The sequence below is a fragment of the Eschscholzia californica genome, unplaced genomic scaffold (assembly GCF_041429995.1).
Source record: "Eschscholzia californica isolate CP2 unplaced genomic scaffold, dmEscCali1.0.p SCAF_3, whole genome shotgun sequence".
In the NCBI taxonomy this organism is placed as follows: Eukaryota; Viridiplantae; Streptophyta; class Magnoliopsida; order Ranunculales; family Papaveraceae; genus Eschscholzia; species Eschscholzia californica.
In genome coordinates, this window is record NW_028238420.1 from 39,951,988 (window position 1) to 40,096,166 (window position 144,179).

Here is a 144,179-nt window from a genome sequence, read left to right on the forward strand (position 1 = left end):
GATTCTTCGAATGAAGAGGATGCAAAGAAAGGAAAAACAACATATAGAGTTTGGACTGCAGAAGAGTCCAACTTTTTGTTGAAACTCTTGGTAGATGCGGTAGGATACAATTGGAGGGATAGTAGTGGATCGTTTGGTAAAAAATGGTGGAGACTAGAATCTTACCGGCATTGAAGAAGGAACATAATTGCAAAATATAATATTCCGAATATTTGAGCCGTTGGAAATTCTTCCAGAGGAGACATGCAAATATGAGAAACTAATGAAGTTTAACTCCGGATTTGGATTTGGCTCAACAACTAAAAGATTTGTGGCTAGTGACGAAGTATGGGATAACTACTTCAAGGTGTGAATATGTTTTTCTATTTTAAATAATTATGTTTATGTTTAGTATGAACACTAACGAGTATCTTTATTGGTGGTTTTGTTAGTTTCAAAAGATATGCATAATCATGAATTTCTAGCATAAAGAAGTCACGATGAACCTTACATGAATTATCATATGCTACACGATTTTCTGTAAACTCTTCACATTATGATTTTACAATATAGTGGTCCTTACAAATGTCATGATGTGAAGGTAAACTGAGAGGTACCTGAGTGAACGGAAAAATCACTGCAAAATCACTGTGGTGATTGACTACCACTATGTTAACCTATTTAAGTGGCACATGTTTACTTTGAAAATGGATACGATCTTTAATCCTTGAGAGAATTTGTTCAAATCTTAACATACAAAATGAGCCGGCCGGAGCGTCGGAGTGTGTTTGCAAGTACTCTCATCAAGTCATCAACAACTTGAAGGTACAACTGAGACAAAGGATACAAAGACGATGTTTTAGAGACATCCGAGAAACTATTTTCCGACATCATTACATAGTAGGGTCATGTTCTTATTTATTTTATTTTTCATCAACCTGAATTGGTTGAAATGAGTTGCACTTCAAAAATACGTTACATTTGTAACAGCTAAAACCGTTACAAATATGGGAAACTCGTTACAAATAGTATTTTGTAACGGTTCCAAGCCGTTACATAACAATTCGACGCCGTTACAAAAAACCCGTGGCTAATAAATGTAATGACTGTTGGCCGTTACAAAGAACTTTTATAACGGCTTTATAGATAACAACCGTTACAAAAAAGTCAGCAAAGTCCAATATTGACGACTATTTGTAACGACTTAAAGAGGGAAAGCCGTTACAAATGGGTACCCTGGGGGAATACTCTTGACTTTTTGCAACAACTTAATAGGTTTTGGCCGTTACAAATACCAAATTGAAAAAAATAAAAATTGTGAAATCCAACTGCAATATTTTGCAGCTTTTATTGTTTTCCATGTTTCAAAATCAGAAAACCAACACAAATGAGATAACCCAAACTAACAAGATAAATCAAACAAAACACGTTATATTAACTTCATAGTCTTAATACAAAGTTCGAGTTCTACATATATTTAAGAAACATAACATAGTACTTGTTGAATTTCAATAAGTTGAATTGTTCAACAAGTAGGAACATTTGTTTTTAATCTGAAATATTGTGCCAATAAAAATTTTATTTTAATATTTTTACCCTTACCTGTAAGTAATTGTACTAGTTCACAATAGATACTTAGTAATTTCTTTAAAAAAAAAAGGTACTTGGTAATTTCAATAGCGACCGATAGATTTCTATATGCCTCAATTTTTGGCGATATTCAAACCTTAGTCAAGTTAAAATCTTCTTTTCACTTGAACTTCATTCTCCTTCTTTACTCTATGTACCAGCTTAGAGCCCAACCCAAGATACATGAGGTCCAAAATTTAAATTTTGGGCCTCAACCCCTTTGGTCCAATCTGAGGCGCTCAGCTCAGTTGCAAGCAAGCCCTCAATCAACTCTAGAGTAGAGTTGACTGAGGGCTTTACCTACATGACCGTTGGGGCTCCAACGGTCATGTGAGGAATCCTCATGGTCGTTTGATTTGCTCCAACGGTCAAAATTGGGTTGGTTTATAAATAGGGAACCAAAACATAATAAAAAAAAAAAAAATTTAAAAACAGTTTACACATGTATTTCGCATATATACAAGATCACACTCGTTTTCCCCATACCCACAAAAATTCCAAACACGTGTTTCACACAAGCACAATTTTAAGGCCCAAGCCTCTCAAGGGTTGGAGTTGTTTTTTGGAGGTTGAGTAGATCCCCTTGATTTAAGGCATCAACCCCTATTGCGTTGGACTTGTTCTTACTACCCTCAACCTCCTTTCTCAATCACCATCCCCCCTCTCTCCCTCTCTCTCTTTCTCTTTCTCACTCTATTTCTCTCTCTCTTTCACTCTTTGTGATTACACCATCTTCCTCAATGTTTAAAATCACACCTCATAAACTTAGTTTTTCAATGACTAACACTACACCTCCCAAAATTTATCTCGAAGAGTTTAAATGCTCAACTTAGATTCAATGTCAATTGGGTAAGGGTTCGACGACACTAATTAAACCCTAACCACCCACTATAAGATTTTTTTCATCTCTCTAGATCCCTAGTCTTCCATGAGTAAAAATAAAAAAAAGGAGGAAAAAGAGAGTGGTGGTGGTTATGAGAAAAGATGTCTAAGTCTTGTATCTCGAAAGTCACATGGTCATATTTGATTGACTCTTACTGTCACCACTTTTTCACCCCAATAGTCCCTACTCGCTCTCTCCAACAGTAATGGGAGGTGCCTATAGAGCTATCTAGCAATATTCTCCAAAACATGCCGCTTATAAGAATCGAAAGGCCTGGTCCATTTATGGGTGCTTTTAGTATTTCACATCTAGGGTCCCATTTTGTATTTGTACAAAGATCTCTTGCACAAGCCAAGGATGCTAAAGGTGAAGGAGATAAACTTTTGTTTGTTAATCATGGAGTACTTTTGGAACATAGATGTTAACGTTAGCAGCATGTAAATGGAGTTAGGAAAAAGGAGGTCAATTTTGAATTTACGAAAAATATGGAGTAAAAAAAAGTTTCCCATAAAATAGGGGGCTAAAAAGGAAATAACTCGCTCTTATTCAATCTCTCTCTAGATATGTTTCTTTCTTTCTTTGTTAAAAATTTATCGAACTTAGAAGAGAGAGAGAGATTATGAAGATTCTTACCTAACTTTCCCAACCAAAGCAGTTGAGTAGAGAAAGAAAATAAACCCTAATAAGTTGCTTCAATATCTCTGATTCTCTCTCTTTGATCTTTATCGAACTAGCTTTCTCTCTCTACCGAATCTTCTTCAATCCTCCTTGATTCTGAAATTTCCCTCTGATTTTTCTCAATCTCTGACTATCTATCCATTTCAATATCCAACTCTCCCTTTCTACTTCACTATTTCCCTTTCAAGATTTTCGCGTCTCACTTTCACTATCTACTGTCCTCTCTCGGTTAGAGAAGTTTTAAATCAGTACATGAAGGAGGGAATTAGGTTGGCGTGAGATAGTAATTGTGTTTCATGATACTGTGCTTCTCGGCCGGTTTAAATAGATGGGTTTCGCATCCATAATGCCGCATCTCACTCGCGTGCTTCAACGTCCGTTAGATCCTTTGTGGGCGCGACCTTCTTCTTACATCCTGTTACACAGAGGAACCACATCAATTAGATCCTGAATATGCCCAACAATGTACCGATCGCTCCATATGTGTCGTCAGATCTTCGCCACGTTCTCCCACTGGATCAGTGCCACATGTCCTCCGGCAGTATGTCATATGATTTTGACCTACACTTTGACTTGCTCTATTTTGCTCACCCAGACTCCGATTTGACTTTTGTTTTCGCCTACGAGGTCGTCTTGGACTCTACTTTTCATCTGAGTATCAACATTGTACAAAATCACCAGACCATCCCTATCTCCAAATTACCAAAAGGCCCTTCATGTGTGTCTTTTTGCAATTTTTATTCGTTTTTCGTGCTCAATTCTTTAGAATACACCTGGGTAAGTGAAACACTCAATTTATTCAAATAACATCTTGAAATAGACTAATATGCAAAAGATGAGACATTTTCATGTCTCATCACCCGTGCCCAAGCGCACAGACAGTTACATCAATCACACTCAATGAAATTATTGAAGAAATCAAGGTGGACGTAAAGTTGTCATCAACATATATTACTCAAAAATACGATAATCGATACAAATGAATCAATGAAACTAACCTTGAAAATACAATGGGTTATTTGGTTGGGGATTTATATCGAACATCTAGAGCTTAGAGTCCACTATTCCAATTAATAAATAAAAAAGATGACCATGAAATACTGATGATTTCGAAAGCCATGGCTAATTATTTCCCTTACTTTTGATGCTTCAGAAAAAAAAATCCTAACTACTCCTCACAAAACAAAAATCGAGAGATCTAGAGAAAGCTTATTAGATTTATCAGATAAACCGCAGTAGGAGATGCAGATGGTGAAGCATCATCTTCATCATCTTCGGCAACCGAAGCAAAGGCTAAGTCACTAGAAAAAAAAGATGCATCTGCTGTTCGAAAACTTATAGAGGAAGATAAATTGTTCATTTTAACATCTAACAGCCATGATTGGAGCTAAACTCCGTTACATATAACCTCATGTAACGACCGAAGAGGAAATGAGAATGGGAATGTGAATGGGGATATGTAGAGTAATTAAGAATAAATTAAATGTGAATATAAAAATTAAGAGATAAGTATTAACATCTAACAACCATGATTGGAGCTGAACGGTATAATAAAAAATTAGATTCATAAATCATTGAAATAAAAAAATGACTCAACTATAAATGACCTAGGGCTCCTAAACAATATCCTTTATTAAAAAATGATGTTTGTCCCAGTCAACATACTTCCTTGTGTTTTCTTACATAGATACTTAAGAATCTAAGATAGGAATAAATTAGGTCGATTATCCATTTAGCGTGTCTCTATCTCTCTCTTTCGTTTAGACGTATCTTCACATCCATTTATCTACTCCCGGATCACCAAACACGAAGAATGGGTTTGACTCTCGCATCATTAGTAACCGCACGGGGAGGAGGAACATGACAAGTCGATTAGCAGGTATAAACTCATGAATCTCTCCCTGAATACCCAATTTAATTGAGATCTTTCCTCCTTTGAAGACTCTTAAAGCCAAAGTTAATTAAATACTTAAGATTTAGTCCGACTGAGATCTTTGATCAGATTTGGAATTAAATAAGTAAGTATTAGACATGCTTCCCCTTGTTTCGGGATTGAGGTATCGGGCATGCTTACATGGACCTCCTAGTCCTCTCGTAGATCTTACTGACCCCCCAAGTTCTGGACTTGAGGGACATACCTATTTTGTATTCGACCTCCCTGTTGCCTTGTTACAGGTCGACTTGTTGGGCTTTTCGTCTTTTCTCAACTTATTGATTTTAGTCAACTGATGACCAATTTTTGGATCATCACCAAGTATCCTTGAATTAGAGAACTTGACTAAATCAAATACACGGAATAAGCCCAAAGAGGAATCCTTATATCTCAGAACTACGAAATAGTAGTCTCAGTCTAATACGGTGGAGTAGTCTCAGTCTTACACGGTGGATCTCAACCGCCTCATCAACACCATCTATCAACAGTCGGTTAAAGAAGCCTATAGAAGGTAATAAATTCTCCTTTTTAGACACACAACTAGTATGTCACAACTCCGAAACTCGGGTTCACTCACTACACAATAATTTAACAGCAGGGATAATGTGACCGTCTTGAGCATCAGAGAGATTTTCGAGCCCCCTATAGGTTTGCCCTCCCATATTGAGAGGGACAAAGCGAGATTCAACATAGCAATCTCAACATCAAGAAAAAGGAAAAATTTTGACATCGCCAATTTTTTTCTTCACGATTTGGTATGTACTAGTAAGTATCTCACACGATTTCGTTTTCACGATTTGGTATGTACCAGTAAGTATCTCACGTATATTAGTAGTAAATGTTGAGTTATGGTGTCTCATAGTGTTCTGAGAGGAATCTCAGACATCTAATGTCCAACAATAGTATCCCCATGATCTCATGCATAATTAAGCTAAATATGAACTAAGTAGATTAGAGATTTACCTTAATCGCTAATTCCCACAGGCTAATGTGATTGCTTTCTCGAAGACCAGGATTTCTAATTGTAGCTCCTCTAATTGAGACATCCGAGCAATCGACTTGATCTTCCTCCTTCAATTTAGCTACAACTTCCCGACAGTTAAACGAAGAACACTTTCTTCTTTAGACTAGATAGATAGTTGGGAACTATTATCTCTTTCTCTCTTTACTTAATGTTGTAAAGAGGGAAATCTCTTTGAGAATTTTCCACACCTATTTTTGTTCTAAGGAGACCCTTATATAGTCAGAGTCCAACCCCGATTAGGTTTCCTAAATTGTCACATAAATAGATTTAGGATTTCACCTAAATGGAAACTCCTATTTCTTATGGTTGGCCACCCTATGCCCTAATGGGTAGGATCCGGCATGCCCCATTAGTGTGGTCGGCCATGCCATGCCGCCCACTCATGGGCTTTATGTGTCTGACCCAAAACTCCCGTGATCTGGACTTTGCACTATCTTTGCCTTATCTTTCGCGTGGCCTTTTGGAGATATTTCCGGATCTAAGCTTTACTTATATGTCTCATCCCTTTAGTCATATCTTCCGATCAAATCGATACTCTTTGGTGTGACCCGATTTAAGATCCAGACGAAGTTAGCCGCGAAGCACCCCGTGATTCGACGATCATAGTTGGTATGTAGCTAAACATTACGATCCCTAAATCGTCCGGACTTTGATGATCTTCATCACCAATTGTCCTATCCGAAAAATTGCTCGCATTGCTACTTTGGTCGAAGGACATCTCATTCAGTAAATACATTTGCTCATAAGCCAATGCAATTATCAATTAAAAATACATTCTATCGAACCTTCAGTCTCTTATAGAGGAGATTCTCAAATCCTAATGCAATACTTTTATATAAATAATTCCCATCTTTTTCCGATCTCTTACCCTCCCCTGATTTTATCGGATTGCAAAATCTAAATAACCCGTCTTTCACTATCATTCTATAAGAGAGCCTCAGACAAGAAAGTGAACTAGAGATATGATCAACATGTATAACACCCAAAGTCATGCCATTTCTTTTTTGTTGAGAATAGTCATGACAGTTAATGGCACACTTTGCACGTGAACTTGCTTTGATAATCAGTCTTGAGCTCACTCTTGCTCGGCTTTGGAAGTCCGGTCACCTCTCTCTCTCTCTCTCTCTCTCTCTCTCTCTCTCGATCTTGATTTGACAGAGAGATGTATAAAATTAAGAAAGAAAACCTAGGTTTTAATGGGGTAAGAGAAATAGAAAGAGAGAGAAAGCAGGGGCGGTGAAGAGATATATAAAAACGTGGGCCGTCTTGCCGCGCTGGCGCGAAATCTTGAATTGTTAGGTTGTTTTTACAAATTAGTCCTACTTTTTGTATAAAATTAAGAAAGAAAACCTAGGTTTTAATGGGGTAAATTGTGAGGAACCAAAAAAAGTAGGACTAATTTGTAAAAACAACGTAACAATTCAAGATTTCGCGCCAGCGCGGCAAGACGGCCGACGTTTTTATATATCTCTTTCTATTTATCTCTTCACCGCCCCTGCTTTCTCTCTTTCTATTTCTCTTATTTATATCGTTTGGCCATCATCTTCACACAACCCACATCTTTCTACTCACGGGATCACCAAGCATCGTTCAACGGCAGAATGACGTTGAAGCGCAACATTAGTAACCGCAGGGAGGGGAGGAACGTGAGACGTCGTAGATTAGGTAAATACTCACGATTCTCTCTCTCTTTCTCATAATAGTCAATTTGTCTAGGATTCAATTATGTTTCTAAGATGAATGTTTATTTAATTGGTTTTATATATTGATTTGAAAAACTACAATAGAGTAGGGATGACTCTCTTATCTCTTTCTCTGAGCAGATTACTGTAGTACTCCAGCAACAGTCGCCGACAAACTTGATGACAACCTTCTTGGTGAAATTCTAATACGGCTGCCCTTAAAAACTGCAGTTAAGTTTAAAGTTATCAACAAAAGATGGCATTCCTTCATCTCCGATCCTTACTTTGTAAATAAACATACTAGTCGTCAAACCAACAGAGATATTACTACTTTTATTTCGGAACGTTTAACTGGTGAAAGTACCAGTATCATTCGGACATCTTTCCATCGCTCTTCACCCAATCGCATAAGGGAAACCACCATCTCTCTCGGCGTACCTGCAAAATATTGGAAGGCCCTCATCTCAGTTAGTCATGGTCTTCTTGTGGTTTTACTTCAAGACTTTAGCAGCGTTCGCACTTTCGACAATTTCACGAAGGCTCCTCGAGACTACCTTTGCATTTTCAACCCTTTAACTAAGAAAAAACAACTTATTCCATCTCCTCCTAGGAAACGAGGACTCAGTCGTAGTTTTGGATTAGTCTTTGGACCAACTTCCTCCTCCCTATATTACCATAGCCACTACAATGTAGTTTGCTTGGATGGTGAGGAGACGAGTTTTAGCTTCAAGGTTTTCAATCCAGAGAAAGAGTGTTGGGTAGAATCCAAAAAGACTACGAGGATAAACTATGGTAGTAATGGCTTGAAGAATGAATCGATAACTTTATATTCCTATCCTGTTTGCTTTCGTCGGATTGTACTTTGGCTATCCAATAATGGAGTTATCATTGCATTCAATGCGGATAAAGATGAGAGCAAGATAATTCAAATACCAACAACTGTATCTGAAATGCTGTCAAAAGTAACAAGCCCATTGACTAGGCTTCAACAATTGAAGAGGTTTCTTTGGCTGGGAGTTGTGGAAGATGAAGTTAATCTTGTAGCTTGTATTCCAGAAAATGAAGTATTATTCATTTGGGTACTCGATGATTATGAAAACAACAAATGGAAGCTCAAGAAAAAGGATGTGATAAAAAGAAAAACAAATCTACCCATAGGTTACATGTCACCCATTTTCTTTGACGGCGAGAGATTAGTTGTACACTACCCCATGACCTATAATGCTTATCGACAAGAACACAATATCCGAACTGGTACTTCAAGATCTCTACATACTCGCGGATCACTGGGTTTTCATTATATAAGCACTCTGACTGAGGTTGCAAAGAGCAACCAAGGCAACTAAAGGTTGATCCGAAAACTAGTTTGTCTGGATTTATGTTATTGTAACTTTAATTTTTGTCAAGAGTTATGTTATTGTTACTTGGAGTTGAAGTACTTTTACATCAGGTTCCCAAAATGTGAAATAGTAATTTGGGTATTACATTTGATTTTAAAATGTCAGATTCTCCTCCAAGATGGGAAGTGGAAAAATATTTGGCAAGAACACTGACGTTCAAGCCGGTGTTTCAGGACCTTTATTTTCTAATGGTTGTGTTTAATCATGTTATCTATAAGCACCTTTATTTTCTAATTGTCATGTTTAATCATGTTATCTATAAGCACCTTCTTTTTTCTAATTGTCATGTTTAATCATGTTATCTATAAGCACTAGCTTATAGCAACTAACCTAACTGAAGCCAATTGGTCCACACTCCCTCAAAAAAGTTTCATTCGGTTGGAGAAAAATGGTTCATCAATATTTTTTCCCTCCCCACGACGGTCTGCTAAATAATCTCAAAATTAAAATTTAGGACTCTTTTCTTTCTTTCTCTTAACTCGATCTTGCTTCTCTCCCTAAATTCCATCAGTCGAAAATGGAGACATGATTTTTCTGGTTGGCTGTATAAGGGATATGAAGAGTGTCTGGTCTTAGGGTTTGGAAGTTTTCCGAAGGACTCAATTTTAGGGTTCAAAGAGAAATCTGATTGGGGTTTGCATTGATAATGGAACTTGACAAGTATGACTACTTGAATTGTTTTTGAATTCTGCATTGGAGATGCTCTAATATAGTATTGATTGAGTTAGTTCAGATCTCGTTCTGATTTCTAAAGCTATGTTAGTTATATCTGTTTAAATGGGTGGCATTCGGGTCTCATCAGTTTTCTGATACATTTCTCCTTTTCAAATGATTTGAAAACACCAAATTTGGCGAAAATTTAAACTGGTTGAAAATCGATATGGTTTAACAATTTTGGTTCAGTTTATATTTGTTGTAAATTGTCTCCAATGTGTCTTGATATTTGCATGCAACTTAATGAAATTAAAGGAAGAGAAAGAGATAGAGATAATTAGATATACTATCAACAAAGAGATGAACATAACCAAAGCTTTATATGTAGTTTTCAAACTTTTTCCATACCATAACATTACAACATTATACCTATTTATAGGGTGGATGGATTTGTAGGATGGTGACACATAACCCATAGGTTGTCACTTGCATGGTGTGTTGCACTTAACAACAAGACACTTGTTATACGGTGTCCCCATGTCATGACACCACATATATGTGGTTTTATGAAAATGGTGGGCATCCACAAATATCTTTGGCAAGAGAAAGTTAATATTAAAGGGATCCAAAACATATGTTATACCAATAAGTTTACGGGCAGACACACCCCTTATAACAATATTCAATTTTTCTTGATTTGTTCCAAACAATTTGTTTTGGTTTGCTCTTTCCTATCAAACGATGATCGGACTTTTTGGTGAACATAATCAATTATTAGTTTAGGAAATGGGCGATTGAGCAAAAGGCCCAAAATCATGTGGGTAATGAGAACCCAATCCTAAGCATAACATAAATGCGTTCTGATTCCTGGCAATTAAACGGAGTGTATTTTACACGATATTTACGGATTTGTCATTGAAAAAAGTTCTGTGTTTATGTTGTTTTTCTAAATGTATCATCAACTAAGATAATGCCACGTAATTTTTTTTTCTCTAAATGGAAATATTTTCTCGATTTAAAATTATTTTTCTGATTTTTTTCTCTCTCCAAATTCCTACCTTATCTCAAATTTGTTACACTTTTCAAATTTGATACACTTTCTGTGGAGAAAATAGAGGACATTTTATTATGTACAATACATAATCAAATGTCTTGTACTGCACATATGATTATCTCATATACACTTTTCAAATTTCTTACACTTTCTGGGAAGAAAGTGTAAGACATTTTGTTATGTAGTATACATAATTAAATGTACAAAACGTATTATGTCTTATATACTTTTCAAACTTCTTACACTTTCTGTGGAGAATGTATAAGACATTTTGTTGTGTGCAATACATAATTAAATCTACTGAACATATGTATGTCGTGTACACTTTTCAAACTTGTTAACTTTCGAGGGAGAAAGTAAATGAAATTTTCTTATGTACAATATATAATAAAATGTCATGTACTGTACATATGATTATGTCATATACATTGTTTAATTTTCTTACACTTTCTGTGGAGAAGGTATAAGACATTGTGTTGTGTACAGTATATAATCAAATGTCATATCCTGGACATATAATTATGTCATACACACTTCCTTAATTTCTTACATATTTTAATAAGATTAACATCAACTAATGAATTACAAAGCAATCCCCCATTATTGACTATCATCATCAACATCGTACAAAACCGAAAAAAGAAAAAAATACAAAATTCTTCCCAATATCATCATCACCCCTTTCAACAAAAAAAAATTATCATCATCATCCTCTTACACACAAAAAGATAAAAATAATATTGTCTTTAACCTTTCAGACTTCCAAGTCTGTTACAAACAAAAAAATCTAATTAAGAAAAAAAACATTAGACCTATTCAAGAAAAAACTCCGTATAACTTTGATGTTGACCCTTTAAATCTGTTAAAAATAATCTTTTAAATCCCATTATCTTTGCTTCATCGATTTCGTTATAAACACTAAAACCTGCAACAACTTTTCGTCTTTGTCTCAATTAATGGATACAACACCTTTAGCTCTCTCCATCGATGACCACTCATGTACTTGCTAACCGATTTTTATCCAGAAATAAAAATTGCATATAACGACTTTAGGCTTATAAAATTGTGAAACTTAGAGAATGGAGAGAGTAAAGGAAAGAGATCAACCAATTTTTTTAAAGAGAGATAGGGAGAGAGATGTACTAAATGGAAAGATGTACTTTGTCAGAAAAATGGAAGTTCTTTTTTTCTTCTTGTACTGTCAAGGGCATTTTGGGATGAAAAAAAGAGAAAAGCTGACGTTGTTTTGTCCATTTAGACCTGCACCATAATTTTTCTGTGCAGGGGAAGGAACTTATTGACCTCCTACTTTTTGGGACTCCAGCCAATTTTCTGTTTAGGAAATTACCTTCCACTAGTCTCTTGTTTTCCAGCTAATTTAGATTCTAGAGATTTATATCCCCTGAATCCTATGCTAGATTAGTGTTGCAGGAGAGACCTCTGAGTACTTATACTCTTAGTTTCTCTATTTTCGACTAAGGAGTGACGGGACTTGTGATGATGCATAAAATGGTCACCCGTTGACTACCGTCAAGAAGTCAACAAAAGACCAAGAAGTCCAACGTGTCAACCCGTCCCAAGGCAACTTGACAACTGAGCCCAAAAAGCTCTGCCACCTACGTCCGCAGCCGGGAGGTCGGCAAGACCATCTAACGAGTTTCAGCCCTGTTCTGCCTCATACGTATATGTCCAGGTCTGCCCTGGGATTCGTAAGGAAAGTTGGGGGGTCCACGTAAGCAAGGTCGATGTCTTACACCCCTGAACATGGGAAGGCAACGGAGCGCCACACACTTACCGACTTAATCCCACACCTTCCTACAGATCTCAGTTGGTTACGATCCCAAGTGATGATTTGCTTCAGTCGGTGTATCTACCGGTGTGCAATCAAGCATCCCATTTTCTGCAAGAAGATCTAGTATATACTTTCGTTGAGACATGAAAATACCTTGACTTGATCTTGCAACTTCAATGCCTAAGAAGTATTTCAGCTGTCCCAAATCCTTCATCTCAATTCCTACGAGAAATAGTTCTCCAATGCCTCCATTTCTGCTGAGTCATTTCCAATAACAACCATATTATAAACAATAAGAGTAGTAAGCTTGCCTAACTTCTATTTTATAAACAAGGTATGATCATAATTACTTTGTCTATATCTAAATGCCTTCATGCTCTTCGTAACCGTCCAGACCAAGCTCGTGGCAATTGTTTTAACCTGTATAATGCCTTCCTTAATTTGCATACTTTTCCTACTTTAGAATTCGCGACTCTAGGTGGTAACTCCATGTATACTTCTTCTTTTTAAGTCTCCATTAATGAGAAATATATTCTTCACGTTAAACTGTTGTCATGGCCAACCTTGATTGTTTGTAAAAGAAATGTATACACGGATAGTGTTTATCTTTTCCACCTGGACGAAGGTCTCCTCATAATCCACACCATACGTCTGGGTATACCCTTTGGCAACAAGTCTGGCTTTATACATATCAATGCTTCCATCTGAATTCATTTTTATAGTAAATATCCAAAGATACCCAACAATACGATATTCGTTGAGTTTATCAACAAGTTTCCAACTGGAATTCTTCTCTAACGCACTCATCTCTTCATTCATGGATTTCTTCCATCGTGGATCTGATAGTGCTTTCTACAAATTACTGGGAATAGATACAAAAAATAATTGATTCATAATGCATGTAAATGACTTAGACAACCTCTTGGAATATTACCGGTAAAGACGATGAGGTGACGAGAAGGTGAGGTAGCAGGGAGAGGTGATGACTAGTTAACGGAGTTATAACGGTAACTGAAAAAGGGGGCCAACTAGGTATTTTTGATAAAGTAGGGAGCTAGGCAGGAAGCTGGTCACAAAGTTGGGGGCTATTTGGGAAGTAACCCTTTGGAATATTACCCCTGGTAAGGTGGCTTGTCATCTTATCATTTTTGATAGAGCGTCACCCAACGCGTTTTCTTCCCGTGGGATTCTTGTGATCAAATTATTTCAATCGTTTGATCAGTTCCCTTACCTTCTCAACGTACTTAGTCTGGTCAGTTCCTCTTACCTCATAGTCCATGTTGATCTGGTTTACCACTAGCTGAGAGTCATTGTAAACTTCTAAATTTGTTGCTTTCCCGTTCAGGGTCATTCTTAGCCTTGCTATCAGGGACTCGTACTATGCTTCATTATTGGTTACCAGAAATTCGAATTTTGAAGCATGGGAGGTTTTTTCTTCTTCAAACTTACAAGAATGGTTCGGGATTCTTTCTGAGCTTCCCTCGAGGACCCATTTATAAAAAGGGTCTAGATCAAATCTGGTCTAAGCTTTGTAGTAGCGAAGAACATTTAGATAAGAAATCAACCAAATCTTGTCCTTTTATTGCTCTTCGAGGTACAAACTATATATCAAATTCGCTGAACTTTATGGCCCACTTCAGCAGTTGCCCTGACGTGTCCATTGTCTATAGCACGTTCTTAAGTGGCTGGTCTATTTGTACCACCATAGTATATGTCTGAAGATATGGGCATAACTTTCTGGCTACGAGACAAGTGCATGTGCCAGCTTTTCCACCGTCAAGTAGTTCAGTTCGGCTTCTAATAGTACTTTGCTGACGAAGTAGACCAAGTGCATCACATCGTTTATTGTCTTTATGACCACCGACGACATGACTTCTTTTGAAGTGGACAGATAGAGTGTTAACTCATCCTCGAGGATTTTAGCTGAACAGGAGCAGTAGAGCCATTAGGTGTGATTTTAAATCTTGAAAAGCTTGTTCGACTTCGGTTGTCTGTTCGAACTGTGACACCTTTCTTTGAGTTTTAAAGAAAGGCGGAGCTTTATACCCATCTTGCTCAAGGATCGGGATAGAAATGTTAATCTTCCTGCTAGCTATTATACTTCTTTCAGTTTACTTGGGTTGGGCATGTCGATCAGGATTGTGATCTTAGACAGATTCGCCTCTATTGACGTGTCGAGGGTGGAATAGAGATATTTCAAGAGGACACTATCTCTAGAGTGTCTTCTAAAGATATCTCTAATTGTCTAACTCATCAATATTTGAATTTCAATCAATAGAAATCAAGTTTTCATATATTTCCAAAATAACTTATTTCTTCTTTACAAAAATAACCATGCCACATAACTAAAAATTACAAGCTTGAGGTTTGCATCGGATACATATAAGAGTTGAAGATCTCTATCTTTGTCCCCCTAGGAATGAGAATCGTAATTGGAACTTGATTAGTAGGACTAGTTGAGATCTCTCTAAGTTTTGCACCGGAGATCCTCTTAGTCTTGCATTAGAGATGCTCTTAAAGCACCTCCAATGCAAGACTCAATCTTAAAATCTTAACTGTCACCTGAGACTTTAGAGTTTTTTTTTTAATAATCAAAGGTCTTTGGTATAAGAATATCACTACCTGGTGTAGGTTGTGCATTACTGGTGGACCTAAAACTAGGTCTTTTCCCGCAAGTATACGGGGTCAAGTTATAGTATTCAAAGTATCGTTCCAAAGATAAGCTAATTTACCTAAATCTTGAATTTAAAACCCCTTTCAATTTTTTTAGATTTGATTTTGAAACTACTTAAAGAGAGAAAACAATGCTAATAAACTAATAAGGATGAAATCAAGGAAGAAGAAGAATCTAGGGATTTCGATTTCACCACATAAATGGACTACTTAAGACAAGCATTCAATCAATAAATCACTATTTGTTTATAACTCAAAACCTAGCTTAATGAACTAATTAGGTTTCGGATAATATTCTTTAATAGCACAATTCAAAATCAAGAATGTATGATTGACTACCATATAAAACTAATTTCCTACACTATCATTCAAGATCTAAAAGGCATATCTCATCTAATAAATCAATAAAAGCATGAAATATCTAATTATAATACATGAATGATAACAAGGTTATAGAATCAACATGAAATGACAATCAATAGGCATTGAAGCTCAAAATAAGGATTCATTGATTTAATACATATCTCAAAATAAGCCCAAATATGGGTTTCCTCTACACCCTAGATACAAAATTTAGCTACTCATGGAATCTAAAATAATATTCATTGAATTCATAAAATAAATGGAATTACAAAAGATTAATGGAAAGAAATCACCAAGAATGTTCCCAATCCATACTCCCATGTATCTCCATTTTGATGTCCAATTTAAGCTCCAAGTATATCAAGAATATTGCTCAAAACTCCAAGTAATAGTTTATTAGAAGATAAAAGAAGAGAAATTTAGAAGAGAGATAGAAGAAGAAGAGATTTTAGAGAAGAAGGTATGAAGAAATTAGAAGGTTAGAGGTAGAAATTAGAAGAAGAAAGTAGATCTAGAGAAAAGATGAAGGTGGTAGAGAAAAGGAATGGTGGCTAGGGTTTTTAGTTGAGAAGAGGTAGAGAGAAAAGGAGGCTAAGAGAGGCTAAGAGGGGGAGAGCTTGGTTGGTTCTCAAAAAGGGTTTATATAGAGTTAGGGTTTAGTTGGGGTTAAATGGTAGAAAGGAATAAAGTGAAGGGTTATATTTGGAAAATGGGTTAAAAATATAAAACCCTAAACACACAAGTGTAGTGGCGGCTAGGGTTTGGGTAAGGAAAAGAGGGAGCGCCATGTGTCGCAAGGAGGGAAGGGAGTCTGATTCCTAAAAGAGAAATGGGAGGTGACACTTGTCGGTTCCAGGTACCTGCTAGGGTTTCTCAAAAAAAACATGCGAATTTGGTGCTTAATGGTCGGATGAAGAAGTGACCGGCAGCAACAGGATCCGTCGGATGAAGAGAAACGCGGGATCTGGACGTCGGGGAAGCAGACACGTGGCCCGGAGCGCGGTGCTTAAGTTGCTTCGGGTGCACGGGATGATCACTAAAACACGGGATGAACAGGAGCTGTCGATCTTGATGACGCGGGAAGTTGCGGCTGAGATTAAAACGTGGGTACGGGGCTACGGAAGCACAATGCAACGCGCTACACCGAATCAGACTTATAAGGGCCACTTCGTTGTCCAGCGGAAACATGGGAATCGCGTATACCAGCCTCCATACATGGACACGTGTCCTTAAGCGTACCGCGGGCCAGAAACTTGCCCGAATGTGTCCCACCTAGTCAACAGACTTTGACAAAACTTTGACCTTGATTTATTCCTTCGTCCGGACTCCGATTTGACTTCCGTTTTCTCCTACGGACTCGTCTCGACCTCTACTTTTCAACCATGCACTGACTTTGGCCAAATTACCAGAATGTCCTCGACTCCAAATGACCAAAATACCCTTTATGCATCTTTTTCCCATTTTTTTATCATTTTCACACCTAACTCCACAAAACACACCTAATCAAGAAAATCAACCATTTTATTATAATAAAGACTCGAAACGAACTAACTCGACTAATTTAAACGACTCCGATGGGACATTTTCATGACCCATCAAACATCCCCAAACTTAGATTTTGCTAGTCCTCGAGCAAAACAAAATAAAAGAAAAACCTAACTCACTTTCGGAGGAATCCCGGTTGCATTTAGCATATGCAACAAGCCGTTAAACCCCTAGGTTGCCCTAGTGGACGAGTTTTGTCTCGTGAGGGTTTCCAGAGAATGTACCCACAAAATTCAAAAACATTTCTAAAATACAATAGGGTCCAAAAACACTCAAAGTCAACTAAGATAGACAAAAAATGTTTATCTCCTAGAAAATTTAGCAAGCTAATAGGAATCAGTCAAAGTTAACAACACTATACAGATGTTAAAGATCTCTTCACTAATAATCTAGACTCAAAGTGTACGTGACTAGCCACAATGAGAATCACTTCAGTTCCAAGCAGACAGACCCTTGATCCCTATCTTAATACATTTCGCCTCGACTTTGGCCTCACAGACATACGCTCTAAAAAATGAATCACTCAGAAATGGTTCGCTCGCATGTGCGAGTGTGATCACTAAACTTGAACTCAACACATAAAAAGGGTGAGGACAACATTTTAGAGCGAATGATCTACGAAAAGGAATATAACCACTAAATGGAATGGGGAAGCTCACTTACCCTTCTCACCCACTCTACCCTCTAATAATGCTTCCTAAAGGTCAACGGATACAAGTGATGAGATGGATGGTGATGAGATCCCGAGAATGTCGACGCCTTCAATGCTAGAGAACTTCAAGCAACTTCCATACTTAGCTTTTTGCTTCGAACAAACTAAAGTTCACATGAACTTTTTACACAAACTTTCTTTTTCAGAGATTTTCACTTCATTTTTTTTTTTTTTTTTTTTTTTTTGGCATTCAACTATAAACAATACAAACAATGCAATACCAACACTAGTATTCTCAACAATCGCCTTTTCTATTTTTCGCACTTTGCTTTCACATTCTTCTTTCTTTACTTTTCATGCCTTCATTCTCGGGAGTCATATGATGAATGGATGGTGGAGTATCCGTCTTCCTAAAGTTGACACTATTATCGAGTTTCATGGACTACAAGAGTAAGGTTTATTCGCTATCCTGATGTCACTCCTAGTGGCTATGGAAGTTGAGCACACGAGATCAAATGAACTCTTTTTACAAATTTGCGAGGTTGAGTAGCTCTTCACTCTACTCGGAATCAGCGCAGAAGAGTACACTCAAAGGTAATAGAAAGGCTCAGAAATCTCACAAGGGTTAAGTCTCCACTAATGATTAATCTAGTTATCTCAGAACCGTTTACCCTTCACTTCCATAATACTCACATGGCTAGCACACAGACGACCTCAAGACTCGACATTCATGAAGAAACCTTTAACAACCGGATAGTACGATCAACTCGACTCTATAACTATTAACAAGCCAAAAACAACCATTAGACTCACATTTTCGGTCAAAATTGAAAAAATTTTGAACCCTCTTGAATTTTCGAAATGAAGGACTTAGCAAAAAGTTCTTCCCTATCCCCAAACTTAAACCGAACATTGTCCCCAATGTTCTGAAGACCATGCCAAAATAAAAAGATGAGAGGAAAGATATTACCAGACGCTACCGTCCTATATCAGAAGCATGGGTTGCCTCCCAAGAAGCGCTAAGTTTAAAGTCTTCAGCCAGACTAAGCTGAACATCGGGAATCACTTCTGATATACTGGATTTTCAATAAAAACATCCACGGTTTCGGGTGATATTTCTAAAAATGGTTTTAAACGTTGACCATTGACTTTAAAACAAACACCATTTTTATCCTCAATATCGACCGCACCATGAGGATACACAAATTTGACAACAAAAGGCCCCGACCATCTAGAACGAAGTTTTCCAGGAAATAAATGCAAACGAGTGTTGTATAAAAGAACTTTTTGACCTGGTGAAAATGATTTTCTCAAAATGTTTTTATCATGAAACACCTTCATTTTATGCTTATACACTCTAGAACTCTCATATGCATCATTCCTCAATTCTTCTAACTCACTAAGTTGGAGTTTTCTCTCTCTACCTGCGTTGTCAAGCGAAAAGTTCATTTGCTTGATAGCCCAATATGCTCTATGCTCTAACTCTACAGGGAGGTGGCAAGCCTTGCCATACACCAATCTATACGGAGACATTCCAATGGGAGTCTTAAACGCTGTACGATAAGCCCATAATGCATCAGTTAGTCGTAATGACCAATCTTTTCTATTTGGATTGACTGTTTTCTCAAGAATGCGTTTAATTTCCCTATTGGAAACCTCAACTTGACCGCTTGTCTGTGGATGATACGGGGTGGACACTCGATGAGTAATACCATACTTTTTCATTAGAACCTCAAACTGCCTATTACAAAAGTGTGTTCCCCCATCACTAATAATCGCACGCGGTGTACCAAAACGAGAAAGGATGTTTTCTTTTAGAAACTGGATCACAACTTTGTGATCATTCGTTTTGCAAGCAACCGCCTCTATCCACTTAGACACATAATCGACCGCGACTAGAATATATAGGTTGCCTAAGGAGTTCGGAAATGGACCCATGAAATCGATGCCCCATACATCGAAGACCTCAATGACAAGAATAGGATTTAGGGGCATCATATTTCTACGTGAAATACTCCCCAACTTCTGACATCGCTCACAAGCTACACAATATGCATGGGTATCCTTGAATAAAGACGGCCAGTAGAAACCACATTGTAAAATTTTGGCGGCCGTCTTCTTGCTACTAAAGTGACCTCCACATGCATGGTCATGACAAAAGGAGATGATATTGGTTTGTTCACTATCAGGGACACATCTCCTAATAATCTGATCGGGACAATACTTAAACAAGTATGGATCGTCCCAGAAGAACCGCTTTACCTCGGACAAGAATTTATCACGATCTTGTTTAGTCCAATGTTTGGGCATTTGTCCTATAACAAGATAGTTCACTATGTCTGCGAACCAAGGTAATTGGGAGACTACAAAAAGATGTTCATCGGGAAAACTCTCTCTAATAGGTAACTCATCATTTACGGACTCCGCAACAAGCCTAGACAAGTGGTCTGCTACAACATTTTCGGAACCTTTCTTATCCCGTATCTCTATGTCAAACTCTTGTAGCAAAAGTATCCATCTAATCAACCTAGGTTTGGCCTCTTTTTTAGAGAGGAGGTACTTTAATGCGGCATGATCAGAAAATACTATGACCTTAGAACCTACTAGGTATGATCGAAACTTCTCTAAGGCATAAACAACAGCTAACAACTCTTTTTCAGTGGTCGAATAGTTGAGTTGTGCATCATTCAACGTCTTACTAGCATAATAGATTACGTGAAGTAATTTGTTTTCACGCTGACCTAAAACGACTCCTATTGCATAATCAGATGCATCGCACATGATCTCAAAAGGAGCTTTCCAGTTAGGCGGTTGAACAATAGGAGCAGTAGTAAGCAAAAGTTTGAGTTTATCAAAGGCCTCTAGACAAGCATTATCAAAGACAAACTTGTTCTCTTTTGCCAAAAGATTACAAAGAGGTCTTGATATCTTACTAAAGTCTTTGATAAATCGACGATAAAAGCCTGCATGACCTAAAAAAGATCGGATGTCTTTAACTGTTTTTGGTACAGGAAGACTTTTTATCAACTCTACTTTGGCTTTATCTACTTCTATACCCTTAGCTGAAATGACATGCCCTAAGACAATTCCTGAACGAACCATGAAATGACACTTCTCCCAATTAAGCACTAAATTCTTCTCCTTACATCTAACCAACACGAGTGTGAGGTGATGTAGACATTCATCAAATGATGAACCGAAGACTGAAAAATCATCCATGAAAACTTCGAGAAACCTTTCTACCATATCAGAAAATATGCTCATCATACAACGTTGAAAAGTAGCGGGTGCATTACACAACCCAAACGGCATACGACGATAAGCATAAGTTCCAAATGGGCAAGTGAAGGTTGTTTTCTCTTGATCTTCAGGAGCAATGGCAATTTGATTATACCCGGAATAGCCATCTAAGAAACAATAGTAACTATGTCCTGCCAGTCTCTCGAGCATCTGATCAATGAATGGAAGAGGAAAATGATCTTTCCTCGTGACCGTGTTCAACTTCCTGTAGTCTACACAAACACGCCACGCAGTGGTCATCCTGGTGGGTATTAACTCATTGCACTCATTTCTAACTACAGTAATGCCTGACTTCTTGGGAACAGTTTGAACAGGACTGACCCAAGTGCTATCTGAAATAGGGTAGATAATACCCGCATCTAATAATTTCAGGACTTCAGATCTCACAACTTCCTTCATATGAGGGTTAAGTCGACGTTGCATCTCTCTCGATGGTTTAGCATCTTCTTCTAAGTAAATGTGGTGCGTGCAAACTAACGGACTTATACCCTTGAGATCGGCTATAGACCATCCTAGTGCCTCTTTGTGTTCTCTTAGGACATCTAACAATCGACCCTCTTGTTCTTTCTCTAGCTCGGATGCAATAATAACAGGTAGGGTCTCTGAAGGTCCTAAAAACGAATATTTCATGTTCTCAGGTAAAGGTTTCAACTCTAAGGATGGTGGTTTCTCAATAGGCTGAGACGACTCTGAGACAGAGGGTGATTTGGACTCATCACTTGCCGATGGTTGAGTTGTCTCTAAAGTTGATGCCATACTTGGTTCAGAGATTGTGAGGGATTCAGTTTTCGCTTTCCATTTCTCAGTATCCAGTAATGGGGTGGAATCTAATAAAGCATTCACCTCATTGATACTACCTTCCTCATCAAAATCTAAACCAAAGTAGGCCAACAATGTTTCCAACGGGTCATCTGATAGAGTTGTTGGTAAAGAATCCTGAACCAACATTTCTATCAAATTTAACTCGTTAAAATCATCAACATCATCGGGGTGAAGTCCAGTATGGAAGATGTTCATCTCTACAGTCATATTTCCAAAAGACAATTTCAAAAGGCCGCTACGACAATAGATGATAGCATTGGATGTAGCTAAGAATGGTCGCCCTAGTATGACAGGTATTTGACTTTTGGAATTATGGACTGGCTCAGTATCTAAAATGATGAAATCAACAGGAAATAAGAATTCACCAACTTTGATCAAAACATCTTCGACTATGCCACGTGGGTGCCTAACAGACCGATCCGCTAACTGAAGGACCACAGAGGTTGGTTTGATCTCTCCTAATCCCAACTGTAAGTACACAGAATAAGGAAGAAGGTTAACACTAGCACCGAGATCCAATAGAGCACGCTCTATTTTATAATCTCCTATGGTACATGGTAATGTAGGACTTCCTGGATCCTTGAACTTAGGTGGAATATTTTGTTGGATGATCGAACTAACATTCTGAGTAAGGAGCACTTTCTTATGCACATTCATCTTACGCTTACTAGTACATAAATCCTTAAGAAACTTGGCGTAAGCTGGGATCTGTTTGATCGCATCTAAAAGTGGAATGTTGATACTAACTTGTTTGAACAACTCCATTATCTCCTGAAACTGAGATTTCTTCTTTGACTCGACCAAACGTTGAGGGTATGGAGCTCTAGGGACATAAGGCTCGGATACTAAGGGTGGACTTTCTGACTCAGGAGCCTTTTCAGGCTCATCCCTCGAGACTCTGGTTGGCAACGAAGACGGCTCGTTCTCACTCTCTTCCTCTTCAGGAGCTCTTACCTTGTTGTCCACAATTTTACCACTTCTAAGGGTTGTTATCGCATTAGCTTCATCTGGTGGTGGTCTACCCAATAGACCTTTTGGGTTTTGCTCAACTTGACTTGGAAACTTACCTTTCTCTCTCTGACTCAAGGCTTCATGAAGTAGACCTATTTGGGTTTCTAGCTTAGACAAAGATTGTTGGTGAGATGTTTCTAGCTTAGACAAAGATTGTTGGTGAGATGTTTCTAGCTTAGTCAAAGCTTGACGGGTGGATTCCTGAAATTCCTCATGGTTCTTAGTTAACATGACCTGGTTCTGAGCTAGCATTTGCATGGTGTCCTCTAATGATGTCTTCTTTTCAGGTGGATGTTGGACACTGGGCTGAGCAAAAGGGTTGCTAGGTGCATTAAACCCCTGAGGGTTCATAGAACTACTAGGCTGACTCTGGTATTGACCTTTAGACCAAGAGAGATTGGGATGATTTCTCCAGCCTGGATTATACGTGTTCGAGAAAGGATCATACTTCTGACGATTGTCATGCCTAGAGTTTTGATAGAGAGCATGAGCTTGTTCTTTGTTAGCAGACTCAAAGAATAAGGCACATTTGTTCCCCGTATGAGTAGGGTCTCCACAGACTGAACAAGGGTAAGAGATGGGTTCATTTCCAACACTCATGACATGAGTGGGATCCTCCGCGAAGGTTTTAGGTTGATTCATCACTAAGGCTTCCAACCTTCTGGTAATGGCGTCAAGTTTGGACTCAGAATCATCGATCCTATAAATCCCGCCCTTAGTTGGATTAGGCTTTGCCCGAGTGATAGGTTCTCTAGAAGTTTCCCATTGTTGGGATTGTGCGGCTAGTCCCTCAAGAAAATCCATGGCCTCATCGGCGGATTTGTTAGAAAACCCGCCATTACAAAATGACTCAATCATGGAGGTGGTAGGATAATCTAGTCCTTCATACAATAGTTGGACTAGTTTCATTTTTTCGAACCCATGATGTGGACACTCTAGAAGAATGTCCTTGAATCTCTCAATATAGGAGTAGAGAGATTCTCCTTGGAGTTGCTCGAAATTAAGCAAACTCTGCCTTAAAGCTCTAGTTTTATGCTTGGGAAAGAATTTTTCTAGAAAGACACCACTAAGTTCTGCCCAAGTAGAAATAGACTCAGGTTGTAAAGCATACAACCACGACTTAGCTTTATCTTTTAGAGAAAAAGGGAACAACCTTAATCTAACGGCATCAATCGAGTTAGGGACGTTCATGGTCTTGCAAACGTCCTCAAATTCCCTAACATGATAATACGCGTTCTCGTTCTCTAAACCACGAAACACCGGAAGCATATTGATGATTCCTGACTTTAACTCGAAATAAGTGTTAGTCGGGGGTAGCCTAATGCATGATGGTTGGCTAACTCTAGCCGGATGCATGTAGTTTTTGAGAGTCATAGGTTGATCCTCGACTCTATCTTGATCAACGTGATCCTCCATAGACTCTTTTAAAGAAAGGTTTTCAAGTAAAATACTCAAATCAGACTCTTTAACAAAACGACCTCTCTTATCACGTAACCTAGGGGGCATAAACCAAAAGACAAGACAAGGGACTCTTTTTTTTTTTTTGAAAAATTTTTTTTTGAAAAGAAAAGAATTAAGGAAACTACGAAGATCCTAAGGAAAACAACAAAGCAAGCAAGCTGACTCCACCAAGCAACCTAGACACAATCTAGACGACCGGGTAGTCTTTTTCACCTAAAAATTGATCTAGACAGCTTCTACTTCTTACCAAACTTGAACTATGATTCTTATGAGGAGTTACTCCGTCACAGTACAACGATCAAGAATTGTGTTCTTGGATCGTTCCCTCTTCCTGGGAAAACTCCAAATACTAATCAAGTTCGAGATTTGTCAAGAGTGTCCTATAAGCTCGTTACCCTTTGGCCAATGTCTAAATCGATTTTTAATTTTAAGTGAGGCTTGGGATCGGCGATGTTGTTACCTAGATGGGCAAGAGACCGGTGATGAAATCCGACTCCTATCTTGTAATGGGTTGATGCCCTTACTAATATGATAATTAAACTAATAGTTCGACAATCAATTAGCAAGCAAGAAACATCACAAGTACCCACTTACAGGAGATTCGTGGGTGATCAAGAAGTTACCTCCCGTTCAAGACGGGCGACGACCTTTGTAGACGACCCGGGCCACTCTCCCGTGAGTGTTCGAACCCGAGGCTTCGTTTTGGTTACAAATTAAATGCCCTCTAATTTAGGGTCAAAACAATAAAGGCCTTATTACAAAACAACAAAAATAAAGAAATACAAAAAAAAGATTATAACACTCTCTCACCAAAATAAAAATAAAGTAAAAATAACTAAAAAGGGTCTTCTTGATGTCCTCTTCCTTGATGCTCCCTCCTTTGTGAATCTACAAAAAGAAAGGAAAAACAAGTCAAAGTAATCAAAATAGACAAAAATAAGAATAAAAACCAATTCAAGATTGAAAATAAAATTAAACTTTTCCCCGGCAGCGGCGCCAAAAACTTGGTGGACCTAAAACTAGGTCTTTTCCCGCAAGTATACGGGGTCAAGTTATAGTATTCAAAGTATCGTTCCAAAGATAAGCTAATTTACCTAAATCTTGAATTTAAAACCCCTTTCAATTTTTTTAGATTTGATTTTGAAACTACTTAAAGAGAGAAAACAATGCTAATAAACTAATAAGGATGAAATCAAGGAAGAAGAAGAATCTAGGGATTTCGATTTCACCACATAAATGGACTACTTAAGACAAGCATTCAATCAATAAATCACTATTTGTTTATAACTCAAAACCTAGCTTAATGAACTAATTAGGTTTCGGATAATATTCTTTAATAGCACAATTCAAAATCAAGAATGTATGATTGACTACCATATAAAACTAATTTCCTACACTATCATTCAAGATCTAAAAGGCATATCTCATCTAATAAATCAATAAAAGCATGAAATATCTAATTATAATACATGAATGATAACAAGGTTATAGAATCAACATGAAATGACAATCAATAGGCATTGAAGCTCAAAATAAGGATTCATTGATTTAATACATATCTCAAAATAAGCCCAAATATGGGTTTCCTCTACACCCTAGATACAAAATTTAGCTACTCATGGAATCTAAAATAATATTCATTGAATTCATAAAATAAATGGAATTACAAAAGATTAATGGAAAGAAATCACCAAGAATGTTCCCAATCCATACTCCCATGTATCTCCATTTTGATGTCCAATTTAAGCTCCAAGTATATCAAGAATATTGCTCAAAACTCCAAGTAATAGTTTATTAGAAGATAAAAGAAGAGAAATTTAGAAGAGAGATAGAAGAAGAAGAGATTTTAGAGAAGAAGGTATGAAGAAATTAGAAGGTTAGAGGTAGAAATTAGAAGAAGAAAGTAGATCTAGAGAAAAGATGAAGGTGGTAGAGAAAAGGAATGGTGGCTAGGGTTTTTAGTTGAGAAGAGGTAGAGAGAAAAGGAGGCTAAGAGAGGCTAAGAGGGGGAGAGCTTGGTTGGTTCTCAAAAAGGGTTTATATAGAGTTAGGGTTTAGTTGGGGTTAAATGGTAGAAAGGAATAAAGTGAAGGGTTATATTTGGAAAATGGGTTAAAAATATAAAACCCTAAACACACAAGTGTAGTGGCGGCTAGGGTTTGGGTAAGGAAAAGAGGGAGCGCCATGTGTCGCAAGGAGGGAAGGGAGTCTGATTCCTAAAAGAGAAATGGGAGGTGACACTTGTCGGTTCCAGGTACCTGCTAGGGTTTCTCAAAAAAAACATGCGAATTTGGTGCTTAATGGTCGGATGAAGAAGTGACCGGCAGCAACAGGATCCGTCGGATGAAGAGAAACGCGGGATCTGGACGTCGGGGAAGCAGACACGTGGCCCGGAGCGCGGTGCTTAAGTTGCTTCGGGTGCACGGGATGATCACTAAAACACGGGATGAACAGGAGCTGTCGATCTTGATGACGCGGGAAGTTGCGGCTGAGATTAAAACGTGGGTACGGGGCTACGGAAGCACAATGCAACGCGCTACACCGAATCAGACTTATAAGGGCCACTTCGTTGTCCAGCGGAAACATGGGAATCGCGTATACCAGCCTCCATACATGGACACGTGTCCTTAAGCGTACCGCGGGCCAGAAACTTGCCCGAATGTGTCCCACCTAGTCAACAGACTTTGACAAAACTTTGACCTTGATTTATTCCTTCGTCCGGACTCCGATTTGACTTCCGTTTTCTCCTACGGACTCGTCTCGACCTCTACTTTTCAACCATGCACTGACTTTGGCCAAATTACCAGAATGTCCTCGACTCCAAATGACCAAAATACCCTTTATGCATCTTTTTCCCATTTTTTTATCATTTTCACACCTAACTCCACAAAACACACCTAATCAAGAAAATCAACCATTTTATTATAATAAAGACTCGAAACGAACTAACTCGACTAATTTAAACGACTCCGATGGGACATTTTCATGACCCATCAATTACACAAGGTCAATTCATGTAGTTGTTCTTCCTTTACCAAATTAGTTTAAACAGAGCGTTAGAATGACCATGTGTAACTATTGGAGTTTTTTCCAGTGTTGCATTGCAGAAAGACATGATTAGAGACTCCCATACAGGAAAGAAAATCTCAACTAAAACTTGACACATAATTTAGCCATACAGGAAAGAAAATCTCAACTAAAATCTCAAAGTTTTTTCAGGAAAGAAACTCTAAAAATCTTTTGTGTCAAGTGTGAAAAGTGAATCTCTAAATGGTTTCTTTCCTACGTGGCCATTTAGAGATGCTCTATTGGAAAGTCTTCTCCAATGCAACAATCAAGAGAATCTCTAAAAACTATATTTTGGTATAAAATTAATTGATTTTCTGATGTGGTACCTAGAGATCCTCAAGAGGACACTCTAGATTTAGAGTTCCCTCTTAAGAATCTCTAAAATAAATTTTGACATGGACACATCCCTTAGAGATTCATATTGAGTTTTGCATTGTAGATGGATTTTAAAGAGAAACTCTAAAATATCCTATTTGACGCTCTAAGATTTAGAGTTTGAGTTTTGCACTGGAGATGCTCTAAGTGGAACTGGGTTTTTTTTTTTAGTTTTGCATTGGAGATGCTGGGTGTTTGAACAAAAATCTTCATGTAAAGATCTTGTAACACCCCTATTTTCTTGATATACCAAATTGGGTGGAAATAATAAAAGTCTAGGTCAGTTTTGTTTAGATGAAATACTGGTGGGTTTAAAAACCCTATTTCTCTTCACTTTTGAGGAAACCCTATAGAAAAGAAAGAGGGTGCAGCCGCTCCTTAGTGAAGGGATGAGGAATAAAGAAGAAAAGTGATGGAAATAGAGTTCTCTAGTGAGAGAACAAGCCATGGTTGTGGTCTTAAAGTCATCTAAGGCGAAAAGAGGTAGATTTTCTATCTCCTAATTTTTTTGTAGGCTCTTTCAATTTATTCCATGATAGGTATAATATTGTTAATCACATGAAAGAACGATTAAATGGCTTAGAGACTAGTTTTATCTAGAATTTCATAAAACACATAGAGAGGACAGTATTTCGGTCTAAATTCAACTTACATCTGGTATTGATATATGAAGAATCTCGGTATTATTCTTATATTTTTGGAAAGGTATGTTTGTCTACTTTCTAGTAGTTCAAACGGTTCATTAATCCGAGTTCCGAGTGAAGAGTTACGATAGTTTTCGTACAAGGTGTCAGAACAGTGTCTACTGCACGTCGGTTTATATTAAAATTGAATCTGGTGTAGATATATAACGAATCTAAGTCTGATTTTTATATCTTTGGAAAGGTCTCTTTGTCTAATTTCTAGTGGTTCAAACGGTTTGTTAACAGGGATGGATCTACATGCAGGCCAAAGGGGGCCATGGCCCCCCTTGACTTGCCGTAAATTGTTTTAGAAATGCTGATTGCTCTCTGGTTTTTCGTATAAATAAAGTTCGAGTCATACTTATTACATATATGTAGCGTGGGTGAGATGGCAGAGGTCCGAGTTTCAGACGTGAGACACCTGGGTTCGAGCACTGGTAGACTTAGATTTTTCACTTTTTTTTTTGTTCGGCCCCCCTTGACTACTACTCCTAGTTCCGTTCCTGTTTGTTAATACGTGTTCCGAGTGAAGAGTTACGATAGTTTTTGTACAAGGTGTCAGAACAGTGTCTACTGCACGTCGGTTTATATTAAAATGTAATCTGGTGTAGATATATAATTAATCTAAGTGTGATTCTTATATGGTTAGAAAGGTTTGTTCGTCTACTTTTTAGTAATTCAAACGGTTCATTAATCCAATTTTCGAGTGAAAAGTTATGATTGTTTTCGTACAAGGTGTCAAGACAGTCTCCAATGGACGAATTTATTGAGATAATTCACATGGTTTCTGTTCTTTAGGCAATGTATCTCCTAGGTAGATAGATACCTTCTAGTGGTGAGTCTATGTTTGTTAATTATTATTTTTATTTTCTTGTTTGAGATTGCGATCCACGTGAGGATCTACTATGAGCATCATCCCTTCTGACTTGTCATGTGTTGTTGACTTGAATTGTTTGGTGAGCTTGTTTGTAATTCTTGATAAGGGTCAATGTTTGTTGTGTATTGGTCTGAGATACCTGAACGAGAGTTTTATGATTGTGTCTTTCGACATAATGTGTTTGTCGACGTACATGTAGAGTTTGTGGCTATAAAGGTTTACCTTAGTTAAAGGCATGATATTTTCTATCTGCTGAATAAAAAAAAAAGGATCGTTGTATTATCAGGGTTAGTATTAGATTAAAATACGAGAACCGGAAAACTTAATAATTAATCAAAGGACATAGATTATTAGTTTCGAGAGGGATTAGGTAAATCTGATATATTATGTTAGTATTCACTGTTAAATTTCAGATAATGCCAATAATGAATATGAAAGCAATGCTTCCTTGATTGGGGATTGAGCTTGCCTACCCGAGACTTAGGTTTGAGAAAATCTACTGCAGTTGGGTTTTAACCCAGCTATTTTGTTCTTCAGGTATTGATTGTGCACTCATGGTAGGTGTTGCTCGTGGATCTAGTTTGAAGGTCTCAAATCTTCGATTTCAAGGCGGGGTTAGCTTCAGATTTAGGATTTGGGGCGCTACAGATCTTGAGAAGTCCTTTTTTAGATTTCAACAAAAAAATGAGTCACTTTTTTGAAAAATCAAAAAGGGAATACTAGTAATACATTTCATTGATGTAGTTCTGGAGTCATTCCAACAGTTGGATCTTAAATGTTAACTCTGATAAAAGGATTTTTCTTTTCATTTTACTGATACTGCAAAGCAGTATAACAGTGACAGGTCCTATAGAGTAAGGGTTATTGAGGACTTAGCCGGTAAAAAAAAATCTGACTATCACAATGCCATGCGTACAAGGAACATGTAACATAGAACTCAAGTACTCAATGACGACCAATCAAAGAAGAAAGATAACGATGAACAGAAAGATAACAAGGCCATCACTAAATCAAACCATTTACTTCATTCAGAAAGGCACAAGATCTGCCAAATTCTCTGTAACAAAAAACTCTAGAGTGAAGGTAACATATTCTGATTTATTTGTAGAAATATACCAAGGGTGTAATCTACCCACACAAACTGTTAAATATTAGGTTGTATATAAGAGTATAAAGAGATTGTCATAAGTATCCGAAAAAAGAAATATTTGAAATACTTAGGAGGCTCTGCTTCTAATAACATCCAGATCCATCTCAGTAGGATCAGTTGCCTGTAACTCTACCTGAATACCGTCTAGTTCTCTCTTGAATCTGTCCTTTGAACTCGCATAAATCATCTTGCTTCGCACCTTTGACGTGTCAGGCGACCTTCATCAAAGAAATAGATTGTCATAATAGTCCAACATGTACAAATAAAGTTCTCAAGAGAATATGATATGGTGTGTATCTCTATCCGTTGGCAATTGGTTTTGAGTTGGATGTCCACAAACTTAATATGATAGTAGAACTAAGCCATCTTTGGTAGACCAATTACATGTGCTCCATGACATCCACGCTAACACGTATTAGGCTCACGTGAAGAGGCGTATGAGAATAGTCCTACATGGACCAAGGGAAGTCTCGTGACAAAAAATACAATATCTAGAACCTCTTAACTCATTGTCAATTGATTTTGAGTTTGACACCCACAAACTTAATTTGATATCAGAGATTAACCATCTCTTTAACATTATGTTTGTGGACATCCAACTCAAAACCAATTGGCAATGAGTAGAAAGACCCTTACTATTATATTCTTGGTCATGAGAGTACTCTTTGTCCATGTGAAACTATTCTCACTCGCCCCCTCACATGTGATGTATTTCTAGCCTAACCCGTATCTGTTTGTTAGGAGACGTGGAGCAGATGTGGTACTTTGGTCCTATCATGCACGAACCGAGCTTCCATACCATATTATGTTTGTGAACGTCCAACTCAAAACCAATTGTTGATTAATAGATAGACCCTTGATATCATGTTCTTGTTCATAAGAGTACCCATCGCCCATTTGAGATTCATCTCACAAATAAGCCCAACCGTCTTACAACCAACAAAGATTGTGAAAACTAATACCCGAAACAAATAACATTGTTAAGGAAGTATGAAATATTTACCAAGCAATGAAGAAAATCTTGCTCTTTTGGCAATTTTCTCTAGTTACGAAATCAAAATCATAAATGGCGTATCTACATTCATCAGCAGGAAGGTTTGCAGTGAAATCTTCATAGCTTTCTGCAGGATTACCAAGCTTCTCCACAATAACTTGTTTTTGTTTACCCTTCTCCTCTATCTTGAATACAATGAAGCGAAAAGTTCTTTTTGCTTTCAGATCCAAAAACCTTTGCTTGCAATCATCATGAACAGCTATCCCAGACGCTGCATTTGCCTATACCAAAATTTGTATAAGAAACATCGAAGATCACAAATACTTCAATACAAATTGTAAGTGTATACATGTACAAATTTAGTTGAATCTGATCTAAAACTTAAAGAGAGAGAGAGGATAACAAACAATAGCTAATCATGGTAATGCTACTAAACCCTAGTCCAGACCTACACCAAAATCAACTGTCTATATTTTCGAGTCAACCCTCTCCTCTTGATGGACAGGTGATTCCTATTTAGATCCAGGATGATGTCAGAGGTACTATTGATGTGATCTCAGTGAACTACCATTAAAGTGATAAATTATAGCTATATTATCGGCCAAATAGAGACGATAATTAGGAAAACGAAAGAAAATTCTATTTTTAACAACAAATTAAATTAAACATGATCTAATAATGGTTTAAAAGGAGATTTTTAAGATCCATGGTAACCAACCGATCGATGACAGGTTGTGAAAACCCTAAGATATATTATGGGGGTTTTGATCAAATAATAAATCATATAAAACTTCAAAGAAACAAAAATACTACAGTAATAAATTCAGTATGAGGATATTGAAACCCTAGAATAGGCAGAGAAAATGGAAAAGGGGGAAAATGAGTAAAAAGCTTACCATTTCTTTTGAGGAGATGATCAGAGAATAGAAGAGGTGGTGGACTGGATTAGCTTTAAAAAGAGCATACAAAGAATCTTTAGAGATTAAAAAAAAAAAAAAGTTGGAAGAGAAAGGTGGAGATAGGAATCACAGTCACGGAGTCAGAGGGGCGTTGCTTGTGAAATTCTACAAGCGCCTCCCCGAAGTTCTATTAGCGCCTCCCTCACCCCTTAGACAGTTTGACTTTCGTCAATTAGGGCAAAGGGTGAGGGGGGCTCCTGGTGGGGCTGGAAGCCCTTCAGCCCGGGCTCCCAAATCCACCCTTCTGGGCTCCCATTTGGGAGCCCGAGCAGAGGGGCTCCCAGCCCCTAAATATGACCGTTGCCCTGTCACAACGGTCATATTTGAGGTGGATCCCCACTTAAGTACTCCGGGGCTCCCAAAATTCAAGGGCTCCCAAAATTAGGAGTCCGGGCCCCACGTTGGACTTGCCATACCTTCTTTAATTAGAAGGTACCGTATTTTGATGATCCCTTTCTTATTGACCACAACTTCTATATTTATTGGTGATATTCGTAAATATGTTTCTGAGCCTCTATTTTATGAAAATATCATTTTTGGTGCTTCTTGGGGAAGATTAGTCTGTTATCCCTAGAGTAACTTTTATCTATTGAGCGACAACCCTTCCACTCGGCACAAGATCATTTGGCCGATTTTCGTCCCTGATCAACGGGTTGGTATTGCAGTCAAGCTCCCTTCCGCCTTTGCACTCGAGGGCCTCCTTTGAAATCAGTGGGGTGAATAAACTTTGGTTCAGACTCCCACGATATTCAGCTCCGGTGACTTGGAACGATCATTTGGAGTTTTAAATCGGTGGGGTTGAACTGATTTTGTTAGACAAAATTATTTCGAATCCTTCGATTTAGCTAGAAAAATTAGATATGATTCTAATAATTGCTTAGAGACTCTTCATAATAAAATTTTAGAGATAACCTATTAAAGAACTTGAAAGAACTAATTGATTAATTTAGGTTTTGCATAAGTCTACCAAAGAGATTTCCATTTCTTGTTGTAGAAGGTGTTATTTTTCAAAGTTCACGAGAGAGAGAGAGAGAGAGAGAGAGAGAGAGAGAGAGAGAGAGAGAGAGAGAGAGAGAGAGAGAGAGAGAGAGAGAGAGAGAGAGAGAGAGAGAGAGAGAGAGAGAGAGAGAGAGAGAGAGAGAGAGAGAGAGAGAGAGAGAGAGAGAGGGGAAGAGGGAGAGGGGGGAAGAGGGAGAGGGGAAGAGAGAGATAGAGGGGGGAGAGAGAGGAATTGTTGAAGAATCTAATTGTTGAAGAATCTTTTGTTCTCTCTTTATCTTCTTCTCCCTTCACTAAAATATATTCTAGAGAGACTCACAAGACCCAAATCGAATCACATTTTCTGTCAAGGATTAATGAATGTAAGATTAATATTTTCGAAGTAGAAAGATACTTCATCGAAATTTAATATTACAAACAAAGTTTGGGTCTAAAGTCCAGTCCATGGACCTTAATGATACCATAAGCCCAATATAAAAAAAATTCACCAAAAACTCAATTTTGTACAAATTTGGGACTCAAACAAACAAACTATATGTATGGCAACTGTATTTTAAGATTCACCAAACAAATCATTTTTGGATGACACCGTTATCTTATTGCACAAACAAAACGTAAATAACCTTACGTCTTTTACAGTTAAATTTCATGCAACTTAGTTTGTTTTGCATAATAAACAAATATGTTCATATCTATATTTATATATACCTTCGATAAACAATTCTTTCAACAAAAAAAGAAAAAAGATAAACAATTAACACATTAATGACGCATTTGTGTATTTGCACGAAGAAGAAACATGGATTCTGAAAAATTAATTAATTTTTTATTTTATTTTATCAAGTTTAGACTTTAAATCCGATATACTTCTTATTAATTTATTTATTTTAACTAAAAATAACATGAAACTGGACTTCTAACCCAATTCTTTGAAAAATACGGCGCTGCCACCTATTTGCCTGCAAATAAGTCTAACATAGATATATACTATCTATATAAATACATCAAGGAGATATGTATGAGGGCAGCCTACCACTTTACTTTACATATAAATATCACCTAGCTTCCTGTATCTAATTAGGCATCAGGGGAGCGGGTAAAGAGGTGCTTCTGGTGCGGCCTCCAATTTATCCAGACTCCCAAATATTATATGTTCGTCAATAAGGACAACTATAAAATTTTACTGAGTAACAAGAAGGGAATAATATATAATATCGTTGTAGTATTGGTTTCTCTCTCTAACTTTTGTTATCTCTATACGTTTATTCTCGTCCTCTTTAATGCAATAGGTATTGTTGGTCAATAATTATAACTAAAAAATTTTTACTGAGTAATAAGAAGAGAATATATAATATCGGGGTAGTATTGTTTTTTCTTTCTGACTTTTGTTCTCTCTATACTTTTGTTCTCTTCTTCTTCAAAGCAATAGGTATTGTTGGACTTCATCTCTCTTATTCTCTCCAAGACTCTTACACTCCAACGTTCTTTAACTTGGTTAATCGTAAAAGCATTTTTAATATTTAACATTAATTGGCCTATTGTAATGTGCTATGTGTCATGTGTTAATGTGTTATGTGTGTAGTTTGTTTCTCTCTCTATCTCACTTATATAATTCTACCAATGAATACCTATAATATTATATATATATGTGTGTGTGTGTGTGTGTGTGTGTGTGTGGTGTGTGTGTGTGTGTGTGTGTGTGTGTGGTGTGTGTGTGTGTGTGTGTGTGTGTTTTATTGTCTTATTAGATAGATATAATTATTTTTTTCATGTGTTAAATTTTGTGTTAAAATAGTTATTTTATATAATTAAGCTCATTAGATGTAATATTTCATGTTGTTTTGTTGAGATTTTTTTCATTTCTCATCTATAGTATGAAGGACCCACGATTAAAATTTTTCATCGGACCCTCAAATTTTCGGTCACGCCACTGCTAACTTACATTCACAATCTTTATTGGAAAAAAGCTTGAAGTTCGAAAATTTGAAGAAAAATTAAGAAGATTGTCTCATTTTATTCGTGTTTCCTTTACCTTATTAGTTTTTCAGAATGGAACTCATCAACTTATTTATATGCTGATCTTCAAAAATCAACTTGATATTGGTTTTAGTTTTACAGAGAAAATGATTTATTTATTTTTAAACTCGAAATTTGACGCATCTGACTAGAGTTGACCTCAAAAAAAAAAAATTTCTTCCTGTTTCGGGTTTATCTTGATTTTATTTAAATGAACACATAATATTTTAGGCCGCGGCTTTGGGGAATATATAAAAATCTCTAGGGAATAAAGAATTAGTCAATTATTATTGACTTAGGAGACATATTTATTTTTTGGTCCAAAAATTAACTTACTTGTCTCTTGCCCCTTAATCTTCATCTTCCTCAAACTTCATCCCACCAACAATTTTTTGGTCCAAAAATTTCCTTTCTCTCTCTAGAATTTACCTCTTTCTTTCTCTAGATTTTTTTAATATTTTAATAGATCTGTCAAAGGAAAACTCAGTCAATGTCAAAATTATATTTAAAGATACTCTCTATTATCCTTCTTCTCTGAATCTCTCACACGCAGATGGAGCTCTTATTCTTTCACTCAGTCACTTGAAGATCTCTTAAGATTTCTACTGAAGAACAAGGAGAATCATCAGATCTGCAGTGAAAAAGGTGCGTTTTCATTCTACTAGAACTAGATCTTGTTTTATGTTTGATTTTGTTAATGGTGGTTTCGTTGGTTGGTTATATTAGATGAGAATTTCATGTTTATTTCATGAACTATTGAATGTTTTGAAAACCTAGAAGATTTTCTTTGAATTTGAGTATTGTTAAGTTTATTTGCTTACTGTTTCAAGTTTTCAATTAATTTCTTCAAAGAATCATAGGTTTTGCTTGTGAGTTGTTAATTTCAATCTTCTCTATTAGTTTTTGTTGAAGATTAAAGTGTGTTTGAGTGTAATTCTATGTAGATCTAGACTTGTTTCAAGCTCTAGATGAGGTTTTTCTTACCTTACAAATTCAAAATGTAAATCCTGTGTTCTGTTACAACTAGTGAACCTATCTTAATCACTACTTTAATTAAATGGATTTTTTGAGTTTTGTTGTTTATGAATTGAGTTTTTCTTTTGCAGATCTGAAGGTATTATTAAAATGGGTTAATTCCGTTTTGGCCCCCGATTTGTGACCAACTCGCCGTTTTGGCCCCTATAAGTGTCCGGCAGTTCGTTTTGGCCCCAATTTCCTGTTTGGCCCCAACATATTTTTGTAAGCTTCTCCATTATACCCTTATGGCAATTCTGTAAATTAAATGTATTTTCTTTCTCTTTGTCCACCTCACTAAGTAATTGCCACGTCATATTCGTCCACATAAGGTCGCCGGAAAATGTCGCCGGCGACATCATTTCCGGCGACCACCATTTTTTTTTTTAACTTCTTCTTCTCCAACCATCTCCTTCTTCTTCTCCAACCATCTCCTTCTTCTTCTCCAACCATCTCCTTCCTTCTTCTTCTCTCTCTCTCCTTCCTCTTCTCTCTCTCTCTCTCCTTCTTCTTCTCTCTCTCTCTCCTTCTTCTCTCTCTCTTCCCCTCTTCTCTCTCTCTTCCCCTCTTCTCTCTCTCTTCCCCTCTTCTCTCTCTCTTCCCCTCTTCTCTCTCTGTTAGGTTTCCGGCGAAGGGAAACCCTTCGCCGGAAACCGTCTGGATCTGGGGTTTTCGTCTGGAATTTTCCAGACGAAGAGGAACCCCTCTTCGTCTGGATTTTGCAGACGAAGAGGAACCCCTCTTCGTCTGGATTTTGCAGACGAAGAGGAACCCTGGATCTGGGGTTTCCCCCAGATCCAGACGGTTTCCGGCGAAGGGTTTCCCTTCGCCGGAAACCTAACAGAGAGAGAAGAGGGGGAGAGAGAGAGAAGAGGGGAAGAGAGAGAGAAGAAGAAGGAGATGGTTGGAGAAGAAGAAGGAGATGGTTGGAGAAGAAGAAGTTAAAAAAAAAAAAAAATGGTGGTCGCCGGAAATGATGTCGCCGACGACATTTTCCGGCGACCTTATGTGGACGAATATGACGTGGCAATTGCTTAGTGAGGTGGACAAAGAGAAAGAAAATACATTTAATTTACAGAATTGCCATAAGGGTATAATGGAGAAGCTTACAAAAATATGTTGGGGCCAAACAGGAAATTGGGGCCAAAACGAACTGCCGGACACTTATAGGGGCCAAAACGGCGAGTTGGTCACAAATCGGGGGCCAAAACGGAATTAACCCTATTAAAATACTAACAAAATTCTAGAGAGAGAAAGAGGTAAATTCCAAAGAGAGAGAAAGAGAAGGGAGGTGAAAAATGAAAGTGGTGGCCGGACTTTGTGGCGGCCGGCCAAAATTGTTGGTGGTCGGAGTTTGGAATTTGTCTTTTGTGTTGGGATGAGGTTTAGGAAGATGAAGACTAGGGGGCAATAGACAAGTTAGTTAATTTTCGGGTCAAAAAATAAATATGTCTCCTAAGTCAATAATAATTGACTAATTCTTTATTCCCTTGAGATCTTTTTTTATTCCCCAAAGCCGCGCCCCATATTTTATTACAATTCTCTTAATTTGAATATCTCTTATCTGAGTCAATTGGGCGTAAAAATTCTTGGAACCATTCAGACTAGTTGGTGAGAAAATAACTTTAATTTGTTTTAGTTTATTAGGTATGAACACAAAAAGAAAACCATATTGAGATTATCGATGCATATGATTCTCAGTCTGTTCTCTCTATCATTTTCTTTTCTTCCTCTTTAGTGCAATAAGTATTGTTGGTCAATAATTATGACTAAAAAAGTTTTACTGAGTAATAAGAAAGGAAAATATAATATCGTTGTAGTGTTGGTTTCTCTCCCTAACTTTTGTTCTTTCTATGTTCCTCTTCTTTCCTCTTTAATGGAATAGGTACCGTTGGACTTCCTCTCTCTTATTTTCTCCAAGACTCTTACACTCCAACGTTCTTTAACTTTGGTTAATCCTAAAAATATTTTTTTAATATTAACATTAATTGTGTGTTATGTATCATGTGTTAATGTGTTATGTGTCATGTGTGTATTTTGTTTCTCTCTTTATCTCACCAATATAATTCTATTAATGAATAGTTGCAATATTATATATATATATATACATATGTTTATTGTCTTATTTGATAGTTAAAATTACTTTTTTTATATGTTAAATTTTGTGTTAAAATAGTTATTTTATATTATTTTAACTTATTAGATGTAAGAACTATTTTTGTTTTGTTGCGCTTTTTTTCATTTCTAAATTATAGTATGGAGGACCCGCAATTAAAATTTGGCACTGGCACTCAAGTTCTCGGCCACGCCACTGTTAGGCATAAGGATCAAAACTATATAGGGTTTAAGTTGGAGTTATGTGTTGTTGAGTTATGGTATCTCCCTAGTGTTGTTAGCGGAATCTCAAACATCTATATGTTTAACACTAGGTTTCCAGGATCATATGCAAGAACTAAAGATGGACTAGAACGGAAAGAAGAATACCTTATTCGCTCCCAACCAATATTCGGAAGCTAAGAGCTCCAAGTGTAGCTCCTTTACTCGAGACACCGAGTTGGTTGACTTGAACTCTCTTCTTTAGTTAGGACTTTCTTGAAGGTTAAGATGAAGAACTCCTTCTTGTTGACTACATAGATTGAATGAGAATTTTTTCTCTAAAATCCTCTCTCTCCAATAGTTGTCTGAAGAGAGTGATTTTCTACTGCGAAAATTCCACACCTTTCCTTTTTGTCTAATTACTCTTATATAGAGAACCCCTAATTAGGAATTTCATTCCAATTACGTTTCAGTCGGGCCCAGAAAAGATAAAACATCAGAAGCCCATCTGATTGAGAACCCCAGTTGGGAAGGGATTTCACATCTAGGGTTTCCTTGATGTGGCCGGCCAGAGTAGCCCATTAACAGGCTTGGCCTGGCCAACCCACACACCCTAACCGACCATCACATGGCTGGCCCAATGCTCTAAGTCGGGCATTACATGGCCGACTCCTTTTGAGCCTTCCCAGGTTTCCCTCCTTAGCCCGGTTCCATCTATCCTTTTAAGGCTTTTCCGACTAGATCTAATCCATCTATTGCCTCGCTCCCACTAGTCAATTCTCTCCGTTCAAATCGCCACTCTTTTGGTCACCCGTTGTAGGATCCGGTCTATGTTAGCTGCGGCTTCTAGCTAAGCATTACGATCCTAATTCGACTGGACTAGATGATTTTCCGTATAAGGTCATCATTATCCTATGAGCCAAATCGTATGCATTGCCATCTTGGTCGAAGGACATTCCTTCAGACCGCAAGGATATATCCTTCATGTGTAGGGGGCTCATCCAAAGTATCATTAGACCCGACAACACATTGTCCAAGGCTAGAAGAAAATTTTGCACATGACGTTATTGTGGAGTCATCATCCCGTCATTGTGACATCAACATTTTGCTTTATTCAGACCGTCTTTTCTGGACTAAATATCATTTTCCTTGTCATATTTTCATTGGGAAGCAATATATACTCGTGCCGAGATTTTCTGTACAATTATTATTAGGGAGGAATTATTAGAGGAAAACCTAAAAAATAATTGAATCAATAGAGAAGATAGTTTCATTTTAGGGTTTGATTTGAAGCAATAGTAACTTCTCTCAATTTCGAAAGAAGATCTAGTAATAGTGAAAAAATACAGACATGAAGTTGAAGACCTACGTGGCAGGATCTTTTTTTTTTTTTTTTTTGAGATAAACCATAATTTCATTCATAATCCAACACATTACATGGTTTTCATAGTTTTGACTCTTTTGTGCACAACATGGATTTACCAAAGTAAATAACAACACGAAACTTATAAAGTAAAGACAACATGAAGAGAAAGGAGTACAAGATAGCAAAGATAAAATAAAAAGACCCTAAAGGTCACAAATTAAAGATCCTAACGATTACGAAAGAGACCCTAAAGGTCGTGAACATTATTATACTAATGAAGAAGATTGAACCAAGTAGAGACGCATGCCGGTTGCATCAAGAACACCACTCAACCATGGTGTTAAGAAATTGTTGATGATGGATCCATCATCTTTTAGCAGAGAAGAACCCTTTTAGTGTTATGGAGATTGATGATAAAGAACCCGTTACCCAAACCATCATCCTTGTCCCTGTCTCTTTGATCTAATCCAACATGGATAATATTAAATCTAAACAAGTTAAACTCCTCAAATGCTCACGGTCCGCCAATATAACCCCTCATAATCTAGCTGCTAAGCGATTAGCTTTCTCCCTAACGGCTCTGACTAGCTTTTTAGCCCTTTCAAGTTAACTTCATTACTTGATGTATTTACATTATGGTACTCTTTCTCTGTTTTGGGCCTTTCTTCTTCTTTTGTTTGTATTGGTCTGTACTTCTCTGATTAATGGATCACTCACAGGGGCGGATCCATGGGGGTGCGAGGGGGTGCGGCCGCACCCCATGGATCCTCCCGAAAATAAATTATAATAGTAGTAAACTTTTTTTTTTTTTTATATATGTAAGTATATTTAAATATATAAGTTCTGATGCAATAGGGTAACAGAAAGAAGGCCTTGCCTTGGTGGTTAAGTGTGGGTTTGGTTGCTGGCGGAATAGTGAGGACTTGGGTTCGAATCTTACTGCAAGCAGTTTAAGTGTTTTTTTTTACAATTATGTGCCAAACCTATATATATCTAATCGTGTTTATAGATGACATCAAGTAGGATATGGTTCAACGATTAAGGCTTTAAATTTTGAGTGACTAGGAGTGTGAGGTAATGGGTTCGAGTCTTATCAAACTATTTTTTTAAGTTTTAATAATTCAAGTTTTCAACTAGGCCAATATTTTGGGGAAATAAGCAAAGTTTTCGGGACAATAAGTTTTGGGTGGAAACATTTTTTTTTGTTTCATCCAAACAACACCCTTTCAATTTTTTTTCTTTTTCTCCTCTCACCTCAACTAGAACTCCGGCGACCTCCACCGGACTCAGGCAACTTCCACCATTCATGCCGGCGAACACCGTCAACAGAGTTCTTTCTTCTTTCTTCTTTCTTCTTTCTTCTATCTTCTTTCTTCTTCTTTCTTCTTTCATCTTTCTTCTCTCTCTCTTCTTTTCTCTCTCTTCTTTTCTCTCTCCTCTCTCTTTCTCTCTCATTGTCACACGAACTTTCCGACGAAGGGGATCTCCCTTCGCCGGAAACTCGTCCGAATCTGGAAGAACCAGATCCAGACGAAGGTGACCGGACTCTGGCAACTTCCACCATTCATGCCGGCGAACACCGTCAACAGAGTTCTTTCTTCTTTCTTCTTTCTTCTATCTTCTTTCTTCTTTCATCTTTCTTCTCTCTCTCTCTTCTTTTCTCTCTCCTCTCTCTTTCTCTCTCTCATTGTCACACGAACTTTCCGACGAAGGGGATCTCCCTTCGCCGGAAACTCGTCCGAATCTAGAAGAACCAGATCCAGACGAAGGAACCTCACCTTCGTCTTGAAACCAGACGAAGGGTTCCGGCGAAGGAGAAGAGAGAAAGAGAGAGAGAGAGAGAGAGAGAGAGAGAGAAGCAGATAGAGGAAAGAGAAGAGAAAAAAGAGAGAAGGCAGAGAAGAAACTTTTCAGGCCGGCACCTTCATTTCCGCCGCCTTGAGGGGGAGTGTTTGGTTTGAGTTTTTTTGCTTTTCATCGTCTGCCCTGGAAATTTTTTCTGCTTTCCCAAAACAGTGGCCTTCCACTATCCTAAATTCCTATAAGGGTTCATACGTGGGAAAATCTAGCAAGAAAATGGATTTTCGAGTGTTTGATTGGCCATTTGGGTGTGAAAACCGAATTCGTACGGGAAGAAAAGGTGTGAAAATTATCCAAAATTTTTGGCCACGCTTTAGATGGTAAAATTGAAAATACAAATCTTGGAAAACCTAAATTGAAGCTTGTTGAAATCGCTTAGAATCGATGAAATTGCTTGAAGATTGACGAAATCGCTTGAATATCGATGATTGCTTGAAGATTTTGATGAAATCGCTTGAAGATTTTGATGAAATTGCTTGAAGATTTTGATGAAATTGCTTGAAGATTTTGATGAAATCGTTTGAAGATTTACGAAATTGCCTGAAGATTGATGAAACTAGGAAGCAAATCGAACTCTCTCTCTCTCTCTCTCTCTCTTTGTATTTGCCTAATCTGTTAAATCCCTTATCTACATCTGTTTTAATTGGAAGAAACCCTAATTCATATAACCCTAAAATAGAAACAATACAGAGAGAGAGAGAGAGAACGAGAGAGGGAACTGGGATTGAGATGAAATTACCAATGAGTCGATTATGAAAACATTTCAAAATATAATTAATGAATATAAATATTTTGTTAACTACTCTGTTTGCATAAAAAAAATTTATTTAAATATGTTAATCTGCACCCCCTAGGTGAAAACCCTGGATCCGTCCCTGATCACTCATTCAAAAAAAAAAAAGGTAATAGTGAAAATATATGAAAAAAAAAAGAATTTAAAGAAACATTGACATGGAACTTCATTGAAAAGTTTAGTAAGATTACCCAAATACATAATAAGAGAAATTAAAACCTACTTAGTTGGGTGGTAATATTTATGTCTATCGATCTCCCGCAGAATTCCAATAATATCGAAAAAAATAGACAATCAGATTAATTTGTCCTTTTAACGGCTAGCATTATCTACAAGAACAGGGATCAGGGTCACAAATTCCTCCTTATCTACATTCAGATCAAGATCAGCAGCAATGACTTTTTTATTCGAAGAAGCCGAGGATGGAGATGGGGGAGGAAGATCAAGAGAAGCAGGAGTTTTTTTACTCGGCGATGATGGAGACGGAGGAGGAAGATCAAGGTAAGAAACTGCAGCTTTTTTACTTGCCGATGACGGAGATGGAGGAGGAAGATCAAGATAAAAAGCAGCAGCTTTTTTATTGGCTGATGAGGGAGATTGAGGAGGAATATGATTATAACCAACATTATTCTGCAAATTTGATTTTGTTTGAACTTCTTCTTGATTGATCAGCTGAGTTGAATCGGACAAGAGGGTCTTCATATTATTTTCTAGTTCATTGATGTTTAAGAGATGAGGTTCAAAACTACTAGTTAGGGTTTCAGTGAACATCAAGTTCAACACACCGTGTGAAGCTTTCCTTTGGTGACGACTTGCTCTTTGAGTAGCCATTGATCTTTCTAAACTTAAGTTAGAGATAGGGAGAGAATGAGATGAGGATTAATTCCTTCAAGTTAATTAGTGAAAGAGAGAAGGTTGGATTGAATTGGGGACTAAGTTGGTAGTTTATATATAAGAGAGTGCATGCAAATGTTAATCAATTTGAAATTAATGAGTTAACGTGCAATTAATACAATTAGGAGAGATAGAGAAATTATATAGTAATTATTTCCGAAGTCAATGTCTTCTTCAATTTAAAAATAAGTTCTTTGTGATTACTATAATTAGCAAAAGTATAATTCAATTTTGGTCCTTGTTGAGTTGATGAAAACTTCAAGAGAACTGATGAAACATCACATTGTACGGCCGTCCTTCAGAGAAACAAAAAATAATGTGGTGTGGAAATTTGGATCAAACAAAGGTTTTGTTCTTTTCACAGGACCAAAGTAGTCTGCATATGTCATTGTGAGCGACCCTTTAAAGAAAAATCTCATTTTCTTCATCCTATTTCGCTCCTACCACCACGAACGCAATGACAGTCTACCGAGGTAAAGAGAGGAAGGAGGTGGGGAAGAGAGGAAGGGGGTAGTGAAAGATCGGAGGAAAAAGATTCTAGTAACCTAGAATTTTTGTTTCGTTAAAATGGTATACCATATATATTTGTGAATGGTTATCGCCTTACTTGGGGCATTTACACGCCAATTACTATAATATTAAGTAAATTTCTACAAAATCATCTATGGAGTTCTCTTCCAATGGGGAATCTATGCCTAGATCTTCCACTTATTAACCTCTTTCACAAAATGTGGAAAACATAAAATTAATGTTGTTTTTGAGATTAGACTCCAAGAGTCATTATATTTGAATGACATTGATACATCATGAATATAATATGCAATACATCATGAATTAGGATAAGCATTATAAGCACCAACAAAAACATCTTCGGATTTAAAGGCCAGACTCTTAGGGCGATCTTAGGGAGTCTGAAAGCCTATGTATTCCTACCTCTATTTTATTTATTGTCTAAATTACATAGGATAAATCTTGATGACAAACTGCTTCCACCAAGACTCGATCCCAAGGCCTCATGGACTTAAGTTGTGTCCAACCATTGCATTTAATATTGACTACAATGGTCATTACAAAAGCATTAATACATTGATATGATGTGACAAGTACGATAAGTTGAGTCGAATTACTACTGACTTAAAGTCCGGCGAAATTAATGACCTAACGTCCGACAAAATTAAATGGCCTAAAGTATACAGAAACTACCTTATCTATATCCAGTTCAATATTTTTGGATTTACACTTCCATGAGACCGACTGAGACCTCCGCATTGCGGAGCAGATGCACTTACTGGGCTATCAGTTGTTGACTTAATAATGAATAGTTTAAGTTGGAAAATTTACATTATAGCAGAGGAGTTTTGTACGCGCCCATGTATTGTAATGACCCCATCTGGACATCTCCATTAAATTTCCGACACATTTTTTCTTTCTTCTATAGGAGGGACAATAATGTGAGGCGCCTATAGGCACTTCTCTTATAAAAATGAAGTGTAGATCAAGGAAACGTGAAATGGGGGAAGCATTATTGAAGTAAGATGAGAGAGAGAGAGAGGGAATAAAGTTAACCGTCCCGCTGACCCTTCTTGCACGGACTGAAACCCAACGGCGTTTCCTACGCTGAAAGTGTGAGATTCCGATCTCTTTGTCCTTTGGTACTTTCCTACGATGCTTCCTTCCACACTAGGGTTTCGATTGTTTCACGCCGTGATTCTCTATACGGGCTGGAGTTATCTGTTAATCCTTGTTTCAAGGAAATTTATGTTATGGATAATTTCAACTTGGCCCCAATATTTGACTAATTAGAAACTGGTCCTAATATGGACTCTTACAATATATTTTGGCTAGTAGAACTTGACAATCGATGTGTATGTTTCCCTTTTATCTTTGCAATCTAAACCGAAACTGTATACGTTAGTCATGGGTCTTCATATTCATATCTAATAGGGATTTAGACCTGACAAATACTACCCGACTAGAGTCTATAAGATTCTAATACTAATTGGATATTCCCGATCCCATTACAATTTTTGAAGGGTTCAATTACTTATTCTATGTTAAATATATTCTATATGTCATTAACGTTCCTCACTTAATCAAAATGTATCAAAATAACAAATATATAGCAATTTCAAACAAATAATAATAAAATTTGTTGTAAATTTTAATAATTCAATCTCTATCTCTTGTTAAATAAATTCAAATAAAAATAATTTTGTTCTTGAATGAAGTATAACCCTTCTAATTAGTGGTAAAAATGATTTAATATTAAATCTTAAAGAGAACCGATAAATATTTAATACTCAATGGGGTACTCGCGTTTTCTATTTTATCAAGCTCTAAATCTTTATATTTTTAGAAGGGGAAGCAGAACCATAATTTTTAATAGGTTCAGGTACTGGGTAGTAAGATAACCAAATGGAAATTGACCCCTTTGACACTTAAGTCGACCAAGACCAATCGACAATTGACTTCACAAAAAGAAAAATTCTTCTTCTTCTTCTTTTCTCCTTCCACCGCTACAACAGTCCAGCCACCATCACATACCACCCTTATAATTTTTTGGGTTAATTCCGTTTTGGCCCCCAATTGTTGACCAACTCACCGTTTTGGCCCCCAATTGTGTCCGGCAGTTCGTTTTGGCCCCAAGATTCCATTTTCGGGCAGTGCTGACATCACCCTTACATAAGCAAAACTTTCTTATACCTTTTATACCCCTCTGACCAATCTGCCCAAATCTTTTCTCTCTCCCACGCCCATATCTTGAGCCGTCACATCTCTCAGGGTATTTAATGCCCTGAACCCAAACGTCTCCATCTCCATCCCTTACCTTCCCAACCTCTCTTTAACTTCTTCTTCTTCACCAACAATAAGAGCTCCATCACCTGCAAAAATAACTCAACCCCACCCCTTAGCTCTTTCAAGTTCTTTTTTTAATTTCTTCACCAACGACCAGTGCTCCATCAGCAGGGAAGTATTAGTTTTCAGTTTTCTTCTCCTTCACCAGGTCCAGATCTGGTTCAGTGTTATCGTCTGACAAAGAGATGGGCGGCAGTTCTTCATCACCACCAATAGCTTTCACTGTTTCTTGTCAAATGTGTGATGAACCATCTCATTCAGCAATTGAATGTCCTTGGGTTTACAGTCCTTGCAAAAGCCCCAAATGCATTGGCATCAGACGTCTTGAGGTTGCTAAGACTAGAGACGGTAGGGTTAGGAAATACCTTTCTTGCCAATTTCATACATGTCTTGCATTCCAGTGGCTTGATGAAGCCAAGGATGAAGAGAGAGACGAAGAGAAAAAGGTTGAGATAACAGAACACAAATCCCCTCCGCAACAAAGTCTTGGTTCTTACAGCAGAGATGGATCATGCTTTAACTGTGGTCTTCATGATCACTGGGCAAAAGATTGTCCATGGGTAGACACCCCCTGCCCAAGATCAAACTGCAGAGGTAGGAGGAAGATTCGAACATCGCTAACAGATACGAACTATGAAAAGAAATTTTTTTCTTGTGTTGTTTGCAACAAATTCGATTGGGTTGAAGATTGGGTTCATAAGAATAAAGAGACCAAAGGAAAGATGGTTACTATTCAAGTTCCATATGATCAAATGTGTAAGAAGTTTAAGGATTTAGTTTGAGATAGGGGCAAATGGGTAGTTCTACTATGTTGTTATCCAAGTTCTACTATGTTTCGTTGTTATCCAAGTTCTACTATGTTTCTGTTTCGTTGTTATCCAAGTTCTACTATGTATCTGTTTCATTGTTATCCAGTTATTAATTAGGGTAGTTCAATTTTGTATTTGTTTCATTCACATCATGAGGCAAATGGGAATTGGGGCAAAATGTAATTGGAATGGGGGCCAAAATTGTAATTGGAATGGGGACCGTTTCTGATCGACCCTGTGAGCTGCTTTCAGTTACCTCTGATTGTATAGAACTAAGTAAGGCATCACTTACTCCAACCATATCTCTTAGCGTGGCCCTCCACTGATCAGCATCAGACATCATGAACTCATCCCAATCAAGAGATGCCCAGTCAAAACTATTTCCAGTTTGGCCCCCAGTTTGTGTGCCATGTTCCATCTGGACATCCATATCATTATCTCTAACCACGCCTGCTTGTCGTTCAGTACACTCCCCTTCAACATTTTGAGATTCATTCTGGACATCCATTTGAGTTTCTGTTACCATATTTGTTTCTCTTTCAGTATCCACTTCCATAACATTTTCAGACTGATTTTGGACATCCCTCTGATCATCTCCAACCACATCTGTATCTCTTTCACACTCCATCTCCACATCACTTGGATCCAACACGATGACTGGTGGTTCATCCATGCCAAGAAGATCGATCACTGGACCATCTCTACTATAGGGCCATTTCTTCACAGCAACCTGTTTAGGATACTCCACTGGTTTACCAGTCCACCTACGATGTCGCCTCATCATAGCCTTTGATTTTCTCCTCGGTTCTCTTGGTGGTGGAGGTATTTCAGGATACTCTCTGTAAACATATATATGACAAATATTTGGGTAATCTTGCGGAATACCAATTTCAAACAAGGTGTCCAGACATGTATCATCCATAATCTGAAGCAGTTCTATCTCGAATAGACCAACCATATTCTCACTCTCTACAAGAGACCAGAGTTCGATGGTAACACCTCCTTCTAGATTTAATTTTTTACCTATGATATCCATCAAACGAAGCAACCTAAGTTTCTTCGAAAGGGGAACTTGGATGTCTGGAATCAAGAATATATCTCCCCCAATGTAATCAGAAGGACTTAGGTTACGCATGTCTGCGTCTTCCTTCCACTCGCCAGCATAATGAACAATAATGTTGACAATCTTCGACATTTTTAAGAAACACCCTAGTTAGATGCAGAAATTCTCCGATAAGGTTTACAGTGGTTAACAAAAGAAGAGATGTAGAGAAACTGACTGATCAAAGAGAAGAAGAGAACAAGAGAAGATGATTGATCAAAGAGAAGAAGACAATAATACTGAGGAAAGAGAAGAATAGAAGAAAGCAGATCAAAGAGAATAAGAAGAAGAAGATAATCTGGAAAGGGTTTCTTATTCTTATGAAACTGCATTGGGAAGGTAAGGGATGGAGATGGAGACGTTTGGGTTCAGGGCATTAAATACCCTGAGAGATGTGACGGCTCAAGATATGGGCGTGGGAGAGAGAAAAGATTTGGGCAGATTGGTCAGAGGGGTATAAAAGGTATAAAAAAGTTTTGCTTATGTAAGGGTGATGTCAGCACTGCCCGAAAATGGAATCTTGGGGCCAAAACGAACTGCCGGACACAATTGGGGGCCAAAACGGTGAGTTGGTCAACAATTGGGGGCCAAAACGGAATTAACCCTAATTTTTTCTCCCTACTCTATCTTTTCTCCTCTCTTTGTCGAAACCCTACATTAAGGTTTCAAAAAAATAAAACCTAATATGGGTTTAGTTGACTGAATCACTGAGGTTAAGGTTGATTTCATGGTAATTTCAATTGACCAATACCCTCATATGGATTTTTTAGAAAGAGAGAAAAAAAAGAAAGAGATGACAAGTGAGGTTCGAAACAAAGAAGAGAAAGCGAAGAGCCAAAGAGAAGCTGAGTAGTGATGTATGAAAATGATAAAGGAGAACATTCAAACAACTAACACCACCACCAACTGGTGTCGCTAATCCACATTTCATACAAACCTTATTCTTCTTAATCGGTTCAACTACTTCTTCAGGAACTTTCGTCAGAGGTGGGTGACACACCCTCAAATTTGGGCATTGCATATAACCGTAGTTGGTCAATTTGTTTTGATCAAGTTCCTGGAAAAAAAAAACACATTGCCTTTAACATGAGACATTGCTTATAAAATCTCCCATTTTGTAATTAGCGTCGAGCATTTTTTTTCCGGAAGGATTCGTGTAGCTAATTGCTACATCTTTGAGATAAGAAAAGAACGATGAAAAAGATAATCTCTTTTGGTTTAGATATAGTTAGATTCAAACGGTAATCCCAAGTCCCAACAATAAAGTCACATATGCGTTAGTTCATAACCTTTCAATTAAAGGGAATTCTGAATAACAAACTCTTTGATAGTTACCCAATTAGTCTCTGAGCAGAGAGGCTTTGGAAAAACAACAAGGCTACACAACCCACTTCTAGGGACTCCCACTTGAACAGCATGTGAGAGAAACAAGAGTTTCTCTCTCATCTCACAGAGTCACATGTTTAGTCACGTAGAGAGAAACAAGAGTTTCTCTCACATGCGGTTCAAGTGAGAGTTCCTCGAGGCGGGCTGAATGTACTTTTTGTTTGGAAAAATAATAATCCTACTTGTCGTCTAAGTTCTAACCAATAAAAAGAAGTCGACAACAATAGTTGCTTGAATATTCATGCACGTAGATGGTTATTGAAGATGTTTTGCCAAGATTTTCATAATGGGTCTCTTCAGGTATATGTCAGGTATCTCTTCAAGTACTTGTGTCCTTTTGAAGTGGCATTATACTTTTTCTGCTAGTCACTTAGAATTACTATAGACACCCATTTTGTTTCTCATTTTATATATCATCTTTGTTTCTGTCAAACACTCGGCTGCCTATGTTGCTATGTAGTTGATAATGTTAACATAAGCTCCAAATCAGTGGAGGTCTCAGGTGAGAAGGTGCAATTCATAGTTATCGAATTTAGATTATTAGAGCTGGGGTCAACACTTGGTTGCCCAAGTACATATCAACATCTGGCATGTTTTCTGGATCCCGAACCATCCACCCCCTCTCACTAATCGGAGTTACTCTAACCTCAACTGGGTTGCCCAACCCATTACTAATAATACCTGGAATACTAGTTCGATTAACAATTGTTTTGATAGTGACACTTGCAACGCGATTTTGAGCATTAATTTGCAGACAGATAAGGAGGACACATCAAGATGGACGCTCACAAAATCAGTTAATTTCTCAATTAAATCAAATATCTAAGAACAAGTAGCAATGAACCTATGCATGAACACAATGATTGGTTTTTCATATGGAATCTGAACACGATACCACCACGTATAAAACTATTCCTTTGGAAATGTTGTACAAATAGTCTACCAGTAAAGGACAAAATCGGAAAGTATATTGGCAACACTTATACTTGTATAAACTGTAGCGATAATGAAACTCTAGACCATGTGATGTTACACTGCAACTACGCTAGAGCGATATGGTGCAATTTTCAGGTTAGATCGGAACATTAAGAACAGTTAGTCTTTGGATTCAACAATGGAACAATTTGGATGAGGATATTACTAATTTATATGCCAAAATCTTATGGTTTATATGGAAAGCTAGTTGCGAAAACTGCTTTACTGCCAACAAACAAACCCCTCTACAGATGATCTCACGCATCAACAACACTTCAACCACGCCACTCAGAGTTGAATCCATTATAACTAACAAATGCAGGGATAAACCACAACAACAACAATGGATACCTCCCTCGACACCATATCTTAAAATCAATGTAGACGCTTCCTTTACGCAACTTACAGAACCAGCAGGAATAGGATGTATTATACATGATGAAGAAGCAAATTTATCATAGCGGCAGCAGACACAGTCAGGGGACAAAATGCAGAAGAGTGTGAAAGTCTGGCGATACACTTCAGCATATTATGGGTCATTCAACTGCAAATACAACATGTTCACATCGAAAGCGACAATCTAAATATCATCCAGTTCATTAATGGCCAGAATAACGGCTTACACTGGCAGTCCACACAAGCCATATCACAGTCTCTAGATCTCAAGAACCAGTTCACAGACATTATCTTCTCTTATGCTCCCAAGGAATGCAACGCCAAAGCCGACGCTCTAGCTAAATGGGGTAGAAATAATATTCAGAAAAGAATTTGAAATGTTACACCTACTTTTATTTCTGCTTTAAATTAAGGATCTTGTGTAAGAATAGTTTGTTGGTTAATGCTAGTATATTTCCTCAAAAACAAAAAGAATTTTTTTTTTTGTTGAAAGCCTAAAGGTATAAATAATGTAATAAGTTATTGGATTTAGACCCCCTTCGTTAGTAGTTTAACTTAAGCGGTTATCGTGCTAATCACATTTTGATGGTACATCAATGTCGTGTAATAATTAACGTAATCCATAAATCTTGGTCAACTTCTACAATTGCATTAGATAGTATCTAATTGTTTCAGAATTCTCTAGGTAACTGGTTTGAAAGTTCTTGAAGTCAGAAGTAGTGAAGTACAACTCATCCAAGAAGAAAGTCAAATCGTGAGAGACAACAGTCAATATAAACTGTTTGACACTAATGTGTGATGTATAATGTGATAAAGTATGTACTCTACAAAAACAAAAAGATATATGTAATTCTCGATTCAGTCTACTCACTATTTCGTATTTAGCCTCTACCATATTACAATAAGTTTTTCTTTCTTCATTCATACATATTGATATGAGTGTGAAGAAAATGAAAACCACATTAGTTATCCACTGACTGATTGGCAACGCACTGATAACCACATCTTATAATTAAGCCAATAAACACTGATCAAATAAATTCAATTCTTCTATCCCAGGCTTAGAAATAGTATTTCGAAGATGGTGGAACAACGAAGAGCTTCGTTACTTCTTTGGTGAAAGGGGGCCACGAGAAAGATTTATATCAATTCGATTTTTGTCAAATACTTTTCATGCAAGCAGGCAGCGAAATTCCAACATATATACTCCGGCCACATCTAGTGAGAAGCTTAAAGCAAACATGTTTGTCAATTTATTGAAAAATAAAACGAAAATGTAACATCTCAAGTACCATGAAAAGAACATAAACTAAAGTTCAGGACCAAAACCAAAGCTTAGACAATTTAGAGAGAGGGCAACTCGGTTGTCCTTGAATATAATAGAAATGAATGACAACCCGGTGCGTATCATTGTTTAAAGAAGGTTTTACCAGTTTCATTTAGCCTCAGCAATTGGTAAGTGCAACTCAGTAAGGGACTTCATGAGGAAGCTGCTCCCACACTTGGATTCATTCCCAGGAACAGCAGCAGGATCTCGGTGTTCTAGTGTCGAATGCCGTAAATCAGGGAAAAGAGAGAAACTACCCTTGGTTACAACTTGCTTAGTACGTGATTCATAACTTCTGTCATGCTTCTGATGATGCTTCTTGTGGTTGTCAGTGCTATGGCTTCGAGAAGTTTTTCCCTTGTGTCTGTGCTTGCTACTGCTGCTGCTGCTGCTGCTGCTACTACTGCTGCTGCTGCTACTTTTCTTATTTGACCTAATAGAACGGCGATGGCTGGAGCCGCCCTTTACAGTGCGAGATTGTAATGTTATAGGTGGATCATAAACGTCATTAGCCCAAGTTACTGTCAACTTCTTCGGAGGTATTCCATGTTTCTCACGGCTACCTTTCATGGCAGATATAGGCTTCAAAAGAACCTGAAAACAAAAAACAATTATGAAAAGGGTATAAGAAATTTCATGAGTAAATGATTTGGAAGAAAAACTAGATATAGTTGTCTCAATCTCACTGGTATAATCACATTCATCTATGGCAGAACAGGAAAACAGATCCGTCAATCTGTGCACTGCAGTTTATTCACCTACAGACTATAGGGCAGACATTACTAAGGTTTTGTTTCAGAATCTTCCCGTGGAGACAAATGTTACTCAACTGAGCCAATAGCTTTAAGGTGTCGTTTGGCAACACTAAAATAAGTTACTTTTTTGCTTATTTAAGTAGAAAAGTCAAAAAGTTAGTTTGGTACGCAAAAATTATCGACTTCATTTAAGTTAAAATTTGACTTTTTTTAGAAGTTAAAATTTTTAGCTTTTGACTTCAAAGTAAAGTAACTTTTTTTTGAGACATTCATGAATTTTACTTGACGAATTTTTTTTGTCTATCTCAGCTCCACTACCACAACTAAACTTCTACCATACCACTCTACCCTCACCACCACCACAACAAGCATTGCACCTCCCTCACCACCCTACCTCAACTAGCACCACCACACCTTAACCACCACCTACGCACCACCACCACCACCATACACCACCACACCTCGACAACAACCACCTCGTAGCTCCACCACCACCACCACCACCACTATCACCGTACCTTCACCACCACCGCCGCCACCACCATACCTTCACCACCACCACGGTACCTTCACCACCACTACCACCACCATACCTCCATCACTACCACCTACATATCTTATCCACCACCTTTACCACCATCCATACCACCACCACCATAACTCCGTCACTATCACTCACAAACCTTATCCACCACCACCAACGTATTTCCACCGTTACCACCACCATACTTGCACCACCATTGCCACCTCCACCACCACCACCATAACTCTGTCACTATCACTCACATACCTTATCCGCCACCACCACCGTATTTCCAACATCACCACCGGCGTACTTCCACCATCTCTTCCACCACCATCGCCACCATCATACCACCACCGCTGTCACTATTATACCTCTCTGCCACCACCACCATCAAACCTCAACCACCACCACAACCCATAACTATACCTTCATGACACCGCCACTACTACCAATATCACCACTACTTCGTATACAAGACTAATCGTGGAAATCATGAATAAATTCAAATTAAAATCAAGTATCTCTATGAGAAAGAAAAATAAAATTATCAAAAGTAAATTGAATTACCAAACTAACTTTTTGACTTTTTTACTTATAAGTAACATTTTTGCCAAATATACTTTTAAATTTTTTTTACTTTTTTAAAGCAAAAGAACTTCTACTACAAGCAAAAGTACTTTTACTTCTGGTTGCCAAACGACACCTAAGTATCACAAATATAGCCAGGGATTGATGCCAAGCATGTAAAGGCCCCTATTCGGCTGTGCTGGAAAAAGACTCATCTGGATTACTTTTAAGCTACGACAGTACGACGATAAGGGTTTATCTATTTACCATGCCTCTCCCTTAACAAATGTAATAAACTTGCAATTCATTCTGTAAGAAAAAAAGACTCTCGGGTTCGACTTCTAAAAATGCCATATGAGATATTTAACTTACAGGCAAAGATTCTGATCGGGGATAAACCGGATATTCAATCTCGTCACGTAACCCTTTAACACGCTCCTCTATTTTGGAGAAAGGAAATGTGGAAGACCTACTCAATGTGCGACGAGTAATAGTAGCAGAGGAATTAACCAGATGTTTTAACTCTTCACTTTCTTTCTCCATCTGGTACATATTTTTCGAACAACGAGCAGGACGTTCATCTACATGGGTCTCAAACTGCAATAATTCAGAGAGTGCATTTCCAAGTTTTGCTTCCATATAGTCTTCAGAAGTACCACTTTTAATACAACTAGATTGATTGTAATCTCCATGTATTTTTATCATGTCTTGAAGGCCACTCATATACTGAGAAACTTTGAAATCCATTATCAACAGTGGAGCTTCCACCAAAGAAACTGCAAAAATACAAATTATTAAGATAATCACACTGACTGTATAATCAAATACCTAAAACAAAATCAACGACAAATTCATCTAAACTATTATTAAACCTATCACTGCATCTATCTCTATTTCCTGTAGAAAGTAGGTTCTCACAATTCACAAATTTTAGTTGATTGTTAGATACGTTACTTTCATTTATTTCTAAGCTTTTAAAACATTCAGAAATGATCAATCACTAATTTCCTATGTGTGTGGCCCATCGAGATCGGAAACCCATATGAATTACTCGTGTCAAATATCTTTAGGCGTATTGGTGTCTATGTTACATTAACTATTTATCATATTCAAATCCCGGGCTTGCAGACACTGTGTGGCTATTTTTCATCAATTCGACATGAGACACCATACTGTTCTTAAACATAAATCTTATAAACTTTCTGATCTCTAATGGGAAGAACCTATGAAGTTACAATTATTTAGCAAATTGGTTGTTAAAACTTTCATGCTGAGCTCAATAAGAACACATAAAAATAAGCAGGGGATACGATATTTCCCATAGAAACCAATTTATTGTTTTTCCATTTATTGTGTTCTTAATCTTCTATATTATAATTTTTTACTTCTTTTTGCAGAGAAAATTGGTGATTCTATTCATAATTCACATAGGAAAAGCTAAATATGCAAAAGAGGTTCTTTATAAAGAACAATTGATAAAGATTACCTCTTGAGATGATAATAATAGCAACGATCAACCAACCAATAACTTGGAAGAACAACTGAATCTGAATAACAAAAGAACTGCGAATCCAAATTTCAATCCCCAAATATTCCTGATCTAGACAAATCTCGTAACAAAAACTGTGCGATTCTTAATTCCGGTATATTATTCAGATACCGAGACTAGAGAAGATAAAGAAGACGATCAAGAACAAGAAGAAATTTCAAAAAAAAAACTAGAAAAAGGCCGGATGTTAACTAAGATTACCACGACGATTCCACTTTTCAAGATGTTTAATACGATTAGAATTATTACTACTACTACTACCGCCATGAAAAGATTTATCAGAAGGTAACATTATTGCACGTTTGTATAGGAATTCAACAAGCACGCAAGACATGATCAAAACTCTTTGAAATCCCTAACCGGAACAAAACGAAACCCTAAAAAGGTATCCGCGTTGAAATATTAGCCGATCTGATTCCGATCGGTCTTTGAACACTACCAGCGCCTCAAATCAGCCCATAACAAGACCAATTTCTACAGATCGTAAATCAATAAGATCTTCAAGACGATTAAAAACTTCTTCTTTTTCTTTGGGAGCGGAAAAGTCTTGGTTGGAAACCTAATATCCAGATTCAATAATTCAGAGGTGTTTTTTTGGTAAAAGAATAAAATTGGGGGAAGTATTTATATTGATTGTGGACCGTCATTAGATTGACTTTGATAGAGACACGGATAACGAGTTAATCGTGAACGTACACGTCGGATGACTTATTTATGGTAATAATTGATAATTATTACGATATTTACAGCTAGGACTTTTTTGGTCTTTAATGGCTGGCGGAATCCTGGTCTGAGGTGGACTCATGAGCGCTGGAAATAGACGTAACTGATAGGGTAGATTAGTTTGGGACGAGAGAAATAAGAATTAGTATCATCCATGTAACAATGTGATTTAATCACTTATGAATGAAAATGGTTCGCTTGGTTTCAAACAAAAACTGATGGTTTATAGGCACCATCCAATTTTGTAAGCCTAACGTCCACTACAAAAATCAAGGTTATTGCCCACGGCTCTTACCGACGGTGATCCTTAATTCCGTCGGCAATAGCTTATATGGCTGACAGTTTTCATATTTACCGTCGGTATAGGTTACTACTGCCGACGGTTTCTCGTAAAACCGTCGGCATAAATCACTTCCGTGAACTTCCCGTGTTTTCTTTTCCCGACAGTGTTTGTCGAAGGTGATGTTTTTCGTCAGGAGTGGTTAGTTGCCGACGGATTTTATTCATTCCGTCAGTGATACTTTGCGCGGGGATATTTTATTTTGGAGGAAAACAAAGCGTTTCACGAAAAATACTTCCACCAAATTTACTCCCGATCACATTATCCCTTGCCGTCGTTAGAGTTCCCATTGTGTCTTACCTACAGGAGAGCAAAATAGCCCTAGATGAGAACAAAAAAGCCCTAAAACCAGTTTTACTCCTCTTTCTCTCTCTGGTCTGCTCGTTACTTTCTCCTGCTCTTGGTTGAGGAAATCAATTCCTAGCTCTTGGTTGAGGAGATCCTTCATCTTGGTAAGTTCCTTTCTCTCTGTTTCTCTCTCTTCTTCACTCTCTCTTCTTCACTCTCTCTTCAACGTGATTTCTGAGTTGATTTAGGAAATTGTTAAGCCTTTGTCTTAGCTTGGTTTATGATCCAAAAAACTTATTTTGATTCAATTTTAGGTTAAACTTTTGTTCTTTGTCTATCTTTTTCTACATTCCAGTTCAACATTTAAAGAAACTAAAGAAGTAAGTATATGACAGGAAGAAAGGTAACTAACTAATTTTTCCTTCTATGTTTCTAATTTTTTTATATTGAAAATATACCTAATTTTTCTTCTCTGATTTTATTAGGTAAGTCATCATCTTCTTGAGTTTTAGTTAAAGATTTGAACCAAAATTGTTGGATAACTTAATGTGAAAGGGATTTGTGGAATTTGGGTTTTAATCAATTGACACTCTTTAGCATCTTGGGCATCAAATTTTGGGTTTCTAGAATTCTGCCATCACAAGTGGGTTTTAATCAACTATTGAATAAATTTGGTTTAGATGTGATTGTCTTTACATATGTGATTGTCTTTACATATGTGGTTGTTTTAATTTTGGATCTTATGTTAAATGTTCATGAAATTGTTAATAAACAACTATGTTGGTTTTGATTAGTTTGGAATTTCTCTCTCGTTCATAAGAATAAAGAGAAAATTGAGAATGAATCAGTTGGATCATGAAATATAATCGGCTTAGACTTCATCACTTCTGTATGTTCATTAGTATTTTGTTTGAGTTATTATTAAGATGTCCGGATGTGGGTTTGTGCTTTGTAGCCCTAAGCTTTGGTAGTCTTTTAAGGTTATAACCTTCTGAAAGAACAATGCTTTCAACTAGAAGGTATGTATATTGAGTTATGGAATTATAACGTGAAAGCAAACCGTAGCATTTCTTTTTGTTGGTGCTTGGTCACGCAGCCAGGTGAAAAAGCGTTGCTGCGTTACCGAACTCCAAAACTTTTTCATCCTTTTATTGTTTACTATTCATGAATGAGGTTTATGGTTGCTGTTGCTTATATCTTGTACCACTAGTATTATGCATTCTACTGTTTTATGGTCTGAGCATCTTTATGGACCAAAAATTAAAGTATAAGAAAGGTGATGGGTGCAAGTTATCAAGTCTATCATTACTCCTTTGTATGTCGGCTTTGGATTCATTACCCTTTATCAAATGGGGCCGCGGAGTGTAAGCTAATGTGTTTTTTCTTCTGACTTTCTGTTATTTTTATGTTTACAGAATTGGTCAAGAAACTCTAATGGATGATAACTATGTTGATGATGAGATAGAGATTGAAGTTGCTCCTATTGCTGTACAGCTAGCATATGTTCGACAGGTTATTAAACTTTTTTACTTGTCTAATTGTAATTTGAGAACTTCATGGTTTACTTGTTTCCTATTTATTCAAGAACTCTTAATTTGCGAATTTCACGATTTTCTTGTTTTACTCTCTATATACGCATGCATTCGAAAGTTGTATTTTTTTCTTGTTTATGCAGGTTTTGAAGAAAGATGTTTGAACCGCCAAGAAATAACGGAAGGGGTCCGAAAATGAAGAAATGAAATTGCGAGATAAAGTATGATTGTGGATATTTATATTTAGTTTATGAATGTATTGAATTCTATAAATATACATTTGGATTGATGTGTTGTAAATTTGTTGAGATTTATGTTTATGATAGAAATAGTAGGTTATTGTTCGTTACGTTGCTGCAGTTTACGGATCATCAACTGCAGCAATGGGTGCGGATTTTTTTAAAAAAAATATTGCCGACGGTATATATTCCGTCGGCAATGGACCTGCCGACAGTGCAGTTCCGTTGCCATTTTCGTTTTTCCCGACGCCTTTTTGGCCGATGCTTTCCCTCCGTCGAGAGTAGGGGTGGGATTTTGGCCCGAAAATCCGGAACCCGCCCACGATCGTCCGAGTCCGAAAGGTTCGTGACCGTTCGATGTCCGAATCAGTCCGTACCCGCCCGACCGAAAGAGTTTAAGCGGACGGACGCGGGCATAGGTCCTTACACGGTGTTCCGACCGGAGCCCGTCCGCCCGACCAAACCCGTCCATACCCGTCCGTTTATCCTACCCGTTATACCCGCCCGCCTATATGGTTGATTTTAAGCCTTTGGATTTGTAGGGTTAGCTACAATCGTTAGATTTTAAGAGTAAAAATATATAATCCTAGAAATCACTTTTTTTAATTTTTTCTTCGTCTCACTCTCCATAAAAATCTCAATATCTCATTGGTAACCCAAGAATCCATAATACACCGATCGTAATCCATGAGAAGAAGAATAAAACCGATCTTAATCCATGAGGAATCTCAATGATTATGATTAATTTTGTAGTCATTTACTTTTTGGAATTGTAAAGTGGAAGTTTAGAAAGTTGTATTTAGCTACTAAACAATTTTAGTTTCGAATAAAAATTTCTTTATTTGATCATTAGTAACCGGTGCCCGACCGACCGATATCCGGTTTGCCCGACTATTAAAACGGTCACGGACGGGCACTTTGTTGAGAAAAATCCGAAATGTCCGCCCGTTTTGTCCGGATGCCCGAGTGGACACTTAAGACTTGTGTCCGTTCCGCCCGGACCGGTTGAGTTAGTGTCCGTTTTCCGCCCGTCCGGACCGTTTCCCACCCCTAGTCGAGAGTACCTATTTCCGACGGTGTTTTCTATGTTGCCGACGGTACTGTACCGTCGGCAATAGCCTTAATTTTTGTAGTGATCCTTGCGAAATTTGATACACTTAGGGTGTGTTTCATAGAAAATTTGTCTACAAAAAATATGATGGTATGTTTGGACGACAGAATCATGAATCTCTAGATTTATGATTTCACGGATTCATGAATCTTATTTTTTATAGGGTAATTTTTTTGTTATGTTTGGTAACTAATAAGAATTCTAGGATTTATCATCATCGAAAATGCTAGGGTGCTTTAGAGGGTGAGTTAGAGGACGCCCGGTCCTGTCACCCTCGTGACGTGGCGGGTTGAAAATGTTGACTGAGATCTGACTGTTTAATCTTGAACGACCAAGATTTAAAAAAAAAACCAACAAACCCAAATCAGATCAGTCATCTTCCTCCCTCCCGTCTATCTCTCCCGTCCCTCCCCATCTCCCAATCTCTTAGCAACAACTTCAATTGGTGATTACCCAATAACACAACAAACCCAAGAAGTTATTAAAACACCCTATATATATAATGGTCGCAGCTTTGGGGAGGAAGATGACCGATCTGATTTGGGATTGTTTGGTTAAAGGGTTTTTTTTTAATTTTGGTCGTTCAAGATTGAACGACCAGAACTTAGTCATCATTTTCAACCCGCCACGTCATGAGGGTGACTGAACTGGTCATCCTCTAACTCACCCTAACATTTCCGTATCATCATTTGAGTTTTTTAAACTCTTTTTGGAAAAGCCATTCTCTCGAAAATTGTTTTCTCAAAACAATTTTTTTTTTTCAAATATCGTTTTCTTCGAAATTAATTCTTCTTTTGAAAATCATTTTCCCATTTTTTTTGAAAATCAATTTTTCCCAAAACATAACTTTTCCCCAAAAACATAACTTTTCCCCAAAAACATTTTCTTTCCAAAAACCGTTTTTTCGATAACCTAAATTTCCAGAAAATCGTTTTTTTTTCTTTTTCCCAAAAAGTGATTCTTGCGAAACCGTGTTTTCCTTAAAAAATGTTTTCGAGAAAAAATGGTCTTCATGAAAAAAAAAATTTAAGAAATTATGTTAACGAAGAAACTGTTTTCAAGGGGAAAAATGGTTTTCATGAAAAAACAACTATTAGATAATTTCGGTTAAAGGAAAAAAAATTTGCGATAAATAACGGTTTTTGGGAAAAACTTTTGTGGGGGCAAAAAATTGGTTTTCGAAAACTTCGGGTTTTAGGAAAAGAAAAACTTGGGAAAAAATAGTTTCGGAAAAATGGTTTTTGAAAATTAGTTTTGTTGGCAAAATGATTTTTGGAAGAAAAAAAAAGATTTTTGAAAAAAAAGTATTATTGAAAGAATTATTTTTTAGAAAAATATGTTTATAAGGAAATAATGTTTTTGTTGATTTTAAGTTTGAAATTTTGGTTTATTCATTTAAAATCCTATGAGATGTTGGTCGAATGCAAATTTTTAAGGGTTATTTCCCAAATAGCCCCCAACTTTGTGACCGGTTTCCTGCTTAACCCCCTACTTTGTCAAAAATACCCAGATGGCCTCCTTTTTCAGTTTCCGTTATAACACCGTTAACTAGTCATCATCTCTCTCTCTCATCCAACTCATCGCCTCTCTCTGCCACCTCACCTTCTCGCCACCTCATCATCTTCCACGGCAAAGGTCGCCGGCCGGCCAATTTTCCGGGCGGCGACCTTTAAACATAAAAAAAAAAATTATCTCTCCTCTTTCTCTAAAACTCCGGAAGGGAAACCCCTTCACCGGAGGTGAGTCTGTTCATTGAACATACCTGTTCGCGAACAGATCTGTTCGTGTTGTTCGCGAACAGACTCACCTCCGGCGAAGGGGTTTCCCTTCGCCAGAGTTTTAGAGAGAGAGAGAGATGAGAGATTTGAAAAAAAAAAAATTAGAGAAAGGAGAGTTATTTTTTTTTATGTTTGAATGTCGCCGATCGAAAAATTGGTCGGCCGGCGACCTTCGCCGGGGAAGATGATGAGGTGGCGAGAAGGTGAGGTGGCAAAGAGAGGTGATGAGTTGGATGAGAGAGAGGTGATGACTAGTTAACGGTGTTATAATGGAATCTGAAAAAGGGGGCCATCTGGGTATTTTTTTACAAAGTAGGGGGCTAGACAGGAAACCGGTTAGAAAGTTGGGGGCTATTAAGGAAATAACCCAATTTTTAATTTAGAAACCCTTAGGATTCAAGAGTCCTAGGATTTTTGGTAGCCAAACAGACCAAGGAATCTTGATTCCTACCAAATCCCATTTTTTGTAGGAATCTTGCAACCAAACGCACCATTAATATTTTCTCTAAAATATAAAATTTCAACATGTTTGGTGGATGATATAAAGAAAGGTCAAGAAAGAACAAAAGCCTAACGGGTCAATCAGTGGTATCAAGGCACCAGGGAAGTTGAATCCGAAAGAGGTCTAACACCCTAAACTAAGGGGGTCAGTACGATCGTCAGGCGCCTAAGCCATGCCTTGACTCAAATACAACTAGGTATGTCCTAGGATTTAAGAGTAGACTAGGGGGTCTACGTAAGTGGGTGTCAATACCTCAATCCCGAAACATGGGGTGGGGGGGGGGGAGGGGGGGGGGGGGGGGAGGGGGGGGGGGGTGGGGTTGAAGCATGTATGATGGTTTACCGACTTAGTTATGAAATCCTATCAAAGAACCCAGTCGGTAAGGATCTTAAGTTTTTATTAAACTTGGGCTTCAAGAGTCCCTCAAGGATGAAACTTCTTACAAGCTCGGAAACACAATCTATCAAGTATCCTTGAATAAGATAACTTCTAAGTATCAAAGATATGGGATAACCTCTAAGAGATCCTAATATCTTCAGATTAAGAAATAGTAGTTTGAATCCAACGCGGTGGATCTCACCCGCCTCATCATAATCACCTATCAACAGTCGGTCAATACAACCTATAAAAGGTAATCAAATTGCCTCCAATAAGGCACAAACAAAATATACGAGTAAGTTACAACTCCATAAACTCGGTGCACTCAATATTTTATCTGCATGGGCAATCTGACTGTCTTGAGCGTCAAAGAGGTTTCCGAGTTCCTTGCAGGTTTTGCCCTCTAAATCGCGAGGAGAAAAGTGGGATTCAAGGTATTAGTCTCAACACTTTACCTGATTCCAGAAAGACAAATTTTGACACTAGCAGTAGCAACAAAAGAAAAGGTACGTAAAAATCCATCAGAAATTAAATCATCAGGAATCACATAAGATAAGGTTAGTCCCAATGATCGTCATTCATTTTCCAAGTCCCAAACCATAGTACGAGCCTATGAGGTATATCAATTCAAAAGTTATGATTTCTCAATTGTTGAGACAATTAAAAATGGCGGATGTTATGCCGAATGGTTCTCAAGACAAACTATTTTTCGAATTTTTTTGTCAATCTACTTGACTATGGTAGGTTGGGAAGTTTTATAGGGGTTCCCATTCTTGTTAAAAGGGTATCCCCGTTCTTGTTAAAAAGACCTCCCCTTTAAAAGGACCTCTTATTTTGGGCGTTTTTTGTTATACCAACCTGAAGGAGATATCCTTCGACCAAGATGACAATGTGCCCAATTTGTCTGATAGAGCGATTGATGACTTTATCCAGAAGATCGTTAATTCCGATCGAATGATGACTTTATCCAGAAGATCGTCAATTTCGATCGATTTATGGATCGTAATGTTTAGGTAAAAACCAAGTACGACCATCGAATCAATCCAATGATTCGCGACTAACTTCGACCGGATCCTACAATGGGTTACACCAAAGAGTGATGACTTGATGAAAAAGATATAACTAGAGGGAACAAGAAAAAAGGATGGATTCGATCCAATTTGGTAAGCTCAAAAAGTTCGGACAATAGTCGGACAAACATAGAAACAATCGGGCCCAAAAGGGAGGCCCGGATATATAGAAAAGGGGTCGTCGGCTTGGCCCACCAACTAAAGAGGCTGCCTTGGCCGGCTACATTAAGGGATGCCCCAGATGGGACAGAACTCCCATTTGGGAATCCTACTTTTGAGTCTTACCTTTTCTACGGTCCTTCTTGAAACCTATTTTGAATAGAATTCTGACTTTAGGGTTTGTATATATGGACCTTATAAGAACAGAAAAAGTATGGAATTTTTGTCTAAGTGAAATCTATCTCTTCCAAATCAAGTGGAGAAAGAGTTAGAGAAAAAGCTTCTAAGCTATCTATCTAGTCTAAAGGAGAATTTTTCTTCGCCTTAACCTCTAAATAAGGTCCAAGCTGACTCTAAAGGGGAGAGATCAAGTCGATTGCTCGAGTGTCTCAACTAAAGGATCTGCAATTTGGAGTTCTGATCTTCGGGATAAGGGCAGTCGGTTTAGTCCGCGAGAAAGCGATTCAGGTATAATCACTAACCTTAATCTAGTTCATCTTTAGTTCATGCATGAGATCATGGAAACTAGTGTTAGATGTATTAGACGTCTGAGATTCCGCTTAGGACATTAGGTGACTACATAACCCAACATGACCCCTTGTAATAAGCACTCTCAAGTATATAATTTGACCTAACAAGAAAGTTGACATCGATAAGCGAAAAAAAAATATCCTACTTCAACCGGTATTTCCTCCTTGTGATTCATCTTCTATCTATCTATCTATCTATCTGTCTACCTGTCTACTTGTCTAGCTGTCTATCTATCTAATTTCTCACAAAAGTTGGCATCGTTAGCATCACCCTCTCTCTCTCTCCCCCTCTTTGTAATCTATTATTTACTGATGCAGTGGAAAACTCGAAAAATCTTAGTTCTTTGTCTAAAACTTAGAAAACTCAAAACTCACAAAGAGTAAAAGAAATGCTTTAACTTTTTTGAGATTGGACTCCAAGAGTCATTACATTTGGATGTCATTGATACATCATGAATAGAATATGCAATACATCATGAATTTGGATGAGCATTATAACCGCCAATTTAGATATCTTGGATCCTAAAGGTCATATAAAGAACCCTAGGGTCATCCTAGAGGGTCTGAAAGCCCATCTATACCTAGGTTTCGAGACCGAGTATCGGTGGAAGCAGTTTATCATCAAGATTTATCCCATGTAATTTAGGAATGAATTAAACAACTATTTAACCCTCTTTATATAATATTAGGGTTTCCTAAACCTAATCAAATTCGAAATAACAACTTTTAAATAAATAAATGCAGAATCTGAAGGAAATATAAAACTACTTAAAGTAAAGGAAAACTTACTAAAAATAGTAAAAAAAAATGAAACTACTAAAAGAATGTTTTGAGGGCCTAAACAATAGAATTTGACCCCTAAAGTGGTCGTATGTGGCTTAAGCCAGTTCGAAAGTGCGGAACGTTATTTCGTATCAACACTCAAAATTACATCCAATTTTGACACCTGTAGCTTCGGTTTTTGGGCGTTTCAGTTGCTCGTCTATTTTTGGCTGCATCGATTTCTTTCATGTATTTTTCAGCCAATTACTCTACATCATTTACTTATGTTCCTACTTTTTTTATGTTTTTATGAAGCTAATACTAATGTTATTAAATTTTATGGTTTTTGTTGATGTCAAAGTTTGTCAATCTTGGAATCAGTCAAAGATAAGAGACTTGATGTTGGATCACGTCTCAACTGATGATTATACTTCTTTGTTTTTCGATTCTGCTCCTGGAAACTGGGGGGAAAACCTGCAAATAGGTCGCAAACCTCTTCGACGCTCTACACAGTCAGATTTCCCTTTGCAGTTAAACTATTGAGTAAAGTGAACTTAAATTTAACTTACCTTCTTGGAGGTGATTCGCTGGCCTTTTATAGGCTGCTTTGGACCGACTGTGATAAACGGTGAGATTGAGACGGTTGAGATTCACCATTAAGGATTAAGACTAATCTTTGGTAGTTTGGAGATTTAGGGTTTCCTCTTTATGTTTATCTCGTATCTTGGATATTTAGAAGTTCCTGTGTTCAAGGATCCATTCTAGATATCCTGCCAAGTTATTAGGTTTTTAGGAGATGGTTCTTCCTTTAAGACTTTTGAAGTTCAAATTACTTAAGATGTCGACCAACTGAGATCTTTGGGAAGATTCAGCTTAGCTGACAAACCTCTTCGAGCTCAGAGATCTTGTCGCCTTGAGACGGGTTGACTCGTTTGGCTTTTGGTCTTTTCTTGACTTATTGACGATAGTCAATGGGTGACCATTTTATGTATCATCAGTTTTAAAGTTTTCATTCAATCGAATTTATATATTCCATTAAGAATAAAATAATTTGTATTAATTAATTTTTACGAAACATATATTGTACGAATATAAGCAAGTTGATGGGCTTAAAAGGTCTCCACCCGCAAGTACACGGAGGGCGTCAAGTAATAACCCGGTAAGACCAAGATCGATCCTCAAGGATAGGGAGGTAATTCAGATATCGAGAGAGTCGAGTCCACTACTCCATGCGTCACACTAACTCAGACTAAAAACAGAAAGACAATGATTTGGGTTTTTACATTGATTCGAAATAAAGAAACAAATAAAACAAACTAATCTAAATGAGAGATGAGAGAAATTCGGGAGACAAGTTGCAAGGAGTCAGTTGAGAAAGATACTTCGATCCACAAGACCGATAACGAAAATAACTAATTATCTATGCGCATGAATGTTAGTTAACTTCACCCACATTGACAATCCTAAACATAATATGTCAAAATAAGCATAATCGATCAAAAGTTACTAAGTATCGACTATCAAACTAATAACACAGTAGCAAATGAGTTGACAATGAACAAATATGAAACTAATAAGTATAATACGTCAAACTAAGTATAACCGATCAAAAGTTATTAAGCATCGACTATCAAACTAAGCACGCACCATCAAATTATGTGTCAATAAAAGATTACGATCGAGGTTTCTAATTCATAAAATTAGACAAAGTTAATCAAACTAATATTTAAACAAATCATAAGTCATTTATCACATCAAAATCATGTTCCACGAGTATCCGGATACAAGAATTAGCTAGACATGGTGAACCAATTAACAAAAGGGAAGAAGATAAAGAAAAAACAAGTTAAGGTAGAAATCCCCTTTTCCGATGAGTCGCAAGGCTAGGATCGTCGAAGAATGTATGTGGTAAAGTGCATGTGATCTCCCCTTAGCAGGTAGCAGGAGTCCCTTTAACAGATGAAGTCTTAGCTTCCCACCTCGGAACTTGACCTCCCCTTAACAAAAAAGTATTTTTCTTCCGACTAAGACCCACCATGAAAGCAAGCTTAAAGCTTTCTCTCTCTAAAAGTTCAACACCAAAGCACAAGGAAATAACAAGAATAACAAGGCAATAGAATTTCGAGTTTAAGCTCTCAATTTCCGGCCAAGAAAGTGGTCGGGAAAACCAAGACAAGTCCGGCCAGAGAAGATTGAGTTCGACCAAAAGTTTCGTTAAGTTCAAGCTCTCCTGTGCCGACCCCTAGTTGTTCACGTTACAGCCGAGCTTCTCCAAAGATGATCGAGCAGCACAGCTAGCTCCAAGCTTATGTCTCGTGATATCTCGAAGCTCCAGAGCTCTTGAAGACCAGCTCAAGTTATTCTTCACACAACCGAGCATCTCCTTTGATCTCCTGGTGCCTCTGTTCTTCCCGAGTTGCTACTGTGCCGGCCTAGACTTGGCTAACCTTGAGTGTTGGCCGACCAAGCTTTGGTCGGCAACCTCTCTTCCTTTCTCTCTCTAGCTGTTGAACCAACCCTAACTTCTTCCTCCTTCAAACTTTTGAAACCCTAGTCTTTGATTGTAGAAGATGATGGATAAGAGGATTTTCCCCAAATCAGTTTTTTTTTTGAGAAGTCGACTACGATCTACGTTAGTCGTTACAAGGCACATATACATGATGAAGATGTGATAAGCACGATAACCGCCTAATTAAAACCATAATGAAAGAGGCCTAAAGCCCGACGACAAGAAAGAGGCCTAAAACCCGACAAATTTATTATATTATTTACTATATATATTGCTTAAATTACATGGAATAAATCTTGATGGCAAACTGCTTCCACCGAAACTCGACCACACGACCTCATGGACTTAAGAGGGGTGTCCAACCGTTGCACCAAAGAGTGGTGGACTTCCCAAATCAGACTTGTCTTTTTTTTTTTTTTTTTCTAAAGAGTAAAACCATAGGCCCACATGACTAGGCCCACCTAATGTGACTTGGTCTTCTAAAGGAGAGTGCTCATAAAATCTTCACTTGTTATTCTTCCTTGGGCTCTTGGGCTTTGGGTTTTGCTTCCCGCCTAGAAACCAAGGGGTGTCTTCATCATTTTTCTCTACACCTCTAATTTCCAGAAAAGACTACAATATCCTTCGGCTTCTTTCTTCCATAACTTTCCCGTCCGAACTCCAATTCGACTTCCGTTTTCGCTGTCAGATTCACCATTGACTCTAGTTGCCCTTTAAGTTTTAATTTTCACAAAATGACCAAAATAGACCTGGTGCTCTTTCCTTGTAGTCTCTTTCGTATGAGATGAAAATGTGATAAATGCTATGTTTTATTCCAAATTAAGCTCCTTACTCCAAATAAGTTACCTAACAAGAAAAACACATAAATAATGAAAGATAAAACCCGAATGGAACTAACTCATCGAACTTAAGTGATCTAAATGTGGCATTTTCACGCCACATCACAAGTAGATAAAAGAGACAAAATCATAATTCTCTAACAAAATTATTTAAGAAAGTCGCAAATTTTTCATATTCTTATAGTACTTTCATGAAATTTCCCGTTACTTTATCTTACTATCATATGTCTAAGGAAAGTCGGAATCATGATATATTTCTTGTCTACAAACTTATCCCCAAGGAAAATCCTTGATGAAATAAAAAAATATTAAAGGAATTTCTGGTAGGGACATGACGCGGGACAAAAAAAATGCACTATATGAGTTGGCAAAATTACAAACAGATCAGAATACAAGGAGGACTGGGCATTCTAAACATGGCTATAGTAAATAAATAGTTGGTGGGAAAATTGGTGTGGAGGTTTCAGACCGAAAAATGCGTTATAGGTTCCATTATTGACTGCCAAATATCTTAAATATAAGGAATTCTGGACTCATACGTATAAACACAATGTTGCAAGCACTTGGAAAAACATGATCGAGATGAGAAAAAAAAAAACTAGAACCAAAAAGATGTATGAGCGCATAGGCAATGAAGTTAACATTAGTGTATGGGGATGAGAAAAAAATTACTATGATCTACGTTAGTCGTTACAAGGCATTGATACATCATGAAGATGTGATGAGGACGATAACCGCCTAATATAAGCCATAATGAAAGAGGCTTAAACCCCGACAAATTATTATATTGTTTACTATATGTATTGCCTAAATTACATGGGATAAATCTTGATGGCCCCACGACCTCGTGGGCTAAGAGGGGTGTCCAACCGCTACACCAAAGGGTGATGGACAAAGTGTTTATCTGTTGCTCTAGGTATTTCATATTTATAAATCATTAATCCACCATTATTTTCAGGTATGAACATTGTTGAAACTAACTACGATATTGAATGATAAATGATAACTTGCACTTATAATGAGAATGATGTAATAACTATTATAACGATGTAGATTCATCTTGTACAATTATGAATGTGTATTGGTTAAATGAACCACGAGATGTATATTTTTTAGTAAGTATATTGGATTTTTTTGAAGAACTATGACTAAAAAGTGTCCTCATTAGTATAAGTTTCTGGCCTCGCCACTATTCAAGTGTACACATGTCTTTCTGTTGTGCCCATACTGTTGACACTTTCCGCATCTCCTATGGTCCTCTTGTACTCCATTTTGCTCATCTTTATCTTTTTTCGGTGGCTTAACCACATTACTTGGCTCCAGTACCAAAGAATTATGTATAACAATATATTAAACAAGGTAAACAATACAAACTATTAAATATACTTGATTCCACTGTGACTCGTGATCTATTGGTTCAATACGATTACTATAAGTACTCACAAGGTGTCATGGGTCTACATAGGTGCAAGAGTAAAAAATATATTGTAAAATGGATGTGTTATAAAAAAAATTACAAACATGCTTGTCGAAAAATATTACCTATATATTAAAATCTGTATTTCGAAATGGTATTAGTACAGTTATGACATGAATGCATGGAATTCCAGTTACTTTCCAAGCACTACACGAGCGAGTATTTTGTTGCAGGTCGACTTTCAATATGTGTCATATGAGCAATGTCTCGTACTTGCCATATTGTTGATGTTGAAGGCTCACAATTGTATAAATGATATTTTTTTAGCAACGTCCCATTCTTCCACATTCGTTTTCCTTTCATATAAAACCTCATGACCATATTATGGAATCATCAACAAATTTACACAATGGCTTGAGTCTTGCTTCCATTATCCACAGATTAAATGTTTTAGAGAAATTATTTGTGACATAATCGCCCAATGACTTATTTCTTCTCCATCATCCATTCCTTGGCTTTCTTTTTGGTGGTCTCCAGTTCCTTCAACTAACATTCGTGCTCAACCTTACTATATGCCTTAGCTGCTTTCCGAGTATTTCTATAATTGTTTCGGGATGGGATATCTTAAAATTCTTATATATATATATATATATATATATATATATAAACAATACCGATGAAAATGATTAACATCACCAAAGACATCTCTAACAACATCCATAAATCGTTTTTTCCTATTGATATGATTGTGAGTGGCTTCGGGTGTAACATCAAATGGCTAGATACACTTCTAAGAAACGAAGTCCAAGTCTCCATGCACTCGTTCCTATCAATGTATATCGTAATTGGAAATATCGCATTGTTCGCATCAAGAGGCATGACACTCAAACAAATCCTCCATACTTACCCTTCAAAAATCAACCTTTGGATACCCAAAATGGGCCCACATCCATTCCCAAATCCATTCATACCTGCCTTATATGCTATACACACCGATTTCAATCGATGTGTCCTATCATCTCTACTGCAAGTACCAATATTCCCCCGGTTTGACTTTAAAACCTGCATGCACAACTCGGAAGCTAGTCTATAGGATTCTTCATAGTTACCAGTGTCTCAGCATGCAAGGATGCCCAATATGAAATTTTGGCTTGGTACTTACGTAATACAAGTGCTATGATATCCTTTGGCTTTTTATCAGGAACATCTCTTAGATACTCCAGAATCTTGGGAGTAACCCATCCACAAGAAGTCATTGGATTTACTAGGTTAACCACTGATATGTTGGACACTTCTCATTTAATTGAGACTAATAATGGCACATTCATATATTCCCTCTTGAAGATAGCCCGACCAGTTACCAATTTGAAATTGATGGACTATGTATTTGAATGATGGTTACCCTATTATAAGGCAATCAGATTTGAGGGATAAAGTTGGTTATAATAACCAACTCACTACACCCATTTTGGATGAAACAGAATGCGGAGTAGTTATATTACCTGAAGGTCCCTAACCCCTCCCAATAATAATCCTTGTGTCTCTCCATCAAGATACAACAACAATTTATGGAGAGGATTGGGGTTAGAAGATTTTTAGTATTCTGCATTTATTTTCCTATTTCAGTTTATCAACTTAATCAACAATGGTTGAAGGTATCTAACTTCCGCAATTATTTAGAGTTAATTTTCTAACATTTGGTATCAGAACCACCCTTTGGCTTCTTGATTAGTATTTAATAATTATTTATTATGACATCTAAACTACATGATATGAATTTATTTTGATTTATCATTTATGTTTAGATTGAAATATTTTATTTGAAACAAAGTTCGCTTAATTTCGTTTGAAATATATTTATCTTTGTTGTCAAGGAGCATTCAGTTGTGTTATAACTAAAAGTCGCGGAAGCTATCGAACCTATCCTAGAAATTGATCCGATTATGAAAATTATCGAAAAGCTAAGCCAAATCTAAATATGTGAACAGAATTTAACGAGGTTCGGCTTTAAAGCCTACGTCCTCGGGCGAACAAGAAATCTTTATTGAAGGATAGATGAAGACGACTAACACAACCCGCAAGTTCGTCCCAAGATGGTACCGTATAGAATTTAACCTTCTATACTAGATCTTCGACAACCGAGAAATTAAACACCGCTCAAAAAACTATGAAAAATTTCTCACTCTTGCACTCTCTCTAGCTTTCTAAAGAAGAGTTGTTGTTTGTGTTGGTGTGTATTACAAAGACTCAAGACCCCTATTTATATAGGATATCAAACCCCATAAAAAAGGAACTTTGGTTTCTAAATTACTTAGGTTTCTAAATTTTGGTGTCAATTGCCAAACCGCCTATATCCAACTTTGGATATCCACCGACCATAGCCAATTGAAGCCAAAATTGGAAATTGATTCCAAAATTGGAAAAGCCTCTCACCAAACCGCCTTCAACCAAACTGCCCAATTTGGTTTATAACTTTCTCAAACCGCCTCAATCAAGAAACCATCCTCTCACAATTCTCCACCTCGTACACAATTTGATACCCTTCAAATTTTGGACGAACACCAGGATACTCCTTGTAAGATATGTCTGCTTCTTGTAACATCATCCGACTGCACCATTTGACCATGGTTGCCTACGTACCCTTTTACAGGATCAAGCCTACCGTAGTTCTACCAACCCTTCACATAAAGATTACCTTGTCGCCATTACGCCCTTTCGGGCAACTTAACACGAGTCGATTTGTAGCAATTCCAGGCAATGCTGAAACTTGCTACATGTCACCACTTTAGTCAACATGTCCGCGGGATTCTCATCTGTGTGTACCTTTATTAGAGAAACATCACCTTCCTCTATGACATCTCGTACAAAGTGATACCTGACATCGATATGCTTAGTACGAGCATGATGAACCTGATTCTTCGCCAAGTGGATCGCACTTTGACTATCACACCATACATCCACGCACTCCTGCTTAATCCCTAGATCATCCAGAAGACCCCACAACCACAATGCTTCCTTCACACCCTCGGCCATAGCCATATACTCGGCCTCCGTAGTAGATAACGCAACTGTAGATTGTAACATCGATCGCCAACTAACTGGAGCACCATGTACCCTAAATACATAACCAGTAGTAGATCGTCTTCTATCTAGATCGCCAGCATAATCCGAGTCAACATAACCGCTTACCTGACATGTGTCTCCACCAAAGCACAAACCCGTATCAACGGTACCCTTCAAGTACCTCAAGACCCACTTCACAGCTTCCCAATGTGTCTTCCCCGGGTTTGCCATAAACCTACTAACCACACTGACCGCCTGTGAAATGTCCGGACGAGTACACACCATAGCGTACATCAAACTGCCAACTGCACTAGCATACGGTATACGATCCATATGATCCTTCTCCACCGTAGTAGTGGGAGATTGTTTTCCCGAGAGCCTGAAGTGTGGTGCCAAAGGTGTTGACACCGTCTTCGCATTCTGCATCCCGAACCGAGAAACTACTCGTTCGATGTAACCTTTCTGATTCAAGTACAGTTTCTTACTTGACCGCTCTCTCTTAATCTCCATTCCCAGTATCTTCTTTGCAGTGCCCATGTCTTTCATCTCAAACTCTTGACTGAGTTGAGATTTCAACTTATTTATCTCCACCATGCTTCGAGAAGCAATAAGCATGTCATCCACATACAAAAGGAGATAAATAAAGTCACTTTCGCGAAGCTTCTTGATGTATACACAACAATCATAGTCACTTCTGCGAAAACCATGCTTTAGCATGAAAAAATCAAATCGTTTGTACCATTGGCGAGGGGATTGTTTCAATCCGTAAAGAGATTTCCTCAAACGACATACTTGATTTTCTTTGCCCTCAACCTTGTATCCCTCTGGTTGAGCCATATAAATTTCTTCTTCCAAATCACCGTGCAAGAAGGCGGTTTTAACATCGAGTTGTTCCAGCTCAAGATCCCTGTGAGCAACAATACTCAATAGCACCCGAATAGAAGTATGTTTCACGATCGGTGAGAAAATCTCATTGTAGTCGACCCCTTCTTTCTGTGCATAACCCTTGGCCACTAGTCTTGCCTTATACCTTGTACCCTTGATTTCGGAAGAATCCTCTTTCTTCTTGTACACCCATTTACAACCAATAACAGACTTACCTTCGGGCAATGGGACAACCTCCCATGTCTTGTTCTTGTGGAGAGACTCCATCTCTTCTTGCATAGCAACCAACCAACTCTCTCTTTCCTCCGCGGTAATAGCTTGTTTGAAGGTGACCGGCTCGTCGTCTTCCACCGAGAGTGCATATTCAACCAGATTTGCCTGCCCATAATGCCTAAGAGGTTTGTCTGACCCTAACCTCTGTACCGGCTTATATAACCGTTTCGGCCTAGTGTGTACCGAAACATCCTGCTGTTGTTGTTGTAAAACTTGTGTACCTTCCCCTTGAACCTCCTCATGATCGGGTTCATCAATTTTCTCATCCTGAGTATTATCCTGATGCTCCACCTGATCATGATTCCTAGAAACCCGTTGGTCTTCGGCTTCTACTTCCACTACTTGAGCTTTAGTAGATCCAACATCACCACAACTAGGCACCGTAGCTTTCGCCATAGCTACAATAGATGACTCATCAAACACCACATCTCTGCTGATTACAAACTTCTTGTCTTCCGTACACCATAGCCGATAACCCTTGACTCCTGTAGCATATCCTAAGAAAATTGCCTTCTTTGCTCTATTGTCAAGTTTGTTACCTTTAACATGGTAATAGGCCGTACAACCGAAAACCTTAAGTCTCCCGTAATCTGCATGTTCACCTGACCACACCTCGTAAGGTATGCCGCCATCTAAAGAAGAATGTGGAGACCTGTTCACAATATAACAAGCTGTAGCAACAGATTCTGCCCACCATTCTACGCCTAGTCCCGAATTGGAGCGCATACATCTAGCCTTCTCAAGTAGTGTACGGTTCAATCTCTCTGCGACTCCATTCTGCTGAGGTGTGTTTACTACTGTCCAGTGCCTCACAATGCCTTCCTGATTACAAAACTCCTTGAATGCCCCATCCGTGTACTCGGTCCCATTATCCGACCTTAACGTCTTCAGCTTTCGACCAGTTTTGTTCTCAACCATTGCTTTCCACACCAGGAATGTGTTGAATACCTCATTCTTATGCTTCAGAAAATAAAGCCAGACAAATCTCGAATGATCATCAACGAATGTAACAAAATACCTGGAACCACCCTTGGAAGGTAACTTTGCCGGTCCCCAGACATCGGTGTGTACGTAGTCTAATACCTCTTTGCTCCTGTGCTTGCTTGTAGAGAACGTCACCCTGTGTGCCTTCCCGAACACACAATGCTCACAAAACTCCATGCAAGGCTTCTTCATGTCCTTCAACAAGCCTTTCCCGCACATCAAAGATAGACCCTTTTCTGACATATGCCCAAGGCGCATATGCCAAAGCCTCGTACTAGCCGTTGGATCCCTTCCACTGATTCCTACTGTTACATCTCCCGTAATTGTTGTCCCCAAAAGTTTGTATAAATTACCGTAACGAGTACCTCTCATTACCACCAAAGAACCCTTAACGACTCTTATGGAGCCATTCTCTATAATTATCTTACAGCCGTTCCGCTCCAACACACCAAGGGAAATTAGATTTTTCCGCAAATCGGGTATGTGTCTTACGTCCGTCAATGTTCTCACCACTCCATCGTGCATCTTGATCCGTATTGTTCCGAGTCCCACAGTTTTACATATACTATCATCACCCAGTATAACTGTACCACCATCTATACTCCTATAGGTAGTAAACATCTCCCTATTTGGGCACATATGGTGTGACGCCCCTGAATCAAGCATCCACTTATCGAAGATCTTCTCAGACACCTCTGTCACCGAGAAACATTCGTCCGCCTCTTCTGACACATATCCCGCCTCTTGCATCTCTTGTTTCTCCTTGTAGCCTTCGTTCTTTTGCTTCAACTTTCTCTTTGGACAAGTCGCTTTAAAGTGGCCAAGCTCACCACAACTAAAGCACGTTTTCTTGAAAGAGCCTCTAGATTTGGATCTAGATTTCCCGCCCTTTCCCTTTCCCCTTTCATTACTCCTCCCCCTCGTTACAAACAACCCTTGTGCTTGTTCTTTGTCTACTCCACCCGACGCCATACTGCTAGTAGCAACCTTACGAAGGTCATCCGCTAATAGCGAATTTCTCGTCTCTTCCATGGTTAGACTATCACCAACAAGCATCAAAGTTTGAACAAGGTTCTCATAGGATTTAGGTAATGAAAGTAACAATATGAGGGCTTGGTCCTCATCCTCAACCTTAACATCAATATCCTTCAAATCTGAGATAATCCTGTCAAACCTATTCACATATTCCTGAATAGAAGAACCCTCTTCCATTCTACATGTGAATAATTTGGATTTTAAGTAGACCCGATTCGTTAAAGTTTTCGTCATGAAACTGCTTTCTAGTTTTAACCATACACCCGCCGCCGTTGTTTCTTCGTCTACTAGGAACGCCACGTCCCTCTCAAGACACAACATAATGGTAGCCCGTGCTTCGAGGTCTAACTCTTCCCAATCCTCATCTGACATATCTCCTGATTTCTTTCCTGTCAACGTCTTGTGTAATTTCTGCGAGATTAACAGATTCTTCATCTGCATCCGCCAATAAGAAAAATCGTTTTTCCCATTGAACTTCTCTATCTCATATTTCCCTGCTTTGACCGTACCACTTCTCGATCCCATCTTCTCTTCGTTCAATCTCAACAAGGCTCTGGTACCAATTGTTATAACTAAAAGTCGCGGAAGCTATCGAACCTATCCTAGAAATTGATCCGATTATGAAAATTATCGAAAAGCTAAGCCAAATCTAAATATGTGAACAGAATTTAACGAGGTTAGGCTTTAAAGCCGAACCTCGTTAAATTCTGTTCGCATATTTGATTTTGACTTAGCTTTTCGATTAATCTTCATAATCGGATCAATTTCTAGGATAGGTTCGATAGCTTCCGCGACTTTCAGTTATAACAAGTTGGGGTTTAAAGATCAAATTTGTTTGATTTAGAGTCCGTTTGATACGTATCAAAAAACCATTTTTTTTATGGGAAAGAAAACCAACTTTTACATGTGAAATTAGGTTTTAAGTGTTTGATAAGAATGTAAGAAAAAGGGAGTGCCTTCAGCTAAATATGTATTAATTGGGCTTTTATGGATCCCCTTTAGAATTTTTGTTGGTATCTTATCTTCTTCCACAAATTAATGAGAGAAAGATAGAGATAGAGTTCATGTTCAAGGAACAGTTTAGGGATTAACCAGAAATTTACAACTGTGAAGAAGCAATCAAACGAAATCTACCATCAACCTGACCTAGATAAGAATGCTGGGATTCTTCCATCCATCACAATCTCTTGAAGAGATTAATTTGTTTTTTATTTTCATACCCACAACTATTTGTTTTTTTTCATTATTGAAAAATGTATGCCATTTGTTCATCAACTAGGGTGTGTTGTGTTGTAATTGAACTGAAAATCTTCATGCTTATCCATGTTACTTTTCTGTTTAAATGAAACCCATGTCTAACCTAGTTTTAGAGAGATAAACAGGAAATAACTAGAGAGAGAAGGGTGAAAGAAAGACATCGTGTACTAGGATAAAAGAACTTTCAGAGCAATCTCAAAGATATACTTTCCCTGCTATCCAATTGATCCATTATCTGGTCCATCCATGAGAAAGATTCATCGACGAGAAGGATTGCAGAGAGATGAAGTTTGGGGATTGAGAGAAAAGTGTTGGAGATTAGAGGTATAGATACTTCAATACACTCAAATAAACTCAAAAGATTCACATCAACATACTTTCATATAATAAAGCTTCTTTAGATCTACACAATCTCATAAAACAAGAGACACAAAGTTTTGTCACAATATTAAACTAGATATTGAAATTAGTTCTTACCTTAAACACAATATTCATACTAGATCTATGTCTTCTTCTACAAGTTTCTTGTATACTATTCTCCTTTTACTTTCTCTCTCTAGATTGTTCTTGAACTTGACTAAGAAAAGAACTCTCTACACCCTTTTAATTAATTTCATGAGGCTTTTACTTTTTTACCCCTTCTAGTTTGGTAAACCATTTACTCAAACCCACACTTTTATATTGGGCCCAAACCCAAATTTGGTTTAAAAAGCCCCCTTTTCAACATCCCCCCTTAAACCAAATTTCCATAACTTCTCATACCTAACATCCACTTCAATCTCTCAAAGACATCATGCTTCAAGGGCTTCGTAAATATATCCGCTATTTGATCTTGAGACTTGCAATACATCACTTCAATATCACCTTCCTTAACATGTTCACGAATAAAATGGTAGCGTGTATCAATGTGCTTGCTTCTTTCATGACAAACGGGATTCTTGGCTAAAGCAATAGCCGATTTGTTATCAAGGAACACTTCGGTTGGACCAACTTGAGGGCATTGAAGATGCTTCAACATATTTCTTAACCAAATTGCATGACAAACCATAGAGCTAGCGGCTACATATTCCGCCTCACAAGTAGATAAAGTCACAATGGGTTGTTTTTTAGAAGACCAAGTAAATGCCGTGTAACCCATAAAAAATACAAACCCCGATGTACTCTTTCTTTCATCTAAGTCTCTACCCCAATCACTATCGGAATAACCGATAAGCTTAAAATCTTGTTCACAAGAGAAAAATAAACCATCATTGAGCGTACCTTTAATATATCGAAGGAGCCTCTTTGCAACATTAAGATGAGATTCATCCGGTGTCTCCATGTACCTACTCACTAGCCCAACTCCATAAAGAATATCCGGTCTTGTACATGTAAGATAACGTAGACTTCCTATCAAACTTTTGAAATATGTTGGATCGACATCACTTCTTCTTGAACATTTTCTCAACTCCACTCCACTTTCAAGAGGGGTGTTTACCGGATTACATGACTCCATTTTAAACCTTCTAAGAACTTCCTTAGCATATCCACTTTGAGAAATAAATATGCCATTTTCCATTTGCTTCACTTCAATACCAAGGAAATGACCCATCAACCCAATATCAGTCATATCAAATTCCTTAATCATGCTCTTCTTGAACTCATCAAATAGTCTTGAATCATTACCGGTGAATATCAAATCATCAACATAGAGACAAACAAATAACATACCTCCACCTTCTTTCACTTTCATATATAAAGTGTGCTCATGAGGACACTTTTCAAATCCATTTTCTTGAAAATACTTATCAATTCTTGCATTCCATGCACGTGGAGCTTGCTTTAACCCATAAAGGGCCTTCTTCAACTTATAAACTTTATCTTCCGTGCCCTTTCTAATATACCCTAAAGGTTGTTCAACATATATCTCCTCCTCAAGGATACCATTCAAGAATGCCGACTTGACATCAAGTTGATGAATTTTCCATGAATATTGAGCCGCTATAGAGATTAACAATCTAATTGTTTCCATACGAGCAACGGGAGCAAATACCTCACTATAATCAATGCCGGCTCTTTGCTTGTAACCTTTAGCTACAAGTCTTGCTTTGTATCTTTGGACTTCTCCACTTGCATTCTTCTTTGTCTTATACACCCACTTCACACCAATAGGTTTGTATCCTTTTGGCAAATTTGTCAACTCCCAAGTATCATTTTTTTCAATTGCATTAATTTCTTCATTCATAGCATTTTCCCATTTTTCTTCTTGGATGGCTTCTTCATAACTAATAGGATCACAATCCATGAGAAAACAACACAAGTTTAATTCTTCTTCATTATCCACAACTTCATATATCTCTCTCAAACTTCTTGTTTTCATTGGCCCTTCATTAGAACTTCCCCCCGATGATGAGGATGATGGAGATGAGGACGATGGTGTTTGTGGGTCTCTTTGAAATTCTCTTGGTGGCACATCTTCTTCTTCTTCTCCTTCAAGTCTAAGTTCAACTTGAACAATTTCTTTTCCTTTCCCTTCCCATGCCAAATCTTCTTCAAATACCACATCCCTACTAAATAGAACTTTATTGACAATTGGATTAAACAACTTGTAACATTTCATTTGCTCATTATACCCAAGAAAGATACATTTCTCACCTTTGTCATCAAGTTTTGTTCTTCTTGCTTCCGGTATCTTTGCATAAGCAATACATCCAAATATCTTTAAATGAGATACACTAGGCTTGTAATAACCCCATGCCTCTTGTGGGGTCTTCCTATAGACACTTTTAGTGGGACATCTATTTAACAAGTATACGGCACATGCAACGGCTTCACCCCAAAATTCTCTAGGCAAACTTTTTTCTTTTAACATGCTTCTTGCCATGTCTAATATGGTGCGATTTTTCCTTTCGGCAACTCCATTTAGTTGTGGTGTGTATGACGGAGTAAGTTCATGAACAATCCCATGTTCTCTACAAAACATATCAAATGCTCTTGAGGTGTATTCTCCACCTCTATCGGACCTTAGTTTCTTTATCATAAAACCACTTTGTTTCTCAACCATGTTCTTGAACTCTTTGAATGCCTCAAATACTTCGGATTTATTTTTTAAGAAATAAACCCATGTTTTTCTACTAAAATCATCAATAAAAGTGAGAAAGTAATTGTTACCTCCATTTGTCATTGGCTTCAATGGACCACAAACATCGGTATGCACAAGCTCCAATATATTAGATGCTCTCCACCTCCCTTCTTTAGAAAAACTTGTGCGATGATGCTTGCCAAAGATACACCCTTCACACACTTTGTTTGGGTGATCAATACATGGTAAACCCCTTACCATATTCTTGCTTGCCAAGGTCTTCATCCCATCAAAGTTTAGATGCCCAAGTCTCAAGTGCCACAACCAAGATTCATCTTTCACAATAGAGTTTAAGCATTTTGCATCACCATGTTGAATGTTCAAGGGAAATAATCTATTCTTTGCCATCTTTACCTTAGCAATTAGAGTTCCACTTCTATCTCTTAATGTGAGATGAAGATCCTTCAATCTTATATCATAACCTTTTTCTAAAAGTTGTCCCAAACTCAAAATATTATTTTTCATTGCGGGAACATAATAGACATCGGAAATATAGTTATGTTTTCCATTTTTTAGTTGAATAAGGATATTACCTTTCCCTAGCACCGTTATCTTTGAGGAGTCACCGAACTTTACACACCCTTTCACACTTTCATTCACTTCAACAAACAATTCTCTTTTTCCACAAATATGATTACTTGCACCGGTGTCGAAATACCAAGTGTTTGTTTGTGATTCGTCAAAACCATCACAAGAAAATAACAATGTAGGATCAACATTAATTTCTACTTCATCTTCAACAAGGTTTGATTCTTCCTTAACTTGATTTTTATACCAACATTCATTACTATAATGCCCGAGCTTGTGACAATTATAACATTCAATATCCCTTTTGTCTCTACCTTGGCTATTATAAGCTCTAGTAAAGTTTCCTCTACCTCTTCCTCTTGGTTCATTTGTTCTTCCTCTATTAAAAAAATTTCTTCCTCTTTGGTTTCCAAAGCCTCTTCTACCATTATCATAACCTCTACCATAACTCTCATAGCCTCTTTCTTTTTGGGGTGTATATTGTTTTTCTTCTAAAGTGAGTTTTGCTTGAAGTACTTGATCAACCAAACAATTTGAAGAGGTTGCGACATTTCTATTCACCCTTTGCTCATGGATTTGCAATGTTCCCATCAATTCATCTACCGTCATGGATTCCAAATCTTTTGATTCTTCAACGACAATAACCACATTATCAAATTTAGGTGTCAAAGACCGTAAAATCTTCTCCATCACCCGAACATCATCACATTTTTCACCACACCTTTTCATTTCGTTAACATTAGACAATACTCTTGAAACATAATCGGAGACAAGTTCTCCTTCATTCATACTCAATCTTTCAAATTCACCACGCAAAATTTGGAGACGAACCTTTACCACTTTATCAACTCCTCTAAATGAATTCTTGAGAATATTCCAAGCCTCTTTTGATGATTTTGCTTCGGACACTTTTTCAAATGTAGGACTATCAATTCCTTGATAGATAAGAAATAAGGCTTTTTTATCCATCTTTCTTAAGTCTTTAAGAACACACTTTTGTACATCATTCATAAAACTCTCTTCTTCTTGAGTTGGTTCTACATAACCATTTTGAACAATATCCCACAAATCTTGAGATCCCAATAATACACTCATTTGAATACACCAATGTTCATAGTTCTCTTTAGTTAACCTAGGTATTTGAGGTTGTATCATATTTGACATTTTCTTAAAAGATCCCCAAAAATTTCACAAACCCTAGATCTCAAAAAAGTTGAAAAAGCTTGAATTGATAAACTAATATAGCTCTGATACCAATTTGTTGGAGATTAGAGGTATAGATACTTCAATACACTCAAATAAACTCAAAAGATTCACATCAACATACTTTCATATAATAAAGCTTCTTTAGATCTACACAATCTCATAAAACAAGAGACACAAAGTTTTGTCACAATATTAAACTAGATATTGAAATTAGTTCTTACCTTAAACACAATATTCATACTAGATCTATGTCTTCTTCTACAAGTTTCTTGTATACTATTCTCCTTTTACTTTCTCTCTCTAGATTGTTCTTGAACTTGACTAAGAAAAGAACTCTCTACACCCTTTTAATTAATTTCATGAGGCTTTTACTTTTTTACCCCTTCTAGTTTGGTAAACCATTTACTCAAACCCACACTTTTATATTGGGCCCAAACCCAAATTTGGTTTAAAAAGCCCCCTTTTCAACAAAAAGCACGGGACAGATGAGGAGAGAGAGCGCACTTTTATCTGAGCATGGGAAATCAGTTTTCCCATGTTTTAGGTGGGAAATTTTTTAAGTCTATTTTCCAACCTTTTTTTCTATCAGAAAATGACTTTTTTATCATTTTGGTCTTATCAAACAGAAGAAAATCGATTTTCTCAGTTGATTTTCTCACATATCAAACAGACCCTTAGTAAAACCAGATTCTGATAAATAAACTAAGAAACGAAATTTGTTGGGATCTTTGGAATATAAGTCGGTTATTAGATTTTGATATTTCAACCGTATCCTTGGTTAAATTATATTTCTATTTGTTAAAGAGATTATGGAGGTTTTATAGGCAATGCCCAAACTTATTAAAGGCAAGCTTGCTAAGGGCAATTCTTAAAATGGTTAATAGCAATGTATGCAAAGAAAGCAACGCCTCAACTAATGTTTGACCTAACAGCACAATTGACGTCGTTAGGTTGTAGCTTGTTGACCGACGACCATAACAAAAAAAATTTCTTCTTGTGTCTCCTTTCTTCTTCTTCCATCTTCGGCGAAGGGCAAACAGTCGTAGGACGATGATCTCCAGCCTGACGATTTTTTCTTCTTTCTACTCCTCTTCCTACTTCTTCTTCTTCTTCTTCTTCTTCTTCTTCTTTCTCCTTCTTTCTTTTTCTTCTCTCTCTCTCTCTCTCTCTCTCTCTCTATAACATCTCTGAAAAAAGAAAGAAGGAGAAAGAAGAAGAAGGAAGTGGAGGTGAAGGAAGAAGAAGGAAGAAAACGAGAAAAAAAAAAGTCGCCGGTCGAAGATCACCTGTCGGCGACTGTTTGTTGGAAGAAGAACAGAAAGAAAAGTGGGTGATAGACACCTTTAAATTGCGTATTGCCTCTAACTATACTTTGGTCAACTTCTTTTGACTAAGTTATATAAAATACACTGCCTTGAACAAGTTCGGGCATTGCCTATAAACTTTCCCTCGAAATATGTCAAATTTTTTCGGCGCTTATGTTTTTGTTAGTAGCCCCCCTCTCCTCCCATTTATGTGAATTCCCATTTCTTACTACGCCATTTTCTTAGCACTCACTTGACTCTATTAAATTGGTGGACTTCTAATTTTTGTTCACAAAATCGATTATCATGCCAATTCCAACTTCAATTCACACGCCCTCGCCCCTTTGAAAACGATGGGGTCGAAACAGTTTTATTTCACAAAATCAATCTCTATCGTTTTCAACTCCAGTAATTTGGGGAAGGTTTTTGAATTAAAGTCAGTGCGGTTAAATCAATTTTGTGAATCAAAATCGTTTTGAATCCATCGATTTTGGTTACCAAAAATAGTACGATCCTATCGTTTAGTTTTGATAGATTATTCTACAAACAGTGCATCCTAATCAACAAGAATATTTTGATATACAAGTACGAAAACAACTATTATTTTCTATAACTATCTCTTGTTTGAAGAAGATTTGAGTTTCTCTGTATTTGCTTTATGGCATATATGATAAGAAAGAGGTCAATGATTTGAGTTTCTCTGTAAGTATGAATACCCCAATCTTGTTTTGCCAGAATGTTATTCGACTTTGACCCCTAAAGATGACCAACTTACCAAGATGGTCTCTTAGAAATTACCATCTTTGCGAGTGGCCCCTTTTCATAAATTTACGTAGTCAACTTTAACATTTGACTTTTACTTTACTTTTCGTTTTTATGTTCACAAATATTTCTCCTTTCCATCCTTCCCTCTTTTTTCTTGTAGAAGAATGGACGTCGGTAGACAGGTTACAACGCCACTTCAGTAAAAAAAATTTACAGTTTTTGTTTCTTCTTTTTTGCCTTCCACCACCACCACCGCCCTCTCTGTCTTTCGATCTCTTCTCTCTTCTTACTCCTATGTCATCGTCTTTTGTGCTCATTCTCCCTCTCATCCTCTTTCTCTGAAACCCCAGTGTTGAGAAGCTTCACTCAAAATTTCATAACTTCGATTATAACTAGGTTGGTTTGATGTCCATGTGAAGAACCCGCAAACTAAGTTTCCTCCATCATGACAACCTTCAAAACTCGTTCAAATATTAGTTTTATGCACTGTTTTTTTGTTGAAAGAGTGTTATACACTGTTGGTTTCTTGTTTTACCGACAGTTTTGATCAATTTACTATGACCAAAACTGTGGGGAGCAAAAGTGGTTGTATGCACAAAATCTTCCTTCTAACTCAATTTGATTAGAGATAAGGTATTTTTATGGGCACTTTCGTTTCTTTAGATGAAGAATTCTATTGATATAATAAAACTAGGGCAATATGAATCCTTGGTTGCCCAAGTGGTTGACTGTGTTTGACAAAAATTCTAAATTGTGAGGTCCCAAGTTCGATTCTCTAAAGAAATGGGATTCATGGTTATTGTTGGGTTATTGAAGGTATAAATAAGATTCTCGGACTTTAAATCCATGGTTATTGAATTTGAGTTATTAGAGGTATAAATAATAAGTTTGTCGGGTTTTAGGCCTTGTTAATTTGTTGTTGGCCTTTAGACTTCTTTCATGCGTAATTTAATTTCGGCGGTTATCGTGCTTATCACAGTTTGATGATGTACCAATGTCATGTAATGACTAACGTAAACTGTAATCCTTATTCAAAAAAAAAAATTAAGACAATGGTACAACAAATTCTACTTGTGTGGTCTAGGTTACATAAAACAAGTTTAGAAGTTTATATACAATAAATTAAAATGAGGGGGAGAAACTTTATCTTTCAAAAATAATGTTCAACTGTAATTTTGTTGTACCAATGATACTTTATTTTGAGAAAGATTACAGTGTCACCTGTATACGCACCCATAGGTCTAAAGGGAAAAAACATTTCGGCATTTAAATAGTATTAAGGGGGAAAAACATAGTTTGAAGTAGGGGTGTGGATCGGGCGGGTATAGGTGCCCGCGGGTAGTTCTGAGTCGGGCTCGGGCTGGTCAGGTAAGTTTCTCCTCTACCCATTCGGGTTCTCGAGCGGGCTTTTTTAAGATCTCGTATGCTTAAAGGCCGCCCAAGCCCGCTGAGGCTTCGGTTAGCCGGGTTTCGGGCAAGGCGGGAATCGGGTTTTCTGATTTTCTATCCAAAATAAACTTCTCTAATTTGAAGAATTGTATAAATCAAAACCCTGGAAATTTGCATTCAATAATTTTTTATTCACATTTTGATACACAAATGTATACATCGACTAGATAGATCTGGTAAGTTTAAGATATAAAGCTAATCTGTTTATCAAATATGTTCTTTAGATGAAAAGTTAGTTTGAAGATGAAAGTTGATCAAGATTTCAAAGGAAGATATATATATAAAACAGATCTAAGTGATGAAAAAAATTATTCTATATATGAGTGGGTCTTTTTACAGATCAAAGTTATAAGAAGATTAAGGGATATCTATTATATAAAACAGAAGGGAAAACGATGACTGGGACAAACATCCTTTTTTTAATAAAGGATATTGTCTAGAAGCCCTCCTCAAAATTTAAAATATAGTCCTTCTTAGAAATAAAATAATCAATTTGAAGAAAAAAGATAAACGTGTCATTAGAAAAAAATAACTAATTTAAGAGAAAAGAAAACAAAAGATATTTCAAAGGTTAAAAAAAATTAAAATCTCTCACAATAAAATAATAACTAATTTAAAAAAATGAATAAAAAAAAATAGTACCAAAAAATTAGGGTATCCAGAATATAGCAACATTAAATATGAAAAGTCGGTGAAATTAGGGTTAGAATTTCGTTACATTTGTGTCTGTGCCCTGGGGCACGGGATATAACCCTAATATCCATATAATAGGAGTACATGTGATCTATTATGGCTTCACCACCATCATCAACTTATCTGTGTCTACATGGCTTCTCTTTTTCTTTCTCTTCCCCAATCTTCCAAAATATCTTCATCCATCCTTAGTATCTTCTTCTACATCATCTTCTTTTCTTATTACTTCTAAAGAATTCACTTTCTTAAGATCCTTTTCTCTTACCCTCTCTCATATCCTCTTCTCTCTCTAGACTCCCCTTCTCTTACTCTCTCTCAGATCCTCTTATCTCTCTACTCTCTCTTTAGAATCCTCTTTCTCTCTTAAAATCTTAAGAAGAAGAAAAGAAGCAGACATTTGGTATGTTATTAGTTAATTGGGTTAGGGTCAAGGGCGGAGCTAGGATTCCATGTTAACCCGGACTAGCCTAAAATTACTAAGAGAGCAAAATTTTCATTTTCGATATATATGCACTAATAAGTAGTATTTCAAAAACAAAAAATTTGCCACGTACAAGATTTTCTTCGACTATTGTTCTCATATATATATATAACTTTTCGATAAAAAACAAGTGATCCGAAAACTTCACATTAGAAGAAATAAGATTTACGTGAAAATTTCGTTATTAGTTTAAACAACAAAAACTTACGAAAAATGAGCAATCAAGAGTTTATAATGTATGTGACCATTGGTAATTTATGGACAAAGACATTATTAGAACATAGTATGGAACCTAAAGAAATGGGTAAAACTTGACGTCGCAACAAAAAAAGGGGGTCAAAATAGAATATAGTCCAGAAATAGGGGTCACAAATTGAGACCAAAAGGAAAAAATGCAAAACACAAGGGGCTAAAACCAAATTAAGTCAATAAAAAAGAAAGAACTTCAAAATGGGGGAGAAGGGTTTCGAACCCGTGACTTATAATGTGGGAGTTAGGGTTCAAACCACCCTGGCTACCATGGCCTTTTGTTAGAAAATTGCATTAGCCCTTACTATTCTGTGAATTCAGCCCCTGGCTGCAGCCAGGGGCTGCCTCCACATAGATCCGCCCTTGGTTAGGGTTACGATGTGGTCCCAAAGTAGATGACGGGTTTGCATGTGTCTTTTATCTGACGGGCCATATTAACACATTTGTATTGTTCTTTTATGCGGGTTACTAGTGGGCGGGTAACGGGCTCTCTCTTCGGGCTCGGGCTCGAGCGGGATGCTGGGTAGCCTCTCTTACCCGAGCCCGCCCACTAATTCCCCTCGGGCCGGGCGGATACTGCCCATTTTCGGGCACGGGCGTCCACGGGCCATATCGGACCCGGGTAATTGTGACGGATATCGGGTTGTCGGGTATAATTCCCACCCCTAGTTTGAAGTACCATCAATAACCATAAGAATCCCCATCTCCCTCATTTTCCTCCCCACTCATCTATACCTCTCTCTTCTCCTTGCTGACTGCAGAAGAACTCCTCAGCCAGTCGCATTCCTTTCTGTTGGAGCGAAAATGATAGCCCTCTTATAAGGTTTCGAACACTCGACCCTCAATCCTCACAGTCTCACAGAGGTTTTTCATGTGTATGGGCCTAAAAGAGTCTGGATTTGGATGGTGAGTCTGTATGTGTGTGTGGGCTGTGCTAAAATCTCGTGTCACTTCTCAAGTGAGAACCAAGTTCAACTGTGACCGTTTCCATTTCCGATGGTCATAGAATTCTTGGGCATGCTAACAAAATATTTCTATAAAAAGGCTACAAGCGGCCCAAATGTGGCGCAAATAATTATTGTTGCCATGTCAGTTTAGTCTAATATAGCGATTTTTGTTTGGTCATACATTATCTATAATGACTTAGCAGTTGGAGTCTGGCAAGAAAGTCATTCTCACTTAAACAAATGAAGACCTCAAATAAAGTCAAGTTCAACTCTAAATTTTGCCCCTAGCTATTTATTTACAATAATTGGCACACATAGTAATTAAAGAACAAGACTTGAGCATTTATTTGGTCATCAATGAAGCTGATGAGGGACTGAAAATGAAACGTACGTCATTCTAGCTGATGTACCCTCACTTACATATGCTAATGACATCATTTTCATGAACTCATATATGTATGAATATGAGGGGTAGTCAAGTGTGACTTCAGTTGATAATTCAAAGTCGGTGAATTGGTAATGTTTAGGACATTTAATTACGGACATTTTAAAATCTGCAAATATCTCGAACATTCAGTTACAGATATTTTAAAGTCCGTGAATGTCGGGACATTGGACTTTCGTGGATTTGGACTTCTCTTCTCACGTTAAGGGTTACTGCTTGTTGGCTGAAATCACCATGGTTGTAAGTTGTAACTATCTTTACTATAAATTTGTCCCATATGAGAGGGTTGTGGTTGTCTCATATATGTAGAGAGAAGCTGAACGAAATTCGAAAAATTACATTTTATAATCTTGAATATTGCATGAGATCGTGAGTCTAATTACTTTCATATTTTCGAATGTAACACCATTCAACTTATTATCATCTTTAATCAATTTGAAAATTTGCAAATTGTGTAGCCCCAAAATATTATACATGTCCACCATTTAGGTTTGACCTCAGTCTTATATGTGATTCCAACTAGAGTGTTGATGCAACCAGCAACTCCTCTATCTATCATTTAAGTATATTTTTATAGTAAGCCACAGAGTTCCAACTATATTAGAACAGAAGTTTTGGATCAATATTCACAGGTATAATCCGCCAGTTATGTGTTTATTCAATTAAAATGTTGCATAATTAGTATAGAGTTGTTTCACGACAGTTATGTATTTATTCAATTAAAATAATGTTTTAATACCGTTTCAAAAGAATATAATATATATCTATATTTGTGAGTATGTGACTCTTTTTTCAAGTAAAATGACAAATAGTATTGTTTCACGGAAGTTATATGTTTATTCCATTAAAATATTGTATAATTAGTATAGAGTTGTTTCACGACAATTACGTATTTATTCAATTAAAATGATGTATTTATACCACTTCAAAAAGAATATATAATATAAATGTGACCCTTTTTTTCAAGTCAAATGACAACTACCATTGTTTTACTTACTATTACAATCATAGTCTATACTTCTAGATAAAGAAGTTAGAAGATCAAGTAAACTGGTCTGACATCTTCTCTATTCAACTAGAAGTAGATAGAGATAGTCAGATAGAGAGGCATTTATATATATTTTAAGTTGGGACCAAATCAAATTTGAGTTGATGATTATAGAGAGGCATTTATATATATTTTAAGCGTTGGGACCAAATCAAATTTGAGTTGATGATTACAGTCCAATTTCAAATTTTCTATAACTGTGGATTCTTTGATTTTCAAACACGCACGGTAGCTAAAACTGCCCTATACAATTGTATCTTAATAAAAAAATATGGGTCTAATATTCACACTTTTTTTTTTTTGTTGAAATCTAATATTCACACCTAAGTTTACTTCTTCACAACTCTTCTTCACAACTCTCTACCAAGTCTTCTTGTTACATTATCATCATTATTACTCACAAGTGTAGAAATCAGGTAGGCCGTAGGCCCCAATGGGCACCTGAGCTTTACCTAGCTCAGTTAGTTATATTGTTGTGCATCTGTCTCAAGTGTTTTTCTTGACCAGCGCTCTGGGGAAAGCTAAATAGTTTCCGAGGTGTGAAATTTTAAAGGGAATATGTAGAATTTTAGAAATTTTCCGGGGAAATAAATTTTAAGGGGAAATAAAAAAAAATACTCCACCTCACCTCACTCTCTCTCTCTCTTCTCCGATTAGGTCGCCGGCCGAAAATTTTTCCGGACGGCGACCATGAAAAAAAAAAATTTCACTCTCTCTCTCTAGAAACTCCGGCAAAGGGGTTTCCCTTCGCCGGAGTTCCGGTCTGTTGAAGAAAACATGAACGGAGGAGGAGGTTCCCGTCAACAATCTGACCTAGATTACGACCCAAATTTCGTTCCTGATTCAGTAAAAACCTTCGTAGTTCATCTATACAGACACATTAGAGAGAAAAATGTATACGAAATTCATCAGATGTATGAAGGTTCGTTTCAGAAACTTAGTGAGAGAATGTTCAAAGAAAGTCCATGGCCTTCAGTTGATGCAATAGCTTCATACGTTGATAATGATCATGTGTTCTGTTTATTGTATAGAGAGATGTGGTTTAGACATTTGTTTGCTAGGTTATCACCAACCCTAAAACAGAGAATTGATTCTTGGGATAATTATTGTAATTTGTTTCAAGTTGTTTTAACTGGTGTTGTTAATATGCAATTACCTAATCAATGGTTATGGGATATGGTTGATGAATTTGTTTATCAGTTTCAGTCGTTTTGTCAGTATAGAGCTAAGATGAAGAACAAAACTGAACAGGAAATTGAACTTCTCAAGGAGTGTGATAAGGTATAATTTTGAACTAATTAGAAGATTCAAAGTTAGGGTTTTTGAAATTTTGAATATTTGTGCTGTTTATGGTTTAATTTTGCTTCTTTTGTTTCTTGGGTCGTCATAATTAGGTTGTATTGGAACATAAAGTTTGGGTTTTTCTTTCCGAGTTCTTCTTCGATTTTGATTCATGGTTAAGTTTGTTTAGTTTTATGTCTGTTTGACTATGAGAACTGTGAGTGAAATTTTTTTTGAGGGAATGGGGGGGACATCCAAAATTGGCCCGGAAAAGAGAGGCCAATCCACTGGTACGCAAAAATGCGTTCCCAGTCCAACGGGTCAGAGAGGCAGGAGAAATTACCGTTGCCCCCGTCATTTCGCCCAAAATTACGATACATGCCACTCAAATTTTGGGCGCGAAAGAGAGAGATTGTCTGAAAAAGCGGAATCTCGGGAGTGACGTGCGTCAGGCGAGATGACCGTTGCAGCTGGCCAGTCACATCTCCCCTTAATTACTCTCTCACGCCTAATCTCATCAAATCCAAAACAAATCTTCTCTCAAAACCATCTCCAAACCGTTCCCTCTCCCTTCATTTCTCCCTTTCCCAAACAGTTTCCTTTCACAAACCACTTCCCTTCCCCAAACCGGTGCAAAGAAGGCGAATCATCATCTTGTTTCACCTGGTTTAAGTTCGAAAATCTTAGTTATCTCTCTCTTCTAACAAACAAAATCAAAGGAAGGTTTTTTATCTCTCTCTTCATCCTACGAAAACAGTGGTGTTCATAAATTTTTAGGAAGATGGTGAAACCTAATACGCCCAAACAACAAACAAAGAAAATAAGCCTTGAAGAGCCAAGATCTACCAGATCGAAAGCGGTTACGGAGGAACAAGTTACAAGAAGAATGAGCCCTAGGAAAAGGGTAAGTAACTGAAAATGTTTAGTTTTTTCTGTTTCACAAATTATTATTACTACATAATATAATTTCTAGAAAATTTTTGTGTTTCAGAAATTATTTTTGTAGATTGATCTGTTTCTTTAAGTTCTTATCTATGAACAGATAAATTTGTAGAAAATTTTTCAGTGTACTGGTAGGACTAAAATGATTTCCTAGGGTTTCTATCTGTTTCTTCATCATGAAAGTTCCTGTAGATAGATCTCTTTCTTATATGAGTGGTTTATAATCTGTTTTTTGATAAGGTTGTATATTATAAACTGTATAATTCCTAGAAAATTTTACAGTGTACAGGTAGGACTAAAATGATTTCCTAGGGTTTCTATCTGATTCTTCATCATGAAAGTTCCTGTAGATAGATCTCTTTCTTATATGAGTGGTTTATAATCTGTTTTTTGATAAGGTTGTACATTATAAACTGTATAATTCCTAGAAAATTTTACAGTGTACAGGTAGGACAAAATATCAATGGTAAACCAGTTGATTTCATGAAAACTTAATGCAAGACAAAATATTAGCAGTAAACCAGTTGGTTTTCTGTACACTGCATGTTAAAAATGATTAAGTGTTCCAGTTGATTTCATGGAAACCAGTTGGTTTTCTGTACACTGCATGTTAAAAATGATTACCTAGGACGGACCAAATATTACTAGTATAAGAAAAATAGTAGCAGTAAACCAGTTGATTTGATGGAAACTGGATGCTAAACATGGACAAGTCTTATGTGACTGGTTTGTAATATGTGTTTCTGTAATATGTGTGGTTTGTAATCTATTCTCTTATAATGTGATGGGCTTGTAATCTATGCTTTTATAATGTGAGTGGTTTGTAATCTATGCTTTATAATGTTGAATATTATAGAGAAAATAACAACTAGGAAATTAGACCGTTTACTGGTATAAGAAAATAGTGACAGTAAACCAGTTGATTTCATGGAAACTGGATGCCAAACATGGACAAATCTTATGTGAGTGGTTTGTAAGATGTGTTTCTATAATATGAGTGGTTTGTAAACTCTGCTCTTATAATTTGATGCTTTTTAATTTTTTCAGTCCTCCGTTGATGAAAGTTCGGCAGTTGTGAAACCAACTAAAGCAAAGAGGAAAATGCCAAAGGATAAAGCAGAAGAAAGGAAGAGAAAGAAGTCCAAGCTATCTGTACAGGAAGCTGGTTCTGGTAGTGAGGACAGAATAATCCAACAGGGACTGGTTGGCTCTCCCGGTGAGCACAAAAATGTTCCAGATAATTTGGCGACGAGATTGACAAAAGTGTACAAGTATTCCTTGAAGAATACATGGACACAGCTGAAGACAACTTATCCAAAGTTGACACAGAGACAGAAGGATTTGTTGAAAGAGAGTCCATTCAACAACTTAATCCAAGCGTTTATGAGTGACAAGATTGACATGGACCACCCACCTAGACCAAACAGAGCTGTTTTTGACCTTCTGTGCCTGTATTCAACTTCAACTGAAACTATCAATCTCGCCGGGAAAGCATTAAAGTTAAAGCCTCAAGATATTTCGCTGATTCTTGGAATGCCGTTGGGAGGGAAGGTGACAGATGTCTTCCCAAGCACAAAAGTAATGAAGGAACCACAAAAAGAGTTTCAAGTGAAGTACTTTGGAGAGGTGCTTCCCAAAGTTTCATGCATTAAAATAAGTAAGGCATTGAGAATGGCACTTGAAGATGAGGATGAAATGGATGCAATTAGGTTGATTATTATGTGTATTGCTGCAAATATTCTATTTCCAACAACATCGGGTTACTCGGTTTCCACACAGATTCTGATTTACTTAGAATCAATGAAAACCATTAAGGATTACAATTGGCCAGTTGCGGTGCACCAATTCATGATTGACCACATCAATCGGCACCCGAACGACCCAATAAAAGCTTCAGGCTGCCTGTTAATCCTCCCTGTAAGTATATTTAAATTTATTTGAATTATAACTTACCATTGAAGTTCCTTACTCATTCTACAGAAATTTAATTGTGTTATTTAAAGCTCTGGTTCTGCGAGCATACTACATGTTACGAAAGAGAGGAGAAATACAAAGAAGAAATACCAAGGATTTTAAGGTGGTCTCTTAGCAAAATAGAGGAAACCTTTGTTGAAAAGCTACAAAGTCTGACAGAAGAACAGGTATAAAATGCCATTTATATAACAGAAAAAATTTTGGTTTCTAGAAAACTGACTTGTTTCTCCTAAAATTATTGATTTTTTGTAAACTTGCGGATGTATTAAACATTCTTTGGTTTAATAGGAACTAACTGACTTGTTTTCTCTTTCAGGTGAGCGAAGAATATGTTATCCCCCTAAGCGAAGAAGAAGCAAAGATGTTGAAGACAACAGAATATTGGGGCAACGAAAGTGAGATGCTTCTCCTGCTTGAACAACAGAAGGAAACAACTGCCCAGCTCGAGACAGAAATAGATAAACTTAAGCTCGAAAATGAAGAGCTTAGGAAAGAACTGGCAGAAGCTGTTGATGAGAGGGACGAAGCATACAAAGCTTATTCTGAACTACTGGCTGAGGGGATGGTTCAACAAAACAAGGACATTGGACTGGAGGAGAGCAATTTCATGCCTGCAGAAGAGAGCAGTTTAGTGCCTGCAAAGAAAGCACCAGCAAAACAACAAATGGGTCAGAAGAAAAAAGGAAAGGGAATTGGAGAAAAAGAAATAGAGAAGAAAGAAAAGGTAAAGGGTAAACATAGTAAGGAGGTTTTAGGAAAGGAGATTACAGGAAAGAAAGTTTCAGCTGGTGAGGTTTTAGACAAGCAAGTTTCGGGAAAGGGACAAAAAGAAAAGGAGAAGAAAGATAAGCTCAATGCTAAAGAGAGCTATGAAGAAAAAACAGAGAGTGAAGAAGAAGATACGGATGAGGAAGAAGAAGATGAGGAAGTAGAGGGTGAACAAGAAGATGAGGGTGAGGAAGAAGATGATGAGGACAGTGAGGAAGAGGAGTCGAAAGACAAAAAGGAAGAAGAAGAGGAAGAGAGTGAGGAAGAGGAGGTTGAAGTTGAACCAAAAAAGGTTGCAAGAAAGAGTACAGGCAAAGGTCAAACCAAGGGCACAGGCAAAGGTCAAACCAAGGGCAGAGGCAAAGGTCAAACCAAGGGTGCGAAAAAAGGCAAACACTAATTTCAAATGTTCCAATGTTTTAAATATTTATGTTCTTATTCAAGAAGTAGTAAACAATTGGCAAGTTTTAAGTATTAATGCTCAAGGTCTTTAAGGTGTTGAAATTCTGATAAACAGAATTTTGATAATAGTTAGTAAATTTAGATATTCTCAGAAAATTATTGTATGTCTGGCAATGACTTAGTGTTGTTTACACTGAAGTTATATTAGACAGTAGCTATGACAACGAGGAAAGCGAGCAAAGCAAGGATAGCGAGGAAAGAGAGGAAATCGAGGATAGCGAGGGAGATGCTGAGAATAACCCAGGCAAACTATTATTTTTATGATATATAGTTAATTTGTACATTCATAGTAAGTTATTCAATGTCTGGAAAATAACTTAGTGTTGTTTACACTGAAGTTATATCAGACAATAGCAATGACAAGGACGAAAGCGAGGAAAGCGGAGAAAGCGAGAAAAGCGAAGAAAGTGAGGGAAAAGAGAAAAGCGAGGAAAGCGAAAAAAGCAAGGAGAGCGAGGAGAGAGAGGAAACAGAGGAAAGCGAGAAAAGCAACGAGAGTGAGGAAAGCGAGAATAAAAAAGCAAAGGTCAAGGGAGATGCTCAGCAAAACCAAGGCAAACAATAATTTCCCTTCACAATTAATTCGAATAATTTAACAAATGATCCTCAAATTAAAGTTTCAAATTATTCTTCTTGTCTACAATTTATAAAGATGATCAAGAGGAGGTAGAAGTGAATTTGTCAAGTGAGGAAGGATGGTGGGTTGCAGATACACTGGAAAAGGATCTGTCAAAAGGAAGAGGTAGGTACCCACATACATTCTTAGGGGACTTGATAGTTTATAGGAAACCGAAAAATTTACCGACATTCATACTTAGGGAACTTACGAAGTTGTTAGGAAACTGAAAAATTCACAAGCATATATGCCTTGGGAACTTACTAATTTAGAACAAACTGGACAATGTTCCCACATTCTGACTTTGGTAACTTACGAACTTTGTTTTGTTTATAGATAATAAGGTAAGGAGGAGGTTGGATGAAATAGACGACTGTCCTAGTTTTGATCTCAACATAGATCTCGGGACTCAAATAATTGAGTGGACTCCTCCCAAAAAGTCTTCCATGATGGTTAAAGAAGGTGAAGAGAGTACAGCAGGGAACAATAAATTCAAAAATATTGCTGAAATTGGAAAAGAATCAGTGTCAAAACTGTCTGCGGACATGAGACAATTTGAATCACCACATGTCAGTCCTCCAAAAAGAGTAGCTTCCAAAAAAGGGAACAAAGGGTCATCTCCGGTCCCAACATCACTTGTTAAAAGGATTAAAAATAATCCAAGGGTGAGGAGAAGAACAGAAAAAGGAGGTGGCAGTGAAGTACAGGTCATTGACTTGGAGATGATTACACTAAAGAAAGAACCCCATGTCAAATTGAGTGACTGGAGAAAAGGGGGGTTATGGCCTTATGTGCAACAAACTGAAAAATCTCTGATGGAAGAATTCATGAAGTATGGATGGACAAGGTATAATCTTTTCTCTCTAGAATTTTTTTGTTGGTTATAAGTTTGGCCGACAGAAAATTAGTCAGTGTCTAGTACACATTTAGGTTAAATGTAAACAAGTATGTGGTCAAGAAACAAGATAGTTTCTGGTAAATTATGCTGTGCATAATGTGTTCTACATTGTTTTATACAGCCTGGATGTCTGGAACAAGGACCAGCAACACTGTCTAAGGGCAAAAGATCTAGATGAACTGATGATGAACAGAGGGTGTGATTCCCAAATAATTGATTGGTTTGAAGACCACTTAATGTTCTCATCTACCAACCTCGACCGTGAAGTGTTGTTCCTATCATCATTGCTATTTGTAAGATTCCTAAACATTACTATAATTCATTTGAAGAGGATTTGTGAATTGACTAGTAAACTTACATGACACAATTGCAGACATTGATAAGGCAGAAGCGCAGCCAGAAGACAATCGAAGTGAATTTAGATAAAAGGATGGAAGAACACTTAATCAAAGATCATACGAGCAAGTTGTGCGTTCCACTTAATACACCATACAGAGATGACTCTTTCGAGGGCCATCACTGGACTTTGTTGGTGTATGATTTTGAGGAGAACGAGTGGACGCACTTCAACTCCTTATATCGGGACATGGAACTGGCAAACAGATGTAACTACAATTCCAAAAAATTGGCGCGCATCCTGGCAGAAAAGATGATAAAGATGAAGGCCGGAAGGGGAAAAATTGACAAAAAAATCCCATACATTAAAGATGTTGAATGCCCCCAACAAGGGGAAAGGTGAGGGCAAATTTTGGAGCATTAATTAACTATGTTATTCCTTACTTGAAACTAACATTATCTTGCTCAAACTTTAAAATCTAACAGTCCAGATTGTGGTCTATACGTGATGCTAAAGATGAAGGAAATATTTCAAGAAAGCATCCAGCACAATTACCCTGTAAAGTGCTCACAAAAGGAAGCATATGAAGATGAAGCAAGGAGATTGAGGGCAGAAGTAACATACCTAATCTTGGACGAATCAAAGGACGAATGGAGAAACCAAATTGCAGAAGAAAACTAAAAATTGGATAATCTTAATTTTGTTAAAGTTAGAACAATATTTATGTGTTGTTTTGTTCATGTTACTTACGAACGGATTATATGGTGACAGTTGTATGGTTTATAACTGAGAAGACTCAACAACAGAAATCCTTAAACTAATGCGAGAACACATAAATTCATCAGTTTCTGGTGCATTTCTTAGTTTCTATAAACCAATAAATTTTCCAGCAACCAAAAACAATGCGAGAACACATAATGAACTTAGGTACCAGATAGACAGTACATTTACTAGCTCTAGTAGATAAATGTTACACTAAATAAATGACTTACCCACATAAATACTTAGGGAACTTTCGAGTTTATAAGATACTGGAGAATGTACCCACATAAATACTTAGGGAACTTTCGAGTTTACAGTGTACGCACAAAATAAGTAGCACAACAGGGAAATTCTTATACTTACCCATATACATGCTTAGGCAACTTAAGAAGTAATTAGGAAAATTACTAGTTTGCAGAAAAAGGGAAATAATACACTTACTTACCAGATAAATAGCTCTATTTCAGACTTACGAGTTTACAAGATACTGCAGAATGTAACTAAGTTAGGGAAATTATTCATTTTTAGCAAAACTCACTAGTTTGCAGAAAACTGTGTAATTTACCCACATACATACTCAGGGAACTATGTACCCACAAACTAAGAAGCACAAACTTAGAAGCACAAACTAAGAAGCACAAACTAAGAAGCACAAACTAAGTCATTTATTTCCACCCATGTGTTGTTTTGTTCATGTTACTTACGAACGGATTATATGGTGACAGTTGTATGGTTTATAACTGAGAAGACTCAACAACAGAAATCCTTAAACTAATGCGAGAACACATAAATTCATCAGTTTCTGGTGCATTTCTTAGTTTCTATAAACCAATAAATTTTCCAGCAACCAAAAACAATGCGAGAACACATAATGAACTTAGGTACCAGATAGACAGTACATTTACTAGCTCTAGTAGATAAATGTTACACTAAATAAATGACTTACCCACATAAATACTTAGGGAACTTTCGAGTTTATAAGATACTGGAGAATGTACCCACATAAATACTTAGGGAACTTTCGAGTTTACAGTGTACGCACAAAATAAGTAGCACAACAGGGAAATTCTTATACTTACCCATATACATGCTTAGGGAACTTTCGAGTTTACAAGATACTGCAGAATGTAACTAAGTTAGGGAAATTATTCATTTTTAGCAAAACTCACTAGTTTGCAGAAAACTGTGTAATTTACCCACATACATACTCAGGGAACTATGTACCCACCAACTAAGAAGCACAAACTAAGTTAGGGAAATAATTCATTTTTAGGAAACTCACTAGTTTTCAGAAAACTGTGTAATTTACCCACATACATACTCAGGGAACTATGTACCCACAAACTAAGAAGCACAAACTAAGTTAGGGAAATAATTCATTTTTAGGAAACTCACTAGTTTTCAGAAAACTGCGTAATTTTTCCAGTCCTTACACTTAATAAATGTCTTGTAAACAACATGGAATCCGGAAAATAACAGTTTGGTTGAGCTAAATAACTAAATTCTGCTCCATATAAAAAAGAAATTTTACAAACTTCCAGAAAACATCTCTATTTCCAGTACATTACCCAATTTACTGGACACAAAATAGAATTCACAAAAAAGGGACATTGTAATGTCAACAAAAACACAGGCTCTCTTCATAATCTGAAAAACACCAACACTGTGGAAGCTATTCAAAATTGTAGAGTGCCCGGTAAGATATTTTCCCACATCAAATAGGTTGGTTGCACGAAGCACTGTTGTGGTAGGAGAGTTGTTTACATCTACCGCATACCCTCTGTCTTTTACGAAAGTTCCCTGAACTTTCAATCCTCACAGTGCGTGGTCTCCCTGGACGCTTCTTGGTTAAGGGAGGAAGTATCATGTTGTCTTTATCGAATGATTTTGGTGCATCAAAAGTAGGGACAGGGTTGATGGAAAGACGGTAGGTATTACAATAAGCTTCCGTTGTGACAGCAGGATCAAAAAACCTTGAGCTATCACCTCCATGCACTTTAATACACAAGATAGCATGTTCACACGGAATACCTTGAACTTGCCACTTACGACATGAGCAAGTCAGATTAGCAAGATCAACAGAGTGGCTGGGGTTCGACATAACTTCATATTTAAATTCAGCTGATTGAAGACACTTCCAACTGCAAGCAACGTTAAATCTGGACTTCATTGTCTCATTGACTTTCGGGCATAAGAATGAGTTCCAGGAGGCCGATTCAATCCTTCGATCGTTCATCATGTTCATTATTTTAACCCGCAACATATCGAGCATGACAGAAATGGGAAGAACTCTCTCGTCCTTTATCCAAGAATTGAAAGACTCAGATAGAGAAGAACAAATTAAACCATACCTATTACCCGGGAAATACACATCCGCCCAGTTTTTTGGATCGACGGAGTACAAAAACGACTGAACACCATTTCCACCCATGACAACAAGTTCTGTAGTGTACTTTTGAAAGTCCGATACAGTTAGCGCCCGAGCCGCTTTAAACATTAGCGACTGAAAATAATCCGACTTCTTTGCGCCATTCTTGACACGTACATTCAAATTGTTGCGTAAATGCCAAACGCAAAATGAATGGTGGGCCTCTGGGAATATGTTGGAAACTGCATTAATAATACCATGGTGGCGATCCGACATAAACGTCAACGATGGACTACTAGGAACAACTTGCGACAAATGGCAGAAAAACCAAGTCCAGTTTGTATCATTCTCTACATCAACAACGGCGTAAGCAACCACAAAAAACCCTGCAATGAAACAGTAAATACATTCCTCATATACAGTAGGGGCAAGACCAGGTAGTTTTAGGGAAATAAGAACGTGTTCAGAAACCGGCTACTGTTCAAAAAAGTATATAGTTTAAGGAAAAATATATGAGGAAGTACTTACCATCGTTCCCATTCTTTGCCACAGCTGCAAGTATGCATCCATTGTATTTAGTTTTGGCAAAGGTACCATCAACAAATATTAGCGGTCGGCAGTGCTTGTAGCCTTCAATACTTGCTCCAAGAGCAATAAATATTCTAACAAAACGACGGGAAACTGGATCAACTTGAAGATCAATGTGACTATTTGGGTTCGACCGAGATAGTGCATCCACATACCACTGGAGCTTACCGTATGAATCCTCTTCTTCACCATATGTTAAAGAAATAGCAGCATTCCGAGCTTTATATGAATAATAGTAGCTAAGAGATATACCATAATCCTTTTTAAATGATCTTATAATATCTTTGGTACTCTTTGTAGGATTCTCTCGGATGTCATCAGCTATTAACTGGCTGACAGCTTCTGTTGACAGCCTAGGTTTACGAGAAGACAATACAAAATCATCACACGTATGGACAGGGTTGAAAGCTTTCAGAACAAACATGGAACGGGACTTCAGAGGAGCAACGGCATGAATGGTCCAACCACAACTAGAAGTTTTGCATACACAAGTTATACGGGATAGATCATTCTTTAGGAATTTATAATTGAATCCATGTTTTATGGAATATCGACTAAGCGCCTGTCGAAACGCAGGAGCACCCCCCGGAAATTCCTGCCCGATGGATGTAAAAACTTCCGGCCAACTATCTGATCGAAGAGGTTCACTCCTAACGAGGGCAGTAGATGCATCAGCATGACCTGTTGAAGAGGGAGAGAGGAAATCTTCTGGAAAACTGCAGGACACAAGATAATTTTTAAGAAACGATAGGTTTTTTAGGAAAAATATTATATTATAGGAAACTGGACAATTTCCCAAAATTCAGACATAGGGAACTTAAGTAGTTATTAGGAAACGTACAAGTTTTCCAAAATCTGAAGAATTACAAGACACAAGCTGGTGTTCGGAAAACTATAGAGTTTAGGAAATTCTTATACATTAGGTTTGGAAACGTACATCTAGGTTTGGGAAATTCTTATACATTAGGAAACTGGACAAATCCCTAAAATACATTTTTAGGGAACTTAAGAACTGATTAGGAAACTTACCAGTTTGCGGGAAACTGGGCAATTTACCCATAAACATGCTTAAGGAACTGACTTGATTATGAGAAACTGGAAAACTTACCGATGTATTTCCTGTTGGAAAGCTCCATCACGTGGATCAGATACAGAAGCAGAGGTGGGACAGAAAAAGTCGCGCTCCACCCTGAGTAGTTCAAGAAAACAAAGCTTATGTAATCATTAGAAAAAGCAACAGGGAAGTACTAAACAAAGTCATATAAAAAATGATTCACCAGAGCGAACGGGTTGATTCAACATTCAAAAGCGTTTGACTGAAACATGGAAAACAGAAAAATCAATAAGAACACGAAAACATTTACATATGTGATGAGGAAACTTAGTAGCTTATAAGAAACTGGACAGTTTTCGCCTAAGGTAAATAACTTCAAGCACACAGACTATTAGGAAATTTAATAGTTTAGTGAAAATTGTACGGTTTACCAGTAAAGTATATAAATTGTTATGAAGTTAGGGAGTGTACCTATGTATTTCATGTTGAACAATTTCATCCTGTGCTACTGCTACAGAAGCCGAGGTGGAAGAGACAAATTCGCGGTCCACACTGATTAGTTCATGTAATCATCTTAAGAGTTAGTCATTTTAAAAAGAAAAGGAGAAAATCTAAACAAAGTAACATAATGATTGATTCACCAGAGAGGAGGGGTGGATTGAACATTCAAAAGCAAATGACTGAAACATGGAAAACACAAAAAATATTAGAGTGCGAACATAGTTACATAAGTGAGCAGGAAACAAGTTAATTTAGTAAAAACCGGATAGTTTATTAACAACATAATAATGTACACATCACACAATAATAGTTAAATCGGTTACAGAACTAACTACTTTACAGGATACTGGACAATTTACCTAGATACATACTTTAGGGGGAACTTTTGAGATTACCCATATACATGCTTAGGAAACTTACCAAGTTATTAGGCATCTGGATATTGCACACACATAAAAGCTTAGGAAACTTTCTACTTTAGAGAAAACTTGTGAATTTACTCATATACATGGGACAGGACATCTTACGACTTTAGAGGAAACTGGATAATGCACCTACAGAGGCTTAGGGAACTTACTACTTTAGAGGAAACTGAAAAATTTACCACCCTAAATGCATAGGGAACTCATCCAGTTATAAGAATCCAAAAACAGAAAATATAAAAGAGGAATAATCCGAAAACAGTTACATCAGTGATGAAGAAATAACATTAAAAATATCAAACGAACTACTTACGTGAATGATCCTATGTTTGAAGAGGTGGACCATTGTGCAATACTATCCATTATGTAGTTGCAAAATCAGAAACAAAATACGGGTGAGGACTTATTTGGTTTGGTGGATCTTAAATAGCATTAATGGTTAAAAAAACAGAAAACATCAGGTGAACTATTTAGGATAGCATTGAAGACTCAGGAAGATAATGGAAGATAATGGTTTTTGTTAAGCATTGAAGTTAATGGTTTTGGGTAAGATACTTAACTTCATCTAAGGTATAAATAAGGTAGAAAATGAATTATTTTCAAACTGATGGGCGGGATACGAAATTTTAGTTTCAAATTTCGCCAAAAATTTGAAATTTGGAATAAAAATGGAGAGAATGAAGCTGTTTTGAGAAGGAATGAACAGAGAGAAAGAAGAAAATGGATGATTTGGCGGGATTTAGAGAGATGGAGGGAAGATTTAGAGACATGGAGGGTGACATTAAGGTCAAATCATGGCTGGGAATTAAAGGCTCCCTTACAAATCAACCTGACAAAGACCCATTCCCTCATTAACTAATCCCGGTTTCCAATCGGAGGGGTAAAAGGGGGAAAAAATAAAAATAAAAAGGAAAACTGGCCTGATTTCTGACACAAAGGACTGGAAATGAATTTTGTGCCGTTTTTGGACGACTAGCTTATTTCCCCCCCATTATTTGGACCAAACGCCCATTTTTTGAATTTTTTTTAGAGAGAGAGAGTGAATTTTTTTTAGAGAGAGAGAGAGAGTGAGTGAAATTTTTTTGCGAGAGAGTGAATTTTTTTTAGAGAGAGTGAGTGAAAGTTTTTTAGAGAGAGAGAGTGAGTTCTTCTGCGACCTAATCGGAGAAGAGAGAGAGAGAGAGAATGGTAGGGAGAGAGAAGATGAGGTGGAGAGAGAGAAGTGAGGTGGAGAGAGAGAGAGCTGAGGTGGAGAAGCTATTTCGCTTTCCCCCTAAATAAAATTGTCAAACAAAATTGACCAAGTCTTCACACCCCGGAAACTATTTAGCTTTCCCCAAAGCGCTGGCCTTTTTCTTTTGTTAAACCTGAATTTCATTATAAGTAAGAATTTAATCCAATAATTTACATGGTTTTGAGACTTTTGACTTTTTTGAGTACAACATGAATTTACTAAGGTAAATTACAACATGAAACATACAAAAGTAAAGATAACATGATGGAAAAGGAGTACGATATTGCAAAAATAAAATAAAAAGACCCTAAACGTCACAAAAAGATCCTAAAGGTCACGAATGACAAGACCCTAAAGGTCGTGAACTTTATTATACTTAATTATGTGTAGAAAGGATGAACCAAGTAGAGGCGAATCACGGTTACATCAAGAACACTACCAAATTTCTCGGATGACGCTTAAGAGGCATTCCAACTCCGTCATGAACAGAGACAGAAGCAACTCTTGTTCTTGCAAATTGTCTTGCTAAAAACTCATGAGAAGGTTATCATCAGATTCATCATCATCGTCGTAACTATCTCTTCTCTGATTACCTCAATGATCTTGCCTAAGAATCGTAGACCAGTCTGCTATGTTAACCGACTAAGATGATACGATGGTTCCACCACCAGATCGATGATCATTATTGTTAGTAAGGATTGTCGTTGAAGACTTCTTCATTAATCTTGTTGAACGTTGAATCGGTTTTTTGAACTGAAAATCGGTTGACGATTTTTTATTTGAATTCCATTTATGATCCGATTCGTCGAAATCGCTCGATTTGCTCTCTCTACATGATGACTCATAATATGATGACTCAAGTAATTTCTCTTAGCCACCATTGAAGAAGAAAAGAGAGGTTAAGATTGAAGAGTAGTAACTGTTTCTCTCTCTAACTTCTGAATTCATCTTCCTTCATACTTATATATACTCCAAGTGTTGAGAGGTCTTAGATTCGATAATTTTGGAGACCTCAATTTTCTTAAGATTTTCTCAAATAATTTATATGTATGAATAAAATAAAAGTAGTTTTTTTTTTTTTTTTTTTTTTTTTTTTTTTGTTGAGAAGAATAAAATAAAAGTAGTTAGTGGTGGCTTTTAGACCATATATAGCGTCTCTAAAATAAACGTCATATGAAATTCTATTCATCCTTCCAGTTGGTCCCTCCTCCAACCCTCCGTCCGATGTGGCGAGATATTACTTGAGCATATATTCTCTCCATTCTCTCTCCATTTGTTCCACGCTCAAGTGATATGTCGCCACATCAAATGAAGGGTTGGGGGAGGGACCGAATGGAGGGATAAATAAAAATTTTGTTCCCTTACGATCGTCAATTAAATCATTAACGTACAAAATTGATATACACCAAACAAACACAATATAATAAGATTGTAAGGTAGTGCGATTATGCAGAATCGTATTACGCACTTGTTATTTATGGTAATCACATGTTATTCCCAATTGTCAAAACATAGTTTTCGTCCAAACATTTCTCTCACACGGCCGTGTTTTTAACATGGTAACAAATTTTTAATGGTGTGTTTTATATGTTTTGATTTTCATATTCCTTTGATTAATCCATGCTATAAAACATAATGAATTTAATGAATCATTGCCCCACCAAAAAGGTACTGCTGCTTTTTAGAGGGACTTCAGGTGAATTATAGGTGAGAGAGAGAGAGAGAGAGAAACTTGCAATAACAACACTTGCTTAATCTGGTAACAGAATTTCAGTCGTCTAAACAAACTGTGGAGTGGGGAAGTCTTAGAAGTTGACACTCAAACGCGTCTCCCTCTTTACTTAGCAGTGTTGTTAATTTAGTTGTACAACCAAGACTCTTCTCTTCCAAGTTACACACTCCGCACATTTTCCTTTATCGTCCCCCCTTACGTGTTCATATCTTTCTTTCCAAGAAATACCCTTCCTTCTTCTATAAGGCTATTTTAGTCATTTCATCTCAACACTACTCATTCAAGATTCAACCCAACCAAGCAAGCAAGCAAACTACTATATATATCTACTACTCCCTCCTTAAGTTTTCCATTCAACATTTCACACTTACAACTGAAACATTCAAACCAACCTTACCTTATCTAGATATAGAGAGATAAACAAGAAATCTATAGAGAGAAAGAGAGTCATGGTGATGATGAAGAGAAGTAGAGAAGAAATGGAAAACAATATAGCTCTAGACATGGCTAAGTACTTAATATTATTATCATCAAGTAATGGTGGTGGAGAAACAGAGGAGAAGAAACTCATCAAGAATGAGTCACTCTCATCCATTAAACGTGATTCAAATCGAGTTTTCGAGTGCAAAACTTGTAATCGAAAATTTCAATCTTTTCAAGCATTGGGTGGACATAGAGCAAGTCATAAGAAACCAAGAATGTTAGATTCATCAGATGATCATCAAAAGACACAACTAATGAAACCCAAATCTCATGAGTGTTCGATTTGTGGTTCAGAATTTCCAATTGGACAAGCTTTAGGAGGTCATATGAGAAGACATAGAGCTGCCATAGTTCATGAAATATCATCAAAATCCATAAAACTCTCTCCTTCTCATCAAGAACAACTAGTATCTGTTTTGAAAAGATCAAATAGTAGTAGAAGAGTTTTGTGTTTAGATTTGAATTTGTCACCACCAGGTAGTGTTGCTTATGAGTTTTCTGGTATTCCAAATACTGGGATCTCATCATCATCACCTAGGAAGATTACAAGTAAACCCATGATTCATTTTTTTATTTGATTATCACTCATGTAATTAATATTTGACCTAGATGTTTTATTTTATTTTGTTTGGTTTATTTCATTTGTTGAGTACATACATACATACATACCCTTTCAACAAAAAAAAAAATACATACATACATACATACATATATTTGATAATAGCATCTCCAATGCAAAATTCAAAAAAATATCTATTTTGTTCTGTATGTCAAGTTCCAATTGATATTCTCACTCCTACGTGGCGGAAATAGAGATCTTCAACTCTTTTGTGTCTCCAATCAAAACTCTAAACTTATCTCATTTACCTATCTGTCGTAGTTATTTTTGTAAAAAATAATTAGTTATTTAGAAAATATAGAAGACTCGATTTATATTGGTCGAAATTCAAATATTGATGAGTTTGACACTTAGGGATATCTCAAGAAGACGCTCTATTTCTTCAGTGTCCTCTTGAGGTATCTCCATTCCACCCTCGACACGTCATCTTAGAGATCCAAATAGAGTGTTGCATTGGAGAGAGTTTTCAATCAAAAACTCGAAAAATCCTATGTGGCACTCAAAATAGGAAAAAGTGAACATTATCTTGTAAAAGGAGGACTAGAGAGATGTGAGAGAGAAAAAAGTGTAAAAAACTTCTTCCCCAAGTTTCACCATATGAACCAAAACAAACCCTAATCTCTTAAGTTCATACCCAAACCGATATCCTCGTTAAATCTTACAATCAATCACGAATAATATCACCAGATCTTACCCTCCTTTATTCCATTAAACGTAGATCTCACATAAATCTATGGAGGTGCTCAGGATCTAACAATGAAGTCAAGGATATATTGTTTTTAGTAATTTAGATCTCCATATTTGGCCTCTAACACTTGCATTCGAAGAACTCAGGGAAGTTTATCTAACCACATCACTTTACTAATTTAGATCCTTCTCTTATAACCTATTGGTATTTCTCTCTACTCATTCATCCTAGGCATCACTCCTTCCACCATTTGCATGTCCACTTTAATGCTGGTTACTCACATTTGGTTCTCGATTCTTGGTAATTAGCCTATTATCTACAAGTGGGCGAGCTTATTGCTCTCAAATGACGGTTTTTTGTCACCTGGGGCCTAATTATGTTTAGCTGGGTTCATCAATTGACCTTGTGGCTCATGAGTTCACATCAATTGTCTTCTAAGATCTTTAATGTTAGTATTAACTTACCTTTCGACCCGGGAGGACACTATTGTTCGGATATTTATGTCCACCTTCGCCGCCCACCTTTTGTTTTTCATCTCTTAGCTCAATTTTTGTCGAGACTTTTATGTTTGGTTCTCGAATAGATTTATCTCTTTATCCAGGTTCCTTAACATTTTCACTTTCACTCCTTCTCACAATTCATTTGCGATTATTTGTTGGATTAGCTGTGTATTTATACTCATGCTATAACAACGATGTCATTTACCAGGTGTCTGACTTGTTTCTACTTTGGAGAACTCCGGATATGCTCTCTGTGTTGGAGAATACTGGCGGGATAACTCGGAACCATCATTTGGTTCCTTCTTGCACACATTCTTGTTTCTTTTTGGAACTTTGGGTGTCTGTTTAATCCATCTTCAATGTTACAGGAAGTTAGGTACACGTTTCATCTTTCAATCAACCAGAAGGACTCTCAAGATCAAATTCCATATCATTTTCAAGATGAGTTGTTAGACTCGCAAGCTACAAAATGAAGAATTTTTTACAATTCGAAGTTATATTATGCATTTTCTCATTTCTGTAATTTTGTTTTTCTACTTTGTTTATTGTAATAAACTTTGATGTTTACTGAATTTTCTTTCAACAAAAAAAAAAATATGAATATAAACCAAATTGATTTATGTTCACACGTTTTTCTCATTTCTATCCCTCCCCTTTTTTTCTTGTCGAAGAATGATAGTTGGTAGTCCGGTTACTTGACAACGACCCTTCATTACTACAAAAAAAATTACATTTTTTTGTTTTTTCTTTCTTTGGCTTTCCACCACCACCACTCTCTCTTTCACTCTCCTCTCTCTTCTTACATCTTTGTGCCATCCTCTGTCGTGCTCTTTTTCCCTCTCTTCCTCTTTGTCTACGATGCAGAGAGATTTTCCGAAGAGTTTCCATAAAACTTGGATATCATCAAATCTAATTATTTTAGTAGTTTCCTTTTTTTAAGTAGAGAATTATTAGTTTTAGCAGTCTTATATTTAATCTAGTATTTTATTTAATAGGAAATTGTTATTAGAATTTGATTAGGTTTAGGAAATTGGTATTTTATTTATTAGAAGTTGTTAATTAGAGTTTGTTTAGGTTTACGAAACCCTTAATGCTATATAAAGGGGATTTAATAGTTGTTTAGTTGATGAAGTGATATCAATAAAATTAATTAATTACTTTAATCTTGTTATTTTAGGGATATAAGTCTTAAGACGAAAATCTAAAAGTTTTTTTCTGGACTTTATAAGTTTTAGACGAAGATCTAATTCTTTTGGAGTTTTTCGCTGCTTCAGTGTAAAACCCCAGCGTCGAGAAACTTCACTCAAAACTTCGTAACTTGGATTATAACTAGGTTGGTTTGATTCCCATGTGAAGAACCCATAAGCTAAGTTTCCTCCATCACCATAACCATTCAAAACTCTTTCAAATATTAGTTTCCGTTTCTACTTCAATTCGGCTAGTTTTATACACTGTTGGTTTCTTGTTTTACCCACAGCTTGGTAAGTTTACTATGACGGAAACTGTGTGGACAAAAACTGGTTGTAGGCATAAAATCTCCCCTCCAACTCAATTGAATTGATTAAAGAGAATGTGGTTTTATGGCACTCTCATTTCTCTAAATGAAGAATTCTATTGATATAATAAAACCAAGACACTGGTATAACAAATTCTACTTGTGTGGTCTAGGTTATACAAAACAAGTTTAGAAGTTTATTTTTATTTTTTTTGTTGAAGTACTTTAGAAGTTTATTAATACAATAAATTAGAATGCGGTGGAGAAACTGTTTTTTTTTTAAAAGAATAACTATTCAAACATTACAGTTATGTTGTACCAATATAAGAAATCAGATTGTATTGATTTGAATATATTTTATAAATGAGTTTATATAGATTACAGGTTATAGAGACAGAGAGTAAGGAGCGTGAAACATATTTAAACTAACTCTCAACTAACTCTAACTAGCTTATGTGACAACTTCTCATATCTCATAACAACTTTCATAACAGAATTTCATAATTCATATAACTAATTCTCTTATACTCTATTATCCCCCCTTCAAGCTTATGAGTCTTTTTGGAGCATGAGCTTGCTTTTTAGAGTAAGAAGTTGGGATGTGCCAAGTCGTTTAGTAAAAATGTTAGCTAGCAGATGTTTGGAAGGAACGAAAAAGAGGTGCAATCTCTTAGCAGCAACCAGCTATCTGGTAAAGTGATAATCTAGAGCAATGTGTTTGGTTCGAGAATGAAACACGAAATTATGGGCTAAAGAATGAGCACTATGATTATCAGACATCAAATGTAAGTGAGTAACAGAGATGCCCAATTCCTTCATGAGATAAGAGAGCCATAATAACTCAGACACAGCTACTGACATGGCCATGTACTCAGCCTCAGTTGAACTTCTTGCAACAGTAGGTTGCTTTTTCGATTGCCATGAAATAGTGTTTGAGCCAAGAAAACTGCAGAACCAAGTGGTAGATCTCGTTGTGTCAGGACATCCACCCCAATCAGCATCTGAGAAAGCAACAATTCTCGAAAGTTGTGTTCATGTGATAAAAACATGTAGCAGGTTTAATGGCAACTACAGACCCCAAAGAACCCCTTAAGTATCTGAGTATTCTCTTGACAAACTTCCAATGAAGATCAGTAGGATTTTGCATAAATTGACACACATAATTCACAGCATATGTGATATCAGGTCTAGTGTTTGTGAGATAATGAAGAGCTTCAACAGTTCTATATTCTTGAGCATCAGATAAAGGAATACCATCAAGTTGTGATAATCTTGGTTCTGATGACACAAGAATTAAAATAGATTTACGTTGATGCATATTAATCCTTTGAAGTAGGTCTACTGTATACTTGGATTGAGTAAGAAAAAGGGGTTTATCTCTTCCCAATTACTTAGCCTGAATACCTAAGAAATAGGTGAGTGGACCTAAATCCTTCATGGCAAATTGGAGCCTAAGATCATCAATAAGTGAGATGACTAAGAGGGTATTTGATTTTTTAGCACTTATAAGTGCTACCACTTACTAAGTGCTACCACTTACTAAGTGATAATCACTTAGTAAGTGATAATCACTTAGTAAGTGATATGACGTTTGTTTTCTATCACTTCTAAGTGCTTGATTTTTGTTTTTATATTAATTCTAAATGTCACAAAAATGAGAAATTGTATATTTTGACCTTAAAGTATTTACATATAAGCATTTCATACTAATTCATTATGCTCGCGAGCAGGGGCGGAACCAGGATTTTCAGCTAGCCAGGGCAGGCTTAAAGTTACTGTAAATCAAACATGTAAATAATATGAATGTGTACGAATTTGACAAAATATTATACATATATGTACGAAATCTTGATAATCTTACATAAAACAAAGTAGATTAGTAGTTAGAAATAGAGAGAGAGAGAGATGAAAAAAAGGATAATGAGACTCTCCAACGAAGAACTAGGTTTGCAAACGCGACGTTAGGCACGAGATGAAAACGGAGAGAGATGATGAAAATACCAAATCTCTTGTTTATCCTCATAAAATTGGTAACAAAATGAGATGTAATCACGATGAAAAGAAAAAAATATAACAAAAAAGTTACTCAAGGGGCTATTTTGGAAGCTAATCAAAATATGAGGATCATTTTCGTGAGTTGGTCAAAATAGTGGGGCAAAACGGAATTAACTCCGTAATTAAGGAAGAAAAATATAAAATTATGAGAAGATGCATGCCCGCAGGTGAGTTCGAACCTGTGACCTCCGGCACGCAAGACAAGAGATTTACCACTAGGCTACGGCCTAAATTCTGTTACACTTCTCTATTTTCTTTTGAAAGCTCATACTTCTCTATGAGTTTTAGGAATTTCAGCCTGGGTGATGGGCCTAGAAGGTTACCCTAAATAGGTCTACACCCGCAAGTGCACGGGTGTCAAGTTGTAATAAATTCCGGTACGACCGGTTCGTTCCTCAGAGACTAGTTGAACCTATTCTAAAATTAGGAAGTAATAAGATTTTAAAATGATTTGGTTTGGTTTTTAAAATAAAATATTAAAATAAAATTACGGAAAGAAAATAATTACAAATGATACAAGGAACTCAAATGGGGAGAGCCTAGGGTTTTCTGAATCCGTTCTCCTAACAATTCTAACGACAATTTATTTGGATCTAATTAGGGAGTTCTTTATATAACTCAGGTTCTAGTCCATGAATGGTCTAAAAACCCGGAAGATTTTATCGTTAAAATAATAAAAACTTTAATAAATCATATCGATAAAATTACTTATGAAGAACTTCATCTAAAACCCTAGATAGAGAATTAGTTACTCATGGACATTATATAAAAGAAATTGGAAAATAAAGTAAAGAATCGGAGAAGAAAACTTAACTTTTTCGCTATTTCAGAACCAAACAGGGCTTTAGGGAAAGATTTTTCTTCTGTTTTCCCAAAATTCTGCCAAACACACCCTCAGGGAAAATTATTTTCTCGTCTTCCCGGAAACGATTTCCAGGTGAGAAAATAATTTTCCTTCCCTGGTTTTTCTCTGTCCTTCTCTGTTTTCTCTTATTTCTCTTTCCAAACTTCTCTTTCTCTCTCTAAACAAACTATTCTAAACTCCCTTTATGTTTATAGCCGAGATAGATGAAGAAAGAACAAGAAAAAGATGAAGTTTTAATGGAGTTTAATATTCAATCTTTCTCTGTCTACAGTATCTCTCTCTCTCTCAACTCTTTCTATCTAACTTTCTCTTTCTCACTAAAAGAAGAATTAGAAGAAGAAGAAGAAGAAGAAGAAGCAAAGAAACAGAAACAAAAACTCAAATTTCTCTCTCTCTCTCTCTAGCTCTCGGTCTCTCTTCAATGATTCCTTTCTCTCTGTTTCTTTCTCTCACTAAAAGAAAATACAGAAAAAAAAGAAGAAGATGACAATAGATGATGAAGAATTAATGGTCTCTAACTTCTCTCTCTCTCTCTCTCTTGTATTTCTCTGGGTTGGTGAGCTCGAGAGAGGATGATTTGACCCCCAATCCGAGATAATTTCAATGGCTGCCATCTCTTTTCTTTTATATCAGCCGAGAGGTCTCTCTCTCTCTAGAAAAATATCTTCATCAATCAAACTTCTTTCCTTGTTGTTCTTTTCATCTTCAATAAAGCTCTAAGAATCCAATCCTCCTTCTATCTTCTCTCTACTGTTATGGAATAGATTGAGGAGATAAAAGGAAATCAAATCAAATCCTTAATCAGTCGACTCATCCCCTTCTATACTTGGTTCCTGTTAAACTTTATTTCCTTTCAATCCCATAAAATATCAACCAACTCTTGCCATTAAAACCCATCTTTCCTTCTCTCTCTAGATTTTCTCTGTTCAAAATATATCCTATCTTCATCTCTAAATATAATCAATCACACCCTCTTTCCTTATCTATTCTCTCTTCAAAATTTCTTACCACATAAACTAATTTCCAACTCTCCCTTTCCATCTTTCTGTCGATCACACAAGATCATCACTGAGTCGCCGATCTTTATTTCTATAATCACTGTCTCTTTCTTTCTCTGTTCAATCCCATCCTCTGTTTTCTTTTTATTTAAAGAAATAAATCCCTCTAAATATATATATGGTAGGGAATAGAGATAAGAATGGAGATGCCAATTAACAACTTTCCTCAAAAGTTGAAACCAATCACGTGTTGGCATTAGGGTGATAAACATGGAGTTGGGTGTTAGCTGTGAAGAGGGACTGATTTGTTGTGTCCGGGACTAGCGAAACAGGACGAAACAAGCTTAGTAGATGGCGCCACGTGTCTTGAGACAACAACCACCGTCAGATTTTTCCAACCTACCGTGAGAATGTGAAACATGCACACTGGATCAGCAGAGTACGGTATCCCTTGTGCGCCTGAATTCTGTCCCAAGAAAATCCCGCTCCTAGCAGATCCTCACTTCAGCGCCATTAGATTTAGTGGGCCCACCGAAAGTTCTACTTCATGAAGTGCCGGATTATTTGCTCTGGTACTAATGCTGACTTGGTCACTTGTGTTTGACTCCAACTTTGACTAAGGCTAACCTTCTCATCCGGACTCCCATTTAACTTCCGCTTTCGCCGATGGGTTTGTCTTGGATTCTAATTTCATTCGAGCATCAACAGTGGCCAAATCACCAGACTACCATAATCTCCAAATTGCCCTTTCGTGTGACTTTCTCCCGTTTTTATCTGATTTTCGAGCACAATTCCATAGAAGACACCTGAACAAGAGAAACTTACAAATCATCAGAGTAACCGCTCGAAATAGACTAACTAACCCGAGTTAAGAGATTCAGATGGGACATTTTCATGTCTCATCACTGGGCCATTGCCTAGGCTGGACTACAAATAGGTCCGCCCCTGCTCGCGAGTTCGGATACAAGAAAATTACGGTTTATGAATACTTTATGTTGAAAATATTAACATCAAGTAATTAAAAATTATGAAGGAGAAAGAACTTATGTCGCATCATGGAGTTTTGGTGGTTCCGTGATTAATGAGGGAAGAGATGTGAAAAGAAATTTAGAGAAAAGTTTAGGTGAAGGATGGGTGAAGAAGGAAAAGGGTCATTGATAAAGTCATAAAAAGATTTTTTTCTACTTATCAATTGTTCAAGATTTTATTTTTAGTTATAAGTATATTGGTAATTATTATATTCGGTAGGGATATAAATGTCTTTTTTAGCACTTAGAAAGTAAGTGCAAAAAAATAAGCTCCAAGTACCGGCCCCACTTACAAGTGATATTCACTTATTAAGTGAAAAAACAAACAGCTTAAAAGTACCGGCCCGCACTTATTAAGTAAAAATCACTTAATAAGTGCAAAAATCAAACACCCTCTAAGTCTGATGTAGAACCTGCTAGAAAAATGTCATCAATATGGGAAGTGACTAACTTTAATAACTTATGTAACAACTTCTCATATCACTTAACAACTTTCATAACACAATTTCATAATTCATATAACTAATTCTCTATACTCTATTAACCAATGATTTTTTTTCTGAGAAATACTACCCATGGGCGGCCCAGGCCCAAAGTAACCAAAGCGGTCGCTTTGGGCACCGACGTAGTCAAGGGCCTTATATATCGAATCATATATGTTATTTCTCAAATAATAATTACCTTCTAAAGGGATTTATGACATGAATCAAGTTATAGCTCAGTGGTTCAAGAGCTTAGACTATATACGAGAGGTCATGAGATTGACTCCACTTTTAAGCAACATTAAAATATTATTTATTTTTTCTACCAAATCATATATAGGGCCCCAAATTTTAGTTCGGCTTGGGGCCTCCCACATGTTAGGGCCGGCCCTGATACTACCGCGCCACCAATATATGCAAGTCTAACGTGGATACTATGTATAAATACAACGATGATACATGTACTCCCTACTTTACTTCCTTTATTACCGCATTTAAATAGTACTAAGGAAAAAACATGGTTTTATGGGGTGCGATTAAATGATGTGTATAGATCTGGTGGTGTGGTGGAGGGTTCCATGGTGATGTTTACTGATGGTGGTGGTGGTGTGGTGGTGGTGGTGACGGTGGTCTATGGGATTCAGTGGTGGTACGATGATGCTGCGATGTCGTGACGGTGGGTACTTGGTTCAGTGTTGGCGGTTTTTTCTATGGTGATGGTGGTTTTCCGATGATGAAGGCGGTTTTCCGGCGACAAAGGCGGTTTTCCGGCGAATGTGACGAGAATGTAAATTAGTTTTTTCTTAAATTGTATTATCAGTTATTTTGGTGACCTTTAGGGTCTCTTCATCCGTGATCTATAGGATCCTTTCATTTTCGACCTTTAGGGTCATTTTCTTGAGTCGTGTCTAGTCCAATTTCTTTCTCATTATGAGGCACTTTGTATTTAAAGGTATGCAACTCTCATGATGTTCGAAGAGAGAAATGATTATGATCATCCATGTAACAATTGTGATTCAATCACGTATGAATGAATATGGTTCGATTAGTTTCAAAAAAAAAAAAGACCATCAATAACCACAACCAACATTACTAGAGAAGAACTCCCTATTTGTCTTCCTCACTTAGTGATACTCTCTGTTCTCCTTGCTGACTGCAGAAGAACTCCTCGGCCAGCAGCATTCCTTTCATTTGGGGCGAAAATGATATCCGCAGCTCTTACAAGGTTTCAAACCCTCAACGGCCTCATAGAGGTTTTGCATGTGTTGTCTATATGTGTGTGTACTGTGCAAAAATCTTGTCACTTAGCGAGCGAAAAGATCAACCGTGACGGTTTCCTTCGGATGGACATAACATTCTTGGAGGTGCTAATCCTTTGCTTCAAAGAGGCCACAAGCGGGCCAAATGTGGCGCATATGAATTATTGTTGTGATGTCAATTCAGTCTAACAAAGTGATTTTTGTTCGATCATACATTATCTATAATGACTTCGCAGTTGGTGTCTGGCTACAAAGTCATTCTCACTTAAACAAATGAAGACCTCAAATAGCAGTTGGTGTCTGGCTACAAAGTCATTCTCACTTAAACAAATGAAGACCTCAAATAAAGTCAAGTTCAATTCTAAATTTTGCCCCACAATTGATGGCAATCCAAGTATCCAACCATCCAGATTTATTTACAATAATTGACTCACATAGTATTTAAAGAAGAAGACTTTGGTCATCAATCAAGCTGATGAGGGACTGAAAATGAACGTACGTCAGTCTAGCTGATGTACCCTCACTTACATATGTTAATGACATCATTTTCATGAACTCATAGATGTAATTATAGGGAGGGGTAGTCAAGTGTGATTTGGGTTGACATTCCAAAGTCCGTGAATGCCTGCGGCACTCAATGGCAAATATTTTAAAATCTAGCAATGTTCGATGCATTTAGTTACGGACATTTTAAAATCTGCAAATTTCCAGGGCATTCAATCATGGATATTTTAAAATGCGTGAATATCGGAACATTCGCCAATCCATGGACTTTGGTGGATTTGGACTTCCCTTCTCACCGTATAGGCCTATAACGCCATAACTACCCTAACTATTCACAAAAAAATTACATCTTATAATCTTGAATATTGCAGGAGATCGTAAGTCTAAGCTGTTTCATATTTTCTGAGTATAACACCATTCAACTTATTATTTTCTTTAATCACTTAGAATATTTGCAAATTGTTTAGCCCCAAAATATTATATACATGTCGACCATTTCGGTTCGACCTGAGTCTTATATGTGATTCCAACTCCATTGATGCAACCAAGAACTCTTTTATCGATCTTTTATATTCTTATAATAAGTCGTAGAGTGCCAACTACATCAAAAGAAAAATTTTGGATCAATATTCACATGTATAGTCAGTATAGAGTTGTTTCACGTCAGTTATGTGTTCATTCAATTAAAATGTTGTACAATTAGTATGGAATTGTTTCACGACAGTTACGTATTTATTCAATTAAAATGTTGTACAATTAGTATGGAGTTGTTTCACGACTACAGTTACGTATTTATTCAATTAAAATGTTGTATAATTAGTATAGAGTTGTTTCACGACAGTTGCGTATTTGTTCAAATAAAATGATAGATTTCTACGGTTTCAAAAAGAATATAATATATATATATATATATAGGGCATATATATATGACTCTTTTTTCAAGTCAAATGACAGATAGTATTGTTTTACTTACTATTAGAAGCATGGTCTATGGTTCTAGATAAAGAAGTCATCCGCTAATTTTCTCTCTCTTGAAGTTTCTTTGCGTGTGTATATATTTTTTTTTTTTGAAAAATTAACTTCATTGATGAGGCTGATGAGACAGCAGGTGAATTACATACTCAAGAAGTTAAAAAACAAAGATTACATTCCAACCAGAGGTGCCGAAAATCAATCATACATAAACTGTTGGGCTTTCGAGTGGGCCGCCTCGTTAGCTTCTCTTCGGCAGTGCTTAAATTCGTTGTTGGGTTGAGCTTCAAGGTACCCTCTGACTCTAAGAACACTCCTTCTGATTCTCCAGGGGGGATCCTCTTGACCGTCGGTTAACAAGCGAACGACCAATTGGTTGTCTCCTTCATATATAATATCTTTCCATAATTCCATTATAGTTAGAGCGTATAGCTAGGAAGATCAAGTAAACTGGTGTCCCATCTTCTCTACTCAACTAGAAGTAGATAGAGATCATAGTCAGATAGAGAGGCATTTATACATATTTTAAAACATTATTTTGGGACCAATTCAAATTTGAATTGATGGTGATAGTCCAATTTCTAATTTTCTATAAATGTGGGTTCTTTGATATTCAAAGACCCATGGTCGCTAAAACTGCCCTATAAAATTGTATCTTAATATAAAATAGGGGAATTTGGCCAAAACTCCCTATTAAATTGTGATTTTGGTTAAAAAGGATTCATCAAAGTTTTTTAGGCTTCACCTCCCTGATGGCAATTATGTAATTTTCAATTTCAGTAAAAAGACCAACCTAACCCTAGTCTAAGAAAATACCTTGCAAACACCTTGCACTGCCTTGCAAACACTTTGCACTGCCTTGCAAAGCCTTGCAAACACCTTGCAAAGCCTTGCAAACGCCTTGCATGGTTTTTGCAAACACCTTCGATAGCCTTGCAAACAAATTGCAGAGCCTTGCGAACACCTTGCAGAGCCTTGCAAAAACTTTGCGGAGCCTTGCGAACACCTTGCATGACTTTTGCAAATACCTTGCACAACCTTGCGAACACCTTGCAGAGCCTTGCAAAGCTTTGCAAATACCTTGCAGAGCCTTGCAAACACCTTGCAGAGCCTTGCAATGCCATGCAATGGTTTGCAAATTAGTTTTTGAATTAATTTAACATGAAATTTGTTACAAGTTATTATATTTTGTCTAATAGAATGTTGTATCGAAAAACTAGCTAAACCCCCTACAAATTCATAATAATCATTTTGTAAGCTCTAGCACCATCATTTTACTTTTCTTCGAAAAACTTCCAAAGCTTTCATGAAATTCTCAATTTGAACATAAATACCAATCATGATTGTCCAAGAAAAAATATTTCTCATAGGCATTTCATCTAACAACTTTATAGCTATTTCAACCAACCTACGTCTTGTATAACCAACTAACGTTGCATTCCAAGCAACAACGTCTCTTTCAAGCATTTTATCAAACACATTGCTTGCATCAACTATACTTTCACAACTTCCATATAAATCCAACAAATAAGTTTGAACATAAACATTAAAACTAACAAATTGCCATCCATCATTCATAACTCAATGAAAATAAAGCAATGAAGAAGTTGGATTATACCTTGAAACACTATCAAATTCTCCTTCCATTGAAAGTATATAAAACTTTCTCTCTCTAGAATTTAGAACCAAGAATTAAATCAAACCCCTTAAAAGCCTCTTCAAACAACAAGCAAATAGATTAAATCACCAAAACCTAAAAACATCAACCTATCTTATAGCCAAAATCGATTCAAACCCCAGAAATTTTAATCGGCGTCGACAATCCAACTCGGTTCGTTCATGAGAAAAACTCAAGTTCCTGATTTATTTGTTAGATTATTACTAGGTATTTCTAATTGAATGAAGGGTATTTTTGACTCTTAAAAAGTTGGTGCCTTTAAAAATGTCCTTCAAGCCTATTTTTATAACTTACTTGGGCCTAGCTAGTTAAAAAGATAGGTTGTCTTTTTAATAAAAAAATTGGGTCTCCGGCCCAATTTCCTGTATAAAATGTGGGTCTAATTAATAGTCACACCCAAGTTTATTTCTTCAAAACTCTCAACCAAGTCTTCTGGTTACATTATCATCCTTATTACTCACAAGTGTGGAAATTAGGTAGGGCACGTGAACTTTACCTAGTTCAGTTAGTTCTGATGTTGTGCATCCTTGTGAAATGTTGAGAGGTCCTAGATTCGAAATTTTGGAGACGGTAGTTTCTCTCAGGATTTTCTCATAAAATTTAGTAGTATGAATAAAATAAAAGTAGTTATTGATGGCTTTTAGACCATCAATTGTGTTCCAGTTGTGGTTTAAGAAAATGAGAGTTCAAACTAGTGGGTGAGTTTGCGGTTAACTTTCCCTTAAAATTGTCAATTGACTCAATTACGTGTTCATTGATAAATCATTTTTTCAACTTAAAGTGTAGGGAGCTCCGTCGGTATGTTCGCCTAGGACCACCCAAAAGTCAGGATCGGTACTGTCGATATGCACGGTGAGGGGTCGAAATCGCGGATCAAGAAGTCAAGAGGACCGACCGTTGACCGGAAGTCAAACCTTCACCTGTTAATATTTTTACGGGCATCGACGACGTATTTGGGCTTAACCTGTGAGAAGAGGCAAACACACGTGACCGTGAGATCCTTGAGACACCGGGATGGTGTCGGTCTAAGGGGGCTTCGACAGCCAAGTCTGTAAACTTGGCAAATATTAAATACGAATTTTAAACCAGAGTTTGAGTTATCGATTTAAATAAGTTATATGAGCAAGACGATTGTTCGGAGAGAAGGTGCTACAACCGGGTGTATGCGTGTCTAATTCTCTGGTCGTCTAGTGAGATAAAGTCCTTGCGCCCCTTGGTCATGTGGGGAGAGAAAGATTAGTCGTCTTCCTTGATCAGATGGTCGAGAGAGAAAGATCACTCGTCTACCTTAACCAGGTGGTCGTCAGGAGAGAGAAAGATCAGTCGTCAACTGCTTGATCAAGTGGTCGTCAGGAGAGAGAGAAAGATCACTCGTCTTCCTTAATTAGGTGGTCGTCAGGAGAGAGAAAGATCAGTCATCAGCTGCTTGATCAAGTGGTCGTTAGGAGAGAGAAAAATCACTAGTCTTCCTTAATCAGGTGATCGTCAGGAGAGAAAAAGACCACTCGTCAACTGCTGGGCAAGTGGTCATTTGGAGAGATGATGATAATAGTAGTCGTTGGTTAGCTGCCAAAGGTTTGGATGATTGATATGAGAGCGAAAATAAGTGGTTAGCAGATTGCGGGTGAATTGGATGTCGGGTGTTGTTATCCGTGATTGGTTGTCAATGCTAAGCTAGTACTCGATGTGTTCGCCGATTACGCAATGATCTATATCATTCTTGGTTCAGTCAATTTATAATGTCTTGGGTCGACCGCTACCCGGTGATGAATTGTCGTCTTTAATGGTGGTAACGCATGGGCTGTCACCATAAATATGGATATTGTGACCCCTTAACGGGCATATCCAGGATATTGTCATCTTGAATGACTGTAATGTCTCCCCTAAAGGATACATGGTGGCAGGTCCGTTGAGGAGGTGAGGACTGACCTCTTTATCCAGGGCTGGATGCGCTTGCGTGTTTTATCGTATATTCGGGTGCCCGAAGATAAATGGGCCGGACCCATTAGCCATTAATTCATGGACTTGGTCACCGTGTGAGACCATTAATCGTGGATTTCTGGAGGCGCTCTTGGTGACGTATTTTGGCCCATACACGCACTAAACAAAATAATATAGTAAAACTGTGAGGTAGTGTGAATATGAAGAATCACATTATACACTCGTTATTTTCTGATAATCACATGTTATTTCTGATTGTCAAAACATAGTTCTAGAGTTTGTTATTTTGGCCTTTATCGTCCCAGCATTTCTCACATGGGGCTGTGTTTTTCTCGTGGTATCGTTTTTCAATGGTGTTTTTTTATATGATTTTATTTCATATTCCTTCCATACTTTTTTTTCATGAGAAATATTCCTTTGACTAATCCATGCTATAATCTATTATATAAAACAGAAGGGAAAACGATGACTGGGACAAACATCCTTTTTTAATAAAGGATATTGTCTAGAAGCCCTTATCAAAATTTATAATATAGTCCTTCGTAGAAATAAAGTTACCTATTTAAAAAAACAATATTCGTTTCCTTCTTAGAAATAAAATAACTAATTTAATAAAAAAAAGAAACAAAATAAATTTCAAGGGTTAAAAAAAGAAATTAAAATACTCTCTCACTCAATAAAATAATTACTAATTTAAGAGAGAATAAACAAAGAATAATACAAAAAAATAATAACTAATAAAAATCTCTCTCTCAATAAAATATCCTTTAAGAAAAAAAGAAACAAAATAAATTTCAAGGGTTAAAAAAAGAAATTAAAATCTCTCTCACTCAATAAAATAATAACTAATTTAAGAGAGAATAAACAAAAGAATAATACAAAAAAATTATAACTAATAAAAATCTCTCTCTCTCTCTCAATAAAATATCAATATAATAAAACAGAAGGGAAAACGATGACTGGGACAAACATCCTTTTTTAATAAAGGATATTGTCTTGAAGCCCTTCTCAAAATTTAAAATATAGTCCTTCGTAGAGATAAAGTTACCTATTTAGAAAACAATAATCTTTTCCTTCTTAGAAATAAAATAACTAATTTAAGAAAAAAAATAACAAAATAAATTTCAAGGGTTAAACAAAGAAATTAAAATCTCTCTCTCTCAATAAAATAATAACTGATTTAAGAGAAAAGAAACAAAAACATAATACAAAAACATAATACAAAAAAATAATAACTAATAAAAAAATCTCTCTCTCTCTCTCTCTATAAAATATAACAATAAATTTCGTAACATTTGATTGATACAAGTGTCCGTGCCCTAGGGCACGGGATATACCCTAGGGCACGGGATATACCTTAGAGCTGGGAAAACGATCCGAAACAAAAATAGAAATTAAAATCTCTATTATCAAGAAAAGAAATTAAAATAATGGTGGTGGATTAAAAAAAGAAATTAAAATCTCTCTCTTTCAATAAAATAATAACTAATTTAAGAGAAAATAAACAAAAAAATTAATAACTGATAAAAATCTCTCTATCTCGATAAAATATAACAATAAATTTGTAACATTTAATTGATACAAGCGTCCGTGCCCTAGAGCACGGGATATACCCTATAAATAAAAATTTTAATTTAAGAAAAAAAGAAACAAAATAAATTTCAAGTGTAATTTAACAATAAATTACACTTGAAATTTAACAATAAATTTCGTAACATGTAATTTATACAAGTGTCCGTGCCCTAGGGCACGGGATATACCCTAGAAATAAAAAACAATAATCTTTTAATTTAAAATTATGCATATTGTCTAGAAGCCCTTCTAAAAATTTAAAATATAGTCCTTCGTAGAAATAAAGTTACCTATTTAAAAAACAATAATTTTTTCTTTCTTAGAAATAAAATAACTAATTTAAGGAAAAAAAAAACAAAATAAATTTCAATCATAATCTATATAATAAAATAGAAGGGAAAACGATGACTGGGACAAACATCTTTTTTTAATAAAGGATATTGTCTAGAAGTCCTTCTCAAAATTTAAAATATAGTCCTTCGTAGAAATAAAGTTACCTATTTAAAAAATAATAATCCTTTCTTTCTCAGAAATAAAAATTCTAATTTAAGAAAAAAAGAAACAAAATAAATTTCAATGGTTAAAAAGAAATTAAAATATCTCTCTCAATAATATAATAACTAATTTAATAGAAAAGAAACAAAAAAATAATAACTAATAAAAAAATTTCTCTCTCAATAAAATATAACAATAAATTTCGTACATTTGATTGATACAAGTGTCCGTGCCCTAGGGCACGGATTATACCCTATTCTATATAATAAACCAGAAGGGAAAACGCTGACTGGGACAAACATCTTTTTTTAATAAAGGATATTGTCTAGAAGCCCTTCTCTTAATTTATGATATGGTCCTTCGTAGAGGTTACATATTTAAAAAATAATAATTCTTTCCTTCTTAGAAATAAAAATCTTTTTTTAATAAAAGATATTGTCTAGAAGCCCTTCTCAAAATTTAAAACATAGTCCTTTGTAGAAATAAAGTTACCTTCTTACAAAATAATAATCCTTTCCTTCTTAGAAATAAAAATTCTAATTTAAGAAAAAAAGAAACAAAATAAATTTCAAGGGTTAAAAAAAGAAATTAAAATATCTCTCTCAATAAAATAATAACTAATTTAAGAGAAAAAGAAACAAAAAATAATAACTAATAAAAATCTCTCTCTCTCAATAAAATATAACAATAAAATTTGTAATATTTGATTGATACAAGTGTCCGTGCTCTAGGGCACGAGATATACCCTAGTAAATAAATAAAACATAATGAATTTAATGAATCATTGGCCCACCATAAAGGTACTAATACTAGTTTTTAGAGGGGTTCAGGTGAATTATATACAGTGAAAGAGAAAGAACAACACTTCCTTAATCTGGTAAGAGAATTTCAGTCGTCTGAACAAACTCCCAAGTGGGGAAGTCTTAGAAGTTGACACTCAAACGCGTCTCCCTCTTTACTTAGTAGTGTTGTTTTAGGAAATTGTACAACCAAGACTGACTCGTCTTTGTTCCAAGTTAACCCCCTCCGCCCATTTATCATCCTCCCTTACGTGTTCATATCTTTCTTTCCAAGAAATACCCTTCTTCACTAGGGGTATTTTTGTCATTGTATCTCAACACTTCATTCATTATCCAACCAACCAAGCAAACTACTATATATATATCTACTACTCCCTCCTTAAGTTTTCCATTCAACATTTCACACTTACAACTGAAACATTCAAACCAACCTTACCTTATCAAGATAGAGAGAGATAAACAAGAAATCTATAGAGAGAAAGAGAGTCATGGTGATGATCATGAAGAGAAGTAGAGAAGAAATGGAAAACAATATAGCTCTAGACATGGCTAAGTACTTAATATTATTATCATCAAGTAATGGTGGTGGAGAAACAGAGGAGAAGAAATTCATCAAGAATGAGTCACTCTCATCCATTAAAGGTGATTCAAATCGAGTTTTCGAGTGCAAAACTTGTAACCGAAAATTTCAATCCTTTCAAGCATTGGGTGGACATAGAGCAAGTCATAAGAAACCAAGAATGATAGATTCATCAGATGATCATCAAAAGTCACAACTAATGAAACCCAAATCTCATGAATGTTCAATTTGTGGTTCAGAATTTCCAATTGGACAAGCTTTAGGAGGTCATATGAGAAGACACAGGGCTGCCATAGTTCATGAAGTATCTGTTTTGAAAAGATCAAATAGTAGTAGAAGAGTTTTGTGTTTAGATTTGAATTTAGCACCACCAGGTAGTGTTGATTATGAGTTATCTGGTATTCCAAATATTGAGATTTCATCACCATCATCACCTAGGAAGATTACAAGTAAACCCATGATTCATTTTTTTATTTGATTATCACTCATGTAATTAATATTTGACCTAGATGTTTTATTTTATTTTGTTTGGATTATTTCATTTGTTGAGTACATACATATATTTTGACATATGAAATATAAACCAAATTGATTTTGTTTTCCTTTTCAAATTATTTCCCCTTACTCTCTACCTTAATATGTTCGTTGTTTTAGAATTCTCTAAAGACTTCGTCTATGGAATTTTGACTAAATCTGGGCAGTTGATAGATGAATATCACAACCGCCACATCAGCTAGGCAACTTCTTTTGTCAAAATCATCTGTGATTCTAGCATTTTTGTAGTTTTTAAGCTTTAGATGTAATTAGTAGCTACATAACTTCTCTATTCGAAGCGGAAAAAATCTAAATTGTGAAATTTGATAACTTTTAACATATATTTTATTTGAAAAAACAATTAAGTTGTATTTTGTCAACCCCTTCACATTTGGAATTTTCATAGTCGTATTTTTCTTTTTATGAGTGACGTATGGTAGATATGGTCATTCGACATAGGATACAAATTGCAAAGAACGTTCTAGACCTTGAATTAGCAAACGTTGTAGAAAAGAAACAAAGAAAAGTTGGCATATTTATGCACATGGAAAAAGCTATAGTAATACTAATTCCTTGTAGTTTACTTGAGGACTAACATAGTTGAATATGTCACATAAGTGAATGTATTGTATATATAGATAATGAATTTTTCCTCCTGTTATACACCAAAATATAGTTAAAATCAGATCTTGGTTAATGAGTCTAGTTTTCAGGAGGCTCCTCTGAGCCCTCCTGTGGTAGTTGTGGTTTCATATCCAATACCTATAATTGTCAATAAAAGAACATATCGGTTATCAATGACCGATATATTATGAACATCTAATTTAATTAAAATAGGAGATCTAATTTAAACAAAACAAAAAAAAAGAAGATATATAAACTCACCTCATGTTTGAAGTAAGAACCTGGTTCCAACTCCCAGTAAACCGGCTTGGGCTTCTTACTAGTAACAATTTGTTCCGAGTTATTAGCACTGATTGGTACCGAACTATCAGCACCAATCGGTTCCGAGTCATCTTCATTGATAGATGGCAAATTATTCTTTCTTTCGTTTGCATTAGAAGAATTAGTAGTAGTAGTTGGTTGGTTAGGGTTCAACCTCCATGGAGTAAGAAAAGAATTATCAACTTGTAAGAATGAAGTCAAACCTGAGTTACCCAAACCATGTTGTGGTGGTGGTAGTGTTGGTGGCGTTTGTGGCGGTAACAATGGTGGTGGTGGTGGTGGTGGTGGTGGTGTTGGTAGTACTCGTGGCAGACACAACACAGGCCGTGGTGATGGAAGATTGTTGTATAAACCAAATAAAGAATAATAACGGAGTTGTTGTTCTTGAAGAGAGAGACGAAGTAGTTGTCTTCGACGTTCTCTTTGTTCTTGAATAGAGAGAAAATATAGTTGTGTTCGAAGTTCTCTTTCATATTCTTCGAATTCAAAATATATGTTTGCATATCTTCGTCTATTGTCGTCCATGGAGGACCAATTATCTGGTACAAAGAAAAAGTAAAACTTAATTAGACCTAGAAGAATTTCTCAATTTTGAAGTAGGTTAGTGTTATTTATTCGAGAGAAACTCTTTTGTTTTTTCACTTTTCCAACTCCAATAAACAGAGTTCAACAAAAAAAAAAAAAAAACTCCAATAAACAGAGGTGTTCCTAAATTTGTAAATACTAGAAAAGCACTTTTTTTTTGGAGAAATACTAGAAAGTACTTTTAATATGCAGGAGACCAGGAAATTTTACTACGTATTTTATAGAAAACCACAAAACATCTATAGGCACTTCCAGGGCCTTCAGATTTCCAAGCTCAATAATCTTTTTTTTTTTTTTTTCAGTTTTTAATTTGGACGCAGAGAGCGTGAAGTTTTAGGGTCACAACAAAGACACCCATTATCTATGCACACACCTTACTTTCTTCCCCAAATTTTGCCGACCGACCACCACTTCTATCCATGGGGCGCGTCGCCTACTAGTAGACTCAACCATGTTGTTGTCCGGGTTAGATTTTTGATATCTTACTTGTAAGGCTCAATCACTACCACAGATAACAAGGATGAAATGGTCTAATGGTTCATTAGGTCATGTTTGTAAACTATGGTTCCTATATAGTCTAAAACTTGGTAAAGAATATGGCGGTGGCTATCGCTCTTTAGAGTTGTTCATACACTACAAACTAAGGGTCAAATCATTTCATCTTTAGTTTTATTATTTTAATTACAATTTTAATTATGTGTGCATCGAGATCAAATCACCGAAATTAAGATATACATTTATCATATTTGCCATATGCATGATGCAAAATAAACTATATTAACAATTAAACAATTATAGTTTATAGAAAAATAATTAAACAATTACATAAATTTATGACTTAAGAACCCAATGGGAGAGTTAGTGAGTGGCATACCTCCAAAGAAGCTAACACTCGGATCTTTAATAAGAAATGCGCCTTAAAACATTTATAATTGATTGAAAAAACAAAGGTTTTCAATAACACTATTCTAATCATACCCTTTTTCGGGAAAAAAATTAAGACACGAAAGAAAAAAGAAATGGTGGGAAATAATCATTTCCCACTTAGACTGATTATGAAAATATCATGTGAATGAACTCTCAATAATGGTTTATAAATTATACTTTCTCAATTTTGATTTAGAAGTCATCATCTAAGTAGCAAGGACCTTCTTTTTATAAAAAATAATTTATATTTTCAATTACATGAAGTAGTTATGATCATTATCACACATAACAATATATAGTTAAAAGTATGAAGCCAAAAGAAAGGAAAATCACCCATTACACATCAATAATCATTATCAATAATAATTCTATGATGTTTTTAATTATTATTTCGATGACAAAATCTATAGTTGCAAAAAAAAAAATTTATTAATTAATGAATTATGCTATTATGGCTAAAAAGTATCAAAATATAAAGAGGCATGAGATAGCTATTAGCTAAATAACTCTTGAACCTTCAACAACAAAAAAAAATAACTCTTGACGGATATTATTACCAATTCTTTTATTTTTGTTACTTTAAGGATATTTAGAGGCCCCAAACCTTGGCTTTCTGTTTTTGAAGGATATCCAGAGGCCCTAAACCTAAGGGTTTAGTTTTAGAGTTAATTCCTATATGGCCCCCTATTTTGTGACCATCTTCCTTTATAGCCCCCAAATTTCTGTAAATTCAAATATGACCCCCTATTTTCATGTAAATGTCATAACTAGCCTTCCCATTAATATATTTTCATAATAAAATTAAAAACAAAATCCTAAATTCCACCTCATTTGCCTCTCCACCACTCATCTCTCTCCACGTCACCTCTCTCTCCAACTCGCCTCTCTCTCTCTCTTCAACTCATCTCTCTCTCTCCAACTCACCACTCTCTACTCCAACTCACCACTCTCTTCTCCGATGAAGGGTTGCCGGTCGGAAAATTTTCCGGCCGACAACCTTCAAATTTAAAAAAAATATATTTTTTTTTCTCTCACCTCTCTCTCTCTAAAAACTCCGGTGAAGGGAGTTTCTCTTCGCCGGAATTCTGGTATGTTGAAGAATACAAAGAAGAGAAAGTGACTCTAGAGAGAGAAAGTGAAAGAGAGAAGGAGTCGTGGCGGAACATAAAGAGGAGGTGTCTGATGTTACGTCTGAATCGTAAATCGATAAGATCATTGAGAAATTTCAAGGCGGCGATTCCTCGTCGTCGTCTTTGTCTGATTCTGATTACGAGAAGTCATCATCATCAACTTCAGCAGCTGTTAAATCTTCTGTTTATCGACTTTTTGGAAGGGAGAAACCTGTTCACAGTATTTTCGGTGGAGGAAAACGTGAGTTTCAATCACTTTTATTATCCTTTTTCCTGGCAATTTTTTGTTTAGGAAGTTAGCTGTATATCATGCCAAAGCCCTAGTTTCTGATTCCGTTTTGTAAATCGCTTAAATATCAATTGGTTGAAGTTAACCCAATTAATAGCAAGAAATTTTTAGATCGGAAAACAGGTCTATCTAATTTTTTCTTCATGAATCTGATATCACATTAATGAGATCTCGATTGTGTAGAAACCCTGATTGTTTTTAGTTAGCTTATTAGCAGTTCTAATTGTTTGTTTCAGCTCCTGATGTATTCTTATGGAGGAACAAGAAAATTTCTGGTGGTGGTCTTGGTGTAGCCACTGCTATCTGGATTCTTTTTGAATTACTTGAATACCATTTTCTTACTTTGATCTGTCATTGCTTAATACTTACCCAAGCAATCTTGTTTCTCTGGTCTAATGCTACTACTTTCATCAACAAGTAAGCAATCAATGATTTGTACCTTTAGTTTTTTGAGTTGATTTTGTTTTGCTATGTGTGTTTAATGTACTTGGGATTTCATCTTTAGGTCTCCACCACACATTCCCAATGTTCATCTTCCGGAGGAGCAATTGCTTCAAGTTGCAGAAGCTCTGAGGATTGAAATTAATCGCGGTCTTTCTGTTCTGCGAGATATTGCATTTGGGTGTGACCTTAAAAAGTTTCTAACTGTATGTTTGGTTCGTACTCATTTTCTCTTAGAAGTTCTAATAGTTTTCAAATCACCTTGTTACCCAAATAGTTAACAAATCACCTTGTTGTTACCCTACTTCTTTGCGTTCTTCAACATACCAGAATTCCGACAAAGGGAAACCCCCTTCGCCGGAGTTTTTAGAGAGAGAAAAAAAATTAAGTTTGAAGGTCGCCGACCTTCATCGGAGAAGAGAGTGGTGAGTTGGAGAGAGAGAGAGAGAGAGAGAGAGAGAGAGAGAGAGAGTGGTGAGTTGGAGAGAGAGAGAGAGAGAGAGAGAGAGAGAGAGAGTGGTGAGTTGGAGAGAGAGAGAGAGAGAGGTGAGTTGGAGAGATAGGTGACGTGGAGAGAGATGAGTGGTGGAGAGGGAAGTGAGGTGGAATTTAGGTTTTGTTTTTTATTTTATTTTGAAAATATATTAATGGGAGGGGTAGTTATGGCATTTACATGAAAATAGGGGGTCATATTTGAATTTACAAAAATTTGGGGGTCATAAAAGAAGCTGGTCACAAAGTAGGGGGCCATATAAGAATTAACTCTTAGTTTTATTAGTTATGGGTACATTATTGCACCACTTAATCATTAATCAGCTCAACAGACTAGATTTGTATTTGAATAAGGAATCTTTCTTTTTGTATAATTAATAATAATGATTAAATTCTCGTTCTCGTGTTGTCCACACATGTATAAGTTGGTATGGTCGTTAGTATCAAGATTAATTTAATTATTTTTCTAATTACGTACTACATCTGATTAGGAGTGTTCCGGTAAATATAGCATAGGTAGTAGTTGGTATGGTCGTTGAGATTCAAATATTGAATAAGATAAGAAATCATTTCAACAAAAAAAAAAAAAAAGAATAAGATAAGAAATTGATGGGTCATAGACTACATGTAGTTATTGAAAAAAAAAATACAATCATCAATTAAGAATCAATGAGTGGATAGTCAGAAGTAAAATCAAATATCTAAATTTACATACGTATAAGAGATCAAAAAGAAAGTTGATCACAAAAGAATTAATCTATTAATTTTTAACGGTCAACTAACTGAACATTTCCAATTAGGAGATAACTTGGTTATAATTATGAATTGGGGATTCTTAGTTTAAATTAAAAAAGTTAATCTATATATTTTTAACGGTCAACTAACTGAACACTAACTGAACAGTTATAATTAAGAGATAACTGGGTTAGATTGGTGAGTGCGAATTAAACTAAAAAAACTCTACAAGGAATACAACCCAACCACAATTGGATCGATGGGGTGTGTATCTAATAAAACTCAAAACATTGTTCGTGCTTGAACTATGAGAGAAATTTTTATTAGGTTTTAATGGTTCTAGAGCGTGGACGTTGCATTTGTTAGAAAAATAAGAAAAAGAAATGGACTCCGGTCACAACATTATTGGTTTAATCTTAACAAAAAAAATATTATTGGTTTAATCACTTTCTTGTATTTGTTTTATTTGTAATAACGGATTAAATTTGGGTTTTAGTCAATATTTGGATAGACATTGACATGAAAACATTTCCCATTTTGGTCAAAAATGTTCAAAATTTAATTATTTACACGAAAAGTCAATAAAAGAAAGTAATTTAGTTTCAGTTCCACCCAAAGTAAGAAGTATTTATAATCATGTCAACTAAATGATGAACGAGTCAAGGGTTCGAGGCACGCTGACAATTAAAAAAAAAAATTATGAACGAGTCATGAGTGGAGAGAACCTAAACATTACATTCTTGGTTGTTAGATGCCCCTTCTTCTATGTGGGACGATTCTCACACGCTACCTCACGTGTGACATTCTTTTGAGTTTATCACGTGTTTTTTCTTTCCGGGTGACGTGGAACACGTGTGGCTTTTAAGCCTGTCATGTGTGGTCCTAGTTCTGATACCATATTAAATTTGTAGTCATCCAACTCAAAACTAATTGGCAATGAGTGAAGATGACCTAAACATTATATGTTTGATTGCTAGATACCCATTCTCCTATGTGGAACTGTTCTTACATTAACATGTTAGATTTTTCTAGTGTTGTTGATTGGTAATTAACCAAAGAAGCTAACAAATTAGTAAAGATTTTTTAAAATGTTAAGTTAGATTTGGTTCCCATTAATGATCAATTGGCTATTTTAGCTTCCATAAATATTCGTGAGTTTGCACCAAAAAAATGATGAAGATAAATATAACAATGAATTTTTTGATGAAAGGCCCAAATTTTGGGCCCAAATACAAAAAAAACCCCAACCGGGATTATTAACCAACCCAAAACCCAATAATCAACTAATATCTCAAATCAAACCCAAATACACATCCCTATGCTCAATCCGGACCCAACTCGTATCTCTAAGACCTAATAGTTTCTTCTAATCCCTCTTTTGCCCTCCTGTATATATCCAACAACTCTCTCCCTTTATAAGAAACATAAACTTTCTCTCTCCTTAATATCTCTCTTTCACAAACTAAATATTTTTCTCTCTCCATAATCTGTTTCACTTTCTCTCTCTACCTAACACAAACCCAAACCCTCTTTTCTCTCTCGAATCTCACCGACCATCATCTTCTTCAATCATCATCTTCATCTCTCTACAGTCATCATCTTCTTCAATCATCATCTTCATCTCTCTACAGTCATCATCTTCTTCAATCATCATCTTCATCTCTCTACAGTCATCATTCTTCAACCCTTTTCATTACCTCTTTCTCTCTCTAATTTTTTTTCCCAGATTCTACATAAACCTAAACCCTCTTCAAGAACATTCATTGTCTTCCTTTATTTTCAATCATCTTCATTCATCATCTTCAATCATCATCTTCAGTCATCATCTTTTTCGTTTGAGCGACCTTCATCATCTTCTTCGTTTGAGCAACCTTCATCATCTTTTATCTTCAATCATCATCTTCTTTAATGGAGGTTAAAAAAAACTTCAAATATGATTTTAGGATGTTTTCATGGTGTTTTCATAGTTTTGTAGAGAGTTAAATATATAGATTTGTAGATCTACTTATTTGAAGCTCCATTGGTGAGGTTGTTCTTGGTTTTAGGGTATTTTCATGGTGTTTTCATGGTGTTTTCATTGTTGTTCCGTACAAATTTGTTAATATTAGCAACCACTTCTCGTTTTATAAGCAACACTTTACAGTTTGTCTAAACATTTTACGGGATGTGTTAACACTATTCCGTACAGTTATGTTAACAGTAGCAACTGGTTCTCGTTTTGTTAAAAACACTTTACAATTTGTATTAACATTTTAAAGGATGTGTGAACATTTTGAAAAATGTTCACCAGAATTTTGTATTAAAGATGTTCAGACCAGTCTAACGTTTTCTAAGCATTTTAAGCAGTGTCCAAACATTTGTTAAATTGCAAAGCAGAATTCAATTTAAAATACCTACACTTCTTCGCTAATGAGAGAACTTTTGATTTTGAAACGGACATACTCCGTTGTTGTGTAATGATGCGTATTTAAACTAACCTAAATAATAGGCTAAAATAAATCCGTATTTTATAATAAAATCCGCAAGTGCACGGGTCTATGTAGTGTAGACCTAGCAAGTACGGGTCGATCCCACGAAGACAAGTTGAAACTATTTTTAATCCTAAACCAGTGAATAAGTAACTTTGAGATTCAGTTTTGATGGTAAAATTAAATAACAAAGCGAAAATAATAAATGATTGAAAGAAAATCAATGCGGAAAAAAAAACTAGAGATTTTGAATCCACTCACGAAATACTTAGAAAGAACATCTAACAAATTAATCGAACACTTATTTTATCACTCAGACTTTAGGATATGAAATATCTAAAGTCCGGAAAATGTTTTCTTTAAAACAGTCTTAGCTTTTTATATCCACTATCGTTTTAACATTTAAAATAGTTTAACTATTACTCATCAAACAAATAAGAATAGACCATCAAAGACTTAATCTAAGCATGATATATCAAATCTAAAAGCATGAGTAATGAAAAATTAATTTAAATAATAAATACCAAGTGGGAATCAATACATGAAGAACAATAGAGTATCGGATTAATTTTATTAGTGTATCTCTAAAAGCAATCTCATGGGTTTCATCATCCTCTCTAGATGGAGGATTAAAAACCCATGTTTACAATGATCATCATGAGGAAGTTAAATACAATAACAGAAATAAAAGAAGGGATTAAGAGAGAAATCACCCAAGAGATTTGCACTTCTTATCTTCTCATCAAATCTTATCGTACCTAAATGCCTTCTTTTCTTCTCTGCCTCCTAGTTCTCTTCAATATTAATTGCTCTCTCAAAACTTCCTAAAAAATTCTCCCACTTCTTCTCTGTTTACTGCCCAAAATTTCCTCCCCTTTTGACCATAAATCGATTGGTATTAATACCCACATAGCTCCCTTCAAACCGGTAAAATCTTTCCCTCTATCTCAACCGTAGTCAGGGACGGAACCAAGATTAATGATCTAGGGGGGCCAACCTAATTGGAATTAGAGAAAAGATTTAAAACAAAGATTTAAATATAAAAAAGTTGCTGCTCCAAGGGATCGAACCTGGGTCAACTAGGTGGTAAGTATATAGTTCTACCAGTGAGCCAACTAAGTTTTGTTGCAATGTGTTGCATATTATTAAAATAATATCATAACTTTTGTGACTTGGGGCTATAATGTAAACCGCTACGGCTAGGTCGAGGGGGGCCATGGCCTCCTTCGGCCTAGCTGTAGTTCCGTCCCTGACCGTAGTCTCTGTAAACCTCAAAAGCCTCCTGTTGACTACTTTGAATTGCATTACCCGGTGGATTTGAGTTTATCAACTCTCAAGTGATAATACAAAGCCCTTGTGGGACCCATTCTTAAAACAACCAAAACCCACATTGAAATTCACCTTTTTAAATTCACCTTTTTGATTTGGTTAAAAGGACGGGTCCCACACATCATTTCCTAACCTTATAATAAAGTGGCCATCACGTGGGCAGTGCCCAACTTGAATTGCCAAATTAATAGTACAGCATCAATATGTGGAATGGTGGATACTTCTCCATTAAGTCCATGCAAAATGATCACTCCTGCGTAACACTCCCCATCAAATGTCTTTGTTGCACAACAACCTCAAAACTAACTTTAGTTGCACGGAATGAACTATTTTTGGTACCAAAGTATACATCAACTTCCCATTTCTATTGGCTTCTTGACATTTTTGTGTTATTCCTGAAAAACTAATTAAATTGATTAGTTTCATCAAAATTAAAGACTAACGAATGTACATTGATGATAAATAAATGAGTTCTAGCGAACTCATCAAACATCCCCAAACTTACATTTTGCTAGTCCCCAAGCAAAACAGAAAAATGAAACTATACCTAATCCACCACTTTCGTAGGGATCACGATTGCACTTAGCACGTGCAACAAGCCGTTAAACCTCTAGGTTACCCTAGAGGACGAGTTGAGTCTCGTGAGGGTTTGCAGTGAATATACCCACAAAATTCAAAAATATCAAAAATCCAGAAGGGTCTAAATATGACATGGACTAAAAACGTTAAGCCGATAGAAATTTACGAAAGTTAATAGAAATGAAATCCAGGTCGGCCAAACCATACAAACGCTAAAAATCCCTTCACTAGTAATCAAGACCTAAAGTGCACGTGACCAGCCAATATGAGTATCATTTCGGTTCTGAAAAGACAAGACCTTGATTACCGTCTCGATACATTTCGCCTCGACTACTGCCTCACGGTCATACACTCAAAAATTAAAGTAACTCAAGAATGGTTCACTCTATGTGTTAGTATGAATATCAAGGAAAACTCAACACATGAAAAAGACGGACTATAATTTTTGTGGACGACTGATCTCAAAGAAGGAAACAACCACTAATATGGAATGGGGAAGCTAACCAACTCTTCTCACCTGATCTACTATCTAACAATGCTTCCTAGAGGTCGATAGACACTAATGATGATGTGACTAGAACACCTGAGAACTCGACGTCTTCAAATCTTCAAAAACTACTTTAAGGGATAAACACTCAAACAAAACTAATCAAACACTTTCTTCTTTTCTCTTTTTTTTTTTTTGCTACTGACTCTGGTAATAAAACTCAAAATGCATAACATGCTTTCTTCACATTATTATTATTTTTTCCTTGGGTAAAATTCTTTCAACTTTGCTTCATGTCTTATTCTCAGGGTTCTAAATGATGAAGTTCCTATCTTCCTATAGTTGACACTGTTTTTAAGTTTCTCAGACTACAAGAGTAAAGTTCGCTTCCTGATGACATCCCTAGTGGTTGTAAAATTTGAACTCAAGAGATCAACTGAGTTCTAATGAATATTGCGAGGTTGAGTAGCTCTTCATTCTACTCAGAATTAGCTCAAAAGAGATCACTCAAAACAAAAAGAAAGGCTCAGAATCTCACATGGGTTAAGTCTCCACTAATGATCGATTAAGTTCTCTTAGAAAAGTCTACTCCTCACCTATCTAATACTCACATGGCTAGTGCACAGACAACTTCAAGACTCGAAATTCATGGAAAAACCTTTAGCAAAAGCATAGTACAACCAACTAGACTCTATTACTATTAACAAGCAAAAACAACTAGACTCACGTTTCTAATCCAAAAATTAAAAATTTTGAACCCTTTTGAATTTTTGAAATAAGGACTAAAAATTCAATCCCCCATCCCCAAACTTAAACCGAACATTGTCCTCAATGTTCTGAAGACTATGCAAAATAGAAGGATTAGGGAAAGATGCTACCAGATTCAGAAGTCCTATGCATGGGTTGCCTCCTAGAAAGCGCTAAGTTTAACGTCTTCAGCCAGACGATATAGATGAGTCAACAAACCTTAAGAACAACTCCATAAACTAATAGGCGAAACATCTGTGGATCTACCCAAGACACGAAGTGTTTAGTGAAGGATAGTCTCACATTTGTGTAAATATGTTGTAGTACCCGTGAGACTATCGTGATCGGGTAAGAATCCCCAAACTTAGACGACAATAAAGTCGTTAAGTTTGGCCATGGCCCAACAAGAGTATAGTCCTGGTAGAAAGGATCTAGGTAGGGATGAGAAACCAAGTGAGGTATTGCACAATCTGTTAAACATGCTCCCGAGGGATACGACACAAGAGGGTCTAGAGGACTATCAAAGACACCCAGAGTTAAACAAGAGGTTTCTAAAACAGGTACACGGAGTTCTTCCAAAGGAATCACTCGGTTACCAGATTCAAGCTCTACCAAATTTGGTTCAGATAAACCCTCTATAATTTGTTGAATGATGATGTCATTAGTGTCCTTAAAGAACTCCAGGTCCTTGACTAAGTCAAGTGAGTCATCATTCTCATTTACTAGATTGAGCAGCCAAGATTCATCATCATCTTTTATGGTGGGTCCATAGCTCAGTGGTAGAGCATTTGACTCATATGATGGAAGTGGTGACTCTAAGGTTGGCAAAGTAATCAGCTCAGACACTAACAAGGAAGTAGACTCTGACATGTTCTCTATCTCATTAATACTACCTTCCTCATCTAAGCATAAAAGTGCCAATAGAGTTTCTAAAGGATCTCTCGACTGAGTTGTTGGTAATGCATCTTGAACTAATAATTCTACCAAGTTCAACCCACTGAACTCATCTATGTCATCAGGGTGAAGTCCCATATTAAAAATATTCATCTCCACCGTCATATTTCCAAATGACAATCTCAAAAGACCACTTCTACAGTATATGACAGCATCTGATGTAGCTAAAAATGCTCGACCCAAAATGACAGGGATTTGACTCTGGGTATCATGAATTGGTTCAGTATCTAAGATGATGAAATCTACAGGAAAGATAAACTCACCAACTTTTATCAAAACATCCTCTACTATGCCACGTGGTCGTCTGACAGACCGATCTGCCAACTGAAGGACTACGGAAGTGGGTTTTATTTCTCCCAAACCTAATTGTAAGTACACCGAGTAAGGAAGAAGGTTGACACTGGCACCTAGATCTAACAGAGCTCGTTCAATCTTATGGTTCCCTATAGTGCAAGGTAATGTAGGGCTTCCTAGATCTTTGTACTTAGGTGGGAGGTTTTGTTGGATAATAGAACTCACTTGTTGAGTCAAAAAGACCTTTTTATGCACATTCATCTTACGCTTTCTAGTACATAGGTCCTTAAGGAACTTAGCGTAAGCTGGGATCTGTTTAATTGCATCTAGTAATGGAATGTTAATGCTGATTTGTTTAAATATTTCCATTATCTCCTCATACAGAGACTTTTTCTTTGGCTCTACGAGACGTTGAGGATATGGAGCTCTAGGAATGTAAGGCTCAGATACTACAGGTGGTTCTTCAGAATCAGGAGCCTTCTCAGGCTCATCATTATGGGCTTTATTTGATGAAGACAAAGGGATACACTCAGACTCATTTTCCTGGGGAACACTTATCTTATTATCCACGACTCTTCCACTCCTTATAGTGGATATAGCATTGGCTTGGTCAGTTGGCCGTCTATCTTGTATGGCCTTATGGTTTTGTTCAGGTTGACTCGGAAACTTACCATTTTCTCTTTGATTTAGGGCCTCAGCAAGTTGGCCCACTTGAGTTTGTAAACTAGTCAAGGATTGGGTGGTAACTTGCATAAACTGTTGGGTAGTTTCCTTAAACTCTATATGGCTCTTAGCTAACATTTTTATAGTATCCTCTAATAACCCCTTACTTTCAGAAGAATTTTGGGTGCTCGTTTGGGTAGGAGGATTCCTAGGATGGCTAAAACCTGAAGGGTTGGTAAAATTATTAAACTGACCCTGAGGTTGACCTTGAGACCATGAAAAGTTTGGATGATTTCTCCAACCTGGATTGTATGAGTTAGAGAAAGGATCATACTTCTGATGATTATCATGCCTAGAATTTTGGTAGATAGCATGAGCTTGTGCTCTTTCATCTGAACCGAAGGATAAGGGACATTTGTTCCTTGTATGATTGGGATCTCCACAGACTGAACACGGATAAGAGATGGGTTCATTTCCGACACTCATGACCCGAGTGGGATCCTCCATGAAGGTTTTAGGCTGACACATTTCTAGGGCTTCTATCAATCTAGTTATGGCGGCAAGTTTGTTTTCCGAATCATTTACTCTATAAATGCCACCTCTGTTCGGAGTAGGATTAGCCCTAGTAGGGGGTCCTCTAGAAGTTTCCCATTGCTGGGATTTCTCAGCCAAATCTTCTAAAAATGCCATGCAATCATCGACGGGTTTAGAAGTAAAACCGCCACCACAGAATGACTCTACCATGGATGTAGTGGGATAGTCTAGTCCGTCATAGAGAATCTGGACTAGTCTCATTTTCTCAAAACCATGGTGTGGACACTGCAATACAAGTTCTTTAAATCTCTCAAGATACTTGTAGAGAGACTCTCCTTCTTGTTGTACAAAACTGTTAAGACTTTGCCTTAAAAAGGTAGTTTTGTCTTTCGGAAAGAATTTCAGAAGGAACGAACTGCTCAATTCTTCCCATGTAGTAATGGAATGGGGTTGTAAGGCATACAACCAAGATTTTGCTTTCTCTTTCAAAGAGAAAGGGAACAACCTAAGTCTCAATATTTCATCAGGCATGTTGGGGAATTTCATAGTCCCACAAATCTCTTCAAAATCCCTAACATGGTAGTAGGGATTCTCGTTCTCATCCCCACGGAAAACAGGGAGCATTTGGATAATGCTTGGTTTTAACTCGAAGTGAGTTGTGGTGTGGGGTAACTGTATGCATGATGGCTGACATGTTCTAGTAGGATTCATGTAATCCCTGAGTGTCATAGGTGGATTTCCACCCCCGGCTTGGTTCAAATTTTCACCCATAATGTCACTCAAAGAGAGATTCGCTAAAAGATTACTTAAATGTGTTTTTCTACTAATGAAACGACCTCTCTTATCACGATATCTATCGGGCATACACTAGAGCCCAACCACCAAGGATATTTTCAACAAAATTTTTTTTTTTTTTTTCGAACCAAAGAATCACTACGAAGAACCTATAGGAAAGCAAACACAATCAGGCTGACTCCACCAAGCAACCTAGACAAAATCTAGCAATGAGTGGGTTTGTCAGATTCACCTAAAAATCTAGACAGCTCCTACTTCGCCACAACACTTGAACTTTGACTGTTATAAAGGTTACTCGATCAGAGTAGTCAGTAAACAATTCTCCAGGAAGACAACCAACGATGAACGTTGTGACAGCCGTCTTCCTTCGGCAAACGTTTCCTCTTCTCGAGGCGGCCTTTTTGACAAGAATTGTTTACAAACTTTCCTCTGAGAATGCCTAGATAAAAGTCAATTTCCCGAGTTGTTTTTGAAGGGTCCTATGAGCTCGATACCTTAGGGGCTGATGTCTAAATAATATTTTAGCTTTTTAAGTAAGGTTTGGGTTCGTGAATGTTGTTACCTATGTGGGCAAGAGAACGGTGATGAAATCCGTTTCTTATCTTGTAACTGGGTTAGTGCCCTTACTAGAATGATTACACTAACAGTTCGATCAAAGCAATTAGGCACACGAATTCACACCAATACCCATTGACAGGAGATTCGTGGGTGTTCAAGAAATTTACCTCCCGTTCAAGACGGGCGATGACCTTTGTAGATGACCCGCGAGTGTTCCGACCCGAGGCTTCGTTTTGGTTTTTGGTTACAATTTAATTAAGCCCTCCAATTTAGGGTCAAAACTTTAAAACAAAAATAAAAATAGAAAGTCTAAAAGTCTCTCTCTCACCAAAAATAAAAATAAAATCTAAAATAAAAAAATCTTTGTCTTCTTGATTTCCTCCTCCTTGTTTGCTCCTTTTCTTTAGCTTCTTTTGTGAACTACACACCAAAAACAAGAAAAGCAAGTTAAAGTGATCTAAAAAAGACAAAAACAAAATAAAAATAAGAAAATAAATTTGAAACCCTAAAACTAACTAATCCAAGATCAAAACAAATTTCCTAACTTATCCCCGGCAGCGGCGCCAAAAACTTGATGCGTATTTAAACTAACCTAAATAATAGGCTAAAATAAATCCGTATTTTATAATAAAATCCGCAAGTGCACGGGCCTATGTAGTGTAGACCTAGCAAGTACGGGTCGATCCCACGAAGACAAGTTGAAACTATTTTTAATCCTAAACCAGTGAATAAGTAACTTTGAGATTCAGTTTTGATGGTAAAATTAAATAACAAAGCGAAAATAATAAATGATTGAAAGAAAATCAATACGGAAAAAAAAACTAGAGATTTTGAATCCACTCACGAAATACTTAGAAAGAACATCTAACAAATTAATCGAACACTTTTTTTATCACTCAGACTTTAGGATATGAAATATCTAAAGTCCGGAAAATGTTTTCTTTAAAACAGTCTTAGCTTTTTATATCCACTATCGTTTTAACATTTAAAATAGTTTAACTATTACTCATCAAACAAATAAGAATAGACCATCAAAGACTTAATCTAAGCATGATATATCAAATCTAAAAGCATGAGTAATGAAAAATTAATTTAAATAATAAATACCAAGTGGGAATCAATACATGAAGAACAATAGAGTATCGGATTAATTTTATTAGTGTATCTCTAAAAGCAATCTCATGGGTTTCATCATCCTCTCTAGATGGAGGATTAAAAACCCATGTTTACAATGATCATCATGAGGAAGTTAAATACAATAAAAGAAATAAAAGAAGGGATTAAGAGAGAAATCACCCAAGAGATTTGCACTTCTTATCTTCTCATCAAATCTTATCGTACCTAAATGCCTTCTTTTCTTCTCTACCTCCTAGTTCTCTTCAATATTAATTGCTCTCTCAAAACTTCCTAAAAAATTCTCCCACTTCTTCTCTGTTTACTGCCCAAAATTTCCTCCCCTTTTGACCATAAATCGATTGGTATTAATACCCACATAGCTCCCTTCAAACCGGTAAAATCTTTCCCTCTATCTCAACCGTAGTCTCTGTAAACCTCAAAAGCCCCCTGTTGACTACTTTGAATTGCAATACCCGGTGGATTTGAGTTTATTAACTCTAAAGTGATAAGTATACAAAGCCCTTGTGGGACCCATTCTTAAAACAACCAAAACCCACATTCAAATTCACCTTTTTGATTTGGTTAAAAGGACGGGTCCCACACATCATTTCCTAACCTTATAATAAAGTGGCCATCACGTGTGCATTGCCCAACTTGAATTGCCAAATTAATAGTACAGCATCAATATGTGGAATGGTGGATACTTCTCCATTAAGTCCATGCAAAATGATCACTCCTGCGTAACACCCCCCATCAAATGTCTTTGTTGCACAACAACCTCAAAACTAACTTTAGTTGCACGGAATGAACTATTTTTGGTACCAAAGTATACATCAACTTCCCATTTCTATTGGCTTCTTGACATTTTTGTGTTATTCCAGAAAAACTAATTAAATTGATTAGTTTCATCAAAATTAAAGACTAACGAATGTACATTGATGATAAATAAATGAGTTCTAGCGAACTCATCAAACATCCCCAAACTTACATTTTGCTAGTCCCCGAGCAAAACAGAAAAATGAAACTATACCTAATCTACCACTTTCGTAGGGATCACGATTGCACTTAGCACGTGCAACAAGCCGTTAAACCTCTAGGTTACCCTAGAGGACGAGTTGAGTCTCGCGAGGGTTTGCAGTGAATATACCCACAAAATTCAAAAATATCAAAAATCCAGAAGGGTCTAAATATGACATGGACTAAAAACGTTAAGCCGATAGAAATTTACGAAAGTTAATAGAAATGAAATCCAGGTCGGCCAAACCATACAAACGCTAAAAATCCCTTCACTAGTAATCAAGACCTAAAGTGCACGTGACCAGCCAATATGAGTATCATTTCGGTTCCGAAAAGACAAGACCTTGATTACCGTCTCGATACATTTCGCCTCGACTACTGCCTCACGGTCATACACTCAAAAATTAAAGTAACTCAAGAATGGTTCACTCTATGTGTTAGTATGAATATCAAGGAAAACTCAACACATGAAAAAGACGGACTATAATTTTTGTGGACGACTGATCTCAAAGAAGGAAACAACCACTAATATGGAATGGGGAAGCTAACCAACTCTTCTCACCTGATCTACTATCTAACAATGCTTCCTAGAGGTCGATAGACACTAATGATGATGTGACTAGAACACCTGAGAACTCGACGTCTTCAAATCTTCAAAAACTACTTTAAGGGATAAACACTCAAACAAAACTAATCAAACACTTTCTTCTTTTCTCTTTTTTTTTTTTTTTTTTTTTTTTTTTGCTACTGACTCTGGTAATAAAACTCAAAATGCATAACATGCTTTCTTCACATTATTATTATTTTTTCCTTGGGTAAAATTCTTTCAACTTTGCTTCATGCCTTATTCTCAGGGTTCTAAATGATGAAGTTCCTATCTTCCTATAGTTGACACTGTTTTTAAGTTTCTCAGACTACAAGAGTAAAGTTCGCTTCCTGATGACATCCCTAGTGGTTGTAAAATTTGAACTCAAGAGATCAACTGAGTTCTAATGAATATTGCGAGGTTGAGTAGCTCTTCATTCTACTCAGAATTAGCTCAGAAGAGATCACTCAAAACAAAAAGAAAGGCTCAGAATCTCACATGGGTTAAGTCTCCACTAATGATCGATTAAGTTCTCTTAGAAAAGTCTACTCTTCACCTATCTAATACTCACATGGCTAGTGCACAGACAACTTCAAGACTCGAAATTCATGGAAAAACCTTTAGCAAAAGCATAGTACAACCAACTAGACTCTATAACTATTAACAAGCAAAAACAACTAGACTCACGTTTCTAATCCAAAAATTAAAAATTTTGAACCCTTTTGAATTTTTGAAATAAGGACTAAAAATTCAATCCCCCATCCCCAAACTTAAACCGAACATTGTCCTCAATGTTCTGAAGACTATGCAAAATAACAGGATTAGGGAAAGATGTTACCAGATTCAGAAGTCCTATGCATGGGTTGCCTCCCAGAAAGCGCTAAGTTTAACGTATTCAGCCAGACGATATAGATGAGTCAACAAACCTTAAGAACAACTCCATAAACTAATAGGCGAAACATC

General features: G+C 36.7%; 8 protein-coding genes, 3 long non-coding RNA genes and 2 pseudogenes across 13 annotated transcripts in view; 9 read left to right on the top strand and 4 right to left on the bottom strand.

Annotated features, from left to right (window-relative positions):
* The first annotated feature begins 7,652 nt into the window (after positions 1-7,652).
* LOC147550234 (putative F-box/LRR-repeat/kelch-repeat protein At1g11620) lies at positions 7,653-9,488 on the top strand. The gene is made up of 2 exons (XM_086672573.1): positions 7,653-7,791; positions 7,950-9,488. Exons 1-2 carry the CDS (start codon positions 7,728-7,730, stop codon positions 9,152-9,154), a joined length of 1,269 nt encoding a protein of 422 aa, XP_086528699.1. The 5' UTR covers positions 7,653-7,727; the 3' UTR covers positions 9,155-9,488.
* Positions 9,489-28,370: 18,882 nt separating this feature from the next.
* LOC147550235 (uncharacterized) lies at positions 28,371-30,332 on the top strand. The gene is made up of 2 exons (XR_015238459.1): positions 28,371-28,462; positions 30,077-30,332. It is a non-coding gene; the product is annotated as an uncharacterized LOC147550235 (long non-coding RNA).
* A 213-nt stretch (positions 30,333-30,545) lies between these two features.
* On the bottom strand, positions 30,546-32,675 carry LOC147550236 (actin-depolymerizing factor 4-like). The gene is made up of 3 exons (XM_086671419.1): positions 32,580-32,675; positions 31,693-31,964; positions 30,546-30,907 (listed from the first exon to the last, which is right to left on the bottom strand). Exons 1-3 carry the CDS (start codon positions 32,580-32,582, stop codon positions 30,757-30,759), a joined length of 426 nt encoding a protein of 141 aa, XP_086527545.1. The 5' UTR covers positions 32,583-32,675; the 3' UTR covers positions 30,546-30,756.
* Positions 32,676-52,628: 19,953 nt separating this feature from the next.
* On the top strand, positions 52,629-55,189 carry LOC147550237 (uncharacterized). Its single transcript, XR_015238194.1, has 2 exons — positions 52,629-53,599; positions 54,741-55,189. It is a non-coding gene; the product is annotated as an uncharacterized LOC147550237 (long non-coding RNA).
* Positions 52,655-56,801, bottom strand: LOC147550238 (uncharacterized). Of its 2 annotated transcripts, none has more exons than XM_086670856.1 (3): positions 56,086-56,801; positions 54,972-55,375; positions 52,655-53,345 (listed from the first exon to the last, which is right to left on the bottom strand). In XM_086670856.1, the coding sequence occupies exons 2-3, from the start codon at positions 55,344-55,346 to the stop codon at positions 52,860-52,862; spliced, it is 861 nt and encodes a 286-aa protein (XP_086526982.1). In that variant the 5' UTR covers positions 55,347-55,375; positions 56,086-56,801; the 3' UTR covers positions 52,655-52,859. The 2 variants fall into 2 exon arrangements, with proteins under 2 accessions (XP_086526982.1, XP_086526983.1); XM_086670857.1 differs by having other exon boundaries at positions 54,972-55,681; positions 55,732-56,747.
* Positions 56,802-57,457: 656 nt separating this feature from the next.
* LOC147550239 (uncharacterized) lies at positions 57,458-59,373 on the top strand. Its single transcript, XR_015238661.1, has 4 exons — positions 57,458-57,663; positions 57,855-57,902; positions 58,915-59,011; positions 59,175-59,373. It is a non-coding gene; the product is annotated as an uncharacterized LOC147550239 (long non-coding RNA).
* A 32,234-nt stretch (positions 59,374-91,607) lies between these two features.
* On the top strand, positions 91,608-95,539 carry LOC147550240 (uncharacterized). The gene is made up of 4 exons (XM_086670522.1): positions 91,608-92,243; positions 93,329-94,198; positions 94,285-94,422; positions 94,572-95,539. Exons 1-4 carry the CDS (start codon positions 92,121-92,123, stop codon positions 95,421-95,423), a joined length of 1,983 nt encoding a protein of 660 aa, XP_086526648.1. The 5' UTR covers positions 91,608-92,120; the 3' UTR covers positions 95,424-95,539.
* Positions 95,540-95,902: 363 nt separating this feature from the next.
* On the top strand, positions 95,903-98,123 carry LOC147550241 (uncharacterized). Its single transcript, XM_086671091.1, has 5 exons — positions 95,903-96,039; positions 96,138-96,948; positions 97,121-97,292; positions 97,373-97,734; positions 97,822-98,123. The coding sequence occupies exons 2-5, from the start codon at positions 96,548-96,550 to the stop codon at positions 98,015-98,017; spliced, it is 1,131 nt and encodes a 376-aa protein (XP_086527217.1). The 5' UTR covers positions 95,903-96,039; positions 96,138-96,547; the 3' UTR covers positions 98,018-98,123.
* A 1,459-nt stretch (positions 98,124-99,582) lies between these two features.
* LOC147550242 (uncharacterized) lies at positions 99,583-104,052 on the bottom strand. The gene is made up of 7 exons (XM_086671442.1): positions 103,345-104,052; positions 102,750-102,788; positions 102,580-102,660; positions 102,332-102,370; positions 102,163-102,243; positions 100,995-101,770; positions 99,583-100,852 (listed from the first exon to the last, which is right to left on the bottom strand). Exons 1-7 carry the CDS (start codon positions 103,392-103,394, stop codon positions 99,813-99,815), a joined length of 2,106 nt encoding a protein of 701 aa, XP_086527568.1. The 5' UTR covers positions 103,395-104,052; the 3' UTR covers positions 99,583-99,812.
* Positions 104,053-106,362: 2,310 nt separating this feature from the next.
* LOC147550243 (zinc finger protein ZAT12 pseudogene) lies at positions 106,363-107,116 on the top strand (annotated as a pseudogene). Its single transcript, XR_015238471.1, has one exon. The product of XR_015238471.1 is annotated as a zinc finger protein ZAT12 pseudogene (transcript).
* A 17,722-nt stretch (positions 107,117-124,838) lies between these two features.
* On the top strand, positions 124,839-125,622 carry LOC147550244 (zinc finger protein ZAT12-like). Its single transcript, XM_086670129.1, has one exon. It carries the CDS (start codon positions 124,920-124,922, stop codon positions 125,487-125,489), a length of 570 nt encoding a protein of 189 aa, XP_086526255.1. The 5' UTR covers positions 124,839-124,919; the 3' UTR covers positions 125,490-125,622.
* Positions 125,623-127,595: 1,973 nt separating this feature from the next.
* On the top strand, positions 127,596-130,143 carry LOC147550245 (reticulon-like protein B4; annotated as a pseudogene).
* Positions 130,144-143,332: 13,189 nt separating this feature from the next.
* Positions 143,333-144,179, bottom strand: part of LOC147550246 (uncharacterized) — a 3,091-nt gene continuing 2,244 nt past the window's right edge. The window contains exon 1 of the mRNA XM_086670870.1: positions 143,333-144,179. This exon is cut by the window's right edge and continues 2,244 nt beyond it. Within this exon, the coding sequence (XP_086526996.1) occupies positions 144,134-144,179 (46 nt within the window). The 3' untranslated portion in view covers positions 143,333-144,133.

Coding starts and splice junctions, on each gene's coding strand:
- LOC147550234 (XM_086672573.1), top strand. CDS start 7,728: ATGACGTTGAAGCGCAACATTAGTAACCGCAGGGAGGGGAGGAACGTG. Junction 7,792..7,949: donor CGTGAGACGTCGTAGATTAG/GTAAATACTCAC, acceptor TTCTCTGAGCAG/ATTACTGTAGTACTCCAGCA.
- LOC147550236 (XM_086671419.1), bottom strand. Junction 30,908..31,692: donor AAGATTTTCTTCATTGCTTG/GTAAATATTTCA, acceptor TCTTTGATGAAG/GTCGCCTGACACGTCAAAGG.
- LOC147550238 (XM_086670856.1), bottom strand. CDS start 55,346: ATGGATTTCAAAGTTTCTCAGTATATGAGTGGCCTTCAAGACATGATA. Junction 53,346..54,971: donor CCCGATCAGAATCTTTGCCT/GTAAGTTAAATA, acceptor TTTTGTTTTCAG/GTTCTTTTGAAGCCTATATC.
- LOC147550240 (XM_086670522.1), top strand. CDS start 92,121: ATGGTGAAACCTAATACGCCCAAACAACAAACAAAGAAAATAAGCCTT. Junction 92,244..93,328: donor GAATGAGCCCTAGGAAAAGG/GTAAGTAACTGA, acceptor TAATTTTTTCAG/TCCTCCGTTGATGAAAGTTC. Junction 94,199..94,284: donor GCTGCCTGTTAATCCTCCCT/GTAAGTATATTT, acceptor TGTTATTTAAAG/CTCTGGTTCTGCGAGCATAC.
- LOC147550241 (XM_086671091.1), top strand. CDS start 96,548: ATGATGGTTAAAGAAGGTGAAGAGAGTACAGCAGGGAACAATAAATTC. Junction 96,949..97,120: donor ATGAAGTATGGATGGACAAG/GTATAATCTTTT, acceptor TGTTTTATACAG/CCTGGATGTCTGGAACAAGG. Junction 97,293..97,372: donor TCCTATCATCATTGCTATTT/GTAAGATTCCTA, acceptor ACACAATTGCAG/ACATTGATAAGGCAGAAGCG.
- LOC147550242 (XM_086671442.1), bottom strand. CDS start 103,394: ATGGATAGTATTGCACAATGGTCCACCTCTTCAAACATAGGATCATTC. Junction 102,789..103,344: donor TCAAACATAGGATCATTCAC/GTAAGTAGTTCG, acceptor TCCATGTTTCAG/TCATTTGCTTTTGAATGTTC. Junction 100,853..100,994: donor GGCAAAGAATGGGAACGATG/GTAAGTACTTCC, acceptor GTTTCATTGCAG/GGTTTTTTGTGGTTGCTTAC.
- LOC147550244 (XM_086670129.1), top strand. CDS start 124,920: ATGGTGATGATCATGAAGAGAAGTAGAGAAGAAATGGAAAACAATATA.